The 144179-nt window shown below is 35.6% G+C and overlaps 2 protein-coding genes and 2 long non-coding RNA genes across 13 annotated transcripts; all 4 read left to right on the forward strand.

The window, feature by feature from the left end:
- The first annotated feature begins 831 nt into the window (after positions 1-831).
- LOC127554053 (OX-2 membrane glycoprotein-like) lies at positions 832-72559 on the forward strand. Of its 4 annotated transcripts, none has more exons than XM_051985279.1 (6): positions 832-961; positions 3462-3800; positions 64652-64951; positions 68356-68455; positions 68980-69094; positions 69770-72559. In XM_051985279.1, exons 1-5 carry the CDS (start codon positions 910-912, stop codon positions 69071-69073), a joined length of 885 nt encoding a protein of 294 aa, XP_051841239.1. In that variant the 5' UTR covers positions 832-909; the 3' UTR covers positions 69074-69094; positions 69770-72559. The 4 variants fall into 4 exon arrangements, with proteins under 4 accessions (XP_051841239.1, XP_051841240.1, XP_051841238.1 ...); XM_051985278.1 differs by lacking the exon at positions 64652-64951 and adding an exon at positions 5074-5373 and having other exon boundaries at positions 836-961; XM_051985277.1 differs by lacking the exons at positions 64652-64951; positions 68356-68455; positions 68980-69094; positions 69770-72559 and adding exons at positions 5074-5373; positions 11092-11188; positions 13824-13938; positions 25839-26825 and having other exon boundaries at positions 844-961.
- On the forward strand, positions 31460-40667 carry LOC127554054 (uncharacterized). Its single transcript, XR_007951883.1, has 2 exons — positions 31460-34073; positions 37306-40667. It is a non-coding gene; the product is annotated as an uncharacterized LOC127554054 (long non-coding RNA).
- Positions 72560-78392: 5833 nt separating the features above from the next.
- LOC127554055 (uncharacterized) lies at positions 78393-87858 on the forward strand. The gene is made up of 3 exons (XR_007951884.1): positions 78393-80999; positions 81362-81494; positions 87325-87858. It is a non-coding gene; the product is annotated as an uncharacterized LOC127554055 (long non-coding RNA).
- Positions 87859-97116: 9258 nt separating this feature from the next.
- Positions 97117-139667, forward strand: CD200 (CD200 molecule). 7 transcript variants are annotated; one of them, XM_051985288.1, is made up of 8 exons: positions 99530-99546; positions 103948-104029; positions 104733-104844; positions 106714-107040; positions 117839-118117; positions 120216-120323; positions 125336-125386; positions 139134-139667. In XM_051985288.1, exons 4-7 carry the CDS (start codon positions 106743-106745, stop codon positions 125341-125343), a joined length of 693 nt encoding a protein of 230 aa, XP_051841248.1. In that variant the 5' UTR covers positions 99530-99546; positions 103948-104029; positions 104733-104844; positions 106714-106742; the 3' UTR covers positions 125344-125386; positions 139134-139667. The 7 variants fall into 7 exon arrangements, with proteins under 7 accessions (XP_051841241.1, XP_051841242.1, XP_051841247.1 ...); XM_051985281.1 differs by lacking the exons at positions 99530-99546; positions 104733-104844 and adding an exon at positions 97117-97738; XM_051985282.1 differs by lacking the exons at positions 99530-99546; positions 104733-104844; positions 120216-120323 and adding exons at positions 97117-97738; positions 123190-123297.
- The last annotated feature ends 4512 nt before the right edge of the window (positions 139668-144179 follow it).

Genomic DNA, 144179 nt, shown 5'->3' on the forward strand with positions numbered 1-144179 from the left:
TCCTTTTATTCCTATGCTCTCAAGTGTTTTTATTAGGAATGGCTGTTGGATTTTATCAAATGCTTTTTCTGCATCTATTGAGATGATCATATGGTTTTTGTTTGGTTGGTTGTTGATATAGTCAATTATGTTAATAGTTTTCTTATATTGAACCAGCCCTGCATTCCTGGTATAAATCCTGCTTGGTCATAGTGTATTATCCTGGGGATGATTTTCTGTAATCTTTTTGCTAATATTTTATTTAAGATTTTAGCATCAATATTCATTAGGGAGATTGGTCTATAATTTTCTTTCTCTGTTTTCAGCCTACCTGGTTTAGGTATCAGTACCATATCTGTGTCATAAAAGGAGTTTGGTAGGACTCCTTCAATCCCTACTTCTTCAAATAGTTTATTTAGCATTGGAGTTAATTGATCTTTAAATGTTTGATAGAATTCAGATGTAAATCCATCTGGTCCTGGGGTTTTTTTCTTAGGGAGTTGATTGATAGTTTGTTCTATTTCTTTTTCTGAGATAGGAGTGTTTAGGATATTTACTTCTTCCTCTGTTAGTTAGTAAGGGAGACAGAAAGGAATACACTTTCTTTTCAGCAGTTCATGGAACCTATACAAAAATTGACCATATATTAGGACATAAAAACCTCAAACTCAAATGCAGTAAGGCAGAAATAGTAAATGCATCCTTTTCAGACCACGATGCAATGAAAATTACATTCAACAAAAAACCAGGGGGAAGTAGACCAAAAAATAATTGGAAACTAAATAATCTCATACTAAAGAATGATTGGGTGAAATGATAGGGGTGGAGCAAGGAGAAGATAAGCAGGTTCCTTTCCCTTGCTTCACAGGGTGTCTCCAGAACTCAAAAAATGAGTGAACTTCTGTCAGGAACCCTTCAGGCCCTGCCTCTATGCTGTCTCTGCTCCTGTCTTTCCTCCTCTTCTTCCTCAGGACAGGACAAGGTGAGAAGTTTTAATTTGTACCAGATGCTTTTAAAGGACATGCCATCCCATCAAGGAGATCAATAACAAATGAAGAGAAGGAGGCAAATCTTGGGTTATTTCTGCAAAGGGAAATGAGCCTAGGAATACTGAGCTTGCTAATCAAATGGTACATAAGTAGATTTTAGAGAGAAAATTTAATTTCAGGGACATGACTGGGATTTCTGACAAGGTATGGCAAGGTGAGACTGCTTGAGATCCTACACAGAATGGGTTTTAGGTATTTGACATAATTTGGATTTCTGACTAGATCACCTTCCCATAGGGTGGGACCATGCAGCTAAACTGATCTTTATTCAGAGCCTTCTCTCTGCCTGCCTCAGGGATTAATTTTTATCAATTCCTATACTAATACCTAGTATTGAAAACCTCATCAACATGCTCAATTTAATTTGATTTTTTCTAATCTGAGCATCTTCTATTGCATGTGTATGCACGTTATTTGTTCCTATAGCTATCTTTTTTAGTACACATTCCTGTTTAATTCTATTTTCAGTAACTTTTCCCCTAATTTACTAGTCATTATAAAATTTGAATTTATTTTCACTGATCAATGGATTTCAACACAAATTTTACTGTGTTTCTAATTTACCCAAATGAGTTAAACTGCAATAGTGTAATTATTTTTTCTCTCATCTTCCATTGTTTTCTGACATCACAACAAGTTTTCTTTTGACAGGAGCACTTTGGAATTCATTTTCTTTCTTTTTTTTATTATAGCTTTTTATTTACAAGTTCTATGCATGGGTAATTTTACAGCATTGACAATTACCAAACCTTTTGTTCCAATTTTTCCCCTCCTCACCTCCCCCCAGATGGTAAGATGACCGGTACGTATTAAATATATGAAACTATACATTAAATACAAAATAAATTTAAATGTCCAAACCGTTATTTTGCTGTACAAAAAGAATCGGACTCTGAAATATTATACAATTAGCCTGTGAAGGAAATTTTAAAAAAGAAAAATATGCAGGCTGGCAAAAATATAGGGATTGGGAATTCAATGTAATGGTTCTTAGTCATCTCCCAGAGTTCTTTCGCTAGGTGTATGTATCTGGTTCAGTTCGTTACTGCTCTCTTGGAACTGATTTGGTTCATCTCATTGCTAAAGATGGCCAAGTCCATCAAAATTGATCGTCATAGAATTGATCCTATTGTTGTTGAAGTATATAATGATCTCCTGGTCGTGCTCATTTCACTCAGCATGAGTTTGTGCAAGTCTCTCCAGGCCTTACTGTTGGTCATCCTGTTGGTCATTTCTTACCGAACAATAGTATGGAATTCACTTTCAATGGGGAGTCTGAAAGGCGATTTGCTTAGTGCCCTCAGATTACTTGCTTAAAAGCAGTAAACAGAAGGACTTTTATCCTTTTCTGAAATTGGTCTAAAATTTCCTTATCTAATAATAAAAATTCTTTTCTATGATAAACTTTTCCCAACTATAAGTATAGTTTTTAAGTATACATTTATTTTACACAAAAACTAAAACCAAGTTCATGGTTTGAAATCTAAAATTTTAGATTTGGAGATTGGCTGAAACTTCTATAGGCTTAGCAAATGTCTTTCCTTGTGAAATTATTTTAACTCACAAGATTTTTTTAATCTATTTTTTCTTATACTATTTTCCAAGTTTTTTCTTATTTTAACACTTCCCTGAATTTCTATTTCACTGTATCTCCCCTGAACATATCTAATGACTAATAAGACAGTTCTTAAAGTGAGAACTTCAGCTTTAAATTAATCCCTAGTCATTTTTAAAGTGCCCTTTAAGGAATAACTGATCTTATTGTTTTATTAAACTCTATATAGTTTAGTACCTTCATAAATTCATCAATATAATTATAAACACATTCAAATTATAATTTTAAAATAAAGACAATTTGATTATTCCTTTTATACAAATTTGGTTTCTAATCTTTTTTTTTTAATCTTAGTTTTCAATTAATTTTTGTATCTGTTTTTCATCTGGACAATCTCCAAAATGGCCAGTGTTAGAAACAGAAAAAAAAAAGAGAGAGAAATTTATTTTTCTTTAAGCTTTTTTGGGAAATTTTATTATTTTTATAACCTGCTTTGTTTCCAGTCACTACCCCTTTCTGCTCCAGAAATTTTTACATAACCCTAGGTACATAGGTATATTAAAAAAGGATACAACTCAAGTATTTACTGATAATAAACTTATAATTTTATGACTCCCATATTCAATTATAAGACTCCATATGGGGATATGAACCAAAGAACTGAGTCCTAAATCATTTAGACAACTAGAGTTGTTTCATCTTTGGTACAATAATTTCTATCTAGGAGAGATTTGAGAGATTTTGAAGATCAGAGAAAATGTCTAATCCTCCATTGTTGGTCATATGTTCTACTCAATGTTCGTTCTACTATCTTACCAAGCCTATATTTATTCATTCTGACTTTTTTTTTCCTTTGTTTTTTTTTTTTTTAATTTCAGATTCTGTGTTTGTAACGAAGAGTAAGAGTGCTGATATAGCCCTCCTTGGGAACAATGTGACCCTAAACTGCAATTTGACTATCCCAGCAGATGTTCTGCAAATTACTTGGCAAAAGCTCCAAGGGTCTGTTCCAGAAAACATAGGCACCTACAGCAGCCAGCATGGTGAAAAAATTCTCCCCCCATACAATGAACGGATCCAGTGCAGCAGTACAGAACTGACATCCTCAAGCATGACTATATATAATGTGACCTTGAAAGATGATGCATGTTACAAATGTCTCTTTAATGTTTTTCCAAATGGTATCTATGGAGGAAAGATGTGCTTCAGTGTACAAAGTAAATGGAAAACTGTCTTTGTGCCATAATGTTTTCTAGAAGATCCATACTGTTCCAAAAGCAGTAAAGCGGGGAGGGGGGATAAAAAGAATGGATGGGCAGGTATGATACCTAAAACTTTATTATGCTGACACTTAAGATCAGGGTCTATAGTCATAGAATATTAGAAAAGAAGATAATGTAAGAATTGATTAATCTAAACTTCTCATCATTCTATACTCTTATCTTCTATATCAAATTGACACATTTATGCGGTCATTACCTGGAAAATAAGTCTGAGCATTTCTTTTTTGAGAAAATGCAGACAAAGGCTACAAAAGGTATTTTAAAAAGATGGATGATTATTTTTAAACAACAGCAAAATTTATCTGAATGAAGGATAAAAATAAAGCAGTATAAAAACTTGCTCAAAAAAGTAAGCTGGGGGTTTCAATTAAAATTGTTCTTTGTCCCCCTCTCAGCACACACAAACACATCTCAGTGTTTCTTTACCTGCAGTAACTTTCTTTTCCTCTCATAAAATTCAAAGTAAAGGATTGTTTACACTCAAATGAAATCAATTTAAAGGCTCCATGAAGGTGCACATTCTTACTTAACTCACAGTGGAGAAGAAGTTCATGGAGCCCCAGAGTACACAAACAACCAGGAAAATTGCAATAAATATATTTAAAGCAATCACATTAAAAATTTGGGGATAGGTATTTGCATCCATTCTTGTATGGGACATCTAATAGTAGTAACTAAAGAGTTGGTTGGGGAGCTGTTTTTATATCACAGATAATACAATGTCTCCAAAATATATTTAGTTATCATTCAAGATATCAATAGCATCTCTCACAATTTAACCTCATTAACAAATTATTGCAGAATGGTATAATTAATAAAGTGCTGCTTTTGGAGCAGGGAAGACCTGGGTTTGAGCCCAATCTTCACCATTTACTGGTTAGGTGACAGTGGGCAAGTCATTGGAACTTTCAATGTTATACTCATCTCTCCAGTCCACCTTCTATCAATATGGAAGGTAGCAAGTCATAATAGATCCAGATCTGTCCTAGGAGACAGGGTTCATGTGTCCCCCATCGCTGACACATATTGACTAACTGTAGGACTGGAGCCAGTTTCTTGAACCATTCAGTGCCCCAGGAAATGCCCTGAAACGAAAAGTTGCTGAGCTATTTAGGAGTTCCCTAAACCCATGATAGGCCCAGCCTGAAATCACTTGTATGCTACATGGACAGGGATCATTTCTGAATTTTCTTTTTCTTTCACTTAGATGTGCCTGAATTAAGAAGTGAACTTTATCCTCATCCCACCATTGAGGGAATCCTTATAGTCATCTGCTCAGCTACAGGAAAACCTGCCCCTCACATCACTTTCTCCCACACAAGGCTGCTGATGGGATTGCCCAAGGAATACACTGATCAAAGCCCAGATGGAATAACTAATGTCACCAAATGGTATAATATCTCAAAGGAGGCTGTGAGATCCTTGAAAATTGAGAATGCATCCTGTGTCATGGATCACCCTATAAGGAAGAAGAAAGAACTTGTTTATTTTTCTCAAGAACCAGAATGTAAGTAAAAAATAAAGCCAGTAAGGTTAAATTTTAATTAATATATTTGTTGTGATTCATAAATGATAAATGAAATAACATTTTGTGTGTGTGTGTGTGTGTGTGTATAAGTGACACAATGGATAGAGAGCCAGATCTGGAATTAAGAAGATTTCTTTTTATGACTTAAAATTTAGCCTCAGACATTTACTAATAGTGTGACCTTAGGCACTTAGCCTTGTTTGCCTTAGTTTCCTCATCTGTAAAATGAACTGAAGAAGGAAATGACAAAGCACTCTATTATCTTTTCCCAGAAAAATCCAAATGGGGTCATAAAGAGTCAGTTGCAACTGAAAATGATTAAACAACAATATATGAGTGTATATACATATGTATATAAATATATTTAGAAAGATATATATATACAAATAATATATACACATACCTATAAACATTAAAAATATATATAATATATACATTATATGAAATATATCATTGTAAGACTTACAAATCATACATAGTATCCATTTCTCTTTTATGGGCCACCCACTAATAACTAAAGTTGTTTGAGGGCCTCTTTTCATAGTTACAGATAATACATTGTCTCCAAAATACTGATAGTTATTATTCTAATTAAATTCTTAAAAGAGTAGCATCTCCCACAATTTAGCCTCATTAACAAATTACTCTAAAGTGGTATAGTTAATAAAATGTTGCTTTGGGAGCAGGAAAGACATAGCTCTGAACCCAATTTCTGCCACATGCTAACTATTTGAAACTAGGCAAGTCACTGAACCTTTGAATGTTAAAGGCACCTCTTCAGTCATACTCTCTGTGAGACTCTAAATTTCAGAACTAAGCTCAATCTGATTTAAGAAAGGATATTCCCCTGATCACAAGTGAAGTGAGTAGAACCAGGAGAACATGGTAAACAGTTAACAGTAATATTATACACCGAAGAACTTGGCGAAATGTCTTGGCTCTTCTCAGCAGTACAATGTTTTAAGACAATCCCAAAGGACTCATGATAAAAAATGCTACCTGCCCCCAGGTAAAGAACAGATATTGTCTGAAAATAGACTGAAGCATATCATTTCTCTCTCTCTCTCTTCTCTCTCTCTCTCTCTCTTCTCTCTCTCTCTCTCTCTCTCTCTCTCCCTCTCTGTTTTGTTTGAGTTGTCTTATACAAAAAGACTAATGTGAAAATATTTTACATAATTACACATGTAAAATCTATATTACATTCCTTATCATTTCAGAGAGGGGGGAAGAAGGAAGGGAAGGGAAGAATTTAGAGCATAATTTAAAAAGCAATGGTATTGCTTTTTAATGTGTTAAAAATTATTTTTACATATAATTGGGAAAAATATTATTTAAAAGAAACACATGATGTTTCTCATGGGAAATTCTATATATTAATAAAATCACTGGACTACTTCAAACAAATGAAAAACTTCAAGCCATTGAAACTATGTAATTTTTTTTAAAATATGAGTAACATATTTCCTTGACATTTTCTTTGTGTTTTATTCAACTGTGGTTGCACTAAGAACAAAATTTTATTTCAATCTCTCTCATCCACAGACAACTAAAACTTTCCTATTCTAAAATTTTTATCATTAGTATTCCTATCCAGAACACAAGTGAGAACAAGTGGAAAAGTAAAAACACCTTGAATGCAATCAAATCAACTAATTTCAGAGTCATCTAGTTTACTTTAAAATAAAAACATTTCAGGCCTTCTCTTATTTTATTTTTAGTTCTATTGATGTGTTTTATTTTTATAACACAAACTTTTACAGATTAGTACTTTCACTTTCTGAAAGGTCTTTTGTAACTGAATAAAGCAGAAAAAAAAAAATTTGATAATACCATGAGATTAAAATATATGTGATATTTCATATCTATAATACTACTCCCTCCACCTTTTTTTTTTAATTAACAGAAATCTATTTTTTTCTCCCTTTCATTTGCTACCTCATTAGGGGAATTTTTGTTTTTTGCTAAGAAACAATCATAGTTAAACAAAATGAATTCCCTCAGTAGCTATATACTCTATACATAAATATGTATGTCTGTATGTATATATATACTTATATATAAATATGCATATATATCTTTCTACATCTTATGTCTATCATGTCTTTGTAATGAATAGCATGTTTTATTATAGTCATTACATTGGTAATAGTTCTAACAATTTACGAAGTGCTTTGTTTTTACACTGTTGTTATTATTGTATAAATTGTTCTCCTGGTTCTGCTTATCTTATTCTCAACAATTTAAATAGTCCTCAAAATTGTTCATGTTTATAATATAAATGTTAAAATGTAAATATTCCTCTTATCCTGTTCAGTTCAGTTTGTATCTGTTCAGCAGTCTTTCCCGGTCTTTTTGAAATCATCGATTTCCTAGTTTCTTTCAGAACAAAAGTGTTGTATCACATTCATGTGCCACAACTTATTAAGCCATTCCTCAATTGGTGGGTATCCTCTTAATTTTTAGTTTTTCCCACTAGCTGCTATAAAGATGCACTTTTAAATAAAAGTTTAGCAGGATTCATTTTCTTTTTGCTTAGGGTAAGACAGGTTATATACAGCAAATTAGAAAGACAGAAAGATTGCTACAAGTAGCCATGCCAATATTAAAGCAAGAATAACCTGAAACTTTGAGAGGAGGAAGAAAACATAAAATAACCTGAAACTTTGAGAGGAGGAAGAAAACATAAAATGCAGAACCAAGACCTCAAACATTACCACAATCTGAGGACTTTTTAGTGTAGTAATAAATAGATCTAAGCATTGAAATTTCAGTAAGACCTGGAAGCCTTGAATGATGCTCATTAAACCCTTTTTTAAAAAGTCAAAAAGGATGTTTTGCAATTAGCAAAATAAATCCAAAATAATTATGTTCTTAAAACAAGAACAAAACAGCACCACTGTTGTTTTTGAGATCATGCAGAATGTTAACTGCTTGTAATCCCTGATAATAGGATGTTAAGGCTAGTGTATCCCTAGAGTTCTGAAGTTCTGAGCTGTAGTAATACTAAAGCTGATTTGGTATCTGTTCTATGTTCATACCTATATGATGATGCCCTGGAAACAGCCTATCAGGCTGATTGAAAAGAGAACAACCAACTCAAGGAAGCAACAGAGCAATTCAAAGCTTCCCTGCTAATCCACAATGGAAGGGGGCCCATAAGTGATTGCTACTCTTTCAATATAGGTCACACAGGGAAACCTAGTCTTAGAACAAAACAAAACATAAAACTTTTTGAGATTTAAAAAAAAGCAAACTTTACATCATCAAGAAAATTTAACCATTACAATATGAATCATTGCAGATAGTAAAGTTTTAAATTCATTTTAACTCTATATCAACAATAGAAAATGTCAATATAGTTTGTTAGGCAATTAGATAGCAATTTGATTATCTAAACATATGTTCTTTCTTCTTATTAACCTAAGAAGAATAAGCCAGTATAAGTTGGAAAATTATTGCTTATCTGCTAGTGAATTATTCTTATTCTAGTATATTTCTAGTAAGGCCTGAAGTGAGAAATAGAAAAGAAATAAACATTTATGAAGTACTTAGTGTGTGCTAAGAACTGTGCTAAGGACTTTGAAGGAAAATATAAAGAGAATAACTCTTCCTCTTAAATCATGATTAATTCTTTGTTACCACCCTCTCCTAATCCATCTACATGTTTATTCAAAAAATAAAAACTAGAGTTAGAAAACAGAAGCAAAATAGAGAGTTCTAAAGCAGTTAGGATCCATCAGTAACGGAGAAGGTAAGATTAAACTAGGATGGTATTTACCCTCATCTAATGAGTCCATCTACTACAAGTTAGTTAATCAACCAAAAAGAATCATGAAATGCCTACTAGTGTCAGGTACTGTGCTAAGTGCTAGAGATATCATTGCAACACTTGGTACATATTGTGGCCTAAGATGGTGACAATGATGTAGGGCACAAAAGTGATTCTGGTCCATATAAGGAATACATATGCATACTTATCATAAATATGCATACCCATAAGGTGTGAGAGGTGTCATGATGTAATTAACAATGAAACGCTAGACTTAGAGGCTAGTAGCTTGTGTTTAAATCATGATTCTATTACTTCCAACTTATGTAACTTCATGCAGATCATTCCCTCTCTCTATGCATCACATTTCTGATCTGTAAAACAAGCAGATTGGATTCAATAACTTGCAAGGATCCTTGCAGCTCTGACTCAAGCCAAATGGGCAAACCCATTTCTAAGTCTATTTCTGATCGTGCATGTTTCTCTGACTAATTGAGAAAGTAAAATTCTCATAATTTTTGTATCACCTATACTGCTTCTCTACTCTTTTACTAAAGATAACCGAGTGGAGTTAAATCTGGCTTTGAACAAAATTATCCCATTCATAGATTTAGTTATTCAATGGACAAATATTTATAAAGTACTTACTATATGTTAAGCACCATCATGCTTAATGGCATGGAAATATAAAGAAAGGAAAAAATGTGGACCTTGCCCTCCAAGATCTCACACTTAAATTTGGCAGATAATATTTTAATAATTATGCTTGTCAAAGACATATAAAAGGAGAGCCAAGCAGCCAAGCAGCACCCTAAAATCCTCTCTAAAAATCTTTAAATAGTTCTATAAAACAATTCCTAGAACATTAAAAATCATAAAAAGATAGGTTGAAATAATTTTCTTGTCAAAGAGAACTGAGAAGATCATCAGGAAAGGTCTGTTGCACCTGGGTAAGCATGTAGCACAGTCTATTCCAGTTTGGGGTTGGGATAGAGTGAGGTATGTAACTTAAGAGGATTGCCACTGGGGGAAAGGGGATATGAAATAGACTGGGAAAATGCTACCTGTAGAAGGTGGGATTTGGGCTGAATCTTGAAGGTAGGCAGAGAAAACAGGAGTAGGAGACAAGTAGAAGAGCATCCTGGCCAGTGAAGAGATACGAAGACTGTCATGTATGTGGAACAACAAGAAATAAGTGTTACTGTATCACAGATTACATGGAAAGGAATAAAGTGGAAGAACATTTTTAAAAAAATAGGAAGGGATAAGTATGTAAATAAATTTACATACAAAGAATTATATATTTGAATCTGAAGGTAATAGGGAGTCACAGGTTTGTCTTCATATGATGATGACATAGTTAATCCTGCGCTTTAGACTAATCACTTTGACAAATGAATGATGAGTAGATTGGAGTTGAGTGAGACTGTTTACAGGGAGAGCCACCAGCAGGCAAGTGTAGTAGTCCAAGTAGGAGGCATTTGGGGCTTATAGCAGAGTGGTAGTAGTGTCAGAAGAGAGAAAAAACTTGTATGAGAAATATTGTGAACTGCAGAGAATGAAGCTGAGTGTGTATATGTATACACACACACACACACACACATATACACATACGTACATAACATATACATATATACATTAATACTATAGACTACCTTGAACTCTGAAAATAATACAGCAAGAAACATGACTCTGGATTCTTCTCCAGGGTGAAATTATGAAAGTTTTCTTCAATTCTTAAAATATTTTGCAGAATATTTATCCCATAGCAAACCAAAATTAGATCCTGGGGGAAAATACTGGTAAGTTTTCCTTATGATGGACCAAAATAAAACAAAAAATTAAATTTAAAATAAAAAACAAAATAGGCTCAATGTATTGGGAATTAAGGCAATTAACATATGGTATTTATGTCTTATGTTTTCTAGCAACTTCCAATCCCTCATTGTCAAGGTCATATACATACCTAATAATAGCCCCACTGATTTGCCTATTGATCCTGATTAGCAGCTACTTGGTGAAAGGGTAAGTAAGTTACACTAATAATTTGGTAAAAGCAAAAACTGGAGGTAGGACTCTGGCCTGGCCTCATGTAGGAGAAGACCTGTTTTCATAGCCTTAGAAAGGCACAAATCATTGACTTGGACTCCTTTATGATGCCTAAAACTTAAATCTTGGGAAACAGCATTTTGTACTGAAAAAGCCTCTATATGAGGAATAATATGATGAATGTCAAGTCTTTGCTCTGATTCCTAACTCTATTTGGACTTTGTATATATGATGCCAATGAAAAGCAATGCAGGCTCCTGAGAAAAGTAATATTAGAAGCTGTTGTTAACTACTTACTGATTATATACAAATGTGTTTCATGTCTTTTCTCAACAGACTGTTGCATGATGCAGTAGCAAGAGCTTTGGGCCTGGAGTCAGGATGGCCTGAGTTCAAATTCAACCCCAGACATTTCTTAGCTGAGTGATCCTGGGAAAGTCACTAAACCCCTACCTTGATTTCCTTTACTATAAAATGGGAGTATAGAAACATTTCCCATGGTTTTTGTGAGGATCAAATGATATAATATTTGTGTGGTACTTTGCATAACAAATGGTAATTGATAGGTATTAATAAATGCTTAATCCATCTCTTACTCTCCTTCCCTCTTTCCTCAACTCCTTCCTTGTTCCTCCTTTCAACTGTAGCATTTGATAGGAAAGAGAAGGTAGAGGACAATAAAAGATGGGGTATATGGGAAGAAAACGAGGGAGAAAAAAGTGTTATATAAAGATGATAATTATTAATAGGTCTGCCTATCATTATTTTATTATTAACGATTATTAACAATTAACTCACAGCTCACAGTTTTGCCCAAGAATGAGCAAAACCAAATATTTTTCAAATTTGGCAAGAGAGGAAAATGCTTGATTTAAAAATTATATGATCTCAAAATTACCTCATAGAGAGAATATGATTTCAATACTAATGCCATATATCTCTGTACCAATCATTATCAAACATAATTAAGGCATACTACTTCTTTAGAATATCAAACTATCCCAGTTTCAAAGGTCCATGGCTCCATATCCCCTCAAACTCCTGGTTTATAAACTCTCTTCCCACTGTCATTTACTTTTTTCCTATTCAACAGAAACAATTGGATCAAAGCAAATGCCTTGAGTGGCCGCCAGGTGGCACAATAGATACAGCCCTGAACCTGAAGTCAGGAATCCTCTTCTTCCTGAGATCAAATCTGACCTCAGACACTTACTATCTGTGTGACCCTGGACAAGTCTCAAACATATTTGCCTCAGTTTCCTCTTATATAAAATGAGCTGGAGAAGGAAATGCAAATAACTCCAGTATCTTTGCTGAGAAAACACCAGATGGAGTTACTGAAAACAATTGAACAAAGTTCCTTGAATGACTTAACAAAGTCAAAAAAGAACATTTTCTCCCATAAATCAGAGTTACCTCATACAAATACACACATGATCATTGGAAGAGTGGATGAGATTCTAGATTTGAACAAATGCAGCTGAGCACTGAGTGGTACCTCTGCAATGGCCTCATGCCTCCAGCACTGTAGAGCTGCCAATCTCTTCTGCTCTAGTGGGACAATAAATTTGCTGAGGAATGTGGCTCTGCTGGGCCTATTCAGGGGATTTCTGGGTGCATAATAAAGCAATAAGCATTTATTAAGTAACCACTATGTGCCAGACACTGAACTAAGTAATTTATAATCTCATTTGTTCCCACTATATTCCTACAAGGTAGGGTTATTGTCTTTGAGGAAAATATTGCTGAGAAAATTATGACTTGCTCATCATCATACATCTGGTAAGTGTCTGAAGTCCGACTTTATTTGTCAAATTTCCTGACTTCAAACAAAACCCTCTATCCACTGTAACTCCTGGGAGACTTTTACAATTCCTGACTATTCCTAATCTTTACAGGGACTTTTTATACTGGTTTCTGATGTTCTTCCAGCAGCTGCAAGATGAATATAATCAGTTGGGCTTTGCTCCCTGTTACCAGCTGCTTGGAGTAGTTTCTCTCATTTCACCTGCTTCAGCTCTGGTAAGCTAAGGAAGGAGAAACATTAGGAAACTTTTGCTTGACAAGGACAGAGTGATTTATCTTTGGGCCTCATCATCAGATCCAGTTAATAAAACCAGGCAGATAGACTCATGCCAAAACTGTTTTTTTTCTGAATTCTGGAAGGATGACCCATATCTTTTTTTGGGGAATAATCTATGGGAGATACTGTCATACTTGTAGTACATTGTTGCCTACTGAGTGAAAGCACTAGGCTTCAATTCCTAATTACTCAATCCAATTTCACTAATTACTAATGTGACTTTAGACACATCAAGGAATAAGTGATTTCTCTAATCTAATCTAGCTAGCTATTACATGGCAATTATAAGCAACAACAACATGCTCTGCATTTCCATATTTTTTGTTGCACCTGCTATTTTTTTCTTTTTACATCTCTCTGGACTTCATCTGAAAATTTTTTTCTTAGTTCACATCAAGAAATTAAAGTCAAGTATTGGGACTTTATGTGAACAGGATTAAGGACAGAAAGGTACTATACTGATGATTCTGATGGAAAAAATAACATCTATAAATGTTGAATTAAGTGGGCTCTCTCTTATTGTTTCAGGATAAAGAATAAAAAAAGTCACAGCTCTACACAAAATATTTCCTCTGAGAAGACAAAGAAAGAGAAGTCCATGGAGACAGACACTTGGGAAGAAAATATTCCCAATCATGTTGAGGTAATTTGTGATCATATGATCTATATTCTTATTGTGTACAATTTTGATCTGTGCTATAAATACTCTTGACTGTGGTATAATTCTTTGTATATTTTGATTTTGAGAGTGGAAAGAATAAACACAGGAATAAGTGATTTATCTAAACTAATAAGGCAAATTTATTACATGGCAATTACATGCAATGCAAATCTCTACATTTTCACAAATTTTACGTATCTACAATATTTTCTTTCTATTCCAAGACCATATTTATGGAACAAATATGATTACACTGTCAAAATATTTCCAATCTAATCAAGCAAATTTAAGGCACTACTTATAGTTATTTAGGCATGGGTATTGGTGAGTTTGCTTTTTTAATCAACATCACTGTTAAAATTGCAGTTATTCTGAAAAAAGATTTATTCACTCATTCAATGAATACTTGTCTGAGGTTTTAATTAAATAACAACTTAGTGTAAGTCAGTAATATAATATATGAAAGTCAAAGAAAGTAATGTGATTTTAGGTTTTGTGAGAAAAATGTATTATACAGAATGAAAGGGTGAAAGTCACCCATACATTTGGTAAATTACCATCCATTTGAAATACAACTTAGGAAGGATGCTTCTGAAATTCTCTCCCTTCTCATCTCTTTCTCCTGGGTTCCCTTCAATTCTCATCTGACACTTTGCCATTCTCCTGTAATCTTTGGGACCTTTCCTCTGACACTGCCCCTCCACCCACTTATCCTATATATATGTTGTTTGAACATAGGTTTTTGCAATGATATTTCCCCCACTGAGCTTCTTGAGAGCCTGAATATTTGGGCTTCTGGATTTCATGCAGAAGATTATTTGGTATATATAATTTTCTCTTAATTATTAATTTCAACAAATCTTTGTTAAAGTTCTACTATATGAAGAATAAGAATGGGGCAATTGGGAGGCAGAAAAACACTGAAAAAGTCATAGTATACAGAAAGTGAAGGGGAATATGACATTCTTGAGAACTATTATGTAACATGAAGTTATTCAAGAGAAGCAACAAAATTCAAGGAAGATAGAATTGAGTAATATTAGATCTTCTCCAGATTGTAATTCTGCATTCCCTTATAACAACTCTATAAAGTAGGGACAATAAGTGTTGTCTTAGAATTCCAGTTAGAAAGGATCTCAGAAGCGATTCCAATGAATCTGTCCCTGAAATTTGAATTCCTGCTATAATATCTCCAATAAGTATTCATCCAGAATTTACTTGAAAGTGTCTTGTAATAGGAAATTCATTGTCTTAGGAAACCAACCCATTTCCCTTTATACACAACTCTAATAAATGTGTATCTGTATCTTTCACTCCTTGATCCTATTTCTACTCTCTGGAGTCAAATTTTTCTTCCATAAAACAACGTTCAGTATAGGTCAAGCAAAACATAGATCAATCCAGTAAGCCAAGCTGGAGGTTTGAAATGCAGTAAGACACTTGTAAATCATAAGATGCAATTAAAACCAACTCTACAAATAAGACATTAAGAGAATAAAGTTTTTTAAAGTTAAAACCATATTTAAAAACTTCTCTTCTTTTGTATTCACCCAGTAATTCACCAGGCTAAATCAGGCAATTGGAGATTGGATGAAACCTAGGAAAATCATTCTTTGATGAAACCTAGGAAAATCATTCTACTTATGCTGGGTTATTTACTTATTACTCAAAAGGCCAAGTAGATTTTGCCTCAGTTCCCCATCATAACCTCTCACAAACTAACATTGTCTCTCAACTATTTGCATTCCATATTATCAAAGGGTTGGGAGCAGGGGAGGAGAGGAAAGAAAAGAACTTTTGCATATGATCTAATTACCTTTTTTTAATTGCCATGACATATTGTTCATTCAGGTTTTAAATGCAGTTCACTCATAATCCCAATATTTCACATGAATTGTTTTCTAATCATATCTACTTTGACTCTTTCCCATCCTACATTCCACTGAAGGAAAAAACTAAAAGAAAAACAAACATTTTCTAATAAAGATACAGAGTCAAGGCAAGCAAACTCCTTCATTGCCTGGGTCTAAAATATATGTATCATTCTGTGTGAAGTCTGGGCTAGCTCCCTGGAGGCCTGAGGAAAAGCCAGAGTCAGGATAAGTAAAAGTCCTTGGTCTTTAGGGGGAGAAGTGAAGGAGACAGACAAACTGCCACAGGCTCGTCACCAACCTTTCTCATCCTGCCGAAAAGTGAATCTGGCTTGTTTCACACCACCATCTAATCCTTCCTATGATCATCTGTATACACCAAACCTCGAGCCAGCATGGAACAATGACAAAGGCCATTTTTCCAAGCATATGTTAATAGAATCATTGTCAAATAGGTAATTAGCCTTAAGTGCTCCGTTGTCTGATTCCAATGCATCTATTCAGAGTTTCAGCTCTTTACATCTCCCACTTTCTTTTGTTTTAGAACACAAGTGGTCATGCTATCCCTGACTTCTCAGGGAGGTGAGAACCCCCAAAAGGAGGTGATCATGCTCTCCCTGACTTCTCAGGAAAAGAGATGAAAATACCAAAAAGAAGGTGATCGCTTCCCCCCCACCCCCCAGGAAGGGAGGTGAAAGCACTAAAAAGGAGATGATTGCACACACACACACACACACACACACACACACACACTTCTCAGGAAGAGAGATGAAAAACACCAAAGGGAAAGTGGGGAGTTAAGCCAGATATTGTTTGTGGGTTTCTGGGCTGAAAGGTCTTACTAGAAACAGTTATGCACAAACCCATCAGCATGGGAGGTATTACACAAGGTACATAGCAATATGCACAGGCTAGCAGTGATGACTCTCCTCACAGCAGGTGCAGGCTCAATGTGTATAACAAACATGGATTATGCATGCAAATAGTGATATAAGAAACAATGTAAATCAACGTGGTATTGTAAAAGATTTCCAGAAATCCTGGAAGGATAATATGTAAACAACAGTCACACATAAGCCTTCTTCAGCAGCTAAGAGATGGTCCAAAACCAATCTATTGTCCATTGCTTCACGTGTCAGGGAATCCAATGATCCCCCCAAGTTTTTGAAGTCCTTCAACAGTCTTTTTATGTGTTAGGGAATTCAATGATTCCTGCAGATTTTGAAGTTTTGCAACAGTCTTATCATTTTTCAGAAAACCCAATAATTCCTGAGGGTTTTCAAGTCCTGCATCAGTCTCATTAACAATTGTTGATGTCCATGAGTCAATCGCCATAACTGCCAGGCTCTTTCAGTGGTGGGCACAATCAGCAATGAAACTACCCGATGTTTCTTGGGTCTTCTCCTTCATTTCAAAGGTCTGCTCCATCTCTTTCTGATGAACAAGGTGAATATGGCTCGTTGGCACCCATCTGATTCCTTCTCCATCTGTAGAGATACAAGCAAACCCTCTCCCCCAAGCAGTTAACTTATCTAGTCACTTCCATTCATCACTTTCTGGATCTCTCCATATCACCTGGCGATTATCTACAGATAGTGGAGCTGCTCGCACTGGACACTGCCTTTCCTGGGGGGTTATAAAACCTGACTGCTGGAGCCAGTGCATCTTTGTCAAAAATCAAGAAATTAATTGTATAAATATCTCAATTTAGAAGTTCTGCACAGGTTACCTGTGGCTCCCCCTTTCTTTTGTTTTTGGAGGAGCATCTTAATGTCTCTGTTTCTCCTCTCTACTATTGCCTGTCCTTGAGGATTAAAGGGTATCCCAGTGGTGTGTAAAATCTTATACTGTGCACAAAAGTGTGCAAAATGCTTAGAAGTATATGCAGGTCCAACATATCTAACATATATAGAACTGCTTGCCATCTAGGGGAGGGGGTGGAGGGAGGGGAAAAATCAGAACAGAAGCGAGTGCAAGGGATAATGCTGTAAAAAAATTACCCTGGCATGGATTCTGTCAATATAAAGTTATTATTTAAAAAAGAAAAGAAAAGAAAAAAGAAAAAAAAGAAACATTTTTAGATTCTAAAAAAAAAAAAAAGAAGAAGTATATGCAGGTCCATTGTCTGTTTTTATTGCTTGTGACATACCCATAATTGCAAATGTTTGTATGAGGAATTCAGTGACCACTTGGGCTCTCTCTTTTGCTGCTGGTATTGTGAAAGTGAATCCTGAAAAGGTGTTTACCACAACATGAATAAAAGACAGACAACCAAAATATTTGTAATGAGTTAAATCCATCTGCCAAATTTCATTGGATCTCAAATCATGAGGGTTCTTTCCTGAAGGCAGTGTAGGAGCATGGAAAGGAAGGCAAGCTGTACAGGCTTTTACTATGTTCCTACCTTCTTCTCTTGTTATTCCAAATTGTAAATGTGAAGCTTGTGGAACCTGATGATATTTAGAATGAGATTCTTAGGCTTCTTAAAATAAAGGAGTATTGACCAACATGGTTAGAAGACTATTTGACTTTGAATTACCATCAAAAATAGGACCTGGAAGTCCATTTTGAGAGTGAACATGTAAGATATAAATCTTACCTGGATGCTTTCTCACTTGCTCTTGAAGTTCCTTAAAGAGCTGATATATAATGGAAGCTATAAATTTTATTTGGGCTGAGGCAATTCTTTGTACCACATCTGTTGAATAGGCCAAATCAGATATTATATTTATATCTCCTGGATAATAAGTAAGAGCTAAAATGATTGCATACAATTCATTCTGCTGAGTGGACTGAAAAGGAGTTCTGACTACTCTCGTTATAGTTAAGTCACAAGAGTACACAGCACAAATGTTATGTTTGGATGCATCTGTAAAGATAGTTGGTCCTTTAAGAGAAACTTTAGAAACTTTTTCTTCAAGAATCCATTGCCAATTATGTAACAGTCTGGTTATCTTTAATGGAGACCCATGTGTAAAATTTGGAGCCATGGCTAATAAAATTTGCCACTCTGGGATGGTTTCACAGCACACATTAATTTGTGCATTAGTATAAAAGGTGTATATCTTGTCAGGTCTTATGCCAGACAATTGCACTGCTCACTTAATGGCCTTTGATAAAATTCTAGCCACAAGCACTGGGTAAGGAGTAAGGCTTTGTTCTGGTTGTGCCAGGAGGTTCACCCACTCTATCACACTGTCTCCTTGATGAAGGACTGCTGTGGGTATCTCTTGTGTAGTAAAAACTGATATTTCCAAGGGTTTTTGAGTGACTCTTTCAACCAAATTGGATAAAGCCAGTTCAACTTCTATCAAAGCTTCTTGAGTTTCTTTTGTAAGCTGACATGGTGAGTTTAAAGCACTGTCTCCCCTTAAAATGTCATACAATGGTTGCAATTGATAGGTAGTCAAGCCTAACACTGGACGCATCCATTAGATGTCTCCTATCAATTTCTTGAAATCATTTAAGGTGTTTAGCTTCTCTGTTCTTAATGAAAGTTTCTGTTCTATAAGCACCTTAAGGTATACTTCATATCCTAAATATTGAAAAGGCAGCATGTCTTTGAATTTTTTCTGAAGCTATGTGCAATTTGTAGTTCCTTAGGATTGCTATGGTCTTTTGAAGACATGCTTCTAACATTTGTATATCCCAATATATAATCCATGTAATGTAATAACATTACTTTTGGAAATACTTTTCTTACTGGAGTAAGAGCAGCAGCAACATACATTTGACACATAGTAGGGCTGTTTTTCATTTCCTGTGGCAAAACTGTCCATTCATATCTTTTAGAAGGCTCAGCTAAATTAACACTGAGCACTGAAAAGGCAAATCTTTTCATATCCTCCTTATTTAAAGGGATAGAATAGAAACAAACCTTAATGTCTATGTCCCAAAAAGGCCATTCTCTAGGCAACTGAGTAGGAGATGAAAGTCCAGGCTGAAGATTTCCCATAGTTTCCATCTATTCATTTACTTTTCTTAAATCAGTCAACATCCTCCATTTTCCAGATTTCTTTCTTACAACAAATACAGGGAAATTCCAAGGATTTAGGGAAGGTTGTGAATGCCCTTGGTCAAGTTGCTCCTGTACTATATCTAATAAGGCCTGAATTTTGTCTTTGGCTAAGGGCCACCGTTCTATCCACACTGGTGTATCAGTTTTCCACTGAATAGGAATAGGTGAGAGTGTTGGCAGGCTGTCAAAAGCAGCCCTGTCTAAAATACTAAAGTACTCATTTGTAATCCTAATTGTTGTAAATGTCTCTTCCCCACAGATTAATGGGGATTTTTTCAACTATAAAAGGAATAAAAACTCCTGTTTTGCCTTCAAAAGTCCATCTCAAAGGGGTAGCACTAACTTCAGTTGCTATTGATCCTCCTACATCAGACATGTAGGTGTCTGCCTTAATCTTTGGTCAGTGACTGGGCCAATTGGCACCTCTAATGACTATATGATCTGCACCTCTGTCTACCAATCCTTCTAATAGTATCCATTTATATAGACAGTGAGCATAGGACGATCAGCTGTCACAGCTGCTGTTTATAATATTCCTGCATTGTGTTGCTTGGAGTTGGAATCTAAACTATCACCAGATTGCCTATCAGTAAACCTGATGCTATTATTTCTCCTGGTTCATAAGTCACACATTGTCTACTATATTAGTGACTGGGATATTATCTACATGTTCCTCAGTTTCCCACATCAGTGTATAGATGGACACTGTTTTGTAAGTACTTTCAGGAGGTGAAATGTTTAAGCCTACTGTGCCTAGAGGCAAGGGATCCATAGGCTGGAGAGGAAGAGATTTCACCTCTCTAGGGGGCATCTCAGTTGTCCCAGCTGCATACAATTCTATTCTCCCCAATTGTAATCCCTTTCTCCCATCAGGTTGTTTCCTGGCTGATTGGTCATGTCTGGATATTGAACCTCTAAAGGCTCTCTGGGTGTAGCATCAGCTGGGGTCTTTGGTTTGTCAAACACTAGATTATTATAGTCATTGACTTTTTTTGTGCCATGAACCTAACCTATTTCACTGACAGACTACTCTATTTCTTGGCCAGTACAAATGGTTTTGATAACAGCTGTTTTATAATATAGTTTTATGTCTGACACAGCTAGGCCACTTTAATTTGCATTTTTCATTAATTCCCTTGAAATTCTTGACTTTTTGTTCTTCAGATGAAGCTTGTTATTGTTTTTTCTAGATCTGTATAACATTTTCTTAGGAGTTTGATTGGTATGGCACTGAATAAGTAGATTAATTTAGATAGTATTATCATTTTTATTATATTCGCTCAGCCTATCTATGAGCACTTGATATTTTTCCAATTGATTAGATCTGATTTTGTTTGTGTGGAAAGTATTTTGTCATTGTGTTCATATAGTTCCTGACTTTGCCTTGGCAGATAGACCCCCAAATATTTTATATTATCCACAGTTATTTTAAATGGAATTTCTCTTTGTATCTTTTGCTGCTGGACTTTGTTGGTAATATATAAAAATGTTGATTGACTTATGTGGATTTATTTTGCCTCCTTCAACTTTGCTAAAGTTATGAATTATTCCTACTAGTTTTTTAGTTGATTCTCTAGGGTTCTCTAAGTATAACATTATATCATTTGCAAAGAGTGATAATTTGGTTTTCTCATTACCTACTCAAATTTCCTTAATCTCTTTTTCTTCTCTTGTTGCCAAAGCTAATATTTCTAAAACAATAGTGAATACTAATGGTGACAGTGGACAACCTTGTTTCACTCCTTATCTTATTGGGAATGGTTTTAGTTTATCCCCATTACATATGATGTTTGCTGGTGATTTTAAATAGATGCTACTGATCATTTTGAGAAAAACTCCATTTATTCTTATACTCTAGTATTTTTAATAGGAATGGTGTTGGATTTTTATCAAATGCTTTTTCTACATCTATTGAGATAATCACATTTTTTTTTGTTAGTTTGGTTATTCATATAGCTGATTATGTTAATAGTTTTCCTAATATTGAACCAGTCTTGCATTCCTGGCATAAATCCTACTTTGTGGTGGTGTATTATCCTGGAGATGACTTTCTGTAATCTCTTTGCTAATATTTTAAGATTTTTATATCAATATTCATTAGGGAAATGATCTATAGTTTTCTTTCTGTGTTTTTATTCTACCTGGTTTAGATATCAGCACCATATCTGTGTCATAAAAGGAATTTAGTATAACTCCTTTTTTCCCTATTTTTTCAAATAGTTTTTATAGTACCGAAATTAAACATATAAATCCATCTGGTCCCAGACATGGTTTTTAGGGAGTTACTAAATAGCTTATTCTATTTCTTTTTTTAAAATTGGACTATTTAAATAATTTATATTTTTATAGTTATTCCTCCATTTCACTTAGATTATAAAATTTATTGACATATACTTGGGCAAAATAACTCCTAATAATTGCTCTAATTTCCTCTTCATTGATGGAAAGTTCTTCTTTTTCATTTTTGAGACTAACAATTTAATTTTCTTTTTTCCTTTTTCTAATCGAATTAACTGTAGGCTTATCTATTCAGTTCATTTTTTTTCATAAAACCAACTCTTAGTTTTATTTTTTAATTCAATAGTTTTCTTGCTTTCAATGTTATTGATCTTTTATTTTGAGAATTTCAATTTTTTATTTAATTGGGGGTTTTTAATTTTCAGTTGCAAACCCAATTCATTGATTTTTCTCTTTCTCTATTTTATGCAAGCAATCATCTAGAGATATAAATTTTTTTCCTAATAACTGCTTTGTTTGCGTCTTACAAATTTTGGGATGTTGTCTCATTATTGTCATTTTCTCCTCTGGTTCTAGGATATCTAGGCATTTTTCCTTGATGATTGATTTCCTAAAAGATGACTAGGCTTTTTTTTTATCATGGTTTTCAAAAAGTTCAATAATTCTAAGATCATCTTTCCTAGACCTATTTTCCAGGTCAGTTGTTTTTCTAATGAGGTATTTTACATTTTCTTCTATTTTTTTTTCATTTATCTTTGTTTTGTTTAACTGATTCTGGAAGTCTCATTGGATTTTCATTGGTTCAATTCTAATTATTAGTGAATTATTTTCTTCAGTCAGCTTTTTTATTTCCTTTTGCATTTGGCCAATTAAACTTTTAAATGAGGTGTTTTGTTCATTGCATTTTTTTTCCATTTCACAGATAGTGTTTTTCAATAAATTGATTTCTTTTTCATATCTATTTGGTAAAGAGTTATATGGTTTTCCTATTTCATCAAATCTATTTTTAAGAAGTTTTCTTTAGATAATTTCTGTTTTTCTCTTTGACCCAGCAGTTTTTCTATTGGGCCTATATCCCAAAGAGATCTTAAAGGAAAGGGACCCACATATATAAAAACATTTGTGGCAGCCCTGTTCATAGTGGTAATTGCAAAACTGGAAATTGAGGGAATTTCTATCAGTTGGAGAATGGCTGAATAAATTATATGAATGGCATGGAATATTATTGTTCTATAAGAAATGATCAGGAGAATGATTTTTGAGAGGCCTGGAGAGACTTACATGAACTGATGCTAAGTGAAATGAGCAGAACCAAGAGATCACTGTTTATGGCAACATCAATATTATGCGATGATCAATTTTAATGAACATGACTCTTTCCAACAGTGGGATGATTGATGCCAGATCCAATGATCTTGCGATGAAAAGAGACATCTACACTCAGAGAGAGGACAGTAAGAACTGAATGTGAATTACAACATAACATTCTCACTTTTTTTGTTGTTGTTCATTTGCATTTTGTTTTTTTACTCATTCACTTTCTTTTTTTGATCTGATTTTCCTTGTGTAGCAAGAGAATTATATAAATATATTTATACATATTGGATTTAACATATATTTTAATATGTTTAACATATATTGGATTGCTTGTCATCTAGAGAAGAGGGTGGGAAGAAAGAAGAGAAAATCTGAAACACAAGGCTTTGCAAGGGTCAATGTTGTCAAATTATCCATGCATATGTTTTGAAAATAAAAAGCTTTATTTTTTTAAAAAAAGTGTCTGTTTTTCCTTTTCTTGCAAAGATCTCATTTCCCTTTCCTATTTTTTTTCTATCTTTTAAGATTCTTTTTGAATTCTTTCAAGAGAATGTTGTGAAATGGGGACCAATTCATATCAACCTTAGGGGCTTCATCTGGAGCTGATTTGCCTTTAGGATTCTCGGGGTTTGAGGAATGTTTTTCTCTTTCTCCATAGAAGCTATCTAGAATCAGAGGTTTTTTTTGCCTTTTTGCTCTTTTTTTTTTTTTTTTTTTTAAGATTGAGGTCTTCTTTTAAGGCAAAGGGGTGACAAATGCTTTAGTTTGCTCTGGGGCCAGTGCTGCTGACTGACTTCTGGTGCTGAGTAAGCTTGTCCAGTTCTTGTTTTTCTGGTGTTCAGAGACTCACAATTTGCATTTTGTATGTGCTTTGTGTGTCTCACAGCATATCTGCTAACCTATTAGCTTGTAACAAGGACAGAATAGCCTAAGAGTCTAAAAATTAGATTTCCTGTTGTGCAGACACTGCAATGCCCTGGCTTCCAAGCCTAACTCCCTCCCCTGAGCTCCTTGCACTGAGATCTGGGCTCAGCAGTCTTTTTCCCTGCCCAATTGAAACAGCTATTTTCTGAGGTTCTTCCAAAGTATCTTCTTCTGGAAATTTGTTGTATTCCAAACATTTGTGGGTTCTGTCACTCCAAAACCATTTCAAAGGCTTAATCTGGTATTGATCTGAGGGACACTAGGAAGAGCTCAGATAGAAACATGTCTACTCTCCACCATCTTGATTCCATCCCTCCAAATGAGATCTTTATCAGAAACACTGGGTATAAAAATTTTTTCCCAGTTTTGTAATTCCCTTTAAAACTTGTTTCTGTTGGTTTTATTTGTATAAAACCTTTTTTAATTTAATGTAATCAAAGTCCATTTTATCTTTTGTAATGTTCTTTAGTTCTTCTTTGGTCATAATTTTTTCCCTTCTTCAAAGATCTGATAGTTAATTCGCTTATGATACTACCCTTTACCATCTATGACTACTAATTCTTTTCTGTTCATAGCAAGAAGGTTGCTTCAAATGGAGCTATGGAGCTGTTAACTCATTCTAGACCTTTATATCACCTTCCAATCATGCTATTGTATGAACATGCCTGCATTGTCTGTATAGCATATTGTTAGCTTCTTTTATATCTATTTTCTCATGCTTGGCTTGAACATTTAACTTTGCTTATACATTCTTCCCCATCATTGTGCCTTTTTTTTTTTTTTACCTTATTTGAGGTTCTGGACACTATGCTAAACATGACATTTAATCACCAATTCAAGATAGTTTAACTTGGCTTGAAAGCTTACCAATATTTTCCAATTAAGTTTCTTGGTGTTGCTATTAGCACAGAATTACACTGCTGTTCTAATAAGCCAGCTCAGTTCTGATCTTGGGAGACTAAAACCTGGTATTGTTATCCATTTTTAAATGAATATTTTTATTCTATAATTCCTTTAGAACAAACACAAATGTTTTATTGTATTTTTGTAGTAACTTCTTTGATTGGGGAGAGGGGGATGATTGATGGATTTTTTAAAAACAGAGATGAAATTCTTTTATATCAAAAGGTAAATCAATGAATTGATGTCCCAGGAAAGAAATAATTAAATTAAATATCTGTTATGATAAAATGTGCTAGTTAAATATCATCTCAAAATGAAATAAGAAAAATTAAAATGGAGCTCATTAGAGCAATATCTTATTCACCTTACAGTAAAAGTCCACAGTTTAGTAACTAAAAAAAAGGTAAGTGCAAGGAAGGGGTTGAAGTCATTTTACCATGTATTAAATGATTGTTTTAAAATTTAAAATGAAAAAGATATCTAGCAAAGAAGCAAATCAATGGCCAATTTGAGAAATTCTTTAAAAATTAAATATAAAATAGTTGTTTTTTTAAACTAAATTGTAATTGATCAACACCATATATTAATATTTGTTTTTGTTTTCTTTTCAGTCAAAAATATGAATAATGAAACTTATAAGAAAAGAAGAAAAATGAATAAATTACCTAGAAAAGGAAACAACAAAATGAAATTCTTTTGCAGTGATGAAAAGTGTGTCAAAAAAAGAAGAAATATAAAAAGGAAAGAATGATAATAAATTCTAATGGAGTCCAAGAAATCATGGAATAACAGAAAGAAAATGTAAGAATAAGAAATTTAGAACCAAACCAGTAAGATAAGCAAGAATTGGAAATTATAGTACACATGATAGAATATCTCTCCAAAAGGATGTTCTGAAAAAAGAAAATAGCATTTGGAATTAAAAAATAGAAAAATGAAAGAACATTTTTAAAATGATCAAAAAAAATTATCAACATTGAAAAAACACTTTAGTTATAAGTAAATCAGAGCTACTGACCTTGAAAATAAGATATTCTGAAATAATTTAAGCACTATAGCTCTCATAGCAGGAAAAAAAAATGACAAATTTAGAAGTCCAAACAACTACAGCAGGAAATATTAAGATAAAATGTCCCTAAGTATATTGAAACTAAAAGGCAATGTACTTAGTGTTGTACCACAGTTCTCTTTTAATGTCCTGACCCAGTTTCCCTAATTGTCCTATTTAGTTACTCTGCCTCAGGTTATAACCATTCCCTCTTAATGTTTCATAGAATAAAGATCTTATATCTTAGACTATACTTATTCCCTCTTAATGAGATAAAATCCATTTTAGACGACATTAGAATATCAGGAGCCTCTCCAGTACCTCCCATGATGTCATCCTAGGTGCCTCCCCCCATTAAGTCATCCCCATCCAGGTACCTCCCCCATTATATCATTTTTCGTGTTACCTTATAAAAGAACCTTGTTATCTGATATTCAGGGCTGGATTTTTTGAGATCATAGTGTTAGTCTCGCTAAGCCCTGAGACCAAACATGGATCATTTGGTCCCAGTAAATCTCTCCATTTAATAAACTATTAAATTGTTCTCTAATTTCTGTCTTGCTCAGTTTCTCCAGCATTACATTTGTAGAAGAATTTAAGATCACCAATAAGACAACTGGATGGTGCAATGCAGGGCCTGGAGTCAGGAATACCTGAATTGAAATCTGCCCTCAGACATTTAGTAACTATGTGATTTTGAGCAAATCACTTATCACTATTTTTCTCAGTTTATTTCTATGTAAAATGACCTACAGAAGGAAATGATAGGCCACTTCAGTATCTTTGCCAGAGTCAGACATGAATGAAATGATTGAATAACAAGATCCTTGATAAAGATCACAGCTTCAGTCATGAAGGAATAGAACCATTCAGTTTCAGAAATTCAGGAACCTAAGTTGAAGTCAAGGACCTCTCTATACCACTGACATAATAGGATTCTTTGGTTCCCTGATCTTTTAGGGGAGCCTTCTGTCCTGGTAGTGGGTCAGGAAATCCTAAATCTTCTGGCTTTGGAGTCTGCTTTAGGAAACTCTCAATGTATCTGATTCTGACCACTCCTTTGCCAAATAGCTTCTGGCCTCAGGAAAAGTCCTATGCCCAGTACCTCTCAGTTCATTGCTGGCTGATGATCTGGTCAGTGATAAACAAATTTCTGAGACCATCCTTCTTTTTTTTTTTTTTAATAATTTTTTATTGATAGAACGCATGCCAGGGTAATTTTTACAGCATTATCCCTTGCATTCATTTCTGTTCCGATTTTACCCCTCCCTCCCTCCACCCCTTCCCCGAGATGGAAAGAGTCCTTTACATGTTGAATGGGTTGCAGTATATCCTAGATACAATATATGTGTGCAGAACCAAACAGTTTTCTTGTTGCACAGGGAGAATTGGATTCAGAAGGTATAAATAACCCGGAGAAAAAACATAAATGCAAGCAGTTTATATTCATTTCCAGTGTTCTTTCTCTGGGTGTAGCTGCTTCTGTCCATCTTTGATCAATTAAGGCTCTCTTTATCGAAGAGGTCCACTTCCATCAGAATACATCCTCAAACAGTATCATTGTTGAGGTATATAATGATCTCCTGGTTCTGCTCATTTCACTCAGCATCAGTTCATGTAAGTCTCTCCAAGCCTCTCTGTATTCATCCTGCTGGTCATTCCTTACAGAACAATAATATTCCATAACATTCATATACCACAATTTATCTGAGACCATCCTTAATTCATCTGGAGATTTTTACCTAGCTTCGGGTCATGGAATCAACATGTCAATGATAAGACTCCTTAGCCCTGGGTCATGGGGACTGGAAAAAGCTGTTCTCTGTCTCTCTTCTTTTCTGTTTCCAATCTGGCATCTGGCCTCCTGAATTCTCAGTGTCAAACCCTTTTTGCCAATTTAACTTGGGGACTGGGTGTGCAAATTCTTTTGCAATACCTGGCACATCAACCTGGGGACACCCAAATGTTGTTAGGGTGTCTCATCCCTCAACATTTAGTGGCCTGCACAGGGATCCCCAATTTTTACATCCTCCTTGTTAAGATAAGCGTCTTAATTTTTTTGCCCCTATTCTATAGCTGGAACAACCCAAGCACCTAGGAAGGCTTGGGACTCTCAGGAGCTTTACACTCAGCAGACTTCCTTGACTGGGGCTGCCTAGACTTGGAAGTTCTTGCACTTCTCAGCCGAAATACTCTTCACCAGGGAACACCTGTCACCTATCATCCCCTCTGGGAGACCTGAAGAGAATGGGAGCTATAGAACTAGAAAAATCTAAGGCTTGTGGCAAAAATGGAACAATTTACCTCTATCTCTATCCCTAAGCTTCTCCCTTCTTACTGTCTCTTAAAAAACAGATACAAATTTGGCCTGAAAGATCTCAAAACTGAAAAACTTATTTTCTTCTGCTATACTATCTGGCCTCCACATATCTTGGGGAACCAGGAAAAATGGTCCATCAATGTTTCACTTAGCTATAGCACTTTCCAGCAGTTAGACTTGTTTTGCCATAGAGAAGGCAAGTGGACTGAAGTTCCCTATGTCCAAGCCTTTATGGCTTTGTCTCAAGATCCTAAATTAAGATGCACTGCAGGATGCTTCTGGTAAAATTTACTGGAGGGAAATTGAAAATAGCTACTGACCTTCTAGATGACCCCCCTCTTTTCCCTCCTCCAGGGACACAGGATTCCTTCTCTGCACCCCTATGAAGTCCTTATTAGGAGACCTATATCCAGAATCACCCCTTTATCAAAGTCAGGACCATATGTCCCACAATATTTCTTTAACTCCCTCCCTCTTACTTCCTGAGCCAGATTCTAGACTTCCCAACCCCCCACTCCTCAGTCCCTCTCATACAAGGAATGGGACCCCATTTTTCTCCTCCTCAAGATTCCAATTCAGCTATCCCTTCTAATCTCTGCCCACTGAGAGAAGTAGCAGACTCTCAGGGAGAGACATTCAGGGTGCAGGTGTCTTTTTCAATGTCAGATCTTTCCCAGATTAAAGAAAAACTTAGCTGTTACTCTGAGAACCTCATTAAATATATTGAGGGCTTTAAGGCCATTGCCCTCCAAGGTGATCTTTCTGGGTAGATATTAGTATCATTATCTACTCTTGTTGTACCATTGAGAAAAAGAGAATCTAGGATGTAGCCCAAAACTTTGGAGATTACATGGCTGCATCCTCCTCTTCTGATATATACCTCCCAGAAGCTATTACTGTCTCTGTCTCAGACCCCAGGTGGAAGCAGTGATAGAAAGAGAAGGGATCACCTTTTACCCTGCCTCACTGAAGGCATGAAGAGGGGGATTAAGAAGCAAGTTAATTATGACAGACTCAAGGAAGTTACACAAGGAGCTGAGGAGAATCCTGCACTCTTTCAGGGGTGAATTTTCCATGGGAAAAAAAAAATTGAGGTTTTTAACCCTCCAGGGGTTTCAGAGCATTTTAGAAGCCAAAAGGCATCAGTGACTTGCAAGTGGGGGGCTTACTAGATATCAGGCTCTCTTGCTAGACACTCCTACCTGATTCTCCGGGTGTGTCACACTCTTAACCCTGCCATTCTTCTTCCTGACAACACTTATAGTTGGGTGACATTATTCATAACTGTGAGGAAGCTTTAGGTTCTGTCTACTCCAGTTGACATAACTTGGGAGATATTCCTTTTGACAACTCAGATGGTAAATGTTTTACAGATGGCACCAGTTTTCTTGAAAATGGGGAAAGTAATTCTGTGGTGACCCTCAATGGTACCCTAGAAGCTAAGCCATTGCCTCCTGGGACTTCTGTTCAGAAAGCTGAACTCATTGACCTACCAGAGCTTTGGAATTGGGGAAGGGAAAAAGCGTGAACTTCTATACTAACTTCAAATATACTTTTCATATTTTGCACACTCGTGGGGCTATATGGAGAGAAAGGGGACTTTTAACAGAAAAAAATTCTCCTATTAAGTATGCAAGGGAAATTCTGCAACTATCACACACTCCCCACAAATCTAGAGAGGTTTCTGTCACCTTTTGTAAAAGACATGAGAAGAAAGATTCACTTCAGGCCAAGGGGAACAGGCTGGTAGATTCAGCTGCTCAAGCTACTAGCCATTTGTCTCTGACCAAGGCACCTTTAATTCCCCAGCCCCTTGATTCTTATACCCCTTAATAGAGCTCACAGGAACAAACCATGGCAGAAGAAAGAGGACACATCCTTTCTCCTTCTGGCTGGTTTCAAACACTCTCAGGCCAATTTTTAATCCCAGAGGCAAGTCAATGAAAACTTATTTTTGGTCTTCACCAAGCTACCCCCTTGAGAAGAAATGCTCTTCATTCCCTTATGAAAAGCATTTTTACTGGTCACAAGCTGGGTGAAACCATCAGGCAGGTCTGCTAGATCTACCAAGTTTGTGCCCAAGTGAATCCTGACGGAGCTGTTAAATCCTTCCTCCCTCCCAAGCCTGTTCAGAGAAGGGGCACATACCCAGGGGAAGATTGGCAAGTAGACATATGCCCCCTTGCAGGGGTTTCAAGTTGCTTCTGGTCTTTGTTGACACCTTTACTAAATGGGTACTAAATGGGTAGAAGCTTTTCCCTGCAGGGCTGAGAAAGCTCAGGAGGTATCAAAGTGCTTGCTAAAAGAGATCATACCTCACTTTGGCCTATCTGGCTCCTTGCAGAGCGACAATGGCCCCGACTTCACTTCCCAGGTAATTCAAAATGTGGTCCAGGCTCTTAAAACCACCTACCACCTCCTTTCTGCCTGGTGTCCTCAGGCTTCTGGGAAGGTGGAGAGAATGAATCACATCCTCAAGCGAATCCTTACTAAAATATATTTAGAGACTCCAGAGGATTGGGTAAAGAATATCCCATTAGGGCTTCTTAGAGTCCACATGGCACCTCTGGAGAATATTAAGCTGGGCCCCTTTGAATTTCTGTATGGGAGGTTCCTTAACCCTCAGAACACATCTGGTCACCCAGTTTGCCACACAGCAGTCCAGAAGGCCCTTTCTGAATATGCAAACAAACATTTCCCTAAACCTATAGATGCTCATGCTCAGACTGCCTCCCCTGTAAATCCAGGGGAAATAATATATTTGAGATCTTGGAAGCTCAAGGCACTGAATCTCTGGGGAAAAAGTGGAAAGGACCATATAAGGTCATTCTAACCACTCCAGCTTCAGTCAAACTGGAAGGGTCCCCCAGCTCGACTCATATTTCTAGGATTAAAAATGCTGCTTCTGTTACCTCTTCCTCAGATATTTCTGAATATTCCAGTTAACCCATAGAGGACCTGAAGCTACTCTTCCACAGGAGCCCTGAAAACACTCTGGAGAAAGAAGGGTAAAATTGTTGTGTCCTTCTTTCCCTCACTCTAGTCTTCTTTCTTGCTATTTTACCTCCTAGGATGAGAACTTTACTCTTGTTATTTTCTCTCTAATTCTATTTGTGTCAATCTGTGGGCCCCTGCATTGGGGGGATAACTCCTTAGTCTTTAGTCAGCCTAGGGACCTCTGTGGGCAGTGGGGGCATTCAGGATCAGCATTCTCAAGGCAGCCCACAGATGTCATCTGATGCGTTTTTTTCCCAAAGGTCCCATTCCCAAATATTGCCATCTTCACCCTAGATATCATCCCATTTTTAACCTTTTTACGAGATTTGTTTCCACCAGGCTCCAAGCTACAAACTTCCAACTACTCGTTCAGTCTGAAGACTGATGTTGCTGCTGCCATCTTAAAATCATGCAGTTCCCCTCCCAGCCTGAACACCCACTGAGCATAGGGACAACTCTAAGCCCCTTGTCAGCCTGAAGCAGCTCCAGAAGAAGAGACCTCCATCCCTTTGTCCCAAGTGAATTTGAGGGTGACTGCTTCAGGGCAGGGAAATGATGTAATAGGATTCTTTGGTCCCCTGATCTCTTAGAGGGGACTTCAGTCCTCGCAGTGAGTCAGGAAATCCTAAATCTTCTGGCTTTGGAGTCTGCCTTAGGAAACTTTCAATATATTTAATCCTAACCACTCCTTAGCCAGTTAACTTCTCGCCTCATGAAAGCTCTAAGCCCAGTATTTCCCAGTTCACTGCTGACTGAGTGATAAACAAATTTCAGAGACCACCCTTAATTCATCTGGAGATAACTCCAGAGCCTTGGCTCATAGAATCAACATGTCAATGATAAGACTCCTTAGCCCTGGGTCATGGGGGACTGGATTAATCAGTTCTCTGTCTCTCAATTCTTTGCTATCTGGCATCTAGCCTGCTGAATTCCCGGAATCAAATAAACCCTTTTTGCCAACTTAACTTGGAGACTGATTCTGAGAATTCTTTAGCAATATATGTGACCTTGACGTGGGGACCCCCAAACGTTGTTAGGGTATTTCAGCCTTCAACACCACCCTGTGCCTCATATTTTCTGGTCTACCTGATAAAATCCCTTCCTGGAGTCCTCATCAGGGAGATAATACCAAATTGTTGCTTTTTAGCACCCTCTACTGACACATTAGCGCATTCTCTAAGGGCTGAATAATAACTATCCTTTTCCTTGCTAGAGGTGATAACAATTCATCCTTTTGACCCAGAGACTCCAGTTGTGGGCTTATCTATCCAGTACACCATTGATAAGAAAGTCCCAATAATCACCAAAATATCTGGACAGTAATCTTTCTGACATGAAAGAACTGGAAACAAACTAGATGTCCATTACTTGGAGAATGTCTGATAAATTTGTGGTACCTGAAGTAATGGAAAATTATGACCTATTAACATTTTTAACATATATTGAATTACTTGCCATCTAAGAAAGGGGGTGGGGAAATGAAGAGAAAAAATTTGGAACACAAGCTTTTGCAAAGGTGAATGTTGAAAATTATCTATGGGGGCAGCTAGTTGGTGCAGTGGATAGAGCACCAGCCCTGAAGTCAGGAGGACCTGAGTTCAAAACTGGCCTCAGACCCTTAACACTTCTTGGCTGTGTGACCCTGGGCAAGTCACTTAACTCCAGCTGCCTCAGCAAAAAAAAAAAAAAAAAAAAAATTATATATGCATATATTTTGAAATAAAATTTTAATTTTATTAATATTTAGTTTTCCATTACTTCAGGTAATTCAGGTAATATTGAATTGATGACATAGCATAGGTAATTCAGACTGCTTTGAGGAAACTGAAAGTCATTCCCCTCCCTTTAACCTCCAATTTGCTCATATGTATACTGAAAAAAGATGACTTGAATACATTCAGCTTTCTCTCCCAGCTCTAACGTTCCCTGTTTTATAATGCTGGGAGGGCAATCCTCGGTCCACTATTCCCAGAAGTTCCCACTTCTCCCACCTCAAACCGCAAAAAAATCCAAGCCAACCTGTCTCAACCCTTTTTTACAATCTTCTCTCACTGTTTAGCATTTCCCAGCTCCCCGCCCAGGTCTCTCTTTCATCCTTCTATGAGTGGTCTTACTTGCCATTCCATCAGCCCAAAGAGGGAAGTCCCTTACTCTCCAGGATCTTGGCAACTCCAGGCACTTCCAGGCTAAGAAGAGAGCCATCTCCTGTAAGATTCACCCGTAGTAGAACGCACTGAGTCTGGCACCCTAAAATTCACTCCCCTCCTTCCCCTAGCAAGGGAAGGTGCATATATTGATCAGGTTATCTGAAACCTACGTGTGCTAGATACAGCAGAGCAAGCAATCTTCCGCCTGGCCTTGGGTATTCACATGCTCGGTTTTCACTGAAGCTTGACTCCAACATATGGCACCTTGAACAGGGAGCGGACTTGTTCCTCCTGGCAGGAGAGCGGCCTTCTTGGTGAGAGCTCAATAATTAAGGTAAGCAAGAGGGGAAAATAATCTATCATTAGAAATAATTTACTGACATGAGGAATAAAATACAAATAGATGAGGTATAGAATATAAGATATCAGATATGTAATATATATATGATAAAATTTATAAGATTGATTTTTGTCCAGTTGATACCAATACAGTACACATATTGTATCAGAATGGGGCAAAATCAATCAGGTAGCAGGGACAAAGACTATTATCTGAAAGTATTTTTTAAATTAGTTAAAGGAAAGGATTGGTAATTACCACAGGACAGTTACAAGAATTTTTGGAATCTGGAAATATGCTGTCCTTGTTTTCCTCAAAAGGGAATGATTGATTTAGGAAAACAGGATAAGGTAGGAAAATAAAAGAAAAAGGACCAGGAGCCCTTCGAATTACAATATTTTCTATTTGGAAAATTTTGAAAAGAATGAAAGCAGCTAGAGTGGCATGAGTAAAAATATCAGGAAAAATTAATAGGGGAACATTTTACACAAAAATCATGCCTGGACCTAATGAGACCTTTTTGCTGACTTTGTAAATCGCTGAACAATGGCAATTCATTATTCTGTTAATGACAGGTAAGCAGCTCAAATTTTATTGAGACAGCGTGCTCTCAAAAATGATAATGCAGATTGTTGTTAAAAAAAAAAAAAAAGCATTACTTGGGAGAAAACTGAAAATGATTGTAGTAGAAATGACCCAAAGATGTCAGGATGTGGGAACTTCGACTTTTCAAGCTTTTTCAAACAGACTACAGAATTTTTCAAATTTTCTTAGATACTATAATTGTGGAAAATTGGGTAACATAAGAAAAAATTGTACTGCTCAAAAGGGTTTACCTCATCATAATTTGACAGATAAGCCTTTGACTTTATGTCCAAAATGCAAGATAAGGCCAATGCTTCTGAATGTCACTCACAGTATAATATAGAAGGTAATCAAATATTGGGAAACTCCTCCCAGGGCCAGCTCCAGCCCTGCCAAACAATGGGAGCCGAACTTTCATTTATCACGCCTCCAGCAGTGCCCTCCAACAATACTGTAAATCAGATTTATTGACAGTATAGGATTTGATGCATGCTACCCCCAGGAATTGCTAACCTCGATTTACCCACCTTAGTTTCACACCAAGTTACTGATGATCTGGAAATATGCTCTATTTCTACTGGAATTGCAAGTCCACTTCCCTCTGGTATAGTAGGTCTCATTATAGGACATAGTTCACAGTCATTGCTAGAGCTTATGGTTGTGCCTGGAGTAGTAGATTTTGATTCCCTAGGACAACTATGTATTCTTTGCTATGTTGCTCCTCACCAGGTTATTTCAATAAAAAAGGGGGAGAGGATAGCACAATTATTTTTATTTTTATTTTTTTTGGAAGTTTATTTTTTATTTTTTAATTTTTTAATAATTTTTTATTGGTAGAATGCATGCCAGGGTAATTTTTTACAACATTATCCCTTGCATTCACTTCTGTTCCGATTTTTTCCCCTCCCTCCCTCCACCCCTTCCCCCAGATGGCAAGAGTCCTTTACATGTTGAATGGGTTGCAGTATATCCTAGATACAATATATGTGTGCAGAACCAGTTTTCTTGTTGCACAGGGAGAATTGAATTCAGAAGGTATAAATAACCCGGGAAGAAAAACATAAATGCAAGCAGTTTATATTCATTTCCCAGTGTTCTTTCTCTGGGTGTAGCTGCTTCTGTCCATCTTTGATCAATTAAGGCTCTCTTTATCAAAGAGGTCCACTTCCATCAGAATACATCCTCAAACAGTATCGTTGTTGAGGTATATAATGATCTCCTGGTTCTGCTCATTTCACTCAGCATCAGTTCATGTAAGTCTCGCCAGTCCTCTCTATATTCATCCTGCTGGTCATTCCTTACAGAACAATAATATTCCATAACGTTCATATACCACAATTTACTCAACCATTCTCCAATTGATGGACATCCTTTCATTTTCCAGCTTCTAGCCATACAAACAGGGCTGCCACAAACATTTTGGCACACACAGGTCCCTTTCCCTTCTTTAGTATCTCTTTGGGGTATAAGCCCAGTAGAAACACTGCTGGATCAAAGGGTATGCACAGCTTGATAACTTTTTGAGCATAATTCCAAATTGATAGCACAATTATTAATGATACCTTACAAAAAAGTAGGAAAAGAATATTTTAAAAATTAGGGTGGTAAAGATTTTGGGAGCACAGGAAAGGAGGCCTTCTGGATGCAACCTGTAGAATCCAGGCCAATTTTAAAATCGGAAATAGAAGGAAAACTATTTGAAGGGTTAGTGGACCCAGCAGCCAATAAATCAATGATGTCACAATGCTTCTGGCCACAGGCTTGGCCTAAAGTGCAGGTGCACACACCTTTACAGGTATAAGCGACGTACAAAAGCCAGGACAGAATGCCAAAAAGTTATTATGAAGAAATGAGAATAAAGAAGGATGCATCAAACCTTTTGTTCTTCAGACACTCCCTATTCATTTATAGGGGAGAGATGTAGTCATATAAAGTTTTTCATAGGGGTCTCTGATCAGAAAGTACAGATAGTTAAATTTAAATGGAAAGAAGGGCCACCGACATGGGTTGTTGAGTGACGCCTAACAAATGAAAATATGGAGGCCCTTTAAGAAATTATTAAATTATTCAATAATTACAATCTGGTCATATAGAACTGTAATGCCTGTTTCCCTGAATTGTTCTGCCTTAGTTTCCCTGGTGGCAACCCCCCCTTCCTTGTCCCAATGGAACTGAGAGAATAAGGGCCTCTGACCACTCTCACATTCCAAAAAGTCATAAAACTCCACATGGCTTATCTCAAATGCTTAGGTATCTCCTGGTCTCAGACTTCCTGTCTTCTGCTTTCAACCCCCAACCTGTCAGAATTAAAAAGTTATGGTCCTTCCTGGAATTTCCACTCACCCAGTGTTCTGCCCCACCTTGCCTTTGTTTCCCTGATAGCTGGAGCCCCCTAAAAGTCTCTGAATTCCTTGCTGGTGCTGAATGCTCTGAGACAAGCGTCCAATCCAGCCAGCTGGCTGCGGCTAGTCCAAATTCTCCACTATTAAAATATTAAAAGCCCGAATCTCTGTCTTGCCTCAGTTTCTCTGCATTACATTTCTGAAGGCCCCAGCGAGATATGAGACTGAGAGCAAGATTAGAGATTAGAGAGCAGGTCTCCACGGGAAGCCTTGAACTGACTGGGTCTGGGCTCTTTTAGGGAGGCCGGCGTGCACTTCCTTCCAGAGTCCCATGGAGAGAGCACTTCCAGCCACAGCAAGAACTCACCACCAACACCTCTATTTCAGCCCCAGTGGAATAACTGGTTGAAACCCCTGGAGGTTAAGTTTTCTGTCTGGTCTGATTGCTAGAAAATCTGGATCTCCAGAAAAAATTGGGTTGATGAGCCATACAACTCTGGGAAGGCTAAAAGGGACACCCCGTAGCACTACTAGTCTGGATGCCTTTCGGCCTAAATCTGGGTGTTCTCTGACCCCAATTTGGTTCTAGGTTTCTTTGGACAATAAATCTGGGTGCTTTTGAGCACAAATCTGGGTGTTATTGAAAACACTACTGGTCTGGGTTACCTCTGGGCACAAATCTGGGAGTTTTAAAAAATACTACTGGTCTGGGTACTTCCAGGCACAAATCTGGGTTCTGGGTTTTTTTTTTTTTTTGCCTGAGTACTGAATTTATGGATAGTTTGTAACTGGGACTTCCCTCACCCAGCATGATTCCTTATGAATGGCAAATATGGATCATTTATATAAAAGGATTGTTTTACTTTATTCCTTTAAAATCTGAAGGCTGTCTTTATTTTGCATTTTCATTAACATCCACAAATTTGAAGGAACCTTATTTAAGATTTCAGTGGAAAGTTCTTTCATAAGACATGAAAAATAATGTCAACAGTGTGTGGCAGAAATTATAGCTTCTATCAGAGCCAAATTTAAAGAAGCATATATCGTACATTATGTAGGTAGCTTTCTATGTGCCCATTATTACTGGAATATTGCACAACAAGTATTAAGGGACTCACAGGAGGCTTTAGAAAAACATGGATTGAAGATAGCTCCAGAGAAAGTGCAATTAGCCCCAATGTATTTGTATTTATGACAAATAATTGAAAACTGTTTATCAGGCCATAAAAAATAAAAATTAGAAGGAATAAGTTAGATATTCTAAATTATCAAAAATTACTGGGGTATATTAATTGGATAAGACCATATTTAAAATTTGGGGCAAAATTATTGGAAATTTTACGAGGAAATCCTAACACAAATTCAAAAAGAAACCTAACCAAAGAAGCAGAGGATCAGTTGCAAGCAGTAGAAAGAGCAATAAATTCTTGTCATTTGGACAGAATAAATGTACAAAAAGAAATACAGATATCAGTAATGGCTATTTTTCCCATTCCTTTTGCAGCTATACACCAGACACAGGCCATTTAGAATTTGCCAAGTACACACTTGGCAAAACAGTCTCATAAACGCCTTTCTACCAGATGGTGGCGATATTGATCAAAAGATTTAAAAAGGATATTGCTATTAACTGAATTGTGTTCTACAAATAATTCATCAACCATATTCTAAAGATCAGCTTTCAATAGCTTTCGAATAATGATTGACAATTTTAATGATGATGTGTCAACGTCTTATTGATAACATCTTTCAGCTACCGATTTTACAATTCATGGCTATCAATAGATATTTCCACTTTTGACTAGAATTAATTCAATTACTGATGCAATTATGGTGTTTACAAATGCTACTAACAAACAATTGGCCTCTTTATAGAGCCACCCTTCCACTAAACATGTTTTCCTCACTCCATTTGAATCAATGCAGCAAAATGAGTTATAAGCAATTATTATTGCCATTGCATATTGTTCAAAAACCTCAATATTTTTTTCTGATAGCAAATATGATGTTTATATGGTAAATAACACAGATACAACCCAAATAAAGTTTTCTAGCAATTTAATGATTTATCAATTGTTTAAGCAATTGCAACATGTCATAAGAAATAGGAAAGCCCCTTTTTTCTGTATGCATATATTCTCAATACTGAACTTCCAGGAGACATAATAGCAGGGAATGCTGTTGCTGATTTTCTAACATAATCCTCCTTATTAACTATGTCTCTTTTTCATGCCAAAAATTCTAATTCATGATTTCATCAATCTCCACAAATCCTATGTCATCAATTCAATATTACTAAAGAACAAACCAGATAAATAATTTGATCTTGTACTTATTGTAATCCTTATCTATCTTCCTTGAAATCAATAGCTAAAAATCCCCATGGTTTGGCCCCTCTTTGTAACCCATTATCCCTCTTTTGAGAGACTTAAATATATTCTTGTTATTGTAGACACTTTCTCTTCTTTTATACTTGCTACCTATCATACAGGGGAATTTACAGTTAAGGTTATTGATCATTTGCTATTTTGTTTTTCTATTTTAGGAGTTTCACATGCGATAAAGACAGATAATGGTCCTGTTTATACTAGCATTGGTTTTTAAGAAATTTTGCCTCTCCTTCCATATTCAGCATGTTCCTGGAATACCTTACAACCCTACTGTCCAGGCCATTGTGGAATGGAAGCATAGAGATCTAAAGACCTTTTTGGAAAAACAAAAAGGGGAAAGGAGGATTAATAGGTGATTAACAATAGCACTGTATGCTCTAATTTTTTTTAACACCTGGTTCATATGGTAGTACACCAGCACAAAAACAATTTAAAATTCTAAAATAAAAACGTGATATAGCAAAAAAGGGTGCCACTAATATTGAAAGAACCCAAAACTGGGAAATGGAATGGGCCAGATAAATTACGAACAAGGGGACAAGGTTATGCTTGTATTTTTCCAGATGCCACTGAAAAACTGATCTGGATACTGAGAGATTTGTGTGACCCTGTGAATGTATTGACACATCAAATGCAACAGCTGGGAATACAGCCTGGAAGGAGAAAGAATAGAAACTGAAAACAATGATCAAGACATAAGAGAGCTAAAGGAAGAAAAAGCCTACTTACTTTGTTCACCTTATTGACTATTCAAGTGGCAGGTGGAGAAAAAGAATACACACATTGGACTTTTGTGGCATATCCTCCAATACTTTGAGTATTTACATAGGCACATAAACTGACATTTGTATCACTTACTAATTCAAAGTTGATGGGAGAAGTGCAGAAGTCATATATACAATAAACAAAGACTGTTAATATTCTACAGGTGTTTACAGTCAGGAAACCTATATGTTTTTATAGAGCAAAAGGGAGTGATTTTATGGAAACTACTGATGACTTTGTTCCTGTTTGTCAAAAGCTGGTATATCATAAAAAAAGCATTATAGAAATTGTGGGGCTGGCACAATGGTGGAATATTACTAAATTGAATATTAATTTCATAGATAATGATGAAAAGATTTCAAAACCTAGACACCAATCATGTCTCAAGATCAATTGAGCTTTATGGCAAAAAACAACCTTTCCTTCCTGGAACAAATTTCATGACCATGCAAACAGCTTTTGATAATTTGTTTTCCTGGTTAGGATCAAGTACAGAAGTTTCTATACAAATATTTGTGGAAGATATCATTTATTCCAGGGAAGTTTATGAAAACTTATTGACAATGATGGCAGCTATGGGGGGGGGAAATTTTTACATCTCAGATTTGAGATTCTACAGTGTTTCAGACCCTTCAGATATATACTGTAAAGGTGTGTTTAGAATATCCAGAGATATTCCTAACTATAGATACCATTTTTAGAAATGGGACTGGAATCCAAATCAGAAAGGCGCGAAGAAAATATATTGTATAATGTTACAATTGTATTTTAACCCAGCGTCTCACTTCAAATTCACTACCTATAGTTCTTATTATTGAACACCCATCCTGTGTGATGGTGCCTACTAAGAATAATGATGACTGATACAGGCAGCAGGCAAACAGGCTTGGGATAACATCAGAAGATAATTAGAAAACAATAGAATTAGGAAAAGGAGATTTGTTGGGTTACTGGTTTGTGGAGTTCTAGCAACTATACCTATTATCACATCTCTTGCTATTTCAGCTACAGCTTTAACAGAATCTGTTCAGACAAATCAATTTGCAGATCAGTTAGCAAAAAATGTATTACAAACTCTCAAAGAACAAATTAATATTGATAATGGGTTAAAACAAGAACTAAACTTAATGGAACAATCATTAATATGATTAGGATACCATGTTAATAATCTGGAAATTCTATTATAACTAGCCTGTGATTATAGATTTACTCATGTATGTGTAACTCCATATAGATAGGATAATGATACCTCATATGTGACATGGTTCAAATAAGGAACAGAATAAATGGAGCCATACAGAGTTCCAACCACCTTAATTCATAAATAAATGATATTTTTAGATCCCTTCAATGAAGACAAAAATGACATCAAGATCAACTACTAAGTTGTCAACAAATGATTTAACTCAAAAAGGCTACAGGCAAAAACTCAAATAGAGGGAGAGTTTATGTGTGATTTTTGTTCACAGATGATTCCACACTGAATGCAGCCTCTGAGGCTGAGATGCACCAGAATATAGACTGATTCTCTGCTGCTTGGATAAATTTTGGCCTGTGTGAGGCAGCAACCCTTCCCCAAATTAAAAGCAGAGGCTCTCAAAGTAGGAAAGCAAAAAGGATTTATTATGATCTCCCAAAAAAGGGCAACTCCCACTTTTCATGGAAACCCCACCCCCAGGATCCCATTTTAAATGCAGAAAACTACCCAAGAGACAAAGAAAACTATTCAATTAGACTTCTTTTTTTTTTTTTTTTTTCCATATCAGGAACTTACTGCTAATGTGCATAAAGAACAGGGGCAAGAGGAGGGAAATGTATGTTTATCTATGATAAGCAAACATCTGCTACATTTGGCTACAGCCAACTTGTTATATCAAAGTTTCAAGTTATAATGAGGGTATAGGTCAAGGCCACCTTCTTATGAGAGGTCTTCACTCAGTTTATCCTTTTCAGACCCAACAATTAACACCAAGAAAACATGGGTTCTCTGCCAGCCAGCACTACACAATCTCTATGCAGAACCAGCAGTTACAGTGAATGGAGAATTTTTGTATACTGTGGATAAGGTCACTTCCCCTGGCAGTGTACTTCCAGGGATGTACACATAAGTGATGAGGCTGATGTCCTCATTGGCAGAACTAGCTCAGGGTTTGGGAGGCTTCTAAGTGTTGGAGAGAAGAGCTGTTAGACTGCTTACCAAGTGAAGATGTACAGACTGTTCTGCCCACTTCCTTGTTGTATACTGTGATATCAGGGTACCAGCACCAGGCCAGAAAGCCGAACAGCTCCCATTTGAAATGTCTTAGGAAGATTTTGAAGTTCACCTGGCAAGATAAGATACCAGACACTGAAGTCCTTTTTTAAGCTGAACTGCCAAACACTCAAACTGCAAAGAGCACAGCTCTAATCGACTGACCACTTTATTTGGATGCCAAAAACATTTCAGCAAAAGACTATTTTATGAAGAACTCGCACGAGGCAAGTGCTCACATGGGGGTGAGGAGAACTTTAGACTTGATTGTAGCTATGGGAGACACTGGCACAGGGTGCCCACCATGACACGCCTACCAAAAAAGGCACCGTGTTTATGAGCAAAGCAGAATTGCAGTGGCTCATAAGAAATGTGAGAAAGCAAATTTAGAGGTGTTTATACTCAAAATATTCACATGGGCTATTTGTGTCTGACCTGGAGTAGAACCGTCTGAGCCATATTGATATAATTAGCCACAGTTGGACACACTATACACTGGCCCTAAAATAGTGAGGTCATTTCAGTCCTCTTCAAGCATGACCTGGCTCCAAGTCCAGTGCTCTATCCACTTTGCCAACCCAGCTTCCCTGGGATCCTGTTTGGGATTTTCTCAGCAAAGGTATTGGAATGTTATGTCATTTCTCCAGTTCATTTCACAGATGAGGAAACTGAGGCAAATACAATTAAGTGACTTGGCCAGAGTCATACAATTAGTAAGTGTCTGAGGCCAGATTTGAACTCAGGGAGATGTCTCCTGACTCTACATCCAGTGCTCTGTGCACTATGACATCACTTAACTGGCCTAGTGGAAGAACTAAAGAGGTACAAATATGAGAGAGGATTCTGTTCTTCAGAGACCAGGCAATAAAAAATGAAAGTCTTTTCTGAGGTTTTTCACTTTTTTTTTTTTTTTTTTTAGCAGTAGGGAAGCCTGGAAGATGAAAATACAAGTATGGGGAGATTTTCCCCTGGCCAAAATATAGGCTTACAACATTCCACCATTAACTGTTAAACATAATGTAGACAGGAATGTGGATAGAAGTCAAGACAATAACCTTGCCTCCTTTGACTCACCCTTTGTTCTATTTACACACTTGCAGAAGAACATGAAGAAGATCTTGGGAATTTTGAGTTCTAAGTCTGGGGTAAGAGATTTTGAAATCATTACCAAGTACAGACTTTTAAAAAAATGGAAATCCATTAGGGGTTACTAAGTGGCTCAAGTGCCAGAATGGTGGAGTCAGAAAAACTTATTTTCCCGAGTTCAAATCTGACCCCAGACACTAATTCTGTGATCATGGGCAAGTCACTTAACTCTGATTGCCTCATCTGTAAAATGAGTTGGAGAAGAAAATGTGAAACTACTCCAGTGTCTTTGACAAGAAAACCCTAAATGGGCCACAAACAGGTGGATTTAACTGAAATAACTGAAAAATTACAACAATCAGGGGGCATTCTTTGTGGTTTTTTCTTAACAGTGTGAAGAATCTCCTGATTAAAAAAAAAAAAAAAAAAAAAAGAACCATTTGTCTGTTCTTAGGAAGAAGTTTTTGAGGCACTGGTATCATAGTAGACTATGTGGTAGAGGGGGCTCTCAAGATATAAAGTCCAAAAGCTGGTAGAAAACAATAATGGTTGTTGTCAGTAATTATGAGATCAGCAGTGGGATTGGGGGGAGAGACAGCAGAGAAGTGATGCAGCATCCATGTGTAGGCCCTGCAGTGAGCAGGACTCCACTGGGAGAGACTCACAGAAATCAGTCATGTCAAGAGATGATAGCATGCACAAATTGAAAGCAATTTTAGCCATACATTTTCTCTTTAGGTGCCATTCTATATGTGTGTTTCTATGTGTTGGTCTGCATATATGATCACAATGTGAGTCTAGTCTTCCCATATGTGATACATGTATTTGTGGGGAAGTATGGCCCAACTTGATGGGGCAATATTATATATTACACTATTTCATTTTCTAATTTCTAATTTCATTTCTGTGAAATGCCTTTATACCAGCTGTCAAAATTAGAGTAGAGCAGGAAAAAAGTAAAAAAAAAAAAAAAATAGATGTATAACACATTGAAATGTTAAATTAAAATAAAAATTTGAATGTCACTGTAGCTTTGGAGGTGGCTAAGAGATTTGCAGCTTATAAAATTCATAACTAAAGCTTTTGTCCTGTTGAAAAATGAGACACTATATAAGAATAAATCCAAATGCCTATAAGAAAAAAAATTTGACACCAACTTTTCTGTTATCTCTGTTTTCATCTTTCCTTTCTTCTCATCTTCCATAGGACTTTAGGAAGTAGTATCTGCTTTTTAAACAGCTCTCAAAGATATTTGAAGAAGGGAGGAATATCTCTGGAAAGAAGATCAAAAATAAATTAAAAGAATTATGCAAACACTAGGTTATTTCTGTAAAGATAAATGGCTCTGCTCAATTCATTCTTTATCAATTTATAAAGGTCCTCAACATAGATCATTTTTATAATATTGATGCTATAAATCATTCTTTTGGCTCTGTTCACTTTACTTTGCATAAGCTCACAGAAGGCTTACCAATTCTTTCTGAAAACCATCTCCTTGATCATTTCTTAAAGCAAAAGAGTATTCCATGCATTCATATATACCTCAGTTTATTCAGCCATTCTTCAAATGTTGGGTATACCCTTATTTTCCAGTTTTGTCTTATTTTTGCCACCACAAAAACTGCTTGGAATTCAAAATGAATACAAAAATGTAAAAGCAAACAACTTCGAAAGCTGTAAGATATGAAATCATCATTCATGATTCCAGAGGAATAACAAGGAAACATGATATTCACCATTTAGACATGATGGATTTAGAGTCGCATGAGACACATATTTCTGTTTGTTACAAGAAATTTGAGTTTCTTTTTTTTCCCAATGAAGTTGAAGACCCAAATGAGAGAAAATATATTTCTCCTTTTAAAAAGTGATGGGGGAAAAGGATTTTGGGAAGGTGACAGAATAGGGCAGAAAATTCCAAGCTCTCCAAATTCTCCCCACAAACAAAACAAAATTGGGATTTCATAAAAAAAGACTTTAAGACCTGGGTTTAACCATCATGAAAGCAAAAAACTTGCAGACTAATTCCTCAGAAACAGCAAGTGGGGACCCCTGGGGCTAGCTATGTTTGGGGGGAGTTCCAGTAACAACCACAGAAACTTTCACCTCCCAGAGAGGGGAGTAAGGAGACAGAGTCTAGGAAGCCTGAGGGAACCTCTCCTGATAAGGAACACCAGGCTCGGAGTTATTGTAAAGACTAGGCCTTGAATGAGAAGGAATAAGAACACTTGGTGAATGCAGAAACAATGGGGCAGGGAAGCTGCAGGCTGCCAGCACTTGCAGGAGGGTGGAGTTCTTGGTTTGGAAGAGGAGAGCTAAAGTGAAGCCAGAGACTCCATTCCCTGAACCCCAGGATTAAAGGTAGTTACACTAATACTTTGCACTTTAAAAAAATAAAATGAATTGACAAAGAAGAAAGAACCTAACCATAGGAACTTAATATGGGAATAAGGAAAACTGGAGAAGAGAACGCTGAAGTTTGTCCCTTGTTTGTCAAACTAATATTAAATGGCTTCTTGCCTGAAAAAGATTTATAAAAGACTTCAAAAAAGACTAAAAATCAAATGATAAAGATGGAAGAAAAAAATAAAAATTAAAAATAATAAAATCCAAGAAAAAAATTATGAAAAAATGTTAACCCACTGGGAAAGGAGAACCAGAGCCTTAAAGAAGAAAATAATTGTTTGAAAATTGAAATTGGGGAAGGGGAAGCTAGTAAAGCTATAAGAAAGGAACCAAGAAATAGAAAAGAAAAATCTAAAAAATGAAAAAATATCAGAGAATGTGAAACATCTTAGAAGAAAAACAACTGATCTGGAGAACAGATCAAGAAGGAAAAACTTAAGAATAATTAAACTACCTGAAAGCTATGATCAAATATAAAAGAAACTTTGATACCATAATACAAGAAATAATCCAAGAATGTCCTGAAGTGATAGCACATGAGGGGAAAATAGAAATAGAAAACAATCAACTAATCACCAGCTCAATAGAATTCTACAAGGAAAACACATAGGAATATTATTACTAAATTTTGAAATCCCTGGTTAAAGAGAAAATTTGATAGGAAATAAAACAAAACAAAATAAAAAACCAATTTAAATATTCTGGAAATATAATTAGAATTGTATGGGATTTATCAGTAGTTACAATAAAGGACCACAGGTCCTGGAATAATATACATCAACAATGAAAAGAATTAGGCATGAGACTAAAAATATCATACTCAGCAAAATTAGCCATAATATTGAACAACAACAAAATGAACATTCAGTGAACTTGCAAATTTTCAGAACTTTGTCTCAATCAAATCAGATTGTAATATAAAATTTAACATATAGGGGCCAACATCAAAAATTAATTGCAAGGTACTCAACAAAGACAAACTGTCTGTGTGTTTTACATGAAAATATAAAGCATATTTTTAAGATTGACATCAGTAAATGGGTAGTTCAAAAGAAAGAGTGAGGCAGAACTAACTACAATTTGACTCTAAAAAGCAAACTTGTCTAGCAAAATGTAAAAAATAATTACTGGCTAAAAATAAGGTTCAGGGAGGAAGAACTAAAAGAAGGCATTGGGAGGGAAGATGACTTGTAATTCTGAAAACCTACTAGCATCAGAAAAGAGCTTAACGGGAGAAATATATACATACATACATACATACATACATAACATACATACATATATATTCCAGAAAGACTATAGCACCCTTTAAACTATATAAAGAAATAAAGGAATAGGAATTAGGATAAGGTGAAGTATAGAAGGGTGTATAGCTTTATGGCAGTGGGACAAGGTGTATAGATTAATGGGAAAGGGATAAAGAGGGAGGAAAAGAGCGGAGGGGCAAGAGGGAGAGATTCATGAGTGGGGAGAGGTTAAATAATGGCCAGACAAGTTAAGGAGTAGAATTAAAATAGAAGAGTTAGAAGAGATAGAAATGAGGATGTACACAAATACTATAACAAGAATTAGCAATAGAATTCATTGGAAAAAAATAGGACTAGTAATCATTGATCTCAGACAATATCAAGCTTAAAGATTCAATCAAAAGAGAAATCTACATTATATGTCAGCCATATTTTCAGATTCATGTCTACATATGTGCAAATGCATATATGTATGCATTGAAGTGTATGTATTGTATATGTACAGATATATGTATGAATGAGTGGGTATATATTCACACTTGAATACATACCCACACTCACACCCCCATATATACAAATAAAAATACATATATATAAAATTGCTGCTTAACTGAAGCCTGCTTGGGAGACATAGGGGAAAATGAAAGAAAAAAGTAAAGTAAAAAGTGCATACCAGAGGGGGAAAAAAACCTATAAGAAAGCAAAGAGAAGATTAACAGTCATGCATATAATCTCTTCAATTATTTTATATGTTTTCTTGAAATGGAAATTTATTGTTACATATTTTGAATCCTCTCTAATATTCTGCTGGACACATGGTAATGTTTTGTTGTATTTTATTTCCCTTTTCTCTCTTTCTTTTTCTATTTCTTATATTGTATTTAGTTTTAAATAAATAAATTAAAAATATACTTTTTTAAAAAGTGAGAGTTTTACAGATGAGAAGCATTGCCTGTGTTTTCAGGGATCATTGAAATTTTAGTTAATTATTTTACTTTGTTACAAGAGAACTCTCACTAAGAGGGAATAATCTTTAAATGTGTATAATGTAAAAATAAAACTCTCTCTATGTGTCTTTGTCTCTGACTGTCTCCTCAGTCAATAATATAGGACCATTGTAATGAATAGTTTCTTCCTTGGAGATGAAATAGGAAGCCCCTTTTAACAAGGGTTCTTATCCTGGGAGTCTATGAAATCGGTGGGGGTTTTTAAGATATTATAGTAACAGCATTTTAATATAATTCACTTCCTTGCCACTCCTTTGTATTTTATTTCATAAATTTCAAATAATTTAAGAAGAGGTCTTTAAAGGTTTTACTGAACTGTCCAGGAGATTCATACACATACAAAGGTGAAGAAAGTTTCAAAAAGTCCCAAAGATATAAAGACATTGCCTTAAAAAAACATTCAAAGCATTTTTTAGATTAATGCAGCCTATCAGAGCTGGGGGTGGAGCAAAGAGGAAAAAGAACAGGTTCCTCTTCTTTGCTTCCCTGGGTGTCTCCAGAACTGCTATTCAAAAAACATGTGAACTTCTGTCAGGAACCCTTCAGACCCTGCCTCTATGCTGTCTCTGCTCCTTTCTTTCCTCCTTTTCTTCCTCAGGACAGGAGGACAAGGTGAGAAATTTTAATTTGTACCAGATACTTTTAAAGGCATGCTGTCCCATCAAGGAGATAATAACAAATGAAGAGAAGGATGCAAATCTTGGGTTACTTCTGCAAAGGGAAATGAACCCAGGAATACTGAGCTTGTTAGTCAGACATTCATATTTCAATCTTATCCTCTTCCTCAATAGCTTTTTAAAAACAGATAAACATGAAAGGAATGCAATTGAATGACCTTTTATTGGAAACTAACAAGACTAACTAGAAAACACTGGTTTTCTAGAAACTTTCCTCTTACTGATATTACTTCCCTCTGGCTCCAATGTTTTGTATGTCTAAGGATATTAGATGAAATAGGCAAAGATTTTTTATTTTATGTTATTCATATGCATTTCATTTATTTTGTACATACCTTCATATATGTATGATGCCCCATGCCCATAACTCTAGATCAGGAGTTTTTAATTTATACATTTATTTATTTTTATCTAAGCAGGGAGATGAGTTGTCAATAGAGAAAGAAAAAGTCTCTACTAGTGATTCAACTCTATGTAGTTATTTCTTTTTTTTCCCCAAAAATGTATTTCAAGTGAAGAAACAGAATAGGCAAGAAGAAAAACAGAAAAGCAAGACAAAGCAATAGAGAACATTATCACATGTCCAGAAGAACATCAGGGAGGATTCAAAATATATAACAAAATAATATAGTTATTTATTTCCAATGTTCAAATGACCTCAGGTCCTCTCCCATTACTGGGAGGGGGGAAAACTACTCAAGCAGATGGATCCTTAGAGCTTTACTGCAGTTAGGAAAATGGTTGTCAAATGTGGCTGACCTTCATCCTTGCATTTAAGAAATGGAATGATAATTGGTTTATGAAATACAGTGTTCTTTAGCAAAATTTGACTTAAAAAAAATCAGCTATCTCAATGAGATAGCTCACTGGCTTAGTCTCTCTTTTTAGACCACGTCATTAGAAATTTTTATGAGGGGAGCAATAAATTATTTTCTGGGGAAAGATGTGGTTCCATATGGGTTTTATTTGTTCTCTTATCTTGCCTAGGTAGATGCTTAACTAAATGAACTAGGAGAAGTTTATATTTCATTTAATGAAAAAAATGACCTTTAAACAGAAAAGGGAACAACACTAATTGATGTAAATAATAAAATGTACACCATTAAAATTAATTTTCCTCAGTACTTGTTGAAGGTTTGCTTATTTGTTGCCTTTCTAATAAAAAAAAAGGTACATTTAATGCATTAATTCTCTTTTTTTCTATTTTGACTTCTACTTTTATCCTTGTCAACTTGTGCATATTTATTTAGAAAGGAATATCAATGACTTTTGTTATTTTTTGCTATATTTACTTACCCTTCTTATATTTCTGTTGTCTGGAGTATTTGAAAAGTAAATAATTTTTTCAGGTCTGGCTTTCTCTCTAGGAATATTTCAAATACCTTTTAAAAACTGAATATATACCTTATTTATTAATAGCTAGACTCATATTTGCATTTTTGTTTACATCTTGAGATCCTTTACTCTTCAGAATGTATTCTATCCTGTAGTTTCAGATGGGTACAAAATAGTCTTGTGTTATTCAAATTTCCTTTTCTTCATATCTGAATGTCTTTCTCCTGGTTTCTTTTGAATTTGTTGTTTGTTTACATGTGGAATTGTTGTGCTTTACTACTGAGTCTTGGAATTTATAGCATATAATCTTTTTAGAGGCAATATATGGATTCTTAAAATTAGCTCTTGGTTTTTATGTTCAGAAATCCTGGTAAGTTTTCTTACATTGTTTCTTGTGTTATAATGTCAAGAAATTTTTTTGACTTATGTTTTTCTGTGAGCTTTGTAATTAAGGGTATTGGAACCAACTTAATTTGGCTCATGAGAACTAATTGTTAAATTTTCATTGTACGCATTTATACCTCTAAAATTGTCAAACACGACAAATCAAAATTCAATTTATCATTTGTTCAATTATTTAGTCTTCAAAATTTAAGAAAAGATCCATGAAGACCTGACTTTATAGAAATAATCCAACTATTTAGAGAGACCTTCAACAACAACAAAAAAATCTATTTGCCATTGAAGAAGAGCTCTAAAAATAAGTTACATTATCATTTTTTAAAAATGTACCAAACCAAACCAAATCTATTCAGTCTTTTTCAACCTTGCATTTTGAATAGCAAATCAATTAATATATGTTTCTACAAACTTCTACAAATCTTTACCTAAAGCTAACTGATTTAGAATTGTGTGACTGTTAAAACTTACTGTCTTTTTATTTTTTAATATTCCCATGTTTTCTAGAATTATTTTAAATGAGGAATCTCACATCTCGCATTATCTGTTCTTACAGGGGTTTGTTTGTATTATACTGGAATGCTGATGATTTATGTGGATTTACTTTATATCCTGTTACTTTGTAAAATAATTGTTTCAAATAATTTGGAGTTGAGGCTTTAGTATTTTTCAAGTATATCATGTTGTCTGCAGAAAAAGGTAGTTTAATTACCTCATCACTTATTCTGACTCCCTGTTTATTTTTCTTTTCTTATTGGTATTGCAAGAATTTCCAATATAATATTGAAAAAAAATTGGTGACAGTAGGTATGCATATTTGTTTTATACTTGATCTCACTGAGAAAGTTTCTAGTTTGTTCTGTGGAACTAAAATTATGCCATCTACATTAAGAGAGATGAGGCAGAGCTCTGAGCCAATGGCACTTTACTAGAAGGTCCATGGTTTCCTCTAATGAAGATCTTTCTCACAATCTGAGATGCTTCCTCCTTAGCGGTCCTTATTTTTATAGGGCTAGATGTCCAGACATTCAAGAACAGCTATACCAAATACAATCGACATATGACACATAAGCTAAATAAGGAAATTAATATGTCAAAGGGTCACAATTTGGATAAAGTAAGGAATAATCTCCACCCATGATAAATAGGCTTCTCCTTAGGTTAGGAGTGATGAAATGGTGCAAGCCATCACAGTCAGTGACCCAAGTGATCGCAAAATGCTCATTTGTGCTTATTGGACAAGATATTGGTCAGGAGGCACAAAAATATATTGGGGGACTTTCCATGTAGTCGAATCCCTTCTACCACACTGGGTTTCCTCAGGATTACAAGGGGGAAAAAATGGTACAGGATCTCTACTTAACTTCCTGTAATTAAGCAAATGAACTTAGAAGCTACAGTTCATCACTATGGGAGCTCATATATAAAACTTTGATGTGATTCTATCAAAATTGATTAATACTGATTAGAATAGTATGGAGGTTCAAATGAATTATTCCTCAAATTACCCTCCCATTCCCCACTCCATCCTGTTTCAATTTACAGAAAGATGTCCATCTTTCTTTGGATCATCATAATCTAAATTCATTCCTCTATGGGCAACAAAACCCAAAGGGAGTTGTTCCCTTCCTGAGGCCTAAAAGCGGTATTAGAGAAGAGAGAAATGGTGACCATTAAGCATATACAGATTATGTTTCATTTCATTTGATTAAACAGTAACTTATAACATACTAAATGTCACAATATATATCAGAGGGGATGCTCCATCACCCAAGAACCATGAGAGAATTCTTCATAAAACTTGCCCTGCAAGATATGAAGATTGGGGGACCGTTGGGTATTTGTTCAAACAAAGCCATGTAAGGATTGTCTGCCCTACATATAGGTTCTGTACAGCCTTTGAATTTATGAAAATGATTCGAGCAATTATGACATATGGCCATCCCATTAAAGTGATGTGAGACTTGTGATGCGGTTCTGTGATAATGGAGTTCAGTTTCTGTACTGAATGAAGGGGTAACAGTCAGGAGGCCAGGGGAAAGCTACCCATTAGAACTCTTCAAAGTTTAATGATCAGAGAGACAAATATATATACCTCAAATGCTCAATAGACTTAATTCAAAGTATACTCTTTGAAGTTCCTATAGTTTTCTCTAACAAACAAGATCTACTAAGATGTAAATGATTAAGCAGGGCATTTTGGTTACCTAGACAGAGATGCAAATAGTTGAGATACACATCAGGGTAAAGTTTATCACACCTTTGTCTCAAGCATCTTTAGTCTCTATTGTGAGATGTTTTTCCTGTCCTAAATTCAAAGGTTTGCCTTTAATCCAAAAAGAAGTGTTGCATTTTGCTTCAGTTGCTAAATTATTAACTTATTATATTGACAAGCAGTCTCTGCTATTTCAATAAGAAAAGAGCGTTTTGGTGAGCCAAGTTACTGTAAGATTCAATTCCTAAAGTGGATTCTTACCTCCTGGGCCTCTACACTGTGGTGCTCTGGAGATCTCTCCTTTTAGAATACTGGAATAAGTGAGGCTTCAGAGCAACTTCTAGTGGATTTGCTTCTCTGTTTCAAATTACTTGCAGAGATCCCCTTATCTGTTAAAAAAAAAAAATCTCTGACAGAATAGATCTTAATACAATTCTAGTTTGCTATTATAATAATAGATCAGATAGTGAGAGCCAGCTCAAAACAATACTAACATGAACCTCATTACATCAGAGAATTTATGTGATGACCGCGTATTTAAAATCAGCTGGAGTCAGGAATTCAGGTTAAGGGGAAAATCTTCAATCTTTATTGAAGTGAAGAGATGAAAAGGGATTGTGATACCAATATGGGCAGCTGCGACAGGAAGCCAGCTGCGACAGGAAGCCAGCTAGCAGAGGGGGATTGGAGATGAAGAGCCATAGCAATGGCAATGCGAGCAGCTGTGTCAAGACGCCAGCCAGCAGTCTCTCCTTCTGCTTCCCTCTCCACTCCCCTGCCTCCACCCACCAAAAACGTCATTTCCTTTACAACACATCAGGACTTGCACAAAGAGTGGGCAGGGGCCATTCTTTCTCCAAGCTTATATATTATAGAGTATGGTCCAATTACTATTTAACCTCACGTGCTTGGGACCTCAGTGCATCAACTCAAGCCTCAGCCCATTACAAATTTAATTTTAGATTAACAAATTCAAATAACAACTAAAAAATCAAAAACAAAATTTGAACCCAAATTTTATCTTTGGCTTATATAACTAGCCAGTCTTGTTACAACCATTTACTAAAACTAACTGAAAAACTATCTCTGTAGCTGTTTTCTTTTAATTGCTCATCCCTCCTCTAGGAGGATGAAATTTTGCTAGGAAATTATTACTAGAATATTACTAGAAATTATTTTTATAATGATGATTTCTAATGCACAACTGAATTCATTTAAAAGTTGCCAAAATAATTGCAATTGTCAAAAAAGTTCTGGGATGAGAGGTATAAATACATTGAGAAGTCAATTTGAAGACAGTGCAGATTAAATAAGTAATTTATAGAAAAATATGTGTACCTTTCATGACATGGTCAAGATTAAATTGGCAATAATAAATCCAAATAAAGTTGGTTTTTCCCATTCAGATAACCCAATACATTCTATCATTCTTTTTAAAACCAAAATTAAAGATGTTTCTGCTAAATAAAACAATAATTTGTTGTTCCATAACACCCAATTATCCTCACATTTTAGAAAGGACTAAAATTTTAGGCTGAATAATTCAAATGTTAAATATCTTTCCCCTTATTATAACAGCTCAGATTGCTCCAATATTAACCTCTAAAATAAAAAAATTTAATGTTGTATTTTTACTGATAATCTGCCATACTTATAGAAACTTACTATTGGAAGAAAATAGAAAAAATGCTTCCCTAATTTCATGTCATTTCCAGGCTAGAGTCATATATATGGCCAGTTTTATTGAGCCAGGATTAAAAGGTAGAATAATTTCCATCTAAGAGAAAATGTTATCTTAAGTTAAATCAAGTCATAAAAGCCTTATCTTAGTTCATACATGGTTGTTCTCCCAACCTTCCTCATGAGAACTCTACCTGTAATTCATAGATGTCAATACCATAGGGCTACTGGCATCATGGATCATTGGCTTAATAGAATTCCTTGATGATCATATATCAGAATAATATAAATTATAGTACCATGAAACATAATAGCAAGTTTCAATAATCATAGCTTCATAGATTCATGGATTCAGTTATTAAGAATCACATATATTTGATATAGATGAAAAAATCAAAATATTTAATTTTATACTTCTAAAAACAAGCCATGTTTTAGATAAATACTAAAGAGGATTCTTCCTTATAGATACACATCTCAGATGACAAGATTTAACAGAAACTCATTATAAAATAGATCTATAAAAAGAATTAGTATATTTTTCTATATTTTGAAAGTTGCTTAAGCCTGTTTTTGGTAATACTTAAAGATGTTTAATCTATAATTTCTCAATTTTGTTAGTATTCCATACCAATTTTTAAAAGTACCTATGAATAGGATAGAATTTTGCTCAGTTGTATTCCCAGATCACTACAGCACTTATCTTTTACATAAGCCACACACTGTGGTAAGCAGTTCATAACTGTAGGTTTCTCCTGGCAATCCTGGGAGATAACTGTAAATATTTATTATTCCTTTTGTACATACGAGGACTGATTGGATTCTCTAATTTTCTACCATTACAATGACGTAGAAATATACAATGTAGAAGTGAAAGATGCTAAGAAAATCCTAACACTTTTTCTGAAAACTACAATGAATGTTGGTAACAAAGAAGGAGATTGACTGGTTTTCTATTTTGATCATTTAGACATCATTGATGTGACTAAACAAATTTATGGTACAAATAAGTATAGGGAGTTTACCAAGAAACAAGCAATTTCAGTTGCTAAAACAGCAATGCATATCATTTTTGAGGAAAATGGATCACAGGCCATAAAAAAGTTGAATGTCATTCTTGACAGCATGCTTTGAGACGCCAAGAAAATAATTTCCAAACCAGAAATGTTCTCTCTCATGATTATATGAGGAAACAGATATTAGATGCTGGAGATTATGACTTTCAAATAGCTATCACAGAAGCTTTATGTAGAATGACGTCTGAAAAACAAAGATGAGAAATGGCTTGTCAGTGGAAAACTGATAACACCAGTGCGAAGAGAACAGTGGCCCTTAGGTAGCAATAAAATTCAGGCCTTATTAGATATACTATAGGAGTAACTTGACTAAGGACATTTACAACCTTTTCTAAGTCCTTGGAATTTCCCAGTATTTGTTGTAAAAAAAAAAACCTGGAAAATGGAGGATGTTGATTGATTTAAGAAAGGTAAATGAACAGATGGAAACTATGGGAACTTTTCAGCCTGGACTTCCATCTCCTACTCAATTGCCTAGAGAATGGCCTCTTTGGGTTATAGACATTAAGGACTGTTTCTATTCTATCCTTCTAGATAAGGAGGATATGAAAAGATTTGCCTTTAGTGTGCCCAGCATTAACTTAGCTGAGCCTTATAAAAGATATGAATGGACAGTTTTGCCACAGAGAATGAAAAACAGCCCTACTATGTGTCAAATGTATGTTGCTGGTGCTCTTATTCCAGTAAGAAAAGCATTTCCAAAAGTAATGTTATTACATTATATGGATGATATATGGGGATGGGCACCTGAGGAACAAATGTTGCATGAAGCATTTCTACAAAAGACCATGTACTTTTGAACTACAAATTGCACATAGCTCCAGAAAAAATTCAAAGACATGCTCCTTTTCAATATTTAGGATATGAAGTATACCCTAAGGTGCTTACAGTACAAAAACTGTCCTTAAGAACAGAGAAGCTAAACACCTCAAATGATTTTCAGAAATTGATAGGAGATATCCAATGGATGCGACCAGTGTTAGGCTTGACTACCTATCAATTGCAACCATTACATGACATTTTAAGGGGAGCCACTGCTTTAAATTCACCACATCAGCTTACAAAAGAAGCTCAAAAAGCTTTGAGAGAAGTTGAACTGGCTTTATCCAATGTGGTTGAAAGAGTCACTTAAAAACCCTTGGAAATATCAGTTTTTGCTGCACAAGAGGCACCCATAGCAGTCCTTCATCAAGGAGACAGTGTGATAGAGTGGGTGAACCTCCTGGCACAACCAGAACAAAGCCTTACTCCTTACCCAGTGCTTGTGGCTAGAATTTTATTAAAGGCCATTAAGCAAGGAGTACAATTATCTGGGACAAGACCTAACAATATATACACCTTTTATACTAATACACAAATTAATGTATGTTGTGAAACCATCCCAGAGTGGCAAATTTTATTAGCCATGGCTCCAAATTTTATACATGGGTCTCCATTAAAGATAACCAGACTGTTACATAATTGGCGATGGATTCTTGAAGAAAAAGTTTCTAAAGTTTCTCTTAAAGGATCAACTATCTGCTATACCAATCAGACTTCCAAGAAAATATTTTAATGATCTAGAAAAAATAACAACAAAATTCATATGGAACAATAAAAAGTCGAGAATCTCAAGGGAATTAATGAAAAAAAAATCAAATGAAGGTGGCCTAGATGTACCTGATCTGAAATTATATTATAAAGCAGCAGTCACCAAAACCATTTGGTATTGGCTAAGAAATAGATTAGTGGATCAGTGGAAAAGGTTAGGTTCACAAGACAGAATAGTCAACTATAGCAATCTAGTGTTTGACAAACCCAAAGACCCTAACTTCTGGGATAAGAATTCATTATTTGATAAAAACTGCTGAGATAATTGGAAATTAGTATGGCAGAAATTAGGCATGGACCCACACTTAACACCATATACCAAGATAAGATCAAAATGGGTCCATGATCTAGACATAAAGAATGAGATTATAAATAAATTAGAGGAACATAGGATAGTTTATCTCTCAGACTTGTGGAGGAGAAAAAAATTTGTGACCAAAGATGAACTAGAGACCATTACTGATCACAAAATAGAAAATTTTGATTACATCAAATTAAAAAGCCTTTGTACAAATAAAACTAATGCAAACAAGATTAGAAGGGAAGCAACAAACTGGGAAAACATTTTCACAGTTAAAGGTTCTGATAAAGGCCTCATTTCCAAAATATATAGAGAACTGACTCAAATTTATAAGAAATCAAGCCATTCTCCAATTGATAAATGGTCAAAGGATATGAACAGACAATTTTCAGAGGATGAAATTGAAACTATTACCACTCATATGAAAGAGTGTTCCAAATCATTATTGATCAGAGAAATGCAAATTAAGACAACTCTGAGATACCACTACACACCTGTCAGATTGGCTAAGATGACAGGAAAAAATAATGATGAATGTTGGAGGGGATGCGGGAAAACTGGGACACTGATGCATTGTTGGTGGAGTTGTGAACGAATCCAACCATTCTGGAGAGCAATCTGGAGTTATGCCCAAAAAGTTATCAAATTGTGCATATTCTTTGATTCAGCAGTATTTCTATTGGGCTTATATCCCAAAGAAATACTAAAGAAGGGAAAGGGACCTGTATGTGCCAAAATGTTTGTAGCAGCCCTGTTTGTAGTGGCCAGAAACTGGAAAATGAATGGATGCCCATCAATTGGAGAATGGCTGGATAAATTGTGGTATATGAATGTTATGGAATATTATTGTTCTGTAAGAAATGACCAACAGGATGAATACAGAGAGGACTGGCGAGACTTACATGAACTGATGCTAAGTGAAATGAGCAGAACCAGGAGATCATTATACACTTTGACAACAATATTGTATGAGGACATATTTTGATGGAAGTGGATTTCTTTGACAAAGAGACCTGAGTTTCAATTGGTAAATGACAGACAGAAACAGGTACACCCAAAGAAAGAACACTGGGAAACGAATGTGAACTATCTGCATTTTTGTTTTTCTTCCCGGGTTATTTATACCTTCTGAATCCAATTCTCCCTGTGCAACAAGAGAACTGTTCGGTTCTGCAAACATATATTGTATCTAGGATATACTGCAACATATCCAACATATATAGGACTGCTTGCCATCTAGGGGAGGGGGTGGAGGGAGGGAGGGGAAAAATCGGAACAGAAACGAGTGCAAGGGATAATGTTGTAAAAAAAAAATTACCCTGGCATGGATTCTGTCAATATAAAGTAATTATTAAATAAAAATTAAAAAAAAAAAAGGATCAACTATCTTTACAGACATAACATTTGTGCTGTGTACTCTTGTGACTTAACTATAACGAGAGTAGTCAGAACTCCTTTTCATCCACTCAGCAGAATGAATTGTATGCAATCATTCTAGCTCTTACTTATTATCCAGGAGATAAAACTATATACTTATTATCCAGGAGATATAAATTCGGCCTATTCAGTAGGTGTGGTACAAAGAATTGCCACAGTCCAAATAAAATTTGTAGCCTCTAATATATATCAGCTCTTCAAGGAACTTCAAGAGCAAGTGAGAAAGCATCCAGGTAAGATTTATATTTTGCATGTCCACTCTCATAGTGGACTTCCAGATTCCATTTTTGATGGTAATTCAAAAGCAGATAGCTTTCTAACTATGCTGGCCAATACTCCTTTATTCCAAGAAGCCCAAGAATCTCATTTTAAATATCATCAGGCTGCTTGAGCTTTACGTTTAAAATTTGGAATAACAAGAGAGGAAACTAGGAGCATAGTAAAAGCCTGTACAGCCTGCCTTCTTTTCCACGCTCCTACACTGCCTCCAGGGAAGAACCCTCTTGGTTTGAGACCCAATGAAATTTGGCAAATGGATGTGACCCATTATAAATCTTTTGGCCATCTGTCTTTTATCCATGTTGTAGTAGACACCTTTTCAGGATTCACTTTTGCAATACCAGCAGCAAAAGAGACAGCCCGAGTGGTCACTGAATTCCTTATACAAGCATTTGCAATTATGGGTGCGCCACAAGCCATAAAAACAGACAATGGACCTGCATATACTTCTAAACATTTTGCACACTTTTGTGCATAGTATAAAATTTTGCACACCACTGGCATACTCTTTAATCCTCAAGGACAGGCAATAGTAGAGAGGAGAAACAGAGACATTAAGACGCTCCTCCAAAAACAAAAGAAAGGGGGAGCCACAGGTAACGCTAGAGAACTTCTAAATCTAGCCCTTTATACTATTAACTTCTTGATTTTTGACAAAGATGCATTGGCTCCAGCAGACAGGTTTTTATAACCCACCAGAAGGGCAGTGTCCAGTGCAAGCAGCTCCACTATATTTAGATAATCGCCAGGTGATGTGGAGAGACCCAGAAAGTGGTGAATGGAAGGGTCCAGATAGGCTAACTGCTTGGGGAAGAGGGTTTGCTTGTATCTCCACAGATGGAGAAGAAATCAGATAGGTGCCAACGAGCCGTATTCACATTGTCCATTGCAGAGAGATGGAGCAGACCCTTGAAAAGAAGGAGAAGACCCAAGAAACATTAAGTGGTTCCATTGCTGCCTGTGTCCACCACTGAAAAAGCATGGCAATTATGGTGTTTCACTCATGGACATCAAAAATTTTTGGACTTGAAAACCCTCAGGAATCATTGGATTCTCTGAGACATGAAAAGATTGTTGTAGGACTTCTGGAATACCATGTTGATTTATATTGTTTGTTATATCACTACTTGCATGTACAATTCATGTACATCGAGCCTGCAGCATAGTGGACAGGGCCATTCTTTCTCCAAGCATATATTGATATTGTCCAATTGGTAATTGGCTTTAAATGCTCTGACTTCAGTGCATCTGCTCAGAGTTTTCAGCCCATTACACATTCTACTATGTTGGCACTACCCAGAGAGCTGACCCAAGTGCAGCTGTGGCACAGGAATGTAACAAGAATTACCCTACTAGAAAACTGTCTGAAAGACATTTTATTTCTTTGAAGGACTCAGGTTATATTTTTTCTCTATTTCCTTTCATGCCACTCAAAATTAATTGTTTTTTAAATAATCTGAAAATTCTGCTCTTGAAATTTCAGTGATTTATATCTTTATAAGCCATATGCTCAATTTAAGTTGATCTTTTCTAATCTGAGTATTCTCTATTATGTGTGCATGCACTTAATTTGTTCCTGTATTTTTTTAAATTCATATTCTTGTCTAATTCTACCTTCAGTCTTTCTCTAACTATAGCCTTATAAAATTTGAACTTTTCATTAATCAATTAGTTTTTTTTTTTAAGACTCCTAATTTTCAAAATATATGCATGGATAATTTTTCAACATTAACTCTTGCAAAAATTCGTGCTCCGATTTCCCTCACCTTCTCTCACTCTTCCCCTAGATAGCAAGTAATCCAATATATGTTAAATATGGTAGAAATGTATGTTAAATCCAATATGTGCATACATATTTATACAATTATCTTGCTGCACACACACAAAAAAAATCAAACAGGAAAAAATGAGAAAGAAAATAAAATGCAAGCAAACAACAGCAAAAAGAGTAAAAATTCTATGTTCTGAGTTCTTTCTCTGTGTGTATATGGCTTTCTTCATCACAAGATCATTGGAACTGGTCTAAATCATCTCATTGTTGAAGAGAGCCACTTCCATCAGAATTGATCATCAAATAATCCTGTTGTTGCCACATACAATTAATCAATTGATTTCAATGCAAGTTTTATTGTATTTCTAATTTGCCCAAACTATTGTTTTAAACTACAGTAGTATCATTATATTTCACTTACCTTCCATTGTTTTCTGATTTCAAACCAAGCTTACTCTTTCTGGAAGCACTTTGGAATTCACCTTCAATCAGGAGTCCCAAATTAAGATTTGTTTAATGTCTTCAGGTTGATTGTTTAAAAGCAATAAACAACAGAAGGATAAATGAACTATCTACTTTCATTCTTTTCTGAAGATGGTTAAAATTTCCTTATTCTTCCATGTAATAAGAAAAATTCCTTCCTATGATAACCTTACCCTAATTTTAAGTATAGTTTTTAAGTATATGTTTATTTTACACAAAAATAAAACCAAGTTCATGGTTTGATATTCCCAAACTTCAGAGATTGGCTAGCTGAAAGTTTAATAGGCTTAGCAAATGTTTTTCCTTTTTTGAATTCTGAGTTGTGAAATTATTTGAGCTAACAAGATTTTTAATCTAATTTTTCTTATACTATTTCTTAAGTTTTTTTCTTATTTTAACACTTCCCTGAATTTCTATTTTAGTGAATTTCCCCTAAATATATCTAATGACTATTAAGACAATTCTCAAAGTGCAAACTTCAGCTTTAAATCGGTCCCCAGTTATTAAAAAAAAAACAAAAAACTATAAAGAATAATTGATCTCAATTCTGATGGACCTGGCTATCCTCAGCAATGAGATGAACCAAATCAGTTCTATTGGAGCAGTAATGAACTGAACCAGCTACACCCAGCGAAAGAACTCTGGGAGATGACTAAGAACCATTACATCGAATTCCCAATCCCTATATTTTTGCCCACTTGCATTTTTGATTTCCTTCACAGGCTAATTGTACAATATTTCAGAGTCCAATTCTTTTTGTATAGCACAATAATGGTTTGGACATGTATACTTATTTTGTATTTAATTTATACTCTAATATATTTAACATGTATTGGTCATCCTTGCCATCTAGGGGAGGGGATGGGGGGAAGGAGGAGAAAAATTGGAACAAAAGGTCTGGCAATTGTCAATGCTGTAAAATTACCCATTTATATAACTTGTAAATAAAAAACTATTAAAAATTTTTTAAAAAGAATAATTGATCTTATTGTTTTTTAAACTCTACAGAGTTTGATAGTGCCTCCACAAACTCAGCAATATATTTCATAAAGTTAGTCAAAATATAATTTTAAAATGAAGAGAATTTGATTATTTCTTTTACATAAATTTTGTTTCCAATTTTTTAATCTTAGTTTTCAATTAATTTCTGTATCTGTCTTTTATCTGGGCAATCTCCAACATGGCCACTGTTACAAACACAGAAAAAAAGAAATTTATCCTCTTGAAAGCATTTTTTGAAAATGTATTATTTTTATAGCCTGTTCTTTTTCCAGTCATGACATCTTTTTGATCTAGAAATTTTTACATGACCCCAGGTATGTAGGCATATAAAATCAGTATGCAAAGCAAACATTTACTGATAATAATTCCTAATTTTAAGACACCCCTATTCAGTTATGAGATCCTACATGGAACCACAGTCTGGGTCCTGGACCATGAAGACAGCTAGAGTTGTTTCATCTTTGGTACAATAATTTCTGTCCAGGAGAGGTTTGAGAGATTTTTGAGGATCAGAGAAAATGTCTAATCCTCCACTGTTGGTCATATGATCTACTCAATGTTCTTTCTACTATCTTACCAAGCCTATATTTGTTCATTCTGAATTTTTTTCTTTTCCTTTTTTTTTTTTAATTTTCAGATTCTGTGTTTGTAACAAAGAGTAAGAGTGCTGATATAGCCCTCCTTGGGAACAATGTGACCCTGAACTGCAATTTGACGATCTCAGCAGAAGTTCTGCAAATTACCTGGCAAAAGCTCCAAGGGTCTATTCCAGAAAACATAGGCACCTACAGCAGCCAGCATGGTGAAAAAATTCTCCCCCATACAATGAACGGATCCAGTGCAGCAGTACAGAACTGACATCCACAAGCATGACTATATATAACGTGACCTTGAAAGATGCTGCATGTTACAAATGTCTCTTTAATGTCTTTCCAAATGGTATCTATGGAGGAAAGATGTGCTTCAGTGTACAAGGTAAAAGGAAAACTGTCTTTGTGCTATAATGTTTTCTAGAAGATCCATACTGTTCCAAAAGCAGTAAGGCGGGGAAAAAAAGGATGGATGGGCAGACATGATACCTAACACTTTATTATACTGACTTTTAAGGTCAGGGTCTATAGTCATAGAATATTAGGAAAGAAGATAATGTAGAAATTGCTTAATCTAAACTTCTCATCATTCTATACTATGTCTTCTATGTCAAATTGACACATTTATGTAATCATGACCTGGAAAATAATCTCAGAATTTTTGGTTGAGAAAATGCAGACAGAGATTATGAAAGATATTTAATGAAGATATTTAAGGTATTTAATAAAGGTTATTTTTAAACAGCAAAAATTCTCTGAATAAAGTATAAGGCAATGTAAAAACCTGCTCAAAAGTCTCAACTAAATGTTTCGATTATAACTGCTATTTTCCTCCCCCATCACAAACACACACAGACACACACCTCCCCACACACACACATACCCCTCAATGTTTCTTTACCTGCAGTAACTTTCTTTTCCTCTCATAATATTCAAAGCCAAGGACTGTTTGTCCTCAAATGAAATCAACTTAAAATCTCCATAAAGGTGCTTACTGAAGTCTCAGTAGAGAAGATTATTGAGTCCCAGAGTACATGGACATAAACACTTAGGAAAACTGAAATCAATATATTCAAAGCATCATATCAAAAATTTGGGGATAGGTATTTGCATCCATTCTTCTAGTGGACATCTACTAGCAACCAAAGAGTTGTTATGGGGCAGTTTTCATAGTCATAGACAATACAATGTCTCCAAAATACATTTAGTCATCATTCAGATGAAATTTTTGTATCAATAGCATCTCTTACAATTTAGTTTCAGTAACAAATTATTGTAGAATGGTTTAATTAGTAAAGTGATGCTTTTAGAGCAGGGAAGATCTGGGTTTGAGTCTAAGCTCTCTCATATACTGATTAGATGACAGTGGGCAAGTCACCAGTCCACCTTCTATCAATATGGAAGGCAGCAAGTCCTAATAGATCCAGGTCTGTCCTAGGAGACAGGGTTCATGTGTCCCCCATCTCTGACACATATTGACTAACTATAGGATTGGAGCCAGTTTCTTGAATCATTCAGTGCCCCCAGGAAATGCTCTGAAAACAAAAAATTGCTGAGCTATTTAGGAGTTCCCTAAACCCATCATAGACCCAGCCTGAAATCACTTGTATGCTATATGGACAGGGATCATTTCTGAATTTTCTTTTTGTTTCACTTAGATGTGCCTGAATTAAGAAGTGAACTTCATCCTCATCCCACCATTGAGGGAATCCTTATAGTCATCTGCTCAGCTACAGGAAAACCTGCCCCTCACATCACTTTCTCCCATGAGAGGCTGCTGATGGGATTGCCCAAGGAATACACTGATCAAAGCCCAGATGGAATAACTAATGTTACCAAATGGTATAATATCTCAAAGGAGGCTGTGAGGTCCTTGAAAATTGAGAATGCATCCTGTGTCATGGATCACCCTCTAAGGAAGAAAAAAGAACTTGTTTATTTTTCTCAGGAACCAGAATGTAAGTAAAAAATAAAGCCAGTAAAGTTAAATTTTAATTAATATATTTGTTGTGATCCACATATTTCAGATAAATGAAATAACATCATGTGTGTGTGTGTGTGTGTGTGTGTGTGTGTGTGTGTGTAAGTCAGCTAGGTGACACAATGGATAGAGAGCCAGATCTGGGATCAAGAAGATTTTTTAAATGAGTTAAAATTTAGCCTCAGACATTTATTAGTAGTGTGAACTTGGGCACTTTACCTTTTTGCCTTAGTTTTTTCATTTGTAAAATGAGCTGGAGAAGGAAATGGCAAAGCACTCTATTATCTTTTCCCAGAAAAACCCAAATGGGGTCAAAAAGAGTCAGTTGCAACTGAAAATGAGTGAAACAATAACATATGGATGTATATACATGTGTGTATACATATATATTTATAGAGAAATATATATATGTAAATATATGAAATATCATATATTACATGATTATATGAAATATCATATATATTATATATGAGAAATATCATATCATTGTAAAACTTAAAAATAATTCATAAGTATTTCCATCTATTCTTCTTGTATGGACTATCCACTAGTAACTAAAGAGTTGTTTGAGGGACTATTTTCATAGTTACAGAAACTACACTTAGTCATTGTCTCCAAACTATATTTAGTCATCATTCAAGTTATATTTTCATAAGAGTAGCACTTCTCACAGTCTCATTTACAAATTATTGCAGAGTGGTATAGATTCCATACATTTTGCTTGTATTTTGAAAATAAGAATCCATTATTAAAATAAAAATATTTTTACATGTAATTGGAGGAAAATATTATTTAAAAGACACAGAGTGTTTCTCATTGGAAATTCCACATATTAATAAAATCACTGCATTTGTTCAAACATAAAAAACTTCAAACCACGGAAATTATGTAAATTTAAAAAATGTATTTTTGCCATTTTATTCATTTTTGCCACAACTGTGAACACACTAAAATCTAAATTTTATTTCAATCCCTCCTCCTCCATAGATAACTATACTTCCTCATTCTAAAACTTGCCTTACCACCATTCCTCTCCTGAACACAAATGAGAATCAGGGGAAAAGCAAAAACAACTTGGATGCAGCCAAACTCTCTCTCTCAGTCAACTAGCTTACTTTATAATAAAAACATTTCAAGCCTTCATTATTTTATTTTTATTTTTATCAGTGTTTTGTTTTTACATCACAAACTTTTACAGACAAGTACTCTCATTTTCTGAGAATCTCTTGTAACTGAATAAAACTGAAAAAGAGGGAGTATTTGTGAAATAGTATGTGCCAAGGACTATTCTAAGGATTGTGAAGAAAAATGGAATGAGAATGATTCTTTTACTTAAATCATGATTAATTGTTATCACTTTCTCTCTAGTTCTTTGCCAGTCTTTTTAAAGAATGGAAAATAGAGTTTAGAAAACAGAAGAGAAATAAAGACAGAGATATCTAAAACAGTTGGAATCCATCAGTAATGGAGAAGAGAAAATTAAGTAAACATGTTATTAATCCTCATCTAATGAGTGCATCTGCCATAAGTTAATTAATCATCCAAAAAGAAATAATGAAGTGCCTACTAGTGCCAGGCACTGTGCTAAGTGCTAGAGATGCCAGTGCAACACTTGAAGATGTTGTGGCCCAAGATGGTGACAATGACATGGGGCAGAGAAATGATTCTCCTTACAAGGAGTATAAATATATACCTATCATATAACCAGTCCTATAACCCATTAGAGATGAGAGGTATTATGATGTAATTAACAATTAAACCCTAGACTTAGAGGTTAGTAGCTTGTGTTTAAATCATGATTTATTTGTTTCAACCCAAAGAACTTCATGCAGCTCATTCCCCCTCTCCATGCATCAGTTTTCTGATCTGTAAAAGGAGCAGATTGATTTCAATAATTCCAAGATTTCCAATATAACTCAAGCCAACTGAGTTTACAAGCCCATTTCTAAGGCTATTTCTAATTAAATATGTTTCTTTGATTACTTTAGAAAATAAAATTCTCATAATTTTTGTATCACCTATGCTCCTTTTCTGCTCTTTTACTAAAGATAACCAAGTGGAATAAAATGTCTTTGAACACAATTATCCCATTCATGGATTTAGTCATTTGATGAAATAAATCATTTACTATTTGTTACACACTATCATAGACAATGGAAATATAAAGAAAGAAAAAAAAAATGTGGATGCTACACTCCAAGATCTCACAATCAAATTTGGTGGATAATATTAAAATTATGTTTGTTGAAGACATATAAAAGGAGAGCCAAGCAGCAGTTCACTCAAGTTCACATTAAAATCCTCTCCAAAAACCTTTAAATAATTCTATAAAACAATTCCTAGAGCATTAAAAATCACAAAGAGGATGAGTTGAAATAATTTTCTTGCCAAAGAGAACTGAGAAGGTCATCAGGAAAGATCTATTGCATCTGGGCAAATGAAACACTGTCTATTCCAGTTTGGGGGTACAGGCAGAGTGAGGTATGTGATCTAAGGGGATTGTACCTGGGGAGGAGGGGATGTGAAATAGACTGGGAAAATGCTATCTGTAGAAGGTAGGATTTGGCTGAATCTTGAAGGCAGGCAGAGAAAATAGGAGTAGGAGATAAGTAGACGAGCATCCTGGCATATGGGATAGCCAATGAAGAGATATGAAAACTGTCATGTACGAGGAACAACAAGAAATAGGTGTTACTATATCACAGATTACATGGAAAGGAATAAAGTGGAAGGACATTTTGAAAAACAGGAAGGGATAAGTTTGTGAAGGAATTTATATACAAAGAATTATATATTTGAATCTGAAGGTAATAGGGAGTCACAGGTTTGTCTTCATATGATGATAACATAGTTAATCCTGTGCTTTAAACTAATCTCTTTGACAAATGAATGTTAGGTAAATTGGAGTTGAGTGAGATTGTTTACAGGGAGAGCCACCAGCAGGCAAGTGCAGTAGTCCAAGTAGGAGGCACTTGGAGCTTATAGCAGAGAGGTAGTAGTATCAAAGGAGAGAAGAAACTTGTATGAGAAATGTGAACTGCAGAGGATGAAGCTGAGTGTGTGTGTGTGTGTGTATGTGTGTGTACGTAACATATACATAAATACTATAGATTACCTTAAACACTGAAAATAATACAGCAAGACACAAGATTCTGGATTCTTCTCTAGTGTGAAATTATGAAGGTTTGCTTTACTTTTAAAATATTTTGCAGAATAAATATCCCAAAGCAAATCAAACCTAAATCCCAGAGAAAAGTACTGGTTTCCTTATGATTGGCCAAAGTAAAACAAAAGAATTAAACAAAATAGGAAATAAAATAAGATTAATGTATTGGGAATTAAAGCAATTAACAGATGGTATTTATGTCTTATGTCTTCTAGCAATTTCCAATGACTCATTGTCGAGGTCACATATATACCTAATAGCCGCACTGATTTGCCCATTGCTCCTCATTAGCTGCTTGGTGATATACACGAAAAGGTAAGTTATAACATGTAAGTAGGAGTAAGGACAGAGAAGTAGTATACTGTTATGGGCCAGAACTTGAAACAAGCTACTAAGTGGAGTTGAGGAGACAATGGTTAAATCTAGTTTAGCATTGATTTAATCTTACAACAAATAATGGTTTCCTAGTGATAAAATGATTGGTTTATAATCAGTGTAGAGCATATAAGCTAGGAATCTTAGCCAAGATTTATTTGGAGAGATTCAGAGGGCAGAGAAGGAGGCAGGAGCTCAAGCTTTCGGAACCAAGGAGAGAGATAGGCCTTTAAGAAAACTAACCAGGCCCCAGGAAAGGAGACAAGACTTTGAAGGAGACAATAAAGGATTTGGACTTTAACACCTGGCTATACTTGTGGTAATTACTGAACTGAAAGAAAGGCTGCCCTCAGAGACTGCAAGGAAATCGAAACAAAGGAGAATATTACAGTATACTGATGATTCTGACGGAAGAAATAAGTCTATATATGCTGAAGAAAATGGGCTCTCTCTTATTGTTCCAGGATAAAAAATAAAAATAGTCACTGCTCTGCACAAAATATTTCCTTTGAGAAACCAGAGAAAGAGAAACCCATGGAGTCAGACACCCAGGAATAGAATATTCCTAACCATGTTGAGGTAATTGGTGATCATATGATTGTATTCTTGTCATGCACAATTTTATTCTGTGCTATAAATACTCATGACAATATGGTATAATTCTTTGTATAATTTTATTTTGAGAATGGAAAGAATAAATACAAAAAGGAATAAGTGATTTGCCTGAACTAATAAGGTGAGTTCATTATATGGCAATTACATGCAACAAAAATCTGTATATTTTCACAAATTTTACATATCTACCAATATTTTCTTTCTATTCTAAGACCATATCATGGGAGAAATATGATTAGACTGTCTAAATATTTCCAATCTAATCAATCAAATTTAACACACTACTTATGGTTATTTAGGCATGGGTTTTGATGAGTTTGCTTTTTTAATCAATCACTGTTAAAACTGCAGTTATTCTAAAAAGATTTATTCATTTATTTTATGAATATTTTTCTGAGGCTAATGTGAAATGGCAACTTAGATAAGTCAGTAGTGGTGATATATGGAAGTCCAAGAAAGTTATGTGATTTTAGCTTTTGTTAGGAGAAATGTATCATGCAGAATGAAATGCCGTTCATTTGAGATACAATTTAGGAACTATTCTTCTGAAATCCTCTCCCTACTCATCTCTTTCTCTTAACTTCCTGGGTTTCTTTCACTTCTCAGCTGAGACTTTTCCATTTTTCTTTTTTCTTATAGCTTTTCCTCTGACGCTGCCCCTGCACCCAGTTATCCTGTATATGTGTCATTAGAACATAGGTTTTTACAATGGTATCTCCCCCACTGAGCTTCTTGAGAGCCTGAACATTTGGACTTCTGGATTGTGTTGGAATACACGGGAGAGCTGTTAGAATACATGGGAGCCACCTGATAGTGGCTGCTGGAGATCCAACCCAGAATGGCTCGCCTCTTGTGAGAGGATGATACGAGGAGACTGAGAGGCCATTGCATTGGCTGACAGCTCTCCTCTTCAGTCTGTTTCCAATTTATCTCATTCCCAGTCTGCAACACCTGTGTCAGCAAAGGCTGCTCTGCAACTCTTTCAGATGCTATTATCCACAGCTATAGAGGCTTTAGGAGAATTGACCTGTCCCTTAACAGGATTGCATGGAGAAGATTATGTGGAGTATACAATTTTCCTTTAATTATTCGTTTCTATAAATGTTTGTTAAGGTTCTACCATGTGAGGAATAAGAATGGGGAAATTGGGAGGAGAAAAACACTGAGAATTTCATAGTATCCAGAAAGCGAAGGAGAATATGACATTCTTGAGAACTATGATGTAACATGAGATTATTCAAGGGAAGCAGTATAATTTAAGGAGGATAGAACTGAGGTAATATTAGATCTCTTCCAGATCATAATTTTGCATTCCCTTTTACACCTCTGTAAAGTATTATCTTAAAATTCCAGAGTTAGAAAGCATCTCAGAAGTGATTCCTATCAATCCATCCCTGAAATTTGAATCCCTGCTACAATACCTCCAACAAGCATTCCTCCAGAATCCACTTGAAAGTGTCCAGTAATGGGAAAGTTATTGTCTTAGAAAACTGACCCATCTCACTTCTATACACAACACATAACAAATGTGTTAGAGTCTCTATCTTTCACTCCTTGATCCTATTTCTATTTTCTAGAGTCAAATTTTTCTTCCATAAAAAAATGTTCATTCTAGGTCAGGCATAATATGGACCAATCCAGTAATCCAACCTTGAGGTTTGAAATGAAATAAAACACTTGTGGATCAAAAGGTGCAATTAAAACCAATTCTACAGATGCAACATTAAGAAAACAAAATTTCTGAAGTTAAAAACATATTTAAAAACTTCTCTTCTTTTGTATTCATCCAATAAGTCACCAGGCTAAATCAGGAAAGAATTCCCCTCAGGTAATTGGAGATTGGATAAAACCTAGGAAAATCACTCTTCTCATGTTGGGTTATTTATTTATTACTCAAGAGGTCAAGTAGATTTTGCCTCAATTTCCCATCATAATCTCTCACAAACTAACATAGTCTATCAACTATGTGCATTCCATATTATCAAAGAGTTGGGGACAGTGGGGAGAACTTTTGTATATGATTTAATTGCCTTTTTTAATTGCCTTAAGATATTGTTCAATCAGGTTTTAAATGCAGTTCACTCAAAATCAGAGTGTTTCACATGAATTGTTTTCTAGTCATATCTACTTTATTTCTCTCTCATCCTACATTCCATGAGGGGGGGGAGGGGAGTAAAAGAAAAACTAACACTTTGTAATAAAGATACATAGTCAAGCCAAACAAACTTCTTCATTTCTTAGGTCCAAAAATATGTCAAATACACATCTGCACTGTGTGTCTATCACTATTACACAAAATCAGGATGTGGGGTAGCATATTTTGTCATCAGTCCTCGGAATCATGAGTGGTTCTTGCATTGATAGAAGATCTTATGTTTTTCAAAATAATTTTGTTTGCTTTTGTTCTTATTATATAGCATGAGGTGGTGTGTGTGTGTGTGTGGTGTGTGAAAGAGACAAAGAGACAAAGACAGAGAAATAGAGACAGAGAGAAAATGTACCATTAGGGCTTGGAATTTGGGTTATAATTCTATATAAGTTTTTTTTTTTTCTGGTTCTCATTTTACTTAATATCAATTCATATAAATCATTCTATGTCCAATTGAAATCAGTAATCTCTCATTTTTTATAGAATAATAATATTCATTTACATTCATATGCTACAATTTTTTCAGCCATTCCCCTATTGGTGAACATACTCTTAGTTTTCATGGTGGTGGTAGTGTTGTTTTGTTGTTTTGCCAGCACCAGGTACTGGATTTCATCCCTCTTTAATATATTTATCTCATTATTTAAGCCTATTGAAATATTGTTGGATCTTATTTGTGTTATTGAATGCATTTGAACACAAAGGAGTCAGGCCTAATCGAGCTATTCTTCAAGGATTTCTGGTTTGTAATTCAAAATTATGGACCACTATCTTGGACTTGCATTCAAATCATGAGCAATTCTTAGACTCCTCAGAAAAGAGGTGAGAAGGGAAGGGGTCATTGCTAGTCCCCAATACCAAATTTCCAACCAATCATCTTTCTCTTTGCACCTCAACTTTGTAACCAGTCATGCTGCCTTCAACCATATGATGTCACTTAGCCTGTTCTTTGTTTTGTACTCCCCAAAACCTATAAAAGGGGAACTGTTCTTTAGATTGGAATCTTTGGCATAAGAGGAGGCAAGCTACTGATCTTTTATTGACAGACAGCATGATTCTGTTAATAAATGTTATCTTGCTCAGATGATGACCCAAGTTTACCTTTTTGTTAAAATTCAGTAACAACACAAATATCCTACAACATTTTATATAAGCATTAAATAATGTGAAATAAACATGAAATCTTAATAAATATTGTTATTTAATTTATGTTTTTAATATGTATGTTTACATGGATTGAACTATGCAAAATAAATAGGACATGACATATCATCCAAGAACTTAGTACAAGATCTATTTTGTTTATTTTTTTATATTTTCCTTGTTCTTTTTTCTGAAAATCAGCTGATAAATGATGATGAGGTATTGTGTCCTGCTTTCTGGAGCCCCCAAGTTGGGGTAACAAAAGGTACCATTGCTTTCTAGAGCCCTCATGCCAGAGTAATTAAAATATCCTGCTTTCTAGAGTTCTGTGACTTTGTAAGAAGGAGAGTTTGAAGCCAGAGATGTGGAAATTAGTGGGAGAACAATGAACTGAATACAATAAATTAAGGAATTCCACAAGTTTTATAAAGAGGAATGTTAACTTGGGTGGTCAAACCAGGAAGTATCAGGAGAAAAACAAGCAGAGGGTTGGTGCCCATAGATGTGGAGGGTACAGTGTGTGGGGTGGAGCTAAGGAAGTCTTTTTTTTTTTTTTTTTTTTTTTAGCATTTTACTGATTTATTTTGCTTGTTATTGCTTTTGGATATCTGCAGGGCATGACTATTTGCATGAGTAAAGAGTTCTTAAGTACTATGGCCTGTTGGGCAGAAAAGGAATTAAGTACCTTAAGTACCTTGCTGTTGAGCTTGCTTTTCACCTTCAAAGCTCATTTTCAATTCTGCCTACACCTGAGCATGTGCCCTTAGGGTATTCCCTATCTCTTGACCCTCTTCCCTCAACTCTGCCTTCATGGGCAGGAGGAGAGTGGGAGGGCCATCACCACTGCCCAAGAAGCAGTTTTGCCCACCCTCTATGTCCTCATTATTAGAAGCAGAGCTTAGCTCCAGGCCCCAGGCAAAAAAACACTTGAGGATTGATGGCAACTGCTATTAAGCAAGCCTGTGGGGGAAGGGGATTGCAATGAGTTCCCCAGAGTTCCCCACTGCTACTCTCAAACTGGAGTGTAGCACAGAAGCTCTAGGGTGAGCAAAGGACTTCTCAGTGCCTGATTTTTTTCAGTGAACATTATAAGAGTTGTGATTGCAAGGCCATCTGCTGTTTACTGTCATTCACCTTCCTTATCCTCATCAGTATAAGCTCTGTATTTAGGTTATAATAGAGAGTGAAACTGGTGATAAAATGGCTGGTCATAAAATAATTCTTATCTTTTCTAGCCTGAGAAAAGGTTGAAACCAAACACATCTTGGATTTTACATAAACCGTTGAAGGCATCATAGTCAGGAATCTGGATCCAATTTACTTTGATCATTTTTCTCTCATCCCTTTATCTAACTTTGGAAGTCCCTTATTCATGCTTCAGTATATATGTAAAGGATTTTTTTGTTTCTTCACTCGTTATGTTGGATCCATGAAGGGAAGAGAACATGAAACAATTTTTCTGTTCCAAGTGATGCGGGAAAGGTTCCTTTCTAGATTCCCACCCTCTCCTAGTTAATTGTAAATTGCCCTTTAATTCACAAATCCTGGTCCCTTTGAATTCCAATAGAAGATCTGACCTGTTTCCAGCCCCACCCAGATCTGAGTCAACTTTGGGGCTACACCCTAAAGCCTCTCGAGCTAAGTCTCCTATTATAAAAGGGCCAAGCTGGAACCCCCTCTTTGCAGAGATTCCAAACATGGCTACCATGTGAGGACCCTCTGTCCAGTGTCCTTCTTATCTCTACCTTTGCCTATACTTTAACTTTGCTTATCCAATAATAAACCTCTTTTATCAATCTAGCTCTCCGGGCCAATAAATGCTTTTATTGGGAACTCGAGCCGCTACTAGACCCCCTTGCGCGGAATCTGTACCCCAAACCTGCCACTAGACCTTAACCCTAATTTCATTTAGGTACCCCAAAGCTAGACCTCAACATTTGGTTCCCTGACGAAACGAACACCAGAAGCTAGATAATTTGGCAATCAAACTGGACCCCAGCTTTTTTGGGGCACTCAGAACCAATCTGGGTTTTGAGCTGTTCAGGCAGTATTCTTCCGGGAAGAATCTGCGTTCTTTCTTTGGTCTCACTCTATCTCTAAAGGTAGTGCGGAGAATATATCTGTGTTCCGTCTCACCCTACTTCCATTTCAGGTGAAAAGGCTTCTATTTTTTACAGATAGAAGGACCAGGCAATCCGGAACTCTGGACAAGGTAAAAGACTTTTTTTTCTTTCCTTATCTTGCAGTGAACACCCAAAGTCCTCGGGTCGGGCTTGGGTCGTTGTTGGGAGCTCTAAGCTCTGGCACAATTCTTTAAGAATTGCTGCGGATTGACAAAAAGGCCTTCTTTTGTCGGCCCTCTGTCTCTAAGAAATACGAGGGAGGCTGCAAGGATTTGGAAGAATAAAAGTTTTTACCTGTGCACAATCTAGACACTCCCCTGCTTCTAAAATCTTTCCTGGAGCAGATGCTTGGCTTGAGGAAACTCCCTCTGTCCAAATCCTTTGGAGAGATAAAGGCCCTCCCATCTCAATGCATTTCTATTCTTTTATTTCGTCACCAAATTATCCTGGTCTCCAGCAGGAACTGTTGAGACAAGAGAGGAAGTGTCTCTTTAATACACCCCCCCCTCCCCCAGACCAAGGAGACACATGGCCGTTCTGGGGACCCCACCCCTCTCGGGGGTCCCAGGCCACGGCTCTCTTTGATCTGTTCTGGGGAGATAGCCGGAGAAACTTAAGAGGAGCCGTGTTTGAGCCCTTCTCCCATGCCTCTGTTAAATGCAATGAAGTCGCTAATGGTCAGGCTGTAGCCACGAGGAGAAAGGTCACTGAATTGGGGGGAGTTTAGAGAATGTCTCTGCCCATGGATGCTACTCCCTGGACAGGGGTAAGCGGTCTCTCCTTCAGGTTTTGCTCTCCCAGCAAGATTTGGGGGCTTAGATGAGCTGCCCCGTCTTCAAGTTCCAGCGTGGAATCGCCAGAGGAGCCCTCGCCATTCAAGACGCACTGCGCTGGGTAAGATGGCATCTCTTCCTCCCCAACCCTCGTTTTGGCCTTTCCTCCCCCTTCTTCCATGGAGTGGGGAGCGTAGAACTCGAGGCCTGGTTCGGACCTCTCCCATGTGGCTTGGCAACCTGCCGTTTAAATGCTCCTATCCTGTCCCCTCCTTGGGGTACTGTACAGTGTACAGTGTACAATCTAAATCTTCTCAAATCTCCGGAAAGGTTGTCACCAACTTTTAAAATAGAAGTTTGCTAGCAATTTGGACAAGTGGGCCGCGCCCATCCCAGACCTTGACCTGGCTCTTAAAGCCGCAGCTTCCAGCCCTCAGGAAGTGTCCTCGTTGGGACTCAGTGTCCCTTATTTTGTCATCCTTCATTAATTGTAGAAGCCTCAGAATTACGCTTTCCCATGCTCACAAGGCTGTCTACAAAGACTGGGGATTTTAAACTGCTCTGGTCTTTTTCTTAGCCTTAGGGCACTGGAGAGAGGGTCCAGTGGACAGAGGGTCCTCACATGGTAGCCATGTTTGGAATCTCTGCAAAGAGGGGTTCCCAGGGTGGCCTTTTTATAATAGGAGACTTAGCTCGAGGGGCTTTCCGGTGTAGCCCCAAAGTTGGCTCATATCCGGGTGGGGCTGGAAACAGGTCAGATCTTCCATTGGAATTCAAAGGGACCAGGATTTGTGAATTAAAGGGCCATTTACATTATTAACTAAGAGAGGGTGGGAATCTAGAAAGGAAGCTTTCCCTCATCACAAGGAAGGTATCAAGAACCAGTATGAAGGGCCAAGTTAGAATCTTAAGGATTTCTGACTCAACTATTTTAATGAGTTACCTAAGTCAGATGAGAACTGGAGCAAGAGGTCATTGTTTAAATCAAGAGTCAAAACCAAACTAAAACCAGTGTACGCTATATGGAAAGAGAACCACGATTGCTCTGGGTTGCTGGCTTTATCCATGAAAGTTTTCCTGTACTTTGATTTAATTCTTATGCTTGAAGAGCTTAAATGAATAAAATACTCCAAGTGTAAAACCTGAGATGATCATGATAATGTAGACAGATAGTCCATGTGCCTCAAGATTCCCATTAAATAGCTCTCTTGAGCAAAATTATCTTTTTAGTGTAGCTCAGCTAGCCAGCCATGTTATTGGCTAGTGCCTAGAAAATCTATGTATAAAAAATATATTATAAATTATATAATAAATATATAAGATACATACTTATTATGTAGATTAGATAAAAAGATTTATCTTTTACCTGTAGTCAATTTGATTCAGCTGAGAGCAGATTGAAAGAAGCAAAAAACTAGAGCTTATTAAACAAGACCAACTTTGGACAAAATGAAATTCAAAATATATACTAACACTTTATTATTTCTTATTATTCCCAGGATATCAAAAGCCCTTGTTGATCAGCTTTAACCCTCATTCCAGGTTTCAAAACCCACCTGAGGAAAGAATAGAGACAGAGACATAGTGAGACACACAGAGAGAAACAGACAGAGAGATAAAGAAAGAGAGAGAGAAATAGAGAGAGAAATAGAAAAACAGAGAGAGAGACAGAGACACACAGACAAATTGACAGAGATAAAAATGAGAGAGAGAAACGGAGACACAGAGAGAAAGAGTCAAAAGCATTAAGAACAGAGAAGTTGAACACCTTAAATGACTTTCAGAAATTGATAGGAGATACCCAATGAATATGTTCAATGTTAGGCTTAACTATTCATCAACTTCAACCATTGTATGACATCATAAGAAGAGACACTGCTTTGGATTCCCCCTGTCAGCTTACAAAGGAAGCCCAAGAGGCTCTGAGTGAGGTTAAATTGATTTTATCTAATGTAGTAGAGAGTCACCCCCAAATCCTTAGAAATATCAGTTTTTGCTACCAAAAAAAAAAAAATACCTACAGCAGTTCTCTATCAAGGAGACAGTGTAATGGAAGGGTGACCCTCCGGGCACAACCAGACCAAAGCCTAATTCCTTACGCATTGCTTGTGGCCAGAATCTTGTCAAAAGAGATTAAAGGAATAATACAATTATCTGGGATAGGACCCAACAAGATATACACCTTTTATACCAATGTACAAATTAATGTATGCTTGAAACCATCCTAGAGTGGCAAATTTTGCTGGCCACAGCTACAAATTTTGCACATGGGTCCTCCTTAATGATAGCCTGGCTATTACCTAATTGGCCATGGGTTTTCGATGTGGAGAGTGGTGAATGGAAGGGACCAAATAGATTAACTGCTTGGGGCAGAGGGTTTGCTTGTGTCTCTACAGATGGAAAAGGAATCCAATGGATGTCGACATGCTGCATCCACCTTGTCCATCAGAAAGAGAAGGAAAAAGAGGAGACCCTCAACACAAAGGAAAAGACCCAAGAAACATCGGGTGGTTCCCTCTCTGAATATGCCAGCCACTGAGAGAGCATGGCTATTAGCCCTATGTGTATGGCAATTGACTATGCAAGTCTTCTAAACCTGAAGGAATCATTGAATTGAAGTGATGGATGATAGATTGGCTCTGGATTATATTTTGGCTGCTGAAGGAGGTATACGTGCGATTGTGAACTTGCAATAGATGATCATAAACATGCACCACTTACCTGAGGCAGTTCGATGGATGAGAAACACAAAACAACAGTTATTTTCAATGCCTTTATTTTGGGATTCTCTTATAGTATATTGTTTGTGATAAAACCTGCAGGAATTATTGGTTTAATGCTTTCTTGTGCAATACTTCTCATGCTAAAACTTGCTATCTGTTACGGATTTTTCTACTTGTGAGAATTGCCATGTATGCCATGTCAGCTGGTAGGATGGGGCCCAGGAGGTAGAAGGGAGCTTGGCTTCTGAGGCAGGAGATTGTGTCTTACAGGTGTTACTTTGAGATGGCGAGGGGAGTGTCCTCTTGCTAGATCTTTTCTTAGGATGCAGCACTAACTCCAGGTGACTCCCATCTGCGGATCCACCTGGGCAGTGTTGAGTGGGCTAGACACGGGGTAATCCCAGAGGAGAGCAAATATAAATGTCCAGCTTTTTCATAGGTGGAAAAGAATGAGGAGAGAAGTACAGAGAGGCAGAGATGTCGAGAGATTCAGGGAAGCAGAAAGAGAGAGATACAGAGACATACATAGATACATACATACCAGTTCTTGCTTCCTGCTAATCCCTGCTGAGATTATCAATAAAGAAAGGATGTTTTATACCTCAAGATCAGCTCATCTTCATGTGTATCTGGTGAAGGTCAGTATGTATAGCCTTGGCAATCAGTAGCCTCAGAGAGAGGTTTACAAATGGTGCCCAAACAGTGACAGAATTGGCCAAAGATCCCATGAGTTCACATAGTCCAATTGTGGAAAGGAAGATGAGACCCCAAGACTGAGAGTAGGTCTGGGATGGAAGATGGGACAGGTTTTTGTTAGGGTCCCAGATCAAGAGGTGCTGGAGAAGGAAGTTTATAGAATAGTAAAGCAATCAGAAACTAGATGTGACATCACAGGAAGAGGCAGTGGGGAAAAGAAGCAGGAAGCAGAGAGATTTACAGACAGAATTAGGATATATGTTACAGAAGGCAGTGAATGAAGGGGACCAGGAAGCAAGGATTTGGCTAGTCCCTTGTCCCATGTTAAAAGGCCCCCAGGAAAAGATGTGGGCCCCATTAGAGTGGGAGAAACTTAAGGAATTGAAAGAGGCAGTTAACACTTATGAGGTTGAATCTCCATATGTTAAGGAGCTGTTGGCTCTCCTAGCTTCCATTAATATACTAACCCCTAATGATTGGGAGACTCTTGCTAAAGTCTGCCTTACACTTGGGGAGTCTCTGCAGTGGATGACTCTGTTTTCAGACTTATCAAAAAAAAACTTTGTAGACATGGCCTAGATGAACCTTTCTCTGATTTTGTGGCTCCCTACAGGTGGCTGTTGAGAGATTAGTAGGTAAAGGAGAAGCAGCTGGTCTTCTTATCTGGAAGTTAGCTAGAGAGAAACCTAACGCCCATATTAGCCATGTCCTCCTTAGATAAGGACACAAGCCTTGAGAAGATGATAAAAAGATGGGAGAATGTTGGCTCCAGTGCCTTTCCAATGGATACTCTCGTAGCTGCTATTTCTAGAAGAGTACATGATGTGATTGTACACAATAGACTTGAGCTCACCAGCTCCCGTGTCTGGATGCTCTGTTGAACAAAGAACCACCACTCCATGAGGCAGTAGCCAGAGACTCCAAAGGCCTGGGATTAGACAAGACTGTCGATCAGTAATCTTGGCGGGAGGTTACAAGTAGCAGCCCAACAAGGAGGCAGAGCTTTCAAGATTGCCAGGTCCCACAAGGGAAGGTTGAATGTTCTTATCAAAAGACGGGAAGGCAAGGAAGTGGAATGGGTCTGGGTTTAAGTTTACCTGTGATCATGCCTGGTGACATAGCTGTGCACACAGCTCAAGTATATAAGTTAGGGAGCCAGACGGGTAGACGTGGATAAAGCCTTACAGGACAGAAAACTACATCCTATGAAAACAGCGCTTCACGCGCCAGAGAACATCCAAAAGGTCCTTTGAAAGGATGAGGAAGGACACTGGCAAGGTCTATCCTTAGTACTTTGGAGAGAGCCGAGATAGTTGTGTCTTGCAGGGTCTGATGGGGAAAGCTGCTGGATTGCAGAAAGAAAAACAAGGAAAGTTGATTCTTCCAGACTCTGAATCATGAAATGCCAGCTACTTGACCAACCTGAAATCACCTGAAACCTGATCCTGACACTCAGCACTGGATGCTGCTGCTGCTGCCTACAAGTCACTCATCTCCCTTCTTCAGTCCAGACCCCACTGGACAGGGCCATCACTACGCCCCTTGTCAGCCTGAAGCAGCTCCAGAAGATGAGACCTTCATCCTTTTGCCACAGAAGGGTCTGGATCTGACTGCCTGAGGTGGTCCCTTATAGAAAACTTGGGGAAATTCTTCTACAGCTCTGGTACCAACACTTGACCAAGCACACTTCCCTTCTCATCCCCTCTGTTGTATCTGTATTGTTACTTTTTCTACTTTAAGCCTATGTTTTTATGTATATGCATTTTTAGAAAATCTCTAGAGGTGCTTAAGGCATAAACAGAAAAACCCAGCATTTTTAAACAGAAAGGGGGAGATATTAGGGACTTTTCTCCTTCTGAGAATTGCCATGTATGCCATGTTGGCTTGGTAGGGTGGACCCAGGAGGTAGAAGAGGGCTTGGCCTCTGAGGCAGGAGGTTGTATCTTACAGGTATTTCATTGAGATGGCGAGGAGTGTGTCCTCTTGCCAGATCTTTTCTTAGGATGCAGCACTAACTTCAGGTGTCTCCCTTCTGCAGATCCACCTACACTGTGCTGAGCGGACTGGACACAGGGTAATCCCAGAGGAGAGTAGATATAAATAACCAGCTTTGAGTCCATAGGTGGGGAAGAATGCAGAGAGAAGTAGAGAGAGGCAGAGAAACGGAGAGAGAGAAACACATAGACATACATATACTTGTTCTTGCTTCCTGCTGACCCCTGCTGAGATTATCAATAAAGAAAGGCTGTTTTGCACCTCAAGGTCAGCTCATTTTTATATGTATCTGGGGAAGATTGGTGTGTATGGCCCTGGCCATCAGTAGCCTTGGTGGGAGGTTCTAGTTATTCACTTTTTTATGGATCTGACCACTGATGTATAGCTGCTTCAAGTTAAACTAAAGAAAGGGGGAGAGTTTTAGGGCTGCAGATAGTGGGGATCCCTGGATGAGGTATAAAAACACTTTACTCCCTGCTGACTATATCTGGTTTGGTTCCCCAACCCCTCTATGGGTATCTTGACCTTCCTGAGAAGTCAGGGGGATATGACCACCTGTGTTTACTTGAAGCAGCATTATACTAAAGTGGGAAATACTTGTCCATAATAACAAGTTGTTGCATGTTCAGTACTCCATGGTTATAGGGTATCTAAAGTGGAAACTGCCTTGATTAACTCGACCCCTGTTTGAACATCCTCTTGACTGCTGTCTCATCACTCCTTACCTGATATCAAGACTTAGGCTGGTCCTGAAGTCCTTCTGTGAGTATATTTTTTAGGACTCAAGCTAATCTCCAAGTCCTTCTCTAACAACTTTCTTTTTAAATTGTAAAAGATAAACCTCATTTTCCAATTCTTCTATATTGGTAGCTCATTAGTATGTCACAGACACAATATGCCTTGATCTAATTATGCTTTTTAATATTTTATCCATTATTTCAATGAAAGGATTCATAACATCTATATCTACTGTGTGATTGTCACAAATTTGGATAGAATTATTATGTCACTGATTCTCCAAGGTTAGTTAAATTTCTTGAGGCAAGAATAGATTAGTGACTAGCAGGAGAACATAACTACTGGACTTAACTCATTACAGACCAGCTGATTCTGAACTATGTTCAAAAAAAGAGAACCATGAAGTTAACAGTTATAAGAAAAAAATAAATTAGTTATAACCAGAATCAAGAAAGAAATGGTACAGAATCAATCTTAATATGCTAAGTTATTAATGCTTTTACAACTCCTTATATTCTTTCCCACTTTACTTTTAGCCATTCTTAGAGAAACTTGAAATTCTCTAAATACAGATTTCTCAGAATAAAAAAAAAGATGGAGATCCCAAGACAGTCTATATATTAAATATCCTCCTTAGAAAAAAAGATGTTGAAGCATCAATGATAAGTAAATTCCTAAGAACTATCTAGTTAGAAAACAGAATGGATAAGAGTGCTAGGTCTGAAGGCAAGAAACTTATCTTCTTTGAGTCCAACTCTGTCCTCTGACACTTTTGTTTGAGTATGAGCAAATCACTCAACTTCTTTCTTTAGTTTTCTTCGCTATAAAATAAGCTGAAGAAAGAAAGGGCAAAACACTCAAGTATCTTTGCTAAGAAAATTCTAAATGGTATCATAAAGAGGCTGATATTTCTGAAATGACTCAAAAGTAGTAAGTTAAAAACTTATTAAAAGAAGAAAAGCAACAAAAAAGATTTTTGACAAAATGAAAAGTTTGGAATTAAAGAAACATAAATAAGAAAAGTAGAATATATTTTAAAATACAAAAACACTACATATGAAAAAAATGCTATATCAAGATGCAATCAAAAGAAAGAATCACAAAAGTACCAAAGGAAGAAATTAAATTTTCAAAATTAGCAAATGGTAAAATAATGAAGGAGCTAAACATAACTAAGAAAGCTCAAGATACAATTCTTTGGAAATGTAAAGAAGACATAAGCAACATAATGAAATATTTTAGACTTGATAACTGTGAAAAAGAAAAGAATCTGGCTACTGTATTAAAGGAAATAATATAAATGATTTTTTCTCAAAATACTGAAAAAGATGTGGAATGAATCCAAAATTTAAGTTATTCAGTCAATGATTTATCACATTACTAGGCTACAATGAAAGGGGGGATGCTTTTATAAAAAAAACAAGAGAAAAAGCATTAAATGAATTAAAAATGAATATTTGTATCTGGGGCCATTTTCTTTTAATATGGGTGTGAGGAAGTAATAAAAAATGTAAAAGAAAAATAAGAAAGAAAAGGAGGAGGAGGAAAAGGAGAAGGGGGAAGAGGAAGAAGACAAGGAGAAGGAGAAAGGAGGAAAAGAAGAAAGAGGATGAAGATGAGGAGGTAAAAGAATAAGTTGGAAGCACCAACAAAAGAGCTGTTACTACTGATGGGAGAATTAACTCATTAAGAAGATGGGAGACAAGAGAAAACAGGGAGCTGGAGGTGCACTTTAGGACTAGATGTCTCTTGAAATACATGGTTGAGTTCATGGAGAATACAATTAAGAATCCTTAAGAATAGTCTAGATCATGATAGCAGGAATACAAATAAAGAGAAATCCAACTAAATAAACATTTCCTACAAAAAAAAAAAAAGTATAAATTAACCTTCCAGAGGCATTATTCCCTATCAGGAAAAAGAGACACATTATTTCAATTCTTCTCTTGGATAAAACAGTCATCAATCATAATTTTCTAGGACTTTGCTTCAATTTTTAGCTCTTTCTATTTACATTGCTATAGTCACTGTGTATGTGCTTATATTATTCTGCATGAATACACACACCACTATGCTTCCTGAATTCTTTATTTTTATGATTTTCAATAAAGAGGATAACACAAAACGTCTACAAGGCTGAACCAATTATGCTATATAATTGCTGTGAAATCCTATTGTGATATAAGAGATGATGAAGGCAGTTTCAGAGAAATCTAAGATTTGTATGAATGGATTTGAGATGAAGTAAATAGAGCCAAAAGGACAAATTATATAATAACAACATTGTAAGACAAAGACTTTTGAAAGACTTAAGAATTATGATCTGATACTTATGGATCAAGTTATCAACAAAAAAGAACTAAACAAAAGTCTATATGAGATTGGGTGAAGAGGTAAAAGGAGGAATTAAAAAAAAAGGAGCAGAGGAAGGGAGAAATCGTGCTTCAGTGATAGGAATGGATATACCAATGTTGAATGCTCCCATAGAAGAGGCATTCTCTATCAAGGGAAAACAAGATCTCAAAATGGATCTACTCAGCAAGGGTTGTGTCACTTAGAAAAATCACTTATACCTCAAGATATAAGGGAAGGGGATGTTTTAGAGCAAAGGAAAGAGAAGTGGTGGGAATAGGGTTGCTATAAAATAGATTAAGCTAAACTAAATGAAAGAACTTTGTTCTCTGTTTACAGAGAAAGGAGATGAAACTTTAATCAAGGGTTGAGGAAATGATGAAAGAAAAGATGACTAAATTACATGAAACTGAAAACCTTTTGCACAAATATAACTAATGTACTTAGACTAAGAATAAATTGAATGGGAAGAAAACAATCTTTATATTGAATTTCTTTGACAAGGGTTTTGTATCCAAAATATCTAAACAATTAATCTCTCAAGTCGTATCACACACAAAATTTTATAGTTTTCTAGCTATATTTCTAAATGTCTGAATCTTCAAATTTTATACACAGTTTATTAAAATACTGTAATACTTAAAAGCAACATGAATTTAAATTAGTTTTCATAATGGTGGGAGAATTTCGGATGTTTCTTGAGATAATTGAAGACACCTATTAATGTTATAAAATTCATCTTGATAAGCATTTGTTATTGGGATTGAAACTTTCAGACTCACATTCACACTAGCTCCATATACATTAACTGAAAAATACTCGTAGTACATGGAATGAAAAGAATGATATATACACCTGGCTTCATTCTCATAGAAGATAGTTAATACTTTATCCAATAAATGGTTTTTGTTGTTGTTTAGTCATTTCAGATTCTTTGTGATTCATTTGGGATTTTCTTGGCAGACATAAAATAGAAGTGGTTTACTATGTCTTTGTCCAGCTCATTTTATAGATGAGGAGACTAAGGCATATAGGGTGAAGTGATTTGCTCATAGTCAAACAGCTAGTAAGTGTTTGAGATTAGATTTGAACTCACAAAGATGAATCTTCATTCTAAGTGCAATGCTCTATACACTGCACCATCTAGCTGCCCCCAATAAATGATAAAAACCAAATTTAACGATTAAAATATACAACCTAATTCACTTAATATAACAAAAAACTTAATAACTTTATTTATTTTTTTTTAATTTTTTATTTAATAATTACTTTATATTGACACTCGTTTCTGTTCCGATTTTTTTCCCCCTCCCTCCCTCCACCCCCTCCCCTAGATGGCAAGCAGTCCTTTATATGTTGGATATGTTGCAGTATATCCTAGATACAATATATGTTTGCAGAACCGAACAGTTCTCTTGTTGCTTAGGGAGAATTGGATTCAGAAGGTATAAATAACCCCCGGGAAGAAAAACAAAAATGCAGATAGTTTACATTCGTTTCCCAGTGTTCTTTCTTTGGGTGTAGCTGCTTTTGTCCGTCATTTATCAATTGAAACTCAGGTCTCTTTGTCAAAGAAATCCACTTCCATCAAAATATGTCCTCATACAATATCGTTGTCGAAGTGTATAATGATCTCCTGGTTCTTCTCATTTCACTTAGCATCAGTTCACGTAAGTCTCGCCAGTCCTCTCTGTATTCATCCTGCTGGTCATTTCTTACAGAACAATAATATTCCATAACATTCATATACCACAATTTACCCAGCCATTCTCCAATTGATGGGCATCCATTCATTTTCCAGTTTCTAGCCACTACAAACAGGGCTGCTACAAACATTTTGGTACATACAGGTCCCTTTCCCTTCTTTAGTATTTCTTTGGGATATAAGCCCAATAGAAACACTGCTGGATCAAAGGGTATGCACAATTTGATAATTTTTTGGGCATAATTCCAGATTGCTCTCCAGAATGGTTGGATTCGTTCACAACTCCACCAACAATGCATTAGTGTCCCAGAAAAACTTAATAACTTTAAGTAACACTTAGAGAAAATAGAAATCTTAATTTTTATTTTGAAAATATTTCTTAATTGGGCTTGGGAAGATTCATTGAAAATTCTAACTCTCTTGTCACAATAACCAGCTTTCAAAATGCTATCTTACTTCAGCAAACACTCCATACTTACTTTTTTTTTTTTTTTAGGAACATCCTTTTTATTTGTTTGCTTTTTACCTGAATATGTGTTTCTTATTTATTTTTAATACACATTGCTTCATGAATCATATTAGGAAAGAAAAATCAGAACAAAAGGAAAAAACAAGAGAGAGAAAAAAACAGAAAAAAAAAGTGAATATAGTATGTGTTGATTTACATTCAATCTCCATGGTTCCTTTTCTGGATGCAGATGGCATTTACTATACAAAAATCTATTGGGATTGCCCTGGATCACTGAATCCCTGAGAAGAATCAAGCCTTTCATAGTTGATTGTCACACATTCTAGTCGTTATTGTGTATAATGTATTTCTGGTTGTCCTTATTTCATTCAGTATCAGTTTGTGTAAATCTTTCCAGCCATTTCTAAAATGAGCTTGTTCATAATTTTTTATATTCCATTATATCATTCCAATTTAATATTCCATTACTTTCATAAAACACATCTTCTTCAGCCATTCCCCAACTGATGGGCATATACTCATTTTCCAATTCTTTGCTACCACAAAAATTGCTGCCACAAATATTTTTACACATGTGGGTTCTTTATGATTTCCTTGGAATACAAACTCAGTAGTAGCACTTCTGGGTCAAAGGGCATGTACAATTTTATAGCCTTTTTGGACATAGTTCCAAATCGCTCTCCAGGATGATTGGATCATTTCACAATTTTACCAACAATGCATTAGTGTTCCAGTTTTCTGACATCCCCTCCAACATTTATCATTATTTTTTCCTCTCATTTTAGCCAAACTGAGAGGTGTGAGGTGGTATGTTAGAGTTGTTTAAATTTGCATCAATAGTGATTTAGAGCGTTTTTTTTTTTTTTTTTTTTTTTTTTTTGGTATGACTACAGATGGTTTAATTTCATCATCTGAAAATTGTCTGTTCATATCCTTTAATCATTTATCAATTGGGGAATTACTTGTATTTTTATAAAATTAATATTTCATATATATATTATATATAATATAAATAAACATTTTGTATTATATTTTATATAAATTTGACTCAGTTCTTTATATATTTTAGAAAAGAGACCTTTATCAGAAACACTGGGTATAAAATTTTTTTCCTAGTTTTGTACTTCCCTTTATTACTTGTTTCTGTTGGTTTTATTTGTGTAAAATATTTCTAATTTAATGTAATCAAAGTTGCCTATTTTAGCTTTCATAATGTTCTTTAGTTCTTCACTGGTCATAAATCCCTCCCTTATACAATGATCTGATGGTTAAATTATCCTTTGCTTTTCTAAGCAAACACATCTTTACTAATTCTTTTCTGTCCATAGCAAGAAGACTGCTTCAAATGGAGTCATGGAGTTGTTAGTCCCTGTCCTAGACCTTTCTGTCCATAGCAAGAAGACTGCTTCAAATGGAGTCATGGAGTTGTTAGTCCCTGTCCTAGACCTTTAAATCACTTCCCAAACATGTTATTGTATGCACGTCTGCATAGTCTGGATTTCTTGTTGTGAGCTTCTCCCATATCTATATTCTCATTCTTGGTTTGAATCCTGAACTTTGACAATACATTCTTCCCCATCATTGTGCTTTATTTTACCTAGTTTGAGCTTCCAGACACTATCTATATAAAATATGACCTTTAATCACCAATTTGGCTTCAAAGCTTGCCAATGTTCTCCATTTATTTTCATTGTCTGGATTCTGACTTTGGTGTTGCTATTAGCACATAGAATTATTGTGCCACTCTAGTAGGCTACTTCAAATGTGATCCTGGTAATCCCCAACCTGACACTGTTATCCCTTTTTAAAGGCATATCTTTATTCTATAATTCATTTCAAACAAATACAAATATTTTATTGTATTTTTGTAGTAACTTCTTTGTTTGAGAAAGAGGGAAGTTTGATGGATTTTTTTAAAAAGAGAAGAAATTCTTTTATATCAAGAGGTAAATCAATGAGTTGATATCACATGAAAGAAATTATTAAATTAAATAATTATTTGATAATTCCTTTCCATGAGGCAAAAAAAAAAGGGAGGAAGAACTAGGAAATTGGGGAAACTGGTGTATTTTTTTAGGCACTTCTGCCCTACCTCCTATCTAACTAGGTCAGATTTAATTCAAAGTCCTTTAAACAGTCCTTTTCATTTTTTACTCCTTGTTTAAATTTGCTGGACTATGATTTGCTGGTTGTGCTTTAACTTTGAAATTCCTTTTTCTGTTGGAATTGCCCTGGCAGACTCAGTTTTGGGGATTATTTTTTAGAAACAACCAGAAATTGGTTACCTGTCTAGGGACTGGCAGTCTCTCTGATCTGTTTCTCCACTCCTGTTTCCCCAGGTCCTTAATTAGTATTTCAGCGTACTTAAAAGGACCTTGTAGTTTGATATTGGGCCTCTAAAAGTTTGGGGTTTGCCTGCCTTGGTCTAACTGTGCATAATCTGCTCTGTAATCTGATCGTTTCTGCAGCCCTGTCTGTTCCTTTGGGCAGGACTAGTGGAGCTACTCCAAGCCTCATCATTCTTCTCTCTGAATGGGCAGCACAATTGTCTTGAGCCCTGCTGCACAAATGACCACAGATCTAACTCACAGTGAACTGTCCATATGCTTCCCAACTGCAGAGGGCCTGACATGATTGAAATAAGGAACTTTATGTATTGCTGATTAACTCTGGGGTTATCAGGGGGAGACTTGACCTTGCCATAAATCCTTGTATTGTTCTAGCTTTATTTTGATTTTTATTTAGTCTATTTACTTCATATAGGGTTTGTCAAAATTATGGCATTAAGACTTTCTAGAGGAAGGTAATTCAAGGATTTGAATAGTTAGAAGAAAGAGAGTGTGGAATGTTGTGCCAAAGTTCCCTTTTGATGTCCTGACCTAGTTTCCCTAATTGTCCTATTTAGTTATTCTGCCTCAGGTTATAACTTTTCCCTCTTAATGTTTGACAGGATAAAGGTCTACTTCAGTTGCTCTGCCCCAAAACCCCAGGCTATAATCATTCTCTCTTAAATGGTTGATGAGATAAAGGTTTTATATCTTTAGGTTATAGACATTCCGTCTTAATGTTTGACAGGATAAAGGTTTATCTATTTTAGATGTCATTAAAATAGCAGTAACTTCTCAAGTACCTCCCTCCATTGTGTCACACTAGGTGCTTCCCCCTATTAGGTCCTCCCCATCCAGGTATCTCCCCCATTATGTCATTGTTCTTGTTATCCTATAAGAAAGCTTGCTCTCTGATACTTAGGGCTGGATTCTTTGAGATGATAGTCTTGTCCAGCCCCAGACCAACATCCATTTGGTCCCAGTATCTTGCCATTTAATAAACTATTAAATTGGTCTCTAACCTCTGTCTTTCTCAGTTACATCACATCAAAATCAATTGATATTCAAGCTCTCTGTCTATGTAAGCCCCTTCTAACTCCCCTAATTAAAAAAATACTGAAGAGTTACCAGTATCATCTTCCCATATAGGAATGTAAACAGCTTCATATTTAAGTATGTTTTGTTTTTCATTTCTGTTTACCTTTTTATGCTTCTCTTGAGTCGTGTATTTGAAGATTAGGTATTCTTTTTAGTTTTGGGCTTTTCATCAAAAATGATTGAAAGTCCCTTATGTCAATGAAGGATCATTTCCCCTGAAAGATTATGCTCAGTCTTTCTAGGTAGTGGATTCTTAACTGCAATCCAAGCTTTATTGCTCTTCAAAATATGTTATTCCAGGCCCTCTGAGACTTTATTGTAGAAGCTGTCAAATCCTGATTATGGTTCTTTAGTGGCAATTTGTATTTTCTCTTTGATATTATACTTCTGGAACTTTGCTATAATATTTCTTGAAGTTTTCCTTCTGGGATCTCTTTCAGGAGGTGATCATTGGATTTTTTTTAATGCCTAATTTGTCCTCTGTCTTGATAATTTCATGAAAAATATTGTCCAGATTCCTCTTTTTTTGGTCTTTTTCAGTAGTCCAATAGGTCTTAAATTGTCTCTCCTGGATGTGTTTTCCAAGGTTGTTATTTTTCTAATGAAATATTTTACATTTTATTCTATTTTTTTATTCTTTTTAGTTTCTTTGACTGATTCTTGATGTCTCATGGAGTCATCAGCTTCCCTTTGCCCAGTTCTAGTTTTTAATTTATGATTTTGTTCAGTTATGTTTTGTACCTTCTTTTCCATTTGACATTCTACTTTTAAAGGTCTTGCTTTCTTCAGTGTTTTTTTGTTTGTTTGTTTGTTTTTGTTTTTGGATTTGGTCAATTGTATTTTTTAAAGGCATTGTTTTCTTCAGTCAATTTCTGTCCTTCCTTCTCCAGGATGTTGACTCTCTTTTGCATACCTCTCATTTCTTTTCTCAATTTTTTTCCTACTTCTCTTATTTGACTTTTAAATTTTTTTATGCGCTCTTCCAAGAAGGCTCTTTGGACTTGGGACCTATTCATAACCTCCTTTGAGGTTTGCCCTCTTCTGAGTTAGTGTTTTGCTCTTCCTTTCATTTTAGTAGTTCAAGGTTCTTTTTATTTCTTGTTCATTACTTCCCCCCATCTTTTTTCTCCTATATTGTGACCTTTAAAGCCAAGCTCTGCTCCTGAACCAAGAGGGCACTGTGTTAAGCTTCTTGTGAAGCTTTGAATTTTAGCTTTGCACAGGAGTCCCTTTTGTTTGGTTACTTGTTTGGAGCCCTGGTGATGAGATTAGATTCAGGGAAACAAAATGATAAGATTAGGGTTCCTGGTGGTCAGGGAGTTAAATGATGAGATTAGTGGCAGGTTCGAGATTCAGAGAACCAAATGAAGAGGTTTGGCTCCCCTACATCCCCTTTGGATAGGTGCATGGGCAGAGAGTTGTGGGAACCCTCCTTCCTGGGGGCGCAGAGGTCCTTCATAAAGGAATTTATGAACCCAAAAAGCTAGACTGATAAAAAAATTTATGATTGGCATTGGGAAATTAGTCTTTGCTATACAGGCTGAATTCCTTAGTGGCAAAGTCCCAACGGAGAGATATAAAGTTTTGTTAGAGTAATAAGTGAGGGAGATAAAAAGAGAGAGAGCTGAAAGAGAATATTATTTCAGCAGGCAGAGGTTCCCTTGGCATAGCATGGCATAGCATGGCATGTTAGGTCCTCTGCAAGGAGAGGATTTAAAATTGGCTCTTTTTATAATAGAAGCCTTAGCTACAAGCTGAAGCCTGCTCCCAGTGGGGACTTGTGGGTGGAGTTTGAGCTGGAATTGAATAGAATTGAATGAGACTCTTTAATTCACTTCAAAGTTTAATCAGTAGTGAGTGTTATCAATGGAGGTGTTCCCCATCTCTCAGGATCTTTTACAGAGGCCAGGATTCAAGGAGAATCTGTTCTTCAAGGAGTTTTAGAGCTTTGGGGCTCCCTTGTCATTGGGGCTAGCTCAACCTTATCTTACCTGTTAAACAATTTACAAGGCTAGAGATTTCCTTTTGTTCTGGAGAATGGAGACTCCTCACTGGTCAACTGAGACCCAGGAATCTTAGTTGATAATCTGTGTTATGATTAAGATCCTCCTTATGGCTTGGCACTATCTGGAGACTATCTGAGCTGGGCTATATACCCCTTTTACCCAAGTGTGGTGTTCTCTTCTTTTTTATAATATGAAGGTTCTCTCTGGGAGCAGGTTTATTGGGGAGGTTTTCTGGAGCCAGCCTTCATTTCAGTTAAAAGTAATAATTACTCCAAAATGCAGCCAGCTGATAAAATGCAAACGTTTATTTTCTCCTTCCTTGGGCCCCGGTAGCTTTCTTAGAGGCCTTAGCTTTCCTTGGTTCAAAGAGCTCTCACCAAATGTCTCCAAATCCAAAGGTTTGTCCTTCAGCCTCCAGCCAGCACAAAGGTGGAAAATGGGATGATTCTCTCTTGTCTCCGAGAGAGGGCTCCTGGCTCTCAATCTCCCAGAGTGCTCCTTCTGAGTCTTGTCTCCTTGCCTAGGGCTGGGCAACTTTCTGAAGAGCCTTTCAGACCAGCCTTGATCTCAATGGGGGAAGTACAGGAGGCCAGCTACCCCGATGGGATGAATGAATCTGGTTGCGCCTCCGAGAGAGAGATCTTCTCCTGAACTGACCGATGCTCTCCTCTCAGTCTTTTTAACTGAACTCTGCTGACTGAGCTATCTCAAAGGTTGACTCCTCCTCCAAGAATGGGATTGTGGGATCTGAGAGTGGGATTATAGGTTTCCTCCCAGAGTGCTTTCTGGCCCTAAGAGCTTCTTGCTTATATGAGCTCTCTAAAGGTGTGAACACAAGCATTATTTCTATCAGTTCCATTTAGTACCTTGTTTCTTCTGGCCCACAACATCTCCTTGTAAGATCAGATCAATCATACTGAACCATGCTAAATTAGATAATTATTGTCTCTATCAACTCTAATGACTTAACACTTTGTAAGGATTCCAACACCCAAGTGAGACTGATTCTTTTTAAAGTCCTTCCAAACTATCTTGAGCTAGAAAATTGTTCATTCCATTTCTTTGTAAACTCTGTCACTCCAGAATCTGTTCAGAGACTTGATTTCATGCTGTTTCTGAGGGAAAATGAGAGTGCTCAAACAGCTTGCTGGCTTCAATTCACCATTTGGGTTCTGCCCTCAGAAGTTTATCTTTTCATAGAGAAAGAAAATGCATAGAAGAAAACTTAAAAGGGGGGAAGAAAGAAGACATTGATAGAGAAATTCAAGCCTTACAAAACATTTTACATATATTTCTTAGACTATTTAGCTAATAGATGTCCAAGTTTAATGGGGAAAACAATATACACATATATAAAATTTATACATATATATGTTTCTGTATATATTTATACATCTTGAAATGCATATAGATTTAGATATATGATTGGAAATCATCTCAGAAGGCACTGAAATTAAGAAGGACTAGAAAAGTCTTTTTGATGAAGATGACAATTGAATGAAGTCAGAAGGAAGACATGAAGAAGGAAAGAACTACCTTATAACAGCAAGTGAAAATGCTCTGAGTTAGAAGATGAAGTGTCACGGTCCAACAGACATCAAGGAGGTCAGTGTCACTGGCCCAGAAAGTTTGTGAAAGGATCTCAGTGTTACACTAGAAAATATTTAACAATTAACTGGGAAAAAACAAGTTTACTCATAATAGGCTTTTAAGTTTAATCTTCATTTTACACATTTTTCTCCAACATTTAAGTCTAGACAATCAACAACAACCACAAAATAAATCAAGTCCTCATTTGGAACTTCTATTTCCAAGATGTAAATATTCATGTTATGTAACAATCATGCTGTCTCCAGCATATTGCAGGGAAGGAAACAAGGTGTAAAAATACAAAAGGTAGGAAAGAGCCAGGTTATGTATGATTAATACCACCCTTTCATAAAAAAATCTAACTTTGGAATTTTTTTCTGCTATTCAGAAGCTTTGTTTCTCTAGCGTTTTTCAATAAAGATTTCAAATATAATATTCTGAGTCCAGAGTAAAGAGATCCCTTTAGGAAAAGAAATGATAGCTGGGAACTCCTGAGTCTCTCTAGGATACAACAGATAGTGAATTGACCTATTAGAGGACCATGGAACATACCCATCTTGGAGCTGATCTATGGAAACTTTAGACATGAGACAAATTGTGAACTGAAATTAAAATGACATTTTCAGTACGATATGAATGGTCCCTTGATAGTCACTTCCCAAATCTCACCTTCCATTTCAGTACCTTCCATTGATCTTCCAGGAGCATCATTACCCATTTCCTTTCTCAGTTCAGTCCTTGGGGATTCTAGTCACTAATGAGAGAGAAGCAAGTTTGTATTCCTCACTTTCTTTATGTCATTAAGCCACCACTTAGGTTTAGATTCAGGTCTAGTTTTTTTCCTCAAAAGGAGAATTGGAAAGATATTCAAAAGTCAATGTGAATCAAACCTGGACAGATATTTGTTTCTTAACACACAAGAAGAATGCTGTTAGGTACTTTCCCTTTCTTATGCAAATAGGTCCTTTGTTCATTTGTTTTTTTGCTGAAAGAGGAAGAAAAAGAACGTCATTATAAGAGGGGAAAGATAAAATTCATTTGTAAAGAAAAGTTTCTCAAAGAAAATATTGAAAAAAGACACAGCCTGCTCTGACTGGATGGACAACTTCGATTAAAGTACTGGTGAGAGGTGAGCAAAAAGATGACAGACTAGACATTTTCTCCAGTCCTTACACTTTCTCAAAATAGACATTATACACCAAAGTCAAAACAACTTCATCTGTTTCCTTTGAGTAGGACACCAGGAATGCAAAACAAGATGAAAAACAGACAAACCCCAAATTAATGCTCACTGACTTACTCAGCCCTTTCTGATACCTACCAAGGTATCTGAATCAAGATCACACCAGCAGATCCAGTTTTTTGCCCAACTTTTGCCCAAGTTTTCCCAGTCATTTTTGTCAAATTATGACCTCTTATTTTAAAAGCTTAAGTCTTTTGGTTTATCAAACATTAGATTAGTAGGGTCATTTTCTATTGCATATTCTGTATCTACCACTCAAAGTTTTAGATTGTTTTCATGATTACCATTTTGTGGTACAGTTTGAAATGTGGAACTGTTAGGCTGCCTTTCTTAGCATTTTTACATTGATTGCCTTGATATTCTTGATCTTTTCTTCTTCCAGATGAATTTTGTTGCTATTTTTTCTGACTTTTAAATAATTCTTCCAAATAATTCTTTTGTAGTTTGATTGGCATGGAATTGAATAAGTAAATTAATTTAGATAGAATTGTCATTTTTACTATATTGCCTCACTCTATCCTTGGAAAATTATATAGGAAATTGAGTAAATTTTATTAAAATATGAATCCTTGCCCAGTAAATGAATGGTTAAAGAATACGAGTGGGGATTTTCAGAAGAAATCAAAGCTCAATAATCACATAAAAAGTTTTAAATCATTACTTATTAGAGAAAGGCAAATTATAATAACCAATTGATTAACATGACAGAAAAGAAAAAAATTGAAGAGAATATGAGAAAATTGAAACATTAATGTACTGTTGTGGGAGTTGTATGAAGAATGTTTTGTTCACATAATCCCTAAGTTTTTCTTGGCTGGCAGACTTTCAAATATTTTAGATTATAGTTACTATATAGTTCTTTTAAATGGAACTTCTCTTTCTATCTCTTGCTGCTGTGTTTATTTGACACTTATTTGGGATTTTCTTGGCAAAGATACTTGTGTGATTTGTCATTTTCTTCGTTAGTTCATTTTATAGATGAGGAACTGAAGTTAATAGAATTAGGTCACTTGCCCAGTAAGACATAGTCAATAAGTGTCTGAAGCCAGATCTGACTCACAAAGATTAGTTTTTCTGACTTCAGACCAGGCACTCTATCCCCTCCATTACTTAGCTGCACTATTGTCTATGATCTATGATGCCTTTTATCAAAATTGATTTTTCCTATATTTTTGCTTTTGCTTTGTCTGAGATCCTAATGGATACCCCTACCTTTTTTCTTTCTAAACTTCAGATGAAGTATAATAGATTCTGCTCCACACCCTTATTTTAAATCTGTGTGAATCTTTCTGTTAAAAGAATGCTTTTTTAAAGCAACATGTTATTTGTTTGTAATTCATTCTATGATCCTTTTCCTATTTTGTGGCTGAGTTTATCATTGGAAACTTTTAAAGGAAAAAAAATACTACTTGATTTATTAAACAGTTAATTAGAGCCTCCCCCTCTATTGCTGAATTTTCTATCAGTGCTACTCCCCAAAATTAGGACAATTACTGAAAACAGAAAAATCCTTATAAAATGGTCCAACCCAATCATCAGGGAGAATTGCTTGTCAAAGGAATTGGAAAGATATATATCAGAAAAGAAATGTAAAAACACATATATCAATACCATTTCAAAGGGGGAAATGATACTACCTAAATTAATTTACATATTTACTGTCAGAGAACACAAGTTTCTAAATGTTTAGTAGAGGAAAGACTTAATTAAAAAAGAAAAAAAATCTTGGTAGGCAAAAAGGGTTATCTAAATAATGTAAAATTGAAAAATGTTTCCATTGGTAAAATTAATATGGGTAAAATAAGATGAAAAAATAGCTCATTGAAGAAAAATTTGAAGGAATTGTTTTTAATAAAAGTTAACCAAACTATATTGGCAATGAATTCAAACATATAATAGGAATCATTCCTCAATAAATAAGTAGTCAAAGAATATAATAGGCTGTTTTCTTTTTTTTTTTTCAAAATTCAATTTTATTGCCATTTAGAAGGTACAAATTACAATGCCCATTATACATATGAAGTAATGGAAAACATTTCACAGTGAGAGTGAGAGAGAAAAAACAGGGGAGATAGGAAGGAAGTGAAGCACACACACATAGAGAAAAACCAGATAAAAAGAGAGAGGAGAGATGGAGAGAGAGACAGAGACAGAGAGACATTGGGAGAGGCATAAAGAGAGAAAATTAGACAGACATTATCGTTTAACTTGCACTGTGTCAATCAATTCTCTATTTGTAGGAAGATTACATTTTTCTTTCTATCACGAGTCTTGGAATTTTGGTGGATCATTATATTGATTAGAATTACTAAGTCTTTCGCGGTTGATTATCTAGTGTACCTATTTTGCCACCTTTGTTCATCATTCTTTTTCCCCGTTATTTTAGCCAATCTACTAGTTGTGAGGTGGCGCTTCAGAGCTTTTTAAAATTGCATTGCTCTAATATTAGTGCGTTAGAACATTTTTCATACTATTGATAGCTTTGTTTTCTTTCATCGAAAACGGATGGACAATTTTTAAAAGAAGAAATGCATGCTATTGACACCCATAAAAGATACAACTAATAAGTTATAACTGATAAGAGAAATTCAAAATAAAATAACCTTAGGATTCGTTTTAAAGGTTTGACGATGATTTTTAAAATGTCAAATCCGCAGAAAAATCTGATTGAGCCTGAAAAAAACCTTTAGAATTCCACCTCCCATCCAAGTACTAACCAGGCCCGACCCTGCTTAGCTTCCGAGATCAGATGAGATCGGGCGCGTTCAGGGTGGTATGGCCGTAGACAAAGCCTACAGCACCCGGTATTCCCAGGCGGTCAGAATTCCACCTATAACTACTCCTCTTGCATGTGAGAACAGGATTACTAAACCATCTAAACCTAACTTTTTTCCTTTTACGGCAGAGTTATAAATTGAATGGAATTGCTTCCCCTGAACTTGACAGCCTGAAAATCCCTGGAGCCTCCGAGATCCTAGAGAATGAAGGGCTTCGGTCCTCCGACTAAAGCAGTGATAGTAAATGAAGGGATGAAGCAGGCTTAGGGAAGAGAACAGAGTGCTTGCAGAAAGCGGACTGCTGGTGGGGCGGCATCCTGTTGAGCGGAACACTGCAAAGCAGCTCGCTGCTTGGTACAGGGAGACCTTGAAACTTTTCTACCTTTCCGTCATCTAGTTTATAAAGGGAGGTCATTCTTGCCTGTGGCTTAATCAATCTTGAAGCCAGACGCTTGCTTTCGGGACTAGCTTTAAGAGGACTGCCTTTAGGACCTGCAAACGCGCTTGGATTTTTTGCAGTGTTGGGCTGAGAAGTGGAAGAGAAAATTACTTCTGGGAATAGACTGAAGATCGCAGCCCCAGAGCAGCAGAACCGTACTTAAATCCAATTCTTGAGAGTCAAAACATCACCCGGTGATTGTCACGTTCCTCGTTGAAAGGGAAGGAAGATGCTCAACAACAGGGAATGTGAGCGTTTCAAGGTGGGGGAAAAGGGAGGTGGTGGAGGGGGACCCTGAAATTCAGCCACTTCAGCCCTTTGTTTATATGAGGAAGCAGAGGGCCAGAAAAGAGCGAGTGCTTTTCTATATATTATGTAATCTTTTGATTGGGAAGAGTGGGCAAAATAATACTCTAACTGCTTTCCTGTCGTGGAAGTTTTGTGAACATCAAAGGAAATAATGTATGTGGAAAAAAAAAAAAAAAAAAAAAAAACTTTGTAGCTCGAAAGTATTACATGGGTAATAATAATGTTAAAAATAGCTAAAATTTATATATTCCAGACACTTTTCATTTTTATCTCCTTTGATCCCAAGGTAAGTGCTATTATCTTTCCTAAGAGATGAGGAAACGGAGGTAAATAGAAGTGGAGTGAGATGCCCAGAGTCAACCAGCTAGTAAACTGTCTGAGTCTAGATTTGAACTCGGGAAGATTAGTCTTCCTGAGTCCAGGCTAGGCACTGTATCAACTGTGCCATATCACTCCCTGAAATCTACTTTATTGAATAACTTTCTAGAAACAACGCTAGGTTTTGTTTAAGAGAATTTCCCTGGATTTGTTCTTGAAACTAAAGTTATATAAAACAAGCCACATTTTTTTTTATGAAAACCTAAAACCCAGCATTGAAATAATCCATATGTGGGGCAGCTAGGTGGTTTTTCAAATCAATACCAAAACAGAAATCAGTGAAAAATATGTACAGGAGAATTTTTATATGAGACAATACAGTGTGAAGGAGCTCTCCCATTGGGAGTGAGGTATCCAAGACAAGAGTCCCAAATCTCACTTAAGCATAAATTTCCCAGTCTTTTGTGGCAAGTTGGAGTTAGGGACATAATGGAGAACTCTTCTCAAGTCAACTTCTTCTCAGAGTCTTGTTTTCCTCTCACTAACCTAAAGTGTTGTTGGAATTACCAATCTTCCATTTTAAAGCAAGGAAGCCAGAAATGTCTGAAGACAGTACAGAAATTAAAGACACTTTCAGAATCTTGAGAAGTCTTAAAAATTGAAGACACTCAAAACTCTCTTTTCTCTTACTTTTACGAAAGAATATTGAGCTCCACTAGTGAGCAGAGACTCCCATACCAATGTATTTTAGGACTCCACTTTCAAATGTAATATGTGAACTATGTCTAAGAATGTATTTCTATTCCTCTAGTCGTTTACCTCTCTGTCAAGTTATAATGTGCTTCATTATGATTCTTTTGACGTCATAATTGGACATTACATCCATCAGAATTCTGTATGATTTTATATATATGTATATATGATTACATATGCATATTTATAACATGATTATACGCGTATGTTTGTGTCTAATGGCAGGCATGGTGAGGGGCAAGGAAAAAAGAAATTTACATGATAAGGTTTTTTATATATTTAAAAGGATTAGCAAGTTGCAATTCCCTATGTAATCATCTTATTATTATACCGTGTTATGGAAATGCTTGTTTTTATTTTTACATTGGGATTCTACAATGAAAAGGCTAACTCAGAGATTACAGCATTTCCATCTATTTATTTATTTATTTATTTGCTGAGGGAATTAGGGTTAAGTGAGTGACTTGCCGAACTTCACACAGTAGGGATGCGTTAAGTGTCTTGAGCACATTTGAACTAGCTGGTGCGACTCGAACCACTGCGTCACGTTCTCTATAAACGTGGTGACGTATGACGTCTTTCTGATTTTTTGTCTGCAGCGCATTCTGAGCCCTTTAGCTTGGAAATCGCTGCAGTCGCCAAAATTTTAGAGAGCAAGAGACTTCCCTCTTCTGGCTGATGGAGCTGCAAGTAAGATCACTCTTCTTACATAGGAATGAAAGAAAGACGGGCGCGGGGAGTTGGGGAAGGGGAGTTGCCATCCTTTGAGAGAAGTAAAGCAAATCATCCAGGGTTGGATTTTTTGCCGTATGAGCCGGAGAAGGATAAGGGGATTATATATTTTATATCTCATACTGCTATTTGTTGCTTATTTATAAATTGTTCCTTTATATTCTATCACCAAATGAGGAAGAGAACACAAAGGAGAAGACAAAGAAAATATTCAATTTAAGTCCATCTTTACTGAATCTGCCTGTTCTTTTTTTTTTTTATATATTGTAACTTTATAATACAGTACTTTCTGTCCCCCTCTGCCACGTTTAAAAAAGAGTATGTGCGTGAAAGTATATCACACACATAAATAACAAATGTAATGTTTGTTTTCATGTATGTATGTATAGCCACACACAGAGAGATGATATAATGTTGATCGAAAAGGTTTTTATCTCCCATGAATTTAACAAACTTACAAACTGTAGATTTGAAACAATAGTCAAGAGTTTAATTTTTATTATGATTATATGGCTTGTTTACATAGATTTATTAACAGTACTTTGTAGTGGTTTCTGTGCTTTTCTGAGGGTCCTCTTAAAATATAATTGAATCAAGAGGAAGGTTTTTTTTACCCTTTTCCAGAGCAACATTTTTGCTTTCATGTTTAAAAAGCAAGTCTACTTTTTATTTTAAAAGCAAATCTACATTTGAAAACATCAGTACATTTAAATGGGTAAATGGTATATTATTAAAATCTGTTTTCTTTCCTCTCCTGGGCTGATTTGCAACTTTTTAGATTTTGCCACCTTGCTCTAGCTGCCGACTTACTTTGGAAGTTTCCTCCTCACCTTAGATCTTTTTATCTTAGTCTTGCCAACATGCTGGCTGCCTTATTTCATTAGCAAGTTTCTCCAGGAATGTACATTTTGAGAAAGAGTCAAAAACAGCTATATTTACTTCCAGGTCTTTGTTGGTTTTCTTTTTTGCCTAAACCCAGCTCAGAAGATCTTCTCTTAATCCAATGAAAAATTTCTTCTCCCAGAGGTAAAATAGCCTTCTGGCTTAGGTTGGACTCACACGGGCATCATCTGTGTTATCCTCCCTCCACAACTTTCCTATTAACTAACTTTGGGTAAATAAACTGCTAAAAACAAGAGCAAGGGCTTAGGTTTTCATGGCCATTAAAGACTTGTCTTTTACTAAAGATTATTGAAAATACAGCTTTCTGCATACAATTCTTTGTAATAATATTAATTCTGATATTATGCACTTTTTCTTTAACATAGTAACAATGAAATAATAAAATGTTTTACCAAGATAAAATTGGTAACATGTAGAACATTTTTCTCACCAGTAATTCCCTAGAATTCTGTGTCCTTTTCTGCTAACACCTCAAAACAAATGAAATCTACAATATACTTTACAGACAACAAAATTCTTAAAGCTAAAACATTTTAACTTGAATCTTATCATTTACTTTGTCAGATGATAGTATGAAAACATTATATTGTAATTCTCTACTGCTGTAAATCTTTGTGCTTTGTTCGCCTTCTGAAAATCAAGGGAAAGATTGCTGGGATTTAAGTCTCTGCTGTGGGAAGACATCAACACTGGTAAAGTCTCAACACCACCTCTGATACTCTGTCATTCATGGTTGTTGGATGGTGTTAGAGATAATCAGGAACATACTAACTTGAAATAATCCCTCAGCAACAACATCTACTCCATATGCTAAATCCATATCTGAATTGGAATGTTAGTCAGCCGATTTTAAAAAGTCCTTCTCAGCTTTCCTTTTCTTAAAAAAAAAAAATAGAGAAAATTTCATCTTAGATGTATTAAAGTTTCCTGCTTTGGGGGTAGTTGAGTATGGTTCAACATAATGACTGATGGGAAGAAGGTCTTTTCTGGGATCTTTGCTTGGGGTTTTTGAGTTCAGGACTTGGTGAAGGGGATGGCAATATGAACATAGAATGTTCTCTGATTTGCCTAAAGTTAGTTAACAAGAAGGTTGTGAAGGGAGGATAATTCACATGATACCAGGTTCTATGAAACCATCCCAAATCAGTTAAACATTTTATCTTTAGAATTCTCGCTGGGAGAAGAGATTTACTGAGTTAGTTTTGGGGTAAAAGCAAAAAAGAAAACCAACAAGGTCCTATTAATACTTACCTCCCCGAAGAAGCAAGAGATGTGGGTATATGTTCCCTGCCAGATCTGTTTCATAAATTTTCTGATTTGCTCTGACTTGCCAGAAAAATGGCTTGAGTTATTTTCTCAAATGAGGAATGTAGGTTTCAAAGAGAGTTTTTTACTTTGGGATTTTACAGTGAAAAGGCTAACTCAGATTATGGAATAGAATGAATAACCTTCTAATCCCATTAGATTCTAAAAGAGCAATGGTAGTAAAAGCTGTATTAATGACTATACATATAAATGTTTTTCATATTCATTTTTTAAAATAACTTTTTATTGATAGAACTCATGCCAGGGTAATTTTTTACAACATTATCCCTTGCATTCACTTCTGTTCCGATTTTTCCCCTCCCTCCCCCAGATGGCAAGCAATCCTTTACATGTTGAATAGGTTACAGTATATCCTGGATACAATATACGTGTGCAGAACCGAACAGTTTTCTTGTTGCACAGGGAGAATTGAATTCAGAAGGTATAAATAATCCAGGATGAAAAACAAGAGTTTTTTACATTGGGATTCTACAGTGAAAAGGCTAACTCAGAGATTACAGAATAGGATGAATAACCTAATCCCATTAGATTCTAAAAGGACAATGGTAGTAAAAGCTGTATTAATGAATATAACTACATATAAATGTTTTTCATATTAATTTATTTAAAATCCATAGTATAGAGGGTAGTATGTCCAGTAACAAAATTCTAAAAAGGGAAAAATCATAATTTTGTATATTAAGGGAGAAATCATGGACCCTAGAAATCAGGCACTATCAACAAAGCATGGCAGTCACAGTAAATAATCCCTACAACTAAATCTTAGTGGTCATCTAATGCATTGCTCTCATTTTTTGCATGAGGAAGTTGCATAGAGAAGTTAATGAATAGGTAGTAAGTATCACAAATTCAAATCTGGTGCTCTTTGCATTATGAACATGAACATTTTGAGTGTCTAATATTTGTTTAATTGAATCACTGAATTGAAGTGTTAGTCTTGACCTAAAGAATGTCAATAGGGATTAAAGGAACCGACAAGATTTGGTATTGTCCATCATGTTCAATTCTTCATCACCCCATTTAGAGTGTTCTTGATAGAGATGCTGGAAAGCTTTTCCATTTCCTTCTCATTTGATAGATGAGGAAACTAAAGCAAATGGAGTGATGACTTGCTCAGAGTCACAGAGCTAGTAATTGGCTGAGGCCAGATTTGAACTCAGGAAATGGAATCTTTCTGAATCCAGGTTTAATGCTTTATCTATTGTGCCACTTAGCTGCCCAGGACTGGCTGACTAGATGTCAAACGTAGGTGGAGGAAACAAATATAAACGCTAAGTTTTAGAATCTAGGTGATTGGGAGAATGGTGCAAATGTGGAAGTATAGAAGGGACTAATTTTGAATGAAAAAAAATGTTAATTTTAGACATGTTCAAATTGAAGTGATTACTATCCATCTAAGCCAAGAGGCTTTATAATTTTGACAGATTAAATCCTGGGAGAAGCTCACTTCAGAGAATTTTCAGCTTCTTCAAGGTGACCATGAAAACCTTATCTGAGATAAGGCCATTAACTAGCTGTGTCGCACTGTGTACAAGTCACTTTACTTTTCTAGCCTTAAGATTCAACCTCAATGACTTTCAGAAGAAACCTTCCCAGCTTTAATAGTTTATTTGGGAGTATGCTGAAAGTGAGGGGAACAGGAGATCAGGAAAATGGGTTACATATTACCGGTACTACAGCTTTTACGCAGGCCCTTCATAGCTTTCTGTAATTGCCTGGTCTCAAAGACCGGTTTGGGTGAGTTTGGGGAATTGTTACTAACTTGCTCTTCAAATAACAGCCTTTCAAACTTCTGGGGAAAAAGGAAAAAAAAAAGTATTTTTGAAAATAGCATGGAAATTTCTGGAGATATAATGTGCTGTTCATAGATAGTCACTGATTATTCTCAGTTTGGCAGGCTCTTGTCGTTCACCTTTCCTCAAATCAGAGGAAAAAAAGCTTGCTTTTTTGAAGTCATAGTTAGTGTGTTTGGCTGCAAAGTCATGATTCTGATACGCTGGCCACAAAAATCAAACAAGATATTGACAAAGTAATCATTGCCTGATGTCTGAAAAATTCTCTGAAATAAACAGGACATTGTGTTTTTGCTGATAACTAAAGCTTCATCTGAATATTCTTTTTTATCTGTAGGTACATGAGAAATTCTTCTCTCATCATTTCAAATACAGTCTGATTTGGAGCATGACTCTTGTGATGCAGTGCTGGGCACAAGGTAAGAATATAGTATTCTCTGATACTTTTAGCAAATGTCAGCAATGAAATAGGGTGAGCTTGATATTGTTGTGTTATATATTATAGATTGGGTCTGAGTGACTCACCAAATTGAATGTTTTTGTGAAGATTTTTTGTTTTTGATAATCATAGTCATTGAGAATCAAGCAAGATTGGGTTGCCAAGTAACAAATTCAATTGCATCATCATGATGAACAATTAATCTTGGTCACAAATAGTGTGACTTTGTTGACTAGTATACTTAGTGACTTAGTATAACTAATCAAGTGAATAGAAGCAACTCAATGACCCATTCTGCTATTTGTTATATGATCTAGTCATGGTTAAATTAATGTACAATTTGGATCCTTACTTGACCTTGTTTCAGGAGAAACAGACTTCACAGTTTATGACAAATGTGGAGAATTTTTAGAAGATTCACAGTGAAAGAAAAGAAAATAGAGCAACTTGGAGTGGAAGATAGGGTAAAAAGATAATAAGCAGTCTTCAGTTTCGGTGAAGACAGAACACAGAAAATGGATCAAAAATGAGCACAGATTATTTCATTTGTTAGACAAGGAAGGAGAAAAACACATTTAAGAGTTCCTAATGACCATTAGGAGGGTGATATCTTGGCTCACAACTAAATTGGATTTAAATGAAACAGAGACATGCAAAGTCATCTGTCTTACTCTCTCCTCCAGAATCATCTGAGTCCAGTGGCAAGACATACATCATGATGACTGAAGATGGTCCTGAAAAATCTTAGAGACCAACACTCTCATTTTATAAATTAAAAAGGCTCAGAGAAATTAGGTGACTTCCCAAGATCATTTAGTTAGTAACAGTCACAACATTTCATTACTCATACATAAGGAAAAAGTATATATTTTCAAGAGGGATATAGATCACTAGAACTTTTAAAGTCATTTCAATTCAATATAATTCCTCAAGTATTTATTCAGGTAGCTATGTAACATAAAAGAGAATGACAGGTAGCTGTGTAACATAAAAGAGAATGCTAGGCTGGAGTCAGAAGTAGTGGTTGGTCAGTCATTTATCTCATATCTGATTCTTTGTGAGTTTTCTTAATATAAATACTAGAAGGGCTTTGCCATTTCCTTCTCCAGCTCATTTTACAGATGAGGAAATTAAGGCAAATGGGATTAAGTGACTTGCCCAGGGTCGCACAGCTACAAAGTGTTCGAGACAAGATTTAAAAGCAGGTTTTCCTGCCTTCAAGACCTGGCACTTTCTCCACTGTGTCACCTATATCTACAGTTAAGAACACCTGACTTCAGATCCAGTTCAGACACTTAGTGGACAAGTCAGTTAACCTCTGTCTGCCTCTTTCCTCAACTGTAAAATGAGGATAAGCACCTACCTTGCTTGTTGTGAAGATTAAATGTGATCATATTAGTAATGTCCTGTTCCCTTCAAGATGCAAATAGGAGCTTAATAACTACTTGTTTCCTTCCTTATTCTGGGGCAAGAAATAAGAAAACTTGAATTTAGAGATCAGATCATCTAAATTCTGATGCACTTTTTTTGTTTCGTTTTTCTTTTTTGTTGTCATTATTTTTACAATATTTTTGATTGATGGTCATCTGTCTTCTTGAATACTGACATCAGGTCAGTCTGTTATACTTAGAGATCCATAATTGTTAGAAAGTTTGTCTTTAAACTGCATCAAAGGAGCTTTGAACTGCTTTGCCTAATTCTGGGGATCAGTCCTTCCTGGAGTTCCTCAGTACAAATAAATCTCTTTTCTGCCTCTCAATGCTTTAAATATTTGAGGCTAGTTGTTATGATTCCTCTATTTACATGAATATTGGCATAGAAGCACTCAATAAATTTCCAAATAATTAAAATATTACAGACAGAAAATAATGTCAAGATTGAAAGATGAAATGGATTGGGTTTTCTTATTTCTGGAGAATAAGAAACTGAAAGACAACATGTAGTTTTCAAGGACCTGAGGAATAGCGGCACAAATGCTGATCAGAAAAGCAGCATTACCTGGTGGGTAGAATACTGAATCTCAAGGCAGGACAACCTGGATTGGAATCTTCCCTTCGATATTTGCTAGCTTTGTGATTCTAAGAAAGTCATCTCTCCAAACCTCATTTTCTTTGTCTATCAAATGAGGATAATAATAGCATTTACCTCACAAAGTTGTTGAAAGGATCAAATGAGATAACATATAGAAAGTGTATTACAAATTCTAAACTAGAATTGTGAAAATTATTATCTTATTTGTGGACAAATCTTGAGAAAATAGTTTAGATTGCAGTATCTTGAGGTTGAGATTTAGGGTCATAATTCTAAAATTGTAGAGTAGCTAGGTGAACTATGAATATGCAATTTGAAATCTAAGATTCTTTTAGCTTAGGGTTTCCATTCTATTTAATTTGCTGTTTCATTTATTACTCTGATGCCATTTGCTACTGAAAGTATAATTCAGAATTGGGAGTTTTGAGGGTGAAGGAACTATACTTTTTTATTCCCCTCTTTCTCATTTTCTTTAATTTGAGGGAAAAAATCCTTTAACTAAGAATTGTATATAGGGACATAAAAAGGCCCTACAGCCATGCATTTATAGAGAAGAATTCACAGAAGTAACTGTGAATCAAGGTGATGTTGGTCTCTTACCAAAAAGAAAAATAAACTCTTCTGAACCCACAGGAAATGTGGTGACTGAGGATGAGACAGTGATGCTAGAGAGACCTGCTTCCTTAAAATGTTCCCTGCAGACTCTTCAAGAGATCATGATAGTCACATGGCAGAAACTCATTTATGGAAGACCAGAAAACATGGCAACTTTCAGCCAACAGCATGGAATAGTAATCCAACCAGCTTACAAGGATAAAATAGAAATAACCCATCCAGGACTCAGTGAATCAGCCATCACTTTCTCGAAAACTTCAGTCGAGGATGAGGGATGCTATTTATGCATCTTTAACGTCTTTGGTGTTGGAACAGTCTCAGGAAAAACCTGCCTCAACCTTTATGGTGAGATTTTGTATCTATTCATGCATATCATTGGTAATCTGGGAGATTTTTATGTTTTTTGTTCGTTTATTTGTTTTGCCTGTTGCTTTTTAAATAAACATTTCTTTTTTATGTTTCAAAATTTTTCCCAATATACTTTCCTTTCTTATCTCTCAGAGACTCATGTTATAACAAATAATTTTTTTTAAAGAAAAAAAGAGGAAGAGGGGGAAAATAAGGAAAATTGACCAATACATTGAAAAAGTGGGAGGGGCTCCCTCACCCATGAACCTATCAGTACTGCAAAGAAGTGGGTTGGAGATATCTCTTTGGGATTATGTCTGTGTTTTTTTTTTTTTTTTTTTTTTGTAATTCTGTGCATTTGCTTTTTATTGTTTTATGGGTTTCTTCCATTTCTATTATTGTAGTTGCTGTGGATATTATGTGGTTATATAGACTTTACTTTGCACCAGTTCGAGAAGTTTTTCCATGTTTCATTTTATTCGTTATGTTTGTCTTTTCTTACAGCACACTCAAAAGCCATTTATCTATATGACTTTTTATCTATAACACAAGGCTATATATATGTATGTATATTTATATACTGTTTGTTAAGCTTTTTAATTTCATATATTCAAAATCATCTTTTTTCTTTCCCCCATTCTACTTTTTTTATAAAGCTTTTTATTTTCAAAACATATGCACAGATAATTTGACAACATTGATCCTTACGTAGCCTTGTGTTTCAGAATTTCTCCTTCTTCTACCCACCTCCTTCCCTAGATAGCAAGTAATTCAATATATGCTAAACATGTTAAAATATATGTTAAATCCAAAATGTATAAACATATTTATGCAATTCTCTTCTTGTACAAGAGAAATCAGATCAAAAGAAAAAAAGTAAATGAGTAAGAAAACAAAATACAAGCGAACAACAACAAAAAGAGTGAGAATATTATGTTGTGATTCACATTCAGTTCTTACAATCCTCTCTCTGTATGTAAATGGTTCACTTCATCACAAGATCATCTCATTGCTGGAAAGAGTCAATATGCTTAACATTAAAAAAAAGAAAATTATGTCTTTATAACATGTTTTTCATTCTTTTTCTCTTTTTTGTCTATTTTAAATTTTTATTCTTGGTCCTTATATTTATCTTTTTTTGAGCTCTATATTCATCAGGGAATTAAAACTTCTAAGGTACCTATTTTGAGTTCCCTCTTCTAAAAAATTTATATTATCACTTTATCAAGTTACCTCTACTTTATTCTGTTCTGCAAAATATAAAGAAGATAGAAGTATTTTCTCATGATAAAATTTTTCCAGTATCTCTGATTATGTGGTGCATTTCTACCACCTTACCTTCCTCATGATAATTGTTTAAAGAATTTGATTGAATAGTAATGAAATTCATTTGGAATAATAGGATATTTAAAATAATAAAAGAAATAATTGTTCATTTCTCTTCTCTGGTTTCTGGTGGGTTGAGAACTTATGTTCTTTGTTATTTTAATTTATTTTTCTTTATATTTGAAGGGATTTCTCTCAGTTGCTGTAGAATTTATTATTTGTCATTGGAATCAATAGATTTAAACACTACGTGTTTTAAACTTTACAAGATAAGTATGACTGTTATGTATGCATGTTTCATGAGTTTACATGTGAATTCTTTTAATTGGCATTTTGTTTCTATATTCAAAAGTTCTGAGAAGTTTTCTCATTATTTCTTGCATTATGGTGTTTAGGTTTTTTTTACTTGTCATGTCATTCTTCTTTTTTTTTTTTTCCTGAGGCAATTGGGCTTAAGTGATTTGTCTAGAGTCACACAGCTAGGAAGTGTTAAGTATCTGAGACCCAGATTTGAACTCAGGTCCTCCTGACTTCAGGGCTGGTGTTGTCATGTTATTCTAAAAGACTTATGATCCTTAAGTTGTCTTTATGCACACTATTTTTTTTTAATTTAATTTTTTAGATTATACATGATCATTCATTTTTTAACATGTTTCCATAAGTCATTTGAGGAGAAGAAGATCAGAATAAAAAGGAAAAAACCAAGAGAAAAAACTGCAGAAGAAAAAAAAAGGGTGAAAACAATGTGCTTCAATTTGCATTCAGTCTTTATAGTTCTCTCTTTGGATGCAGACTGCATTTTCTATTCAAAGTTTGTCAGAATTACCTTGGATCATTGAATTTCTGAGAAGAGCTAAGTCTGTCATAGTTAATCATCATACAATCTTGCTGTTGCTGTGTACAATGTTTTCCTGGTTCTGCTTGTTTTACTCAGCATCAGTTCATATAAGTCTCTACAGGCTTTTCTGAAATCAACCTGTTCATCATTTCTTTCTCTTAAAAAAACAAACAAATAAACATTTATAAGCTATACATGTACATTCATTTTAACATTTTTATATGAGTCATGTTGGGATAGAAAAAAAAACAAAAGGGGAAAATTATGAGAAAAAAATAGAAGGGAAAAAAGGGGAGAAATAGCATGCTTCAATTTGCATTCAGCCTCCATAGTTCTCTTTTTGTATGTAGATTGCATTTTCTATCCAAAATTTATTGGAATTGTCTTGGATCACTGAATTGCTGAGAAGACCCTAGTCTGTCATCACTGATCATCACACAGTCTTGTAGTTGCTGTGTATAATGTTCTCCTGATTCTACTCACTTCACTTAGCATCAGTTCATGTTGTCTTTTCAGACGTTTTTGAAATCACCCTTTTCATCATTTTTAATAGAACAATAGTATTCCATTACTTTCATATACCACAAAATATTTGTCCATTCTCCTATTGATGATATCCTTTCATTTTCAAATTCTTTGCCACCACAAATTGAACTGCTACAAATATTTTTGCACATGTGGATCCTTTTCCCTTTTTTATGATCTTTTTGGGATACAGATTCAATAGTGACATGCTGGATCAAAAAGTATGCACATTTTTATTGCCTTTTCAGCATAATTTTAAATTGCTTTCCAGAATGGTTGGATCACTTCAAAATTCCACCAACAATGTATTAGTATTTCAGTTTTCCCACATTCCCTCCAACATTTATCATTACCTTTTCCTACCATCATAGCCAATCTGATAGGTGTGAGGTGGTACCTCAGAACTGTTTTAATTTATACACACTATTTTTAAGACATAGCATTTTGCTTGTGTAAAGATCAGTGTTTTTTTTTTTTTTTAAGAATTGTTGCTTTTCTGTTTCTTGTCTTCAAAATTGTTCTTTTCTTCTACATATTTGTATTCGCAATCCATTGTTTTCTTTGGAAAGTCTCATCCCTGTGGGTTCAGGATGGTCTTTTTATTCTTTTTTTCCCACTGTACAAGCCATAAAATCTTCTTTCACATTTCTTGTTTCTCTCTTGAAACATTTGACATAATACTGGTATGGTTCCATGCTTTTTGTAAAGTCATAGCTTCCTTTCCTCATCAGATATTGATTCCTTTCCATTTGTTTTAAAATATTGATTCAGAGATGTTGGGATTCATTTAGATATTCTGGAGACTATCAGCTTTTAATATCTTCCCTGATGAATTAACTCTTTGTGCTTAAAGTTTTAAGTGGAATTTCCTTTATCCAGAGATCTTCAGTAATTTGTCTTTTTCCCCATTGTAGTCTCTTATTTTTTATTTTCTAACTTTTTCTTATTTGATAATTGGTACCCTGATGGCTGGACCTCAAAGTTATCTTTCTCCCATTCTATAGGCTCATCATTAAATGCTTGTTAGATATTTTGAATTCAGTGTCTTATAAATGTCTCAAAGTAAACATATTCAAAACAGAACTCATTCTATTTACTCTGGAGACTTGATCTCTTCTACATTTCTTTATTACTATATAGGTCTTTACCATTCTCCATTCACCCATTCTCACCATTCATAAGCTCACACCCATCCCTGATTTCTCACTCTCTCATTCATTCCACATATCCAGTTAGTTGCCAGAAGATAGATCTTAATACCTTCATAAATGCTCTTATACTTTTCCCCTTCTCTCTACTCATATAGTTACTACCCTGGTTCAGACCCTCAGCATTTCTTTCTGGGTTATTGTAAATGCCTTCTAAGTGGTTTTTCTTCCTTAAGTCTCTCCCCAATCTAATCCATCTTTTTAAAAAATATTTTTCCCAGTTACATGTAAAATATTTTTCACATTTGTTTTTAAAACTTTGAGCTGTATATTCTTTCCCTTCCTCTCCACCTCACCCCCCCATTAAGAAGATACATGTGAAATTATGCAAAACACTTAGATAAAAGTTATGCTATGAAATAAAATATAGATCATCTTCTGACAAGAGCAATCAAGATAAAAAAAAAAAAAAGAATATCCCTCAATCTGTATTCAGACACAATTAGTTCTTTCTCTAGGCATGGATAGCATTTTTCATCCTTCAGAGTTGTCATGGATTATTGTCTTGCTGATTTTACCTAAGTCATTCAAAGATGATTATCCCAGAATATTACCCAGAATTAATACTTTATAATAGCTTGCTTGAGATCATGAAGGATTATCCTAAGAGTATCTGCTCATCACTTTCTATAAAAGGGTATAACATCATAATCACTTCGCAATTTATTGAGTCATTCCCCAATTGATGGTATCATCTCAATTTCCAATTCTTTGTCCTGAGAAGAGAGCTACTATAAATATTTTTGTATATATAGGTTTCTTTCCTTTAAAAAAAAATCTTTTGGGATTAATGTATAATCGTGGTATTGTTAAATAAAAGGTTATACAAAATTTTATAGCCCTTTGGGAACAGTTCATATCTTTTGATCATATATCAATTTGGGTATTTTTTTTTCTTTTTTTATAAATTTGGCTCAGTTCCCCATATATAAGAAATGGGACCTTCATCAGAGAAACTTGATGCAAAGTTCTTTTCCCACTTACAATTACTAATTGTATTCCCCTCCAATTATTCTATTCTCCCTTTCTCTTTTCACCTTGTCCCTCCTCAAAAGTGTTTTTCTATTGACCATCCCTTCTCCAAATAGGCCTTCTTTTCTATTACTTTCCCCCCTTCCCATATCCCTTTTTCCTCCTAAAACAGATTTCTATACTCATATTGAGTTTGTTTGTTATTTCCTCTTTGAGCCAGATCTGATGGGAGTAGGTTCACTTGCTTCCTTTCCCTTCCTCCCTACCTCCTCCACTGTAAAAGTTCTTTTATCGCAGATAATTTAAGCCATTCCAACTCTCTTTTTCCTTTTTTCCCATTACATTCCTCTCTTACCACTTAATTTTATTTATTATATATTATTCCTTTATATTCAACTCATATCTGTGCCCTCTGTCTTTATATGTTCCTTCTAACTGTCATAATAATGAGAAAGTTCTTATGAGTTAAAAAGTATCATCCTAAAATATAGCAATGTAAAAAGATAAACCTTATTAAATTCTTTATGATATCCCTTTCCTGATTCCCTCCTTATACTTCTCTTGTATTTGAAAAACAAACTTTCTATTCGGCTCTAGTCTCTTCATTATGAATGCTTGAAAGTCCTCTATTTTATTGAATTTCTACCTTTTCCCCTGAAGGAATTCACTCAGTTTTGCTGGGTAGTTGATTTTTGATTGTAATCCTAGTTCCACTACTCTTTTGAGTATCCTAAGCTCTTCAGTCCTTTAATATAGAAGATGCTAAATTTTATGTTATTCTGACTGTGGCTCCACTATGTTTGAATTGCTTCTTTCTGGATGTTTGTGATATTTTTTCATTAACTAAGGAGTTCCAGAATTTGACTATAATATTCCTGGGAGTTTTTTTGAAAGGAGAGTTCTTATGAGAACTCCAGGAAATGACTGGTGAATTCTTTCAATTTCTATATTATCCTTTAGTTCTAGAATATCAGGCCAGTTTTCCTTGATCATTTCTTGAAAGATTATTACTAGACTTTTTTTTTGGATCATGACCTTTGGTTAGAGCAATAATTTTTAACTTGTCTCTCTTAGATCTACTGTCCAGATCAGGTCTGTTTTTGCAATGAGACATTTCATATTGTTTTCTTTTTTTTTTCCCTCTCATCTTTTGGTTTTGTTTAATTGTTTCATAATTTCTCATAAAGTCCACTTGTTCAATTCTCTTACCAATTTTTCCTCTATCTTTCTTATTTTCAAAATCCCTTTTGAGTTCTTCCATGGCCTGAAACCAATTCTTATTTTTCTTGGAGGATTTGGATGTAGGATCTTTAACTTTCTTATCTTCTTTTGAGTGTGTGTTTTGATCTTGTCACCATGATCTTTTTATGATCAGAATCGTTTTCTGTTGTCTGCTCGTTTTCTCAACCTATTATTTGGCTTTTAACTTTTTCTTAAAGTAAAACTCTGTTTTTAGTATGGAGGGTGTACTATTCTAAGCCTCAATGGCTTTGTGCAGCTATGTTCAGAGATCCTAAGGAACTTGATCACAAGTACTTTTTTCTGCCCTGGAAGTGTGAAGAGTATCTCTGTTCCACTATGATTGTAAGTTCCAGTGTGAAAAACGAGAGTCTTTCATTAGTGCTAGTAAAGAGACTTTCTGTGAGTTGAGGCCTCCTGAAGTTATTCCTGGCTCTTCGTCTTCTTAAGCCATCTTCTGCTAAGCTGCCACATGATTTTTCTGTAACCATGACTCCTCTAACCCTCCTCATCTAAGATATCTAGTAAACTTCAATAGCTCCCTATTACCTCAAGGATCAAATATAACGTCCTTTATATTTATAAAGTTTCAGTTATTGTTGGCATCCTCTTAACAGACCTTTCATGAGATAGCTAAGTGACACAGTAGATAGTGTTGAGCTTGGATTTCATTACTGGCATTATACCCTATTTTTCATGACAGCTGAAAACTGGAAGCAAAGTAGATTAGCAAAATAGTAATTAGCAATTGGGAATAGCTAAACAAATTGTGATACATGAATGCAACAGAATATTACTATACTGTAAAAAAATGATGGGTATGATAGAAATATGGAAAGAACTATGTGAACTAATGCAGAGTGAAGTCACCAAAGTCAAGAATACCATTCACAGAACTAGAACAGTACAAATGGAAAGAACAATTACACACAAAAAACAAAATTATAAAGATTATCAAAATTTAAAAGATCAAGTATGATTTAAATGAAGATATATGAAAAGACTTCTCCAATTCACCTCTTCATGGAGGTGATAGGTTTGTGAGGGTTTCACACTGCGTGGTTTTTGGATTTTTTTTAGCGTATCAATTAGTTGGGATTATGGGGTTTTTTTTTTATTATTATTATTATTTGTCATGCAACATGATCTTCTGGGAAACAGAAAGGGAGAGACACATGGGATATTATGGTAATGGAAGAAACAGAAAATATTAAATAAAACATTTAAAAATATAACAAAGCACTTTATCTCAGATCTCTCATTTTTTTTCATTTCTGGGACTTAAGGTCATTTCTGCAAAGAGATTTTCCAGTTCTATTTTGTCCCCAAAGGGGCCATTTAATCTTTCCTTCACATCCAAAAAAAAAAAAAAAAAAAAAGAAAGAAAGAAAAAGAAAGAAATGTCCTCTTAGATCAGAAGGGAGCAGATCATTCAACTAATGATAATGTTAGTTTTAGGGCAATAGTGATTGCTAAGCAGCCAGGAGCCTAGATTTAGCTATTAGCTCTCATATAGTTTCTGAAGAAGCAAAGGTGATCTTGTCTGTTACTAAGCTTCCTGGGTTCTTATTCAGCAGCAAAGAAGATAGTTTCTAGGAAACTTATGAGATATGAGAAAAGCAGTCATTCAAGCTTCAAATAGTATTTGTCCTTGCAGGTTAAGATTGCAGAAGGTACACAAGCATTTAAAGCACTTTAAAAGCATTTAAAGCACTTTAAAAGCATTTAAAGCACTTTAAAAGCATTTAAAGCACTTTAAAAGCATTTAAAGCACTTTATAACCTAGCTCCTTCTTACCTTTCCAGATTTCTTTCCTTACTCCTCTTCATGCACTCCATGATCTACCTACACTGGTTTTTCTTGTCATTCTTTACATAAGAATGTGGTATAGTGCAGGCTTAAACCTTTTCCATCCTTTTCACTCAAGAAATTTTTACATGACTCTAGGTACCTAGATATATAAAAGAGGTGTATAAATCAAACATTTACTGATAATATATCATAATTTTGTGATGACTACATTCAGTTACAAGACCCCATGTGGGGTCACAAAGCACACAGATACTGAATTCATTTTGATGAAAGTCCATTGTTGGTTTTTGACTCAGTTCAGCCCAAAGTATTCCTCAACTACTAATTCTCTGAAAGTCATCTAAATGTTGTTGTTGTTTTTTTTTTTTTATTATTATTATTATTTGTCATGCAACATGATCTTCTGGGAAACAGAAAGGGAGAGACACATGGGATATTATGGTAATGGAAGAAACAGAAAATATTAAATAAAACATTTAAAAATATAACAAAGCACTTTATCTCAGATCTCTCATTTTTTTTCATTTCTGGGACTTAAGGTCATTTCTGCAAAGAGATTTTCCAGTTCTATTTTGTCCCCAAAGGGGCCATTTAATCTTTCCTTCACATCCAAAAAAAAAAGAAAAGAAAGAAAGAAAAAGAAAGAAATGTCCTCTTAGATCAGAAGGGAGCAGATCATTCAACTAATGATAATGTTAGTTTTAGGGCAATAGTGATTGCTAAGCAGCCAGGAGCCTAGATTTAGCTATTAGCTCTCATATAGTTTCTGAAGAAGCAAAGGTGATCTTGTCTGTTACTAAGCTTCCTGGGTTCTTATTCAGCAGCAAAGAAGATAGTTTCTAGGAAACTTATGAGATATGAGAAAAGCAGTCATTCAAGCTTCAAATAGTATTTGTCCTTGCAGGTTAAGATTGCAGAAGGTACACAACCATTGAATGTTAAATCAGTCATTAATCTGTGTCAGTTTACTAGACCAATTCATCAATTTAGTATGACCTGATGTAGGAGGAAGGTAATGTGGAAAAGTTTCTCATTGTTTGCTGTTGTTCCTGTTCCTTTTCTTTCCAATGCCTCATCTCTCAGTCACTTAGCTGCTTTGTCAAAATGTTGCTTGCTTGGATTTGACCCTTCGATTTCATTTGTTCTGTCACCAACACTGCCTAGAAAGTTAGATGGCATGATGTACATAGAGTCTGAACTTGGAGCCAGGAAGCTTGGAGTTAAGATTCTGCCTCAGATACTTAAGAGCTATGTGATTCTGGGCAAGTTTCTTAGACTCTGTGATTCACTTTCTTCCCCAAATTGAAAATAATAATGACAATTTTTACATACTTCCTACTATATATTACCTCTGCTAAGTGGTTTGTGATTTTTAATCTTAATTTATCCTTACCACAACCTGGGAAATAAGTGCTATCATTATGCTCACTTTACAATATAATTCTAGATATAGATAGATAGATCCATCTTCCTATTTGTCATGCTTGAGATTCTTTACTTTCTGTATAGTGATGTCACTTTTGCTATTTTATCTCTTGGAAACTGCCTATTTATCTGGCTAAATCTTTCACTGGCTTATTTCTCTATGCATTGGCTGACTGTGGTATATTACTTATTTAAGCTTATTGTATTTGCCAGACCCCATTTGCATCCAGGCCCATGTTGACTAATTATCTCTTAATGCCATCCACTTCCTGGTGATGACTCTCTGTAATATATTCAGCTTTTGGCTTCTTGATAGATTTCCACTTACTTTTAGCATCCATTATCCAGGATTGTACTGTGACTTTATATTGCATCAGATATCAATTTCTAAATGATTTTTTAAGTTCTCCATAATCTAGCCATGTCCTATCCATCGAACATAATTTCCCACTATTCCTTATCATTGCCTGCTCCCAAAATACAAACTGAGCATAACACCATGATGACTCCTGCCTCTTGAACCCCTTCTTGTGAGTACCTTATTTCTTACTTTCTACCTACCTGGATCCTAGCCATATTTCAAGTCTTTGTGACATTCAAACAAGATCAATATAAAATCTTCTGCTTAAAGCACTTTAAAAGCATTTAAAGCACTTTATAACCTAGCTCCTTCTTACCTTTCCAGATTTCTTTCCTTACTCCTCTTCATGCACTCCATGATCTACCTACACTGGTTTTTCTTGTCATTCTTTACATAAGAATGTGGTATAGTGTAGGCTTAAACCTTTTCCATCCTTTTCACTCAAGAAATTTTTACGTGACTCTAGGTACCTAGATATATAAAAGAGGTGTATAAATCAAACATTTACTGATAATATATCATAATTTTGTGATGACTACATTCAGTTACAAGACCCCATGTGGGGTCACAAAGCACACAGATACTGAATTCATTTTGATGAAAGTCCATTGTTGGTTTTTGACTCAGTTCAGCCCAAAGTATTCCTCAACTACTAATTCTCTGAAAGTCATCTAAATGTTGTTGGTTTTTTTTTTTTTTTGGTACTGTGTGGTAAGTTCCAATGATTTTCTGGGAGAGGAGGGTAGAGAACAGAATGGCTGGGATATAGTGGAAATAATGAATTCAAGTTAGTTGTCCACTGACAATCTGAGTGAGTGGGTCTTGATTTTCTTATTTGGAAAATGTGAGGTTGGATTAGGTCCCTTCCAGCTATACACCTATAATATCATCTACCTGATAAGGTTATGAGAATAAAATGAACTAACAAACAAAAAACATTTTTTATACTTTGGAACACTTTATAATTTCCCTATGAACCTATATATTTTGGAAATCATTTCTTATACTTTTTTTTAAAACCTTTATAGTGCTGGGCACTTAGATGCTAAATCCGTTTTGATTGAAGTCCATTATTGGTTTTTGTCTCAGTACAGCCTAAAGTATTCCTTAACTACCAATTCTCTGAAAACCACCTAAATGTCACCTGCTCTGCCACTGCACGTCCACCTCCAGTGATCTCCTGGAAGGTGGGGCTAGAGGTGCAGAATAGCACCGAGCGCACCATATATCCAAATGGTACCACTTCAGAAACTAGCATCCTTTACTTCAAAGACCCTGAGAAGCAAGTGGGGAAAAAGATACTCTGTATAGTGAAGCACATGGAGAACAAGACGGAATATGTTGTGATCCCGAGCAAAAATGGCACAGGTAAAAATGTTCATGCAGGTATTTGTTTGACACAAAGTCAGTGTCATTCTTTGTCTCTTTCTTCATAGAAAAATGGAAAATGGATCCCCCAGGAAAACAAAGAGATAGGTAACAACATGAGGGAGTATGGGAAGATACTTTGCAGATTTGCAGATGTATTATGCGGTTATATGTGAGTATTGTCCTTGATACTACCAACAACCTATTGGTGTTGTTGTTCATTCATTTCAGTCATGTTTTACTCGTTGTAACCCCATTTGAGATTTTCTTGACAAAAATACTGCAATGATTTGCAATTTCCTTCTCCAGTTCATTTTACAAATGGGCAAATTGAAGTAAACAGGGTGAAGTTGTTAAGATTGGGAAGGGGACCCCAAATGTTTGGGGTTACAGACTGGTGTTGCCAAGTGTCTCAAAAGAATTTCCAGGCTTGAACCCATTTCCTAGTCAAGGGGCAAAGTTGTAACACCGATTGCAGATTCCAGAAGAGATAAGCAAACTGTTAAGAGTGAGAAGACACTTTTATCCAATTTTCTATCACTGACATGCTAATTCTATGGCCCTGAGGTAGGGTCAGGGCTAGGGAATAATCTCCAGAATTTGGTTCTCACTGACAACAGATTATCACTATTGTCTCAGGATTTGGTCTTTAAGACTATCTTGAGTGCAGAAGTTATCTGACAGTCAGCAATGAAATGAGAAGTTGTCAATTCAAAATCAAATAGATTGTTCTTAGTTTGGGAGTGTGGGAAGTCCCTGAGGCAGACTCCAAAGTCAGAAGATTTAGGATTACTGACTTATTGTTAGAACAGAAGACCTCCTAAAATCAGGGGATCTCAAAATCATTGCTGTCTCCCATAGAAGCTATATTATATCAAAGTGACTCGTCAAGAGTCACGGAATCATCTAATGCCTATTAGTACTTAACAAAGGTTCACATGACTTTTTTGTAATAGTGTCTCAAGGGGAAATATGATGCTACTTTTCAAGTGTATACAAATTATATGCAAAATAAATGCAAAATAATTTGAAGGGGGAAGCATTAGCAACTGATATATCATGAAAACTCATACTGACAATGATACTTGAGCTGAACTTTCAAGGGAATTTATGATTCTAAGAGAAAAGGAAGTTGTTTCTCTGGCCTACATTCTATTTATAGCCTTCTCATATACATTGCTGGTTCTAGGGTTATACAAGAGAAGGACATTTATTTTGACCTGTTTCACTCCATTTTGCACTCTGTGAGTAGTTAGGCCAAATAGATCATGTATCTAGCCCCAGTACTAATGATGTACCCTGAAGGGGCATATAGATCTTTCTCCAGGGAAAATAGCACAGGGTACTCTTCTAAAATTGTCCAGGATTTCTCCACAGGAGAGGAGATAAATAACCAAAACCCAGGTTTCAGAGAGCCCTCTTTAGACATTCTGACTGTCCCCCCTAAAGGATCAACAAGTACTTCTCTTTCTTAGTCCCTGGGAAGTCCCTAGGACTAAAATACAGGATTTCTAACATTTCAAACTGACCTCCCCTCTCTTTTCTCCCTCCTACATCATCATCATCAGCTCATTTGTATCTTTATGTGAATACATAATTTCCTGTTTTGTTTCAACTCTAAAACTTGAAACAAGATTTTCATAGAACCTCCCTTCATTCATAGGCAAGCATAGGACTGAAAAGGATTGTTCACTCAGGGAGGCCTTGAGCCTTAACTTAATTAGAAATGGATAAGTAGAAAAAATTTTTGCCATGATTCATTCGAGGGCAAAGTACAACTTTGCCACTTTAATCACTTCAGTTAAATACAGTATTTTGTTTTCTAGTAAGATCATGGAAAAGTATCTTCATCATACCAAAGTCCTAGAATTGTATTTTGTCCTCAAGAGATTTAAAATTTGAAATAGAAATAAACCTCCAAAATGTATCTATGTTTAAAGAAAACAATTTTTGAGTTAGAGAACAAAGCATGTGCTGAGGAAGAAAATGTTCTCAGTAAAATTAAAGCCTTGTTTTTATACCTTTCTCCATATTTTGTTTGAATATCTGATTCTTGTTCATTTTATTCTCCCTACTGCCCCTTCCCCATCCTCTGCAGGCCATAATTTTTCAGTGCCCATATTTGTGGGTATTCTTGTTCCTGTAGTGATCCTGCTGACCTTGATTGTTATCTTACTGTACTGGAAATATCGACGCCAGAGTAGAGGTGAGTTGGGGGTGGAAGGGTGGGATTGTAGAAAAAGGAGACTGAAAAAAAAGTAGAACCGAGTTGTTTTCTTAAACTGTGAATAAACATGCTCTTATTCAAGAGATGGCAAAGTTTTATTTTGCTGGGTTCAACCTCAGACAGTATGTGTCTATATCTTATTGCCTCTGTAATAGCATAATTTATTAGGTAAAGCACTTCATTGGGAATCATTGGATTTGGACTCAAATTCTGCCTTTTCTACTTCCTACCTGTGTGACTTTAGGAAAGCTTCTTAACCTCTCAGTGCCTCAATTTTTTCACCAGTAAAATGAGGATATTGTACTAAATGACCCACTGTGGACTCTCCTATTCTAAAATCTATGATCCTGTTGTCATCTTATGTCACTTTTTATTTGTGGATGTCAGTTTTCTCAACTAAAATAGGAAGAAAGATTAAATGGTGTTAAACTTTAAATCCTCTGTTGCTCACCAAACATGATTTTCTTTTGTTCACTAAGCATTAGGCAAACACACATGTACTTGACCTTCAAGACCTGTTCCCCTTTTCACTAACAATATTTCAGGCCAAGATTTACATTCAGGCATAGAGGTGCTGCTCAAATGCTCTACTGGCTGCAGTCATGCCTTATTTTACTGTTCCTATGGTTGCTGTTGTTATCACTAACTTTTAACTGAGGCACCTTTGAAAAGGAATTGTTTTAAAGAGTCTTTTTTTTTTTTTTTTTTTTTTTTTAAATTTTTTATTTAATAATTACATTATATTGACACTCATTTCTGTTCCGATTTTTTTTTCCCCTCCCTCCCTCCACCCCCTCCCCTAGATGGCAAGCAGTCCTTTATATGTTGGATATGTTGCAGTATATCCTAGATACAATATATGTTTGCAGAACCGAACAGTTCTCTTGTTGCATAGGGAGAATTGGATTCAGAAGGTATAAATAATCCGGGAAGAAAAACAAAAATGCAGATAGTTCACATTCGTTTCCCAGTGTTCTTTCTTTGGGTGTAGCTGCTTTTGTCCATCATTTATCAATTGAAACTCAGGTCTCTTTGTCAAAGAAATCCACTTCCATCAAAATATGTCCTCATACAATATCGTTGTCGAAGTGTATAATGATCTCCTGGTTCTGCTCATTTCACTTAGCATCAGTTCATGTAGGTCTCTCCAAGCCTCTCTGTATTCATCCTGCTGGTCATTTCTTACAGAACAATAATATTCCATAACATTCATATACCACAATTTACCCAGCCATTCTCCAATTGATGGGCATCCATTCATTTTCCAGTTTCTAGCCACTACAAACAGGGCTGCTACAAACATTTTGGCACATACAGGTCCCTTTCCCTTCTTTAGTATTTCTTTGGGATATAAGCCCAATAGAAACACTGCTGGATCAAAGGATATGCACATTTTGATAATTTTTTGGGCATAATTCCAGATTGCTCTCCAGAATGGTTGGATTCGTTCACAACTCCACCAACAATGCATTAGTGTCCCAGTTTTCCCGCATCCCCTCCAACATTCATCATTATTTTTTCCTGTCATCTTAGCCAATCTGACAGGTGTGTAGTGATATCTCAGAGTTGTCTTAATTTGCATTTCTCTGATCAATAATGATTTGGAACACTCTTTCATATGAGTGGTAATAGTTTCAATCTCATCCTCTGAAAATTGTCTGTTCATATCCTTTGACCATTTATCAATTGGAGAATGGCTTGATTTCTTATAAATTTGAGTCAGTTCTCTATATATTTTGGAAATGAGGCCTTTATCAGAACCTTTAACTGTGAAAATGTTTTCCCAGTTTGTTGCTTCCCTTCTAATCTTGTTTGCATTAGTTTTATTTGTACAAAGGCTTTTTAATTTGATGTAATCGAAATTTTCTATTCTGTGATCAGTAATGGTCTCTAGTTCATCTTGGTCACAAATTTCTTTCTCCTCCACAAGTCTGAGAGATAAACTATTCTATGTTCCTCTAATTTATTTATAATCTCGTTCTTTATGCCTAGGTCATAGACCCATTTTGATCTTATCTTGGTATATGGTGTTAAGTGTGGGTCCATGCCTAATTTCTGCCATACTAATTTCCAATTATCCCAGCAGTTTTTATCAAATAATGAATTCTTTTCCCAGAAGTTAGGGGCTTTGGGTTTGTCAAACACTAGATTGCTATAATTGACTATTCTGTCTTGTGAGCCTAGCCTTTTCCACTGATCCACTAATCTATTTCTTAGCCAATACCAGATGGTTTTGGTGACTGCTGCTTTATAATATAATTTTAGATCAGGTACAGCTAGGCCACCTTCATTTGATTTTTTTTCATTAGTTCCCTTGAGATTCTCGACTTTTTATTGTTCCATATGAATTTTGTTGTTATTTTTTCTAGATCAATAAAATATTTTCTTGGAAGTCTGATTGGTATAGCACTAAATAAATAGATTAGTTTAGGGAGTATTGTCATCTTTATTATGTTCGCTCGGCCAATCCAAGAGCACTTAATATTTTTCCAATTATTTAAGTCTGACTTTATTTGTGTGGAGACTTTTTTATAATTTTGCTCATATAATTCCTGACTTTCCTTTGGTAGATAGATTCCCAAATATTTTATGGTATCAACAGTTATTCTGAATGGAATTTCTCTTTGTATCTCTTGCTGTTGGGTTTTGTTGGTGATGTATAAAAATGCTGAGGATTTATGGGGATTTATTTTGTAGCCAGCTACTTTGCTAAAATTATGAATTATTTCCAATAGCTTTTTGGTAGAATCTCTGGGGTTCTCTAGGTATACCATCATATCATCTGCAAAATATCTGATTCTTGTTCATTTTATTCTCCCTACTGCCCCTTCCCCATCCTCTGCAGGCCATAATTTTTCAGTGCCCATATTTGTGGGTATTCTTGTTCCTGTAGTGATCCTGCTGACCTTGATTGTTATCTTACTGTACTGGAAATATCGACGCCAGAGTAGAGGTGAGTTGGGGGTGGAAGGGTGGGATTGTAGAAAAAGGAGACTGAAAAAAAAGTAGAACCGAGTTGTTTTCTTAAACTGTGAATAAACATGCTCTTATTCAAGAGACGGCAAAGTTTTATTTTGCTGGGTTCAACCTCAGACAGTATGTGTCTATATCTTATTGCCTCTGTAATAGCATAATTTATTAGGTAAAGCACTTCATTGGGAATCATTGGATTTGGACTCAAATTCTGCCTTTTCTACTTCCTACCTGTGTGACTTTAGGAAAGCTTCTTAACCTCTCAGTGCCTCAATTTTTTCACCAGTAAAATGAGGATATTGTACTAAATGACCCACTGTGGACTCTCGCTATTCTAAAATCTATGATCCTGTTGTCATCTTATGTCACTTTTTATTTGTGGATGTCAGTTTTCTCAACTAAAATAGGAAGAAAGATTAAATGGTGTTAAACTTTAAATCCTCTGTTGCTCACCAAACATGATTTTCTTTTGTTCTACTAAGCATTAGGCAAACACACATGTACTTGACCTTCAAGACCTGTTCCCCTTTTCACTAACAATATTTCAGGCCAAGATTTACATTCAGGCATAGAGGTGCTGCTCAAATGCTCTACTGGCTGCAGTCATGCCTTATTTTACTGTTCCTATGGTTGCTGTTGTTATCACTAACTTTTAACTGAGGCACCTTTGAAAAGGAATTGTTTTAAAGAGTCTTTTTTTTTTTTTAAAGAAGTTTCATGAATTAAGCTATCAAAATTCTAGGTGATTTCCATTGAAAAGGGAGAATTGCAAAGGCAATTAGATAGCCTATGTTGAGTGTATCATGCAAGTTATAAATTTCAGGGGAATTCACTGTTTCAACAGAGAAGTCAGGGACTGAAGGACACTATAGGAAGGAGATTGGACAGGAGAATTAGTGAACCTACTGCTGTGGCCTTGGACAAATGACTTCCCTTCTATTTCCTCCTCTTTAAAATAAAGTTTTGGGTTTTTTTTCTTGTAACATAGCTAATATGAGTATTTTGTTTTGCTTGTCCATATATATTTGAAATAGGTTTTATTTTTCTTGCCTTCTCAACAAGTGGGAGAGGACAAGGGAAAAGAAAGAGGATTTGAAACTGGACATAAAATAACACTGAATATTTTAGAAAGTTACATTTAGATGTTCCCTAAGATCCTTTCAAGCATGTAAGATTAAAATAAATTTTTTTCTTGAGGAGGGAAGTTGGTTTCAAGTCCTTTTTCACCTCCACAATCTTTTATCTTTCCACCTGTTCTTTTTCCTCTTTTGAGATGCCAAGAAAAATCGTGTTCAGTTTTCATATTTAATTATCAATAACTATATGACTTGACTATGTGAAGCTGCTCTATAATTCTTTCCCAGAAACGCATAATCTTTCCAAGTAGCAGTCAGAAGAAAAGTACATTTAACTCAGAAATTTGTATCAGTGTTATTTAAAGGGTCAGTTTTCTATAAGACCAGGGAAATTAGATTTTGGTTTGTCCACAGAGTTTTTCTTTTAATTGCAAAATTATAACACATCTTGTTAAGAGGTAGCATATTATTCTTCCTGCTTATATCACTGAAATCCTTTTTGAAAAGAACAAAAAATTGCAACATTTTCAGAAACATATTTTCATTTTTCACATATTTAGTATATTATTGAGACAGTATAATGCAGACAGAATTTCCCTGGGAATTTTTATAGAATTTTACTGTAACTTTTTATTTCAAACATCATCAACTTTTATTACTTAACCTCACTGAGATCACTTAACATTGAGCAAATGTTCATTATCTGGAGAAACCTTGTCAGATCATGTGCTTCTGGGAAAAAATTAAAGAGCAACTTCACATAGGAAAGTCAGATATGTTTTTATTATTATTATTATTAATAATGGTTTTGCTTTTTTTTGTTTGTTTGATTTTGGTTTAGATTTTGTATGTATTGTTCTTGGAGTCACAAAACTCAAATGAACACATTTAACATTTAATTCATTAATCTTTTTTTTTATTTTGCAAATGCATGTTTTTTAGGAATATAATTTTACCTTTGAAGACTGCTTTAAATGTATCCCTAAAATTTGGGTATGTTGCTTCTTAATTTTCATTACATTTCATATAGTTATAAATTTTTATTTGTTTTTTAACTCATTTTTTAGGCTTTCATTATTAAATTTCTTTGTTGATGTCTTGCTTATGTATGCTGATTGCTATTTTCATTTCACTTTGCAAAAATTATGATTATTATTTAAACTTTCTTACATCTATTTTCAACTTTTCTATGCTTTAATCTATGGTATATATTTGTAATGGTGCCTATGGTGCTGAAAAAAATGTATATCTATAGCTATAGTGAAATTATACAATAGAAGAGTTCTGTTTATAACTTTCACTAAAGTCATTTCACTTTATTCACCATGTATGTATATATATATATTCCTGGTCAAAAGATGCCATACATCTTTTAGCTCTAAATTCTCCAATAGATTCATTCAGTTCTCTGTTTTTCTTTATGTTTATTTTTCTGTTAGATTTTTCAAACTTTGAGGGAATAAAAGTAAGGTCCACTATTATTTTTGTATTGCTATCTATGTCTTTTTTTGCAACTAAATTGAATTTTCCTTTTTAAATAGAGATGCTATGCCATTTAGTGCATACATGTTTAATATTGGTACCAATTCATCACCAATCATTTATTTAAACAAAAATTTATTGTGAATTTATATTTTTACTTTATCTGACAGCACAATTAGAATTCTTGCTTTTTAGATTCATTTGTTGAAAAATATTGTATTCCAATGTCCTCTTTCCACTCTTTCCTTTCTTCCTTCCTTCCTTCTGTCCTTGCTATCTTTTTTTTGTTTTTTTCCTTTTCAATCAGGTGGATATGTCAAAGAATTCTTGACTTTCTTCATTTCAATTTCTGCTTATTAGTTTTTTCTGTATTCTCATTTTTTTTGCTTTGTTCTCTTCCCTTTCCCCCTTCCAATAAAAAGAAAACAAACAAACAAAAAGAATAAAAGGGTAATTGAGACAAAGATACAAGATAGGACAGAAAGGAAAACCAGGAAAAAAAATCCCAAAGAGAGTTTTGACAGTTACATTTTGAATTTTATGGTATCATTTAAAGCAAGCTCAACATAATGGAGCTTCTCAATTTCATATATATCATCCTTTTTTTCAGTTCTACATGTATGGAAATTCCTATTTTATTCTTTTATTCATATATTAAGCAAACTTAACAAAGCAACAAATACTTAATCCCTAAGTAGTATGTATTTCTATACACATAGTGCAGAAGAGAAAATGAATTGCTTATGAAACAGCAACCTTTGTCATGTCCATCTTGTTTTTGAAGAGCTTTTAATACCAAAGAGAGAAATTTCTACTTGATCTAATAGATCAAGTAATAGATTGCCATGGAGTTGATTGAGCAGTGAAGTAACGTATTTAGATAAATCTGTGTTTTGAGAATATCTTTGACACTTATGTAGAGAATAATATAGCATGCAATGAGATTTAAGGCGGAAGATCAATTAAAAGGCTATTGCAATCATCCAGGTGACAGGTAATAAAAAGCCTGAAGTAGGATTGTTCCATAGAGGGAGTTTCCTTACCCAATAGTATCTAATAGTATGGGCCAAGTACCAAACCTTATTCTCTTTCATATTTTATGCTCTTATCAAACTGAACATCACTTGTTCAAAAAATGGCATGCAATCTCTTACCTTGATTTATTCTCCTTTTGCAAATTTTTTTTCTCTGACTTTAACAAAAAACAAATAAAATTTGGTGTATTTGGAACATTTCCATAAGCATAAGAGAATGGGGAAAATTTATCTTCCAGTATGATCAGAAATTTTTCTTTACTTCATGTTCTGCCCTTATTTGTTCTTTTTTTAATTTCTCTATGTTCCTCTTGTAATTAAAGCTTCCAAAGTATTGGGTTTGAATGCATTTTTCTAAAAAGTTTCAGTGTCACTATCTTTATATAAAGTTTGTCCTGTCCTCCCTTTCTTTTGCTGTGCCTTACTCTTAGAAATATCCATTTTTGAAGAAAGTTATATTTTATAGAATTTGCACCAATTGATAGAAATTATCATGTCTCATAACATACAGTCTAATATTCTACCTCCTCTACTCCCAGTTATTATGCTCCTTAACAACAGCTGTGATCATTTCAGAGGTCATATCTTAATACATGCTTTCTGGATGTCAGCAACTCCTAGCAGCTAAAACATCTTTTCCCTTAGTCCAACATATTATCTAAAAAAGTAAAACACTTTGAAAGAAGGTTATCTCTCAGTGTGCCAGTTTCCCACTGATTAAACACATCATGAAAATCATAGACTCACTATATATTCCCTTAAAGGAGTGCTCTTTTTTTTTTTTTTAATAATTTTTTATTGATAGAACGCATGCCAGGGTAATTTTTTACAGCATTATCCCTTGCATTCATTTCTGTTCCGATTTTTCCCCTCCCTCCCTCCACCCCTTCCCCCAGATGGCAAGAGTCCTTTACATGTTGAATGGGTTGCAGTATATCCTAGATACAATATATGTGTGCAGAACCAAACAGTTTTCTTGTTGCACAGGGAGAATTGAATTCAGAAGGTATAAATAACCCGGGAGGAAAAACATAAATGCAAGCAGTTTATATTCATTTCCAGTGTTCTTTCTCTGGGTGTAGCTGCTTCTGTCCATTAAAGGAGTGCTCTTGAGTGAGATCCTCACCCAAGTGTGCTGGAAAATATTTAAGGAAGCTAAGAACCAAAAAAAACATAGATATAAAGGTAATGAGACATGAAAGTGAATCTGTGCAAAGTTGCAGCGCTAGGAGATACCTGTCCCATTCAGAAAAGAGCAAATAGTCTACTTGTAGATCACATAAAGTATAGTAACTTTGGAAATATCTGGAAAGGTACACTGTACAAGACTGCGAAATTTTAATCAAGATAAGTAGCTATTCTTTTATAGTTGAAGAAATAGAGAGCCACTGAAGATTTTTTTAGCATAGAAATGCTATGATTCATACTGGGTTTAGGAAGATTGTTTTGATGGTTGTATGTAAGATACATTGAGAGGGAGGAGAAGTAGCTGAAAGCAGGAAGATCAATTAGGAAGTTATTGCAATAGTCCAAGTGAAGGTGATAAAGGTTTGACCGAAAATGGTGGCCCTTTTCGAAGAAGGTAGTAGACTTAAGAGTGATGTTGAAATTGAAATAATATGACTTGGCAAATTGTTAGACATGGATGGATGTGAGGAAGTAAAGGAGTCAAGGACAATTCCAAGGCTGCACACCTGAGTGAATTATAGAAAGTTCAAGTGGGCAAAAGATGTGTGCAACACACTTCAGTTTTCTGCAATCCCTAGAAAAATTGGATGTGACCAAATAATGTGTTCTTTGTGAGTCATTACAGGTCTCTTAAGTTGGTATTCTTGAGTCCCTGTGGGGAACTATACCAAATCATATCAACCATGTTTATCTTCTATGTAGCTTATTTGTATGCAGTTATTTTTATGCTCTCTTCTTTATTAGATTGTGAGCTCCTTGAGATAGGAGCTTTCTTTTGACTTTCTTTTGCACCATCCCGTGCACATCACATAATGGGTGCTGAGTAAGTGTTAAGAGTCTGTTCAACAAAATCTTCAGATTACGAGATACAAGAAAACTGTTCCTTTTCATGTTTCCTGAAGGCAGTTAAAAAAGAAAGAAAACATGTATAGACATTCTAGAGTACTGGTTGGCGCTCACTGCACTTACATGTGCACACACATGCATACTACACACACACATACTCACATGTGCACACATACATAGACACACATGCATACCATACTATTAGGAGTCATTGTTTTAGTAAAATCACTATTGGGCACAAATATCAGTTCCCATTATGTTTCTGGACTTAGAAGAGATAATTGGGTACAGGTATGGACCAGGGAGCAGGATCATTTCAAAGCAACAGCTGTGGTCTTTGAATTCATGTATGGGGAAGGAATTAAAACTCCAAGGAATACCATGCTAAATTTCAGAATATTGGACCAAGGAAAAAATATTGCAAGCAACTAGGAAAAAAAAAAAAACAATTCAAATACTGAAGAACCACAGTAAGGATTACCCAGGACCTACCAGCTTCCACCTTAAAGGCTCTAAGAGCCTGGAATATGATATTTTGAAAGGCCAAAATGGGGGGTGATCAAGAGCACCTGCCTCCCAGGGTTGCTGTGAGGATTCAGTGAGATAGTATATATAAAATTCTTTATAAACCTTAAAGCTTTATGTAAATACTATTATTATTAGTAACCATAATAATGTCAAGATTTACTTTCTGCATAATAGTTCTTTCTGTAAAAACTAGAAATCATTCTTCTGAGTTGGTCTCAGTTCTCCAATGGTTAAGAGAAGAGCTGATTTCTATCCACTTTATAACTCAGGAATCTGAGGGAGGGAGCTGGGAAGTCTGGTATGTTATTTCTCCAAAGCAACATACCAAATCTTAATATTTAGACCCTTGCCTTGCATACTTATATTTCCTGTTTATTGGTTGCATTTAAGAAATTAAGGGAAAGCTGGATAACTTATATAAGGTTGAAATAAGAATTCTGACATACAGTGTGTACATTTGGACACATCCTCAGAAAAGATTCCTTATTTATGTACATATGTCTCAGAAAATTCTCATAAACTCTTGGAAAAATCTCTACTTCCAGAGGCCCAGATTAAATCAAAAGCTTGTTTGTTGGAAGTGTGTATGTCTATGTTTGTGTACATACACACCCACTTTAATGCTTCAAAACCTCAAAGATATGTGAGGTTCCTCCAGGTGCATAAATAAAACCCTTAGCCAGTGGTATAATCAAAGGACAATGTCTGTGTTCTTTGACACAGATTCTGAGTTCAAATCTTACATTTGATGATTGCTATCCATGTGATCTTGACCAAATCTAACTTTCCTTGGTCTGCAGTTCCCTTGTCTATAAAATGAAAGGGTTGAAGTAGATGAACTCTGAAATTGCTTTCTGCTATAAATATGATTACCTCACAGGTAGTCTTTGAGATTATCTGATAATGAATCTCACTGAATTTAAGTAAGCTAGTCCTGAATCAATACGCTTGGAAACTTCCTAAGTTGGAGACTAACTGAATTCTTTCCAGCTTGTTAAAAATAGACATGGAATCATAAATCTAAAGTGAAATGGCACTTGGCACCACTTATTCCAAATCCCTCTTTTATCTATTAAGAAAATTAAAACCCAAGAAAATGGAATTTGAATCTGACTCCTCTGGTTCAGGAATCTTCTTACTGTACCACCATAATGTAGCATCACACACACACACACACACAAAGCCAAAACCAAAACCAAAAATTCCTCATACAAGCCAATTACAGGTTTGTTCCCTAGGAAATGAATCCCTCAGATTCAAGGTACTCTGTGGGACTATACTTCAAAACATTAGCTCATGAATAATTCTCTCAAACCCCAGCCTCTATGTTTACCTTTAATAGTCTTTATTAATGCATGAGCTCAAAGCAAAGACATGACCATGACAGCATAATAAGAACATTAATAAAAATATTCCCACAGTCAAACCCTGGGAATACTCATATAAATATGGGCTGCACCTCCTGTATCAGTGGAATGATTAGAGATATGCCATAAAAAATACATCTTAAGTTTATAGCATGGGAGTTCTTGATGGCCTTGCTCTTCTCTAAGGATCCTCAAGCTTTTCCACACTTCTATCCCCCAGATTTCCAGGGCTAATTCTTTTTTGAATCTATTACTGTTTTTGTTTTGTTTTTTCCAAGTCCAGGAGTCTCGTTCTTCAAAGTTATCTCCTTTTAATTTAATAAAGCTGATCCTGAGCCAACAGGCATGGTGTCTTTCACCAGTTCTATAAATGAAACCTTTTCCATTTGGTAAAATCTTGATCATAAGATTACAAATCTAAAGTGAGATGGTGCCACAGAGACTATTTGGCACTTCCTTGATTCTTTTATGATCCTGCCAGATGTAAGGTTTCCTATTAGGTAAATAACTACTCTACAAAATGCTCTGGGTATGAGGGAAAGGCAAAGAAAAAAAAATCTTCCTTTTTCTCTTACTCTCTCTCTCCTTCTTTCCCTACCTCCGTTTTTTTTTTTTTGTCACTATCTGTGTGTGTGTGTGTCTGTCTCTGTCGCTGTCTCTCTCTTTCTCTCTGACACACACACGCACACACACACAAACAACCACCTTTTATCTGAACCACAAAAGACACTCAGGTTGAGTTCATCTTCCATTGGGGGCTCTATTCTCTGAGGCCAGATGTCCTACTTCTCACTGCTTTCCTCCCTCAACTGATTCCAGAGCTAACAAGTTTTTTAAAAGCCATTTGGGGAAGAAACAGATAGAATTTTGAAGTCATAGATAGAATTTGGAAGTCAAAATTTTAAAAAAGGTTTAAAATTGTTTTAACATATGAGTGGGAGAAAATTAATTTTTATATGGTCATTTTAGTATGGTCAGGCAGTGGCAAGCTGCCCCATAATTTCATCAGTTAGCTCTTTACATATCTTAAAGGCATAACAGTGAAAAAAGATTCATCACCATATGTGAAACTTTTGTATTCATGGGACTCTAGAAATTACTAAGGAACATACAGAAAATGTAAGTGGGGAGCAGGATAGAGGCAAGGGAAAAGGCTCTCAGCTGAGAGCTTATGTATCTCCAAAAGAGAATGTTTTAGTGTGGATATAACCCAGCCAAAACTGTGATTCAAATGTCTGTATAAACAATCCTGAGTGTTGTTTTCCTTGTGTGCAAATGAATCAGTTACTTTCTTACTAACCTTTTAGTGGAGAATATTCAGAGACCGCAAAAAGTCTTTTGGCTAAAACTTAAAAATTGTGAAAAGCAAATTTCTGTACATTTCAACCAAGGGCAAATTATTAAATAAAATGTGTTTGCTTTCCTGAAATCTGACAACTTAAAAAATAGATGGAGAGAAGCTTGTTTTTATCCTAGTATTCAGGGAAGAAGTGGCTTTTTACAAAGGTAATAAAATTTCATGATTTCTAATTTCAAAGGGGGGCAAGGCACATCTGCAAGCATTCTCTGTATACCAGAGATGACTCTTAGTGTTCCCTAATCACATCACTTTTCAGCTGTGTCTTTGAACAGTCTTGTATCTGCCAGCCAATTTCTGAGCATCACAACTCTGCTCATAAAAATGCACTTAGTCTCTTTTTTCCCCTACCTAATACTAATAATTACAACTACCATTTGTGTAAAGCTTTAAGGATTGTACTTTACTACTTTATCTCATTCCCACAAAGAATTTTGTCTTTGAATTAAATGCCATCATTATTCCTATTTTACAAATGAAGAAATTGAGGGATAGAATTGCTAAATAATACTAGTGAGTGTCATAGAAGTGCCTGGAAGAAATGGTGATGTATGAACATTTGTGTCTCCTTCTTTTCCAAAGTACTATTTAAAACTTGTGTTTATCTCAAAAAAGGAAGGGCAAATGAACATTGAAGGGTTGATGAATGGGATTGATTGATTGGATGAAGCTTTCTCAGGGTGAGACTAAGTCATATGATCCCTGTTCCCAGAGCTGGGAGATTGGACCTTGGCTGGTCCAAGAGGGATCCTGGAGGGGAATCATATGATCTCTGGAGGGTCAGGCCCTGGGTTGCAGGATGTGACAGGAAGTTACAGGAAGTGATGTGATCTGTGGGAAACAGACAACATTGGTGACCATTGGTCAAGGATGGTTACGTCCTTTTGATCTGTTCAATGAAAAGGCTTGGTCTTTTCTCTATTTAACCAGTTGTTGTACTTCCGGCTGGCCAGGTTCCAAGAGCACATGGCAGAGTTGGGATGGCTCCCTGGGCCTCTACTGCAGGGATTAAATAAATGCTTTCTCTTTGTGCCTGATGATGTCTCTGATTAGTTAATTTGGGAAAGTGGTGTAACACTAGTCCCACACATTGAAAACTGTCATTTGAATAATATAGGGACAAAAAAAAAAAAGAAATTTAGTTGATCTAATACAGACCAGGAACATGTCCTAAATGAGTTTGGAATCAGAAAAAAAGGATAAGTGGATAAGTCTAAGGAAACAATTGAAATGCAACAATTTAGAAAGTATTAGACTTTCAGGAGCTCCTGGGATTATCATAGGACCATAGTTCTAGTAGGATGGAAAGGAGGCAGGGTTACAGGCCAGAGAAAGGAACTAAGATGAGGCTAATGGAACATTGATCAGGATGTCAGCATGGAGTGAGGGCTTTCTCCCTTCAACAGTATTCTCATCCCCTACTTCATGATTTTCTAGTATTAAAAAAGCAACTTGGCCGTCACTTTCAAGATATTATGTAATGCTGGAGAAACTGAGGCAAGATAAGAGATTAGAGAGTCCTTAATATTTTATTTGAGAGGAAGAGATTGTGCTGGGACCAAATGGATCCATGGTTTGGTCCCAGGGCCGAATGAGACTATCGTCTCCAAGAATCCAGCATTGAATATGAATTCTCAATGTTGTGTGTGTGTGTGTGTGTGTGTGTGTATATGCACATGGCCCCAAGCTACCAGGGGGTAGACTGAAGCAGGGTGGAGTCCGAGCACTGAGAGCAGGAACAGACTATCAATCCGGTTTTGACAGGGTGGGAGGAGGCACTAGACATTCTGATGACTTAGGAGGAATTAGGAGCCAGGAAGTCTGAACTCCCTCTTATCTTGAGTTTACACATTTACAATTTATAACCTTAGAGTAGCCAGACCGGTTACATCAGTCCTAATGATCAGAAAGGGGATTGCAACCAGAAGGATTAAGGCAGAACAATTCAAGAAACTGAGGCAGAGCAATTCATGGAGACTGAGGCAGGACCATTAGGAAAACTGAGTCAGGATAATTAAAGGGAACTGTGGCATAACAATTACAGCTGTGCCCCTCTCTTAAGTCTCTTAAGAACCCTCACAGAAATGAAGAGCAATATTTTTCTAGGGCATACCTTCCCCTCACTACTGTGATTATAACTATCCATTAAACTGTTATTTATCTGTCTTTTTCTTTCAAACGGCATTTGCCTCAGAAGATAGTTATTCATGTATATCATATATTGGATTGCTTGCCATTTAGAGGAGGGTGTGGAGGGCAGGAGGGGAAAATCTGAAACACAAGGCTATGCAAGGGTCAATTTTGAAAAATTATCTGTGCATATGTTTTGAAAATATTTTTTAAAAGAGGATAGTTATTAATCTTTGGGGGAGTAGGATATATTTAAAGCCCAGCCATATGTTTGGAGAAAGTGTGTATATTCCATAATTCCAAGGTTATTGGCCATATCAAAATTTATTTTCATTCCCTGAACTCCAATAGTTAAAGGACATAAGAAAGGTATAAGAAACAGAATAATAGTGGGAGAGACTTATAGCTAGGGCCCAGATATCTTCAGATAAAGCTGTGGTTCACTGTAGTTATAACCCTGACAAAGTTCTGAGGCTGCATAAACAACCTAAATATTTTTTCATGTATTAAACTGATCTCATGTGCCAGAAACAGATTTTCTGACCTTTGTGGGAGGAAAAAAAAATACATGATGTGTCCTCGAAAGAAAACAGATGTTATAGAAAAAAATAAACACAATTTTTTAAGAAAGATAAAAATTTGGGTTTAGGGTCAGGGTTTGGTTTTTGTTTTGCTTTTATTTTAAAACACAGTTATGGCTTCTTTACTTTAAAAAAAAAAACAGTTTAGAAATGTTTTTTGGACTATGTTTTGAATGTGGTAAGTGTTTTAAAAAATGTGGATGGAATTGAATTGAACTGAATACCTGACAATAGCAAAATAGATTTTAAAAATAAAACAGGATTTTTGTTGCTGGTTAGCATCTTAGAGGCTATATTAAAATGTACTTAATTCAAATAAAACAGTACTGGTAATGTCTGTAGCCTGGTTTCAGAAGAGATAACTAGTTTGTTATATAATTTCATTCTTTGCTGTTCTGTTTTTACTTCAGAGTAACATATCTTCCCACAGCCCTACATTAAAGGGAAAGATTCAATTACCTTTGGGAGGGAAAGCAAGGGACTTGTCTTTGGAATATCCTAGACAGGATTTAAAAAGTAAAACTAGACACAAAGTGAACAGAATTCTAAACTGAAATCATGTTTGTCTACTTGGGACTGATTTAGACAAAATAAGCTGGGAAATACATCTAAAGTGGGCATAGGGTCTGTGTGTAAAAAAGCAGGAAGGGACTTAAATCCAAAATATTTAAATGAAGCTAAAGTGCTTCTTATCCTGCTAGGTGGCTCAGTGGATAGAATGCCAGTCCTTGAGTCAAGAAGACTCATTTTTCTGAGTTTAAAATCCGGCATAGCTGGGTGACCATGAGAAAGTCATTTAACCCTGTTTTCCTCAGTTTTGTATCTATAAAATGAATTGGAGAAGGAAATGGCAAACTATTCTAGTATCTTTGCCAAGAAAATTGCAAATAATGTCATGAAGAGTTCAACATGACTGAATTACAACAACAAAGTGTTTCTTTTTTTTTCTTTTTTGTTTAAATTATTCAGGTAGCTTCAATTTGGGAGTTGTATGGTATAATAAGAAGAGCTAGATTGTCAGGTAGTCAGAAAACCTAGATTTGGAGTCCTAGTTTTAATACTTTCTTTTTTTTTTTAATTTTTATTTAATAATTACTTTATATAGACAGAATCCATGCCAGGGTAATTTTTTTTTTTTTTAACAACATTATCCTTTGCACTCGTTTCTGTTCCAATTTTTTTCCCCTCCCTCCCTCCACCCCCTCCCCTAGATGGCAAGCAGTCCTTTATATGTTGGATATGTTGCAGTATATCCTAGATACAATATATGTTTGCAGAACCGAACAGTTCTCTTGTTGCATAGGGAGAATTGGATTCAGAAGGTATAAATAACCCAGGAAGAAAAACAAAAATGCAGATAGTTCACATTCATTTCCCAGTGTTCTTTCTTTGGGTGTAGTGCTTCTGTCCATCATTTATCAATTGAAACTCAGTTAGGTCTCTTTGTCAAAGAAATCCACTTCCATCAAAATATGTCCTCATACAATATCGTTGTCGAAGTGTATAATGATCTCCTGGTTCTGCTCATTTCACTTAGCATCAGTTCATGTAAGTCTTGCCAGTCCTCTCTGTATTCATCCTGCTGGTCATTTCTTACAGAACAATAATATTCCATAACATTCATATACCACAATTTACCCAGCCATTCTCCAATTGATGGGCATCCATTCATTTTCCAGTTTCTAGCCACTACAAATAGGGCTGCTACAAACATTTTGGCACATACAGGTCCCTTTCCCTTCTTTAGTATTTCTTTGGGATATAAGCCCATAGAAACACTGCTGGATCAAAGGGTATGCACAATTTGATAATTTTTTGGGCATAATTCCAGATTGAATTAATCATCTAATATGATGGTTTTGATGAACCAACATTTAAAGAACTTTAGTAGCTCCTCAACATTTCCAGAATTAAATATAAAATCCTTTCTTTGAAGTTCATAGTCTCTTATAATCTGCTTTGCCTTCTTTGCCTTTTAATCTTCTTGACTCCAAATCTAGAACTATATTTATTACATTATGCTACATTGGATAATTGAAGTGATAGTATAGTGGAAAGAATGCTGGATTTGAAGTTAAGGTACTATATACAACTCCATATATGCTTTAATCTAATGACGTTGATCTCCTTGCTTTTCTTCAAAGGAGATACTCCATATCTTGACTCTGGACTTCCATGGTTTATTTTTATATTCTAGATAAAAACCTATCTCTACAGGAAATCTTTCTTGTTTACCCTTAAATCTGCCTTTTTTCTTCTATTGATTATCTTCAACATATCTTATATACCTCTTGTTTTACATAATTGTTTGCATGTTGTCTCCCTCTTTGGACTGTCTTTGAGAATAGGGGTTGTCTTTCGCCTTTTTTATATCCTTAATATTTGGCATAGCCCCTGGTACACAGTAGGTTTTTTAAAGTATTTATTGATTAATTCTTAACTATAATTACAGAAACATTAGAAATATAAGAACATAGACAAGAGTGAAAGGGAGTGTAATTATGATCATCTAATCCAGTGGTGTCAAGCTCAAATATCAATAAGGGACCAGTGATCTGTATGTAAGGATTTCTGTGGGCTAAATATTGACTTGTTTTTAAAATGTATTACTACCTTTATTTTGTTGTATTTTTTTATTCTATTATTTTATTCTGTTAAATATTTCCCAATTATATTTTAATTTGATTCAGGCTGCAGTTGAAAATTCTGAGGGTCACATATAACTTTATGGGTTTGACACCTAGAATCTAATCTACAAGATCATAGATGGAAGTAGAAGAGATAACAAATAAGTCAATTCTTCATTTTACATATAAGGAAACTGAGACTGAGAGAGAGAAGAAAGAAAGGAGGGAAAGAAAAGGGGAGGGAGAAAGAAGGAGGAAAGGAGAGAAAGGGAGGGAGGGAGACAATGTAAGAGAGAGTGACTTGCTTAAGGTCATAAATTCAATTATTTCCAACTCTGTGAAAACATATACTATAAAACAGCAGAATCTTTTACCCTCTACTATCTCCATAAGTCTGTCCAAGCTAAAGAAAACAACTTGAATTATTTAAATATATGCTTCAATTTTCTACTTCACTTTACTAATACAGACACACCTTCTCTCTTTGAGATTCTGTGCTCGTCTGTAAAAGCTTCAAACCCAGCTTGCTCCATAATATCTACAGTGTTTTAATATTTAATTCTGAAAGTTGGTTTAAATACATGCTTTGGAATCTGAGTTCAGCTATTTACAGGGAGCTATTCATTTTCAGAAATTTATGAAAGTTGTCTTCATTTCCTCTGTTTTTATTAACAGTAATAATACAGGGAGTATTGTGACAGACCATTGCATATTCTCATTTTCAATGTATTGGTTGTTTTTTTCCTAAAAATATTTTTTATGATAATAGTAAATATCTTTGGGAAGAAGGAGACAATGGGATACTGGATAATGCGAAAACAAAAGATAGCAATAATATATATATATATATGTATATTAAATAAATCTAAATATTAAATGAAAAAGGCCTATAAATATTACCTATTTTAATTATTAGGCAGAACAAGGACTTACAATGGGGGCCCAACTAATCTTCTACAACCAGCAGTCAGAAGCAAATTTAAGAATTATATAAATGTTAGTTATTATAATTGTGATTATGAATACTGAAAACTTGGGTCAAAAATTCTACTAAGTTTTCTTCTGGAGTCAGGAAGACTTCTATTCAATTTTGGCTTCAGACACTTACTAGCTATTTTACCCTGGGTAAGTGAATTAATTTCTATTTGCCTAAATTCCCTCATCTGTGAAAATGGTGAATAATTAATAGCACTAATCTCCCAGGGTTGCTGTGAAGATCAAATAAGATGATATGTATAAAGTGCTTTTTAACCTTAAAGCATCACAAAAAAGCATCACAAAATTAACATAATTATTATCACTAATTCCAATAGTACCAAGACTTATTTTCTGGAATATTTTCTTCTATACTTAGGATCTCTAAAATCAGTTCACAATTCCACCAACAATGAATTAGTTTATCAAATTTGTCACTTTCCTTTCAAACATTTTAGCCAATCTGGTAGTTATAAAATGATATCAAAATTGTTTAAATTTTTATTTCTCTGATAAATAATGATTCAGAGCATTTTTATATGATTATAAATTGTTTTGATTTCTTCTTTGAAAAATTGCCTGTTCATAGCCTTTGATCATTTATCAATTCTGTCCTGTGTTACAGTGTTGTAGAACATCACAGTGGACCTCTCAAGTCATTTCCTGGCCTATGGGACTCCGAAGTAAAAGAAGAACCTGGAGTCACCAAGAACTTAAAAGGAGGAAAGAAATGGGATAAGAATCTGGAGAATTCTGTTACTGTTAATAATTAATTAATTATATGAACTTGTTCAGCTTTTTACAAGAATATCAATCTCCACCCAGAGAGAGAATTATGAGAAATGAGTGTGGACCACAACAGCATTTCCACTCTTTCTGTTATTGTTTGCTTGCGTTTTTATTTTCCTTCTCAGGTTTTTTTCATTCTTTCTAGATCGGATTTTTCTTGTGCAGCAAGAAAACTATATAAATATGCATACATATATTGGATTTAACATATACTTAAACATATTTAATATGTATTGGACTGCCTGACATCTAGGGGAAGGGGTGGAGGGAAGGAGGGGGAAAGTTAGAACAGAATGTTTTGCAAGGTCTGTGTTGAAAAATTATCCATGCATATGTTTTATAAATAAAAAGCTATTTTTAAAAATGTCAATCTCATCTCTAGGCTATGGTAGAACTTGTTTTTTGATGGAATTAAGAGCGGGATGTCTTGTTGTGTATATACAGCACAGGACTGGAACTGGAAAGACTTGTCTTATTTCATTTCTATCACTACTATACTATGTGATTTAATTTTAATTTCCCTTCCTATAAAATGTTGGTAAAATCCTCCATTTGAACTGGAATAATTAAAGTTTCTTTCTACCTCTAAACAAATTATCATTAGAAGGAAAGAGCACAAATAGAGTGAAAGAAGAATAAAAAATGAGAGTATCAAGAACCAAAGAAGAAATATTTTTATTGTTATTGCTCTTCTGTCGTATCAGATGTCTGACTTTTCATTGCCCCATTAAGGTTTTCTTTGCAGAGACAGTGGAGTGCCTTGCCATTTCCCTCTCCAAGTCATTTTATACAAATGAAGAAATGGAGGCAAACAGGGTTAAATGATTTTCTCACACAACTAGTAAGTGTCTGAGGTTAGACTTGAATTTAAGTGTTTATGACTGCTTGCTTCTGAATTAGTTGAGGCAACCAAATAGTATAGTAAGTGGACTTCTGACCCCAGAGTCAGGAAAACTTTAATTTGAATCCAGCCCCAGATTCTTCATAGCTTGGTGATTCTGGACAAGACACTCAATTTCTCTCAAGCTAAGTTTCATTTATAAATTTAAAGGATTAGATTTGTTGGCCTCCAAAGTTCCTCCCAGTTTTAATTCTATGATGGTTTTATATTTAGTCTCTTTCAGTTTATCAGAATCTCATCATTTCCCAGAAATCTTTTTGTATCTTTGCCAGCTGCCTGTTTTATAAACAGAAAAGCTTTAATAGAATGTTCAATTCCTTTAACTTCCCTTATGTACTAACTAGTATAATATTGGCTGACACTATCATAGGTCTAATTAGTTAATTTTTTAAAATGTCACTCACCTTACCTCTCTAAATCAATTCACAATTTCAAAGGTGCATCAGAAGAGATGATCATCTGAATTAATGGAGGGAATTTTCCTACCCAGTCACTCTCTATAGCTAATAAAATTCAAGTCCAATCCACAATAAATCATCCTAAATCTACTTAAAAACAAACAAGCAAAAACAAAAACAAAAACCTCTGATTATCTTTTTTTTTTTTTAAATAACTTTTTATTGATAGAACCCACACCAGGGTTACAGCATTATCCCTTGCATTCACTTTTGTTCCGATTTTTCCCTTCCCTCCCTCCACCCCCTCCCCCAGATGGCAAGCAGTCCTTTACATGTTAAATAGGTTACAGTATATCCTAGATACAATATATGTGTGCAGAACCGAACAGTTTTCTTGTTGCACAGGGAGAATTGAATTCAGAAAGTAGAAATAACCCGGGAAGAAAAATAAAAATGCAAGCAGTTTATATTTATTTCCCAGTGTTCTTTCTTTGGGTGTAGCTGCTTCTGTCCATCTTTGATCGGAATTAACTCTCTTTATCGAAGAAATCCACTTCCATCAGAATATATCCTCAAACAGTATCATTGTTGAGGTATATAATGATCTCCTGGTTCTGCTCATTTCACTCAGCATCAGTTCATGTAAGTCTCACCAAGCCTCTCTGTATTCATCCTGCTGGTCATTCCTTACAGAACAATAATATTCCATAACATTCATATACCACAATTTACTCAACCATTCTCCAATTGATGGGCATCCTTTCATTTTCCAGCTTCTAGCTACAACAAACAGGGCTGCCACAAACATTTTGGCACATACAGGTCCCTTTCCCTTCGTTAGTATCTGGGGTATAAGCCCAGTAGAAACACTGCTGGATCAAAGGGTGTGTACAATTTGATAACTTTTTGAGCATAGTTCCAACTTGCTCTCCAGAATGGCTGGATGTGTTCACAATTCCATCAACAATGTATCAGTATCCCTGAAAAACCTCTGATTATCAATTGCTCTGCTCTAACTTAGAAAAGTTTTTCTTTAAAGAACAGATCTCCTATTTATAATACTTATAATATCCATTATAAATTCAGCCTCAGTATTATGGAATTGCATCAAGTTAGGGGACTATATATATGCATATATATGTGTATACATATATTATAGATAATGTCTATTCATAGGTTTGTTTTTATATTACTTACATTTCCCAGCATATTCCCCTCCATGTATCTCTCTTCAGAAAGCCTTTCCTTATGGCAATTTTTTTTAGGAGAGAGGAAGAAAGAAAGAAAAAAAAAAACTAACCAAAAAACAAAAAGTTTTTTGTCAATCCCTAAGCCAATGCTGACTTCTTATTCAGTCACATTCAACTCTTTGTGATACCATTGGGAATTTTCTTGGCAAAGACACTGGAACTGTTTATCACTTTGATGTAATAGGGCTCTTTGTCTCCCTGATCTTTATGGAGGATGGACCACCTGGCCTGGAGAAATTCCAAAATAATAATCCCCACTCAACTGAATCGCCTCTGGGAACCCACCTGGTTCCTAGGGGAATTTTCCACTTCCAATGTATCTGAATTTCATTTTGGTCTGGGAAACAATCACCACCCTTATTGATTTGGAAATTAGCCCCTACTCACTCCTAGTCCCAAATCATAGAAAGCCAATAAAAAACTAGATTCTGTACCCAAACCTTTTCTATCTTCCTAATTTGGAAGGGGCCCATTGAGAGAAAGAATTTTTTCTCAGTGAAAACAGATCCATTTTTTGCCAAAAACTTTGCTTGGAGATTGGGACTGCAAATTATTTTGCAAAAACCTGTGACACTGGCCTGGGGACCTCCTTCGTTGTTAGGGTATTTCTCACCCCTCAACAATTTCATTTTTCAATTCATTTTATAGATGAGGAAACTGAGGCAAATTGGGTTAATTGACTTGCCAGGGTCACATAGCCAAGTTAGTAAATGCTGAGGCCACATTTGAACTCAGTTCTTTAGTTCTTCCTGACTCCAGTCCAGGTGTTCAATCCACTGTAGCACTAATTGTCACTCTGATTTAACAAGAAGGTGAGCTAAGATTTCTCAACTTCTTCTTGTTGGGGGGGAATGAGTGAAAGCTGAGAATGTGAATTAGTCTTGAGATTCAGTAACCTCCAACAATCTGAGCAAGGGAGCCCATCTGAACCAAAATCTGCCTAGTTAAGTTTCTTCGTTTGTGAACCAGATTGCCCCAAACAAACAGAAAAGACCAGCCCCTATCTTGGTACATTACTTTTCCAGAATAAGAGGTTTCTCCAAAACCTAGACTGAAAAGTTAGGGGTAGGGACAAAGGAATAAAAGAATGACTTGGAAATCAGCTTCCTGGGATATGAATCCTTTCCCTGCTTCTTATTATTGGAATGATCTTGAACTTTTGAGACCTTTTGCTTTGGGGGCCTGTTTTCTCATATAAAAAGTAACTAGCTTCATAGATAGTATTTAAAACTGGAAAATATCTTCAAGACAATTTAATTCATTTTATAGAAGAGGATGTTGGGCTTGTACAAAATTATACATTACACAGTAGCTTTGTTACCCCATATACACAGAGCCTCAATTGTATCCAGAGACAATCTACATTTATATTCCCTGCCAAGATTATGAATGCTACAACAGAATAAAAGAAAATAGTCATCTTCAACTGAAAGTACTTTACAAAGGATATTCTTCTTCCCAGAGCCTGGAGATCACCAGAGAAGGAATGTATTCATTCTCAACACTCAGTCACCACCCATGTCCAATAGGGCACCCACAAACACTAACCCAAGTATACATTCTCTTTCTTGTCTCTGTTTTACTGTCTGTTTTTTGGTCTGTATTACTATCTGTGTCTTTGTCTCTATCTCTCTGTCTTTCTGTTTCTCTTTTTCTCGTTTCTTGCTCTCTCATTCTCTTGCTATCTCACTTATACACTCGTTATATTTTCTCCCTCTTCTTCTCTCTTGCTCTCCCTCATTCTCTTTATATTTCATCTTTTCTTTCTGTTTCTGTCTGACTCATTCTCATTCTTGCTCTCCCACTCTGCATATTCTCATGGGATTCTGACATAGCTCACAGAATCGCTGGATCACTGTTAGTATGTTTTGGGATAGGCAGCCTACTCTCATCTCCATCCTAATTCCCATCCTTCCCATCACTAGCCTTCCTGTAATGACCGCGTATTTAAAATCAGCCGGAGTCAGGAATTCAGATTAAGGGAAAAATCTTCAATCTTTATTGAAGTGAAAAGGTGAATAAGGATTACGATAGCAAATATAGGCAAGAAAGATTGCGATAGCAATATGGGCAGCTGCGACAGGAAGCCAGCTAACAGAGAGGGATCTGAGCTGAAGGGGCCGTCCCTGCCTCCACCCACCAAAAACGTCATTTCCTATACAACACATCAGGACTTGCACAAAGAGTGGGTGGGGGCCATTCTTTCTCCAAGCTTATATATTAATAGAGTATGGTCCAATTACTATTTAGCCTCATGTGCTTGGGACCTCAGTGCATCAACTAGAGCCTCAGCCCATTACATCTTCCCATTTGGTATTTTCTTAGTATTAAGT

This window comes from Antechinus flavipes, chromosome 3 (genome assembly GCF_016432865.1).
Source record: "Antechinus flavipes isolate AdamAnt ecotype Samford, QLD, Australia chromosome 3, AdamAnt_v2, whole genome shotgun sequence".
Taxonomy (NCBI): domain Eukaryota; kingdom Metazoa; phylum Chordata; class Mammalia; order Dasyuromorphia; family Dasyuridae; genus Antechinus; species Antechinus flavipes.

Excerpts from the sequence above, each read along its gene's own strand:
- LOC127554053 (XM_051985277.1), top strand. The coding sequence starts at position 910 with ATGCTGTCTCTGCTCCTGTCTTTCCTCCTCTTCTTCCTCAGGACAGGA. Across the intron at positions 962-3,461 it reads CTTCCTCAGGACAGGACAAG|ATTCTGTGTTTGTAACGAAG; the intron begins GTGAGAAGTTTT and ends TTTTAATTTCAG. Across the intron at positions 11,189-13,823 it reads AGCAGCTACTTGGTGAAAGG|GATAAAGAATAAAAAAAGTC; the intron begins GTAAGTAAGTTA and ends TTATTGTTTCAG.
- CD200 (XM_051985281.1), top strand. The coding sequence starts at position 97,706 with ATGCTCAACAACAGGGAATGTGAGCGTTTCAAG. Across the intron at positions 97,739-103,947 it reads GGGAATGTGAGCGTTTCAAG|GTACATGAGAAATTCTTCTC; the intron begins GTGGGGGAAAAG and ends TTTTATCTGTAG. Across the intron at positions 107,041-117,838 it reads AACCTGCCTCAACCTTTATG|TACAGCCTAAAGTATTCCTT; the intron begins GTGAGATTTTGT and ends TTTTTGTCTCAG.